This window comes from Pinus tabuliformis, chromosome 1_1, assembly GCF_031772625.1.
Source record: "Pinus tabuliformis cultivar Carrire ecotype Pingquan chromosome 1_1, CPIR1, whole genome shotgun sequence".
Lineage (NCBI taxonomy): Eukaryota > Viridiplantae > Streptophyta > Pinopsida > Pinales > Pinaceae > Pinus > Pinus tabuliformis.
Window position 1 is genome coordinate 893009156 of NC_142297.1, and position 144179 is coordinate 893153334.

Genomic DNA, 144179 nt, shown 5'->3' on the forward strand with positions numbered 1-144179 from the left:
GCTCACTCCCACTCAATACTCAGAGTGGAACTTGAAGTTCATAAGAATGGCCATGGCCTTCTCTTTCACAAAGCTATTTGTTGTCCTCCTCATTCTGGTTGCTGTTTTGGGAACAAATGCAGCGAGTTAATGTGCGGTGGAGTGGGAGGCTTATTTTATATCATTTATAAGTCTTTTAAAGATTTTAAAAAAATTTACTCTATTAAAAAAATAAAATTCATTCAAAATTTAATAACAAAAAATATTAACAATTTACCCAAAAAAAAAAAAAAAAAAATATTAACAATTTATTCCTTACCACATAACTTTAGCAAATGGATTGTCCCTTTTTTTAAAGATAAAAAATAAAAAATAATAAATACAACCAATTAAACTAAGCTCTTGATTTATTTATTACTTAAACCAATCGGCGAGCATGAACTTATCAAATTAATTTTACTTAATTGCTTAATAAAATATATTAATAATAAATAAAACATAAATTATTATATATAAAATTAGGTAAATTTCACATCATAATAATTTTATATTTATATTTTTAAATTATTTATAACCTAATTTAAATATATAAAATTTACCGAGCAAAATTTAAAAGCAAGAAAGCACTTACCAATTCACATCCAATAAAAGCATTATCACCCAAATGTGAAAGTCATTTACTTTGGCAATGTTTTCTTCCATAATGATCACAATCCCAAAGCTAAAAAGAAACAATATGCAACTTGCATACCCAAACAAAACAATAAAGCACTTTACAAATTGTATCTTTTCAACCATCGATAAAGGCACAACCATAGAAATTGGGAAGACAATTATTTCGTCAATGTCTTTATCCAACATTTATTAACATAGTCTTTCCCCTTTGTAATCATAATCTCAAATCTGAAAAAGAAAAGACTTTGCAAGTGGCAACTTTTCAAGAAAACCGCAACACGAAAAGCATTTGTGCTGTAAATGTCTTCATCCATGTTTTAATTCCCCAACATGTCTGTACAAGACAAAGATGAATTCTTACATATGAATACCATGAACTCCGTGAATATCGTGCATAGTGTGAACTATATACGTCCTATGGAAAGCGGCAATGAGGCAGTAACCAAGCATGAGGCTTTGCCAAAGGTTTAAAAAACTACTTTTGACTTTAGTAAATGTTTTTCGTAGATTTCTCATGTTTATTCGATGTCGGGAATTTGTAATCAAGATAATAATGTTTTTTACAGTGTTCGAAAGCATTAAAGTATTTATTATGTTTTTTACAGTGTTGACAAGCATTAAAGTATTTGTTATTAAGTAATGTAAATTTTAGTATTAAGGGGTTTTTGCAGTGCATTATATTAGATATCATTTTCTGGGATGGGTGACCTCTCGGGAAGTCTTGGTTACCGGGTGAAAGCTCCGGAAGTGATGACTCACGCTATGTGATTCATTTCACTAGTTTCAATCCCACTTCTTCACCCCTGTGAACATCACCCGATGCAATGAGTGCTAAGTGAACTATTCAAAAATCATGAGAAATTACTCAGTTATGACTACCTCTCATGGAAATGGTCATAGATGAATGACCTACTTAACGCAGTTGAATCCCAAAATCATATCTAATATAACGTAAATTTTGTTAAATTAGTTAAAAAATTAAAATTAAAAATTAAATATATATTATATAATAATGAGTTATTTATTTATTATTTATCACAAAATTGTAGTTATTGAAATAAAAAAAATCAAAATAAAATTGACTATATATTAGCACAACGATATTATTAAAAATAATTAAATTGTAATTATCATAATAAAATTGAATATATACTACCACAATTACATTATTAAAGTGGTTCATATTTATGGATAGACACAAATTTTCACCTTAATTTTTTTTTAAGAAATCGATTGATGTATATCAACAACTTTTAATAATGTGGTCATACTAATTGACAACTAACATGGATGAGGATAATTATTAAATCATCGTCGACTGTGATTGATTATGGCTGACTATGGTTTACCATGGTTGACCATGAAAACAATGCTTAACCTTTGTTTGACAATGTTTAACAATGGTTGCCATGAGTGACTGTGGTTGTCCATGTTGACCCTGTTAATATGGTTGAAAATGGTTCAATATGGTTTGATCATGGTTGACTATGGTTGACCATATTTATCCATGGTTGAGTTTCTTTCACAACGATTGAACATGTTGAACTTACTGACCATGGTTGAGCTTGCTTGATCATGGTCGAGCTCGCTTGATTATGGTTGACCATGGTTGAGCTTGCTTGATCATGGTTGACCATGTTGATGATGGTTGATTATGGTTGTACATGTTGACCATGGTTGGCCATGTTTAATCATGTTTTACCATGTTTTACCATGCTTGACCATGTTTTACCATGCTTGACCTTAGGTGGCTTTGACCATGCATATCATGCTTTAATAATGGTTGAACACTCTTGACTATGTTTGACCATGCAAACTATGTTTAACCATGTAAACCATGTTGACCATGATTGACTATGGTTGACTATGGTGGACCATGGTTAAGCTTACTTACCATGGTTGATTATGGTTGACTGTAGGTGAACATGGTTGACCATGGTCGTCAACTTTTATATAGATGACTATAAATGACCATGTTGCCTATGGTAGACCTAGTTTAGCCATGTTGACCATGCTTTATTAGGTCAACCATGTTGACCATGTTTGACAACGTAGACTATACTATGATGATGTTTAACTTTGGTTCACTATGATTGGCTATGTTGACCATGGAAAACCATGTTGTCTCTGGTTGATGATGGTTGACCATGTTTAACCATGGTCAAGCATGGGTGACCATGGTTAACCATAGTCGACCATGCATCACAATTTAACAAACAAAAAACATCACAATGTGGAAAAACAAATATATATGTCATAATGTGATGAACAAAATCATGGTCAATTATGGTCATCAATAGTTAATTTAGTTTCATGTTTGACCATGGTCAAGCATGGGCGACTATGGTTAGCCAAATTAACTTTGGACGACTATGGTAGACCATGGTTTTTCTCATTGCATTATGATGTCAATATTTGTTCATTGCATTACAATGTTATTTTGTATTTCTCAGATTATGATGTCATTTTTTATCGTCATATGATGATGTCAAATTTTGTTCATCGCATTGCAATATTGATTTTTATTCAACACATTGTAATGTTGATTTTAGTTTTATGCATTTTGACATCATGTTTTGTCCCTCACATTGCAATATCATGTTTTGTTCCTCATATTGTGATGTCATTTTTGGTTCATCACATTGCAATGCTAATTGTGTTCATTACATTGTGATGTTATTTTGTTCATCACTTTGAGACAATGATATCTAGACACATATTGACATGGATTTTTGTTCATCATGTCGAACGTGGATTTTTGTTCATCATAGTGTAATGATAAAAATTTTCTTGCATTGTAATGATGACTTACATTCATCATGTTGCAACATAGATTTTAATTTGTTGCACTACAACATCATTTTTTATTCATCATATAGCGACATCTTTTTTTGGTCACATTACAAAGTTTATTTTTATTCATCACATTGTGACAATTTTTTTTTAAATCACATCCAGAGATCAATTTTACGTCCATCACATTATGATTTCAGTTATGGATCATCATAATGTGACGTGAATTTTTGTTTTTCAAATTGTAACGTTGATGTTTTTCATTGCTAAATATAATGATGATTTTTGTTAAACATATGTTAATGTCAATCTCTATCAACACCAATTTTAGCTCATCACATTATGATGTTCATTTTTATTTGTTACATTGGGATGTCAATTTTTGTTAATCACATTGCAACATCAATTCTTGTTCATAAAATTGTGATGCCACTTTTTGTTCATAACATTTTGACACCAATTTTTGTTTCTTAGAATGTGATATTGATTGCTTTTCATTACATTCTGGCATTGATTTTTTTCATCAAATCGTGACATATTTTGTTCATCGCGTTGTTTCATAAACTTTTATTCATCAAATTACGATGCCATTCATGCTTGCATGAGATATTCATTCTTCCTCATGCATTATGTCTTACCCATTCTTTCTGTGTTTTTGTAGTTAATTTTGGATTTATTATCCCTACTACAGGCAAAGGATAAACACATTTGATATTGTTTTGACTTGAGATTAGTTCTAGATTGGACTAAAAATTGAATTGTTATCCCCAAAGTTAACATTAGTGAAACAATTCAAATTAGTTTTTAAAAATATTTTATTTTATTTATCATTAATTTCATTGGATCTAATATTATTTCTCTTATTTTGTAATGATTATTCATTTGTACTCCTCCTTGGGCACGATGAACTATTGTGCAACATAGCTGGACAATATTGCAATGCAACTGTCGAACCCTCTAGATTTGGATGGAATCTCTCCTCCGTGGCCACTTAGGTAAACGTGTTAGCATCATTGAACTTGACCACCTGAATGAGTCATTTAATTGTACAATTCCCCTGTCACATTTTGGGTGATATATAGCATTAATGATGTTCTAGATGGCATGTGTTTCCAATCAATAGTGGATTTGTTTTAAGGGTGAGTTTCCATAACACCCTTGGCGGCCTCTCCGTCGTTATGGTTTATTTGAGCTTGTGCTAGTGAGGGTTTCGAGCTATGCAATTCTTTTCATTTTCTATGGAGAAAAGAATCATTAGAAATTCTTATACTTGTTGGGTGGTTTCATAGATCTGCACATAGTATTGTGTTCAATATTTTCTATATGGAACTACTGGTGTATTACATAAGTAAATTACTCTCAGAGCTGAACCTCTCAACTTTCTTTCCTGTTTTCTACGATTTTGCGTTCATATATATATATTACAGTTCAAAATTCCCTCCACTGTTACTTTTGTTCCTAATTACACTTTCGGTTAGAGTTTTGTAAGTAGAAACCCTAAGCTAGAATTTTGGTAATATGACGCTTCAAATTTAAGCTTCTAAGGCAAGAGTGCCCTCTCCAAATTTTACAATGTACATTTTATTATATATTTTTTTAACTACTCGAATGAAGTGCATTGGATGGTATTTCATGCATTTTAGGACTATCTCTTGGTGTCATTCTCATCATTTATTTTATCATTGTAAGAAAAATTGAGAAGAGTAGTGTAAGGCAAGGTAAAATAGAGCAACGGTGTTATAATTCTTTGAACCACTAAGAGAATTCCTCTCGGCTATCAGTTGAATTTCTTTCTCAAGATGTTTTGTGACCCCTGACCTTAACTTATTTTGAGTTGTTCTTGTCCAGGTACAGACAAATTTTTATCATACTTGGTTTTTTATACAAGTATAAATGGTCGTCCATGACAAATATTGTTTTTCTTCTACTTGGTTTCTTAGCAAGAAAATGTTTTCATTGTTCTAAATTTTTTTCTTTTCATTGAATTTTGGTTCTATGGTAGCTTTGGACTTCTTTGAGCATTCTCTCTATGGTGGTGAGGGTTTCCTACTCATTCTCAATAGAAGACAGGTTCTTTATCAGCTTGATTTTTCTTTTAAGTTCCAGTTTGGGGTTAATATTCTGAGTTGAACGATTCATTTTCTTGAATTTAAGAAAATGAAACCCTAGGCTCATCCACAAATGGCTTACCTAGCATGGAATATCCATAGAATGTTATCACTATATGTATATAAATATTTTATCTCAGAAGATGTTGTTTGAATTGACTTGGCCATAATTGTACTGTTTTATAATCTGAGGCATTTTGTTCTTAATAAAAAACCTCCACATTGAATAGTTTTCTAGTTTCTTTTCCTACTATTGGAACTTGTTATTTTCTGGAAAATATTTTGATGAGTACCGTAATATGTTTTATTTTGAAATTTAAAATGTTTTTCTACTTTAATGCACAATTTTAAACTTGCAACTTGTGGATAATCACTCAAATACTCTGATGCAAATTATATTGTCTGTTTTACTAAGAGGGAGACGGTAATTATTTCTATGTTTTAACAATAATCACCCAAATACTATGATGCTAATTATATTTTTTTTTAGTAAAAAGGGAAACGGTAATTAATTCTATGTTTTACTATTTTCTTCTAACATTCTAAATTTAGTTTTTGGAAAAGTGCAAAGCATGTGAAAATTTAGGTGTCATGTTCAAAGCTAAAAAAATTATATATGTGTGTGTGTGGATCCAGGTTACACTTTTTGGCAAGAGAGGATGCGTTTTGGGAGAAAAACAATAGCTTGATTGAGCCATTTTAAGCGCTTGATCAAGCTTTTATAAAGGCTTAAAGATAGCTCAAACGATCATTAAAAAAATTCATCAGTTAATCTTCTATGTAACCCAAGGTTATCTAGGATCTCGATCAAGCTAGTGGCTCAATCGAGCCATGTTTTTGAAATTTCCCGCCAATACAACCTAAGCGCAAAATTAAAAAAAGTTGTATGATCGAGCCTTAAAGCTAGATCAAGCCTCTCTTTAACCATGTTAAGGGTTCAATAAAGGGTTTCTTAAACCCTTGATCAAGCTATTTTAAATTTTATTTCAAGCACTTGATCAAGTGTTTTGAGCACTCGATCGAGTTGTCAATGACCTAAAAAGCATAGATTTAGGTCCCCTTTTGTAGATTTGTCTGCAACACTATTGTGTAACCTGACAGACTTAATAAAAAATTTGTCCTTAGGTAGCGAAGTTTATCATATTAGATTTGTGAAGGAATCCTCTATCCAATGGCATATTAGTTTGACATTTTTGAGTTTATATGATAATTTTCATCTAATTTCTTTTAAGCATAATGCTTGAAAAAAAATTGGATAGTATCAAAGGGGCTAAATAAAAAATTAATAACATAAAATATACAAAATGAAAAAAATATCAACCTCTTAATTTATGAGTCCTCTTCAAAAGGGTATTGTTGGTTTTTGAATTTGTTTACATAGTAGAAAAAAATCTTACATGAGCACACGCGTTTGAAAAAAGCAATTGAAATATTAATTTTTCAACTCCAAAAAATAATTAAAAAATGTAATTTTGCATAGAAAAATAAAGTTTTAATATGCATACCCTATTTCTCTCTATGTAGATTATATATATCTATCTATCTATATATATATATATATATATATATATATATATATATATATATATATATATATATATATATTTTAGACATAAGATATGCTACATGAACACATGCATACATTTTAAGATGTGCGAAAATTTGCAAGGACAAACATTTCATTTAATGGAAAATCGATAGATTATACGACACTATTTTTTTTTCCAAAAAATATCATTAAGACAACAACATAATTCTACTCAAATTGTCATTTTACTCCAAATCAAAATTCACAATGCTTATATAAATTTTGAGGGCTTCAATTCAATAAAAGAGTAAACTTTTGAAATTTCATTAGCACATTTGGCTCAAAAATATAACCCATCTTCATGCATTCCCTGTATATATCTACATATAAAATAAAATTCCATTAATTAAACAACTAAATTAATTTCATTCCTAAAATCTCATAAACAAGGAATTCTTGAATTTAAGAGTTATCATAAAGTTGTTCATGATCTTCTCCGACGTTATTTTACCAAATCCAAAGAGCTAAATAAAATTCCATTAATTAAACAACTAAATTAATTTCATTCCTAAAATCTCATAAACAAGGAATTCTTGAATTTAAGAGTTATCATAAAGTTGTTCATGATCTTCTCCGACGTTATTTTACCAAATCCAAAGAGCTAATGTGGGATGGGAACTAACAACCTTGATTCTTGAAGACATAACTATTCACATTCCCAATTATAGAAAACGAGAAATGATAATTAAATTAAAAGAGTATTGTACAACAAATGTAATCGAAAGACGTAGCATAAAATTGTATCAACATAAAATTATTCATATTTATTACTGTCTTTAAAAAAATATTAAATGAAAATTTTATATGTGCCATTCTAACATTTTAATTTAAATAAGAATAAATTCGTTTCAACTTCTAGTAAGTTATTGATTGGATTGCAACGTACAAGATTATGCCCAAACCAAAATTATTTACCATTTATTTGTAAATAAATGGAGAAAAAATTGTTGAGAGTATGTCAGTATTCATTGTTGTTCACTTCAGACTTGTTTGTTAAAAATATTATATGGAAACTTTTTATGAAGAAAGATCCCAACAAACAGCGTTTCCAATTTTATTTTATTTTTTCCTCGAGAAAAATCGAAAATTTCATTAAGATATTGAAAATTACATATTGTAGATTCTCAAGAAGCATATGCAATATAGAGTGGCTATTGCCACATATATGGGAAAAATTATTAAAAATCTATCTTGGGATGGGAAACTGATAAGTAGATACAAAATTACATGTCTGTTGAATATATATACATATAAATACTAAAAATATAAAGATTTTATTATATCTGGATCGTAAAAATTCAGGGCCTAGCTACCCCATCAAGTTGTTGATTGTTATATGGTTTGTGGAAGAACTGGTAGAAGTCGTGTCATGACTGCTCCTAGATCATCCAAATCCCTCAAGGATGGAGCGCAGCCTCCATGGATAGACTATTGGAAATTTGGTTGTGCTCGCTGTAGATGTGATGAAAAGTGATAGTGTCAAATTGTGATTTCAGTAAGTAAGTCTCATCCAGAATGTTCCTGAGTGTGTGCACATGACAAAGAGATTGTTGATTGAACCAATTTATGATGAGTTTGGAATCTCTGAAAATCTGAATGTGTCTACATCCCTTCTCGAGATAGAAGTATAACAAATGTATGAGAGTTATGATTTCATCATAATTGTTAGTTACATATCCCAAATGCATCTGAATTTTGAAAAAATGAATTTCAGTAAGGTGAAGTAGCACTCCCCCACCACAACCATTTTGTTGAGTTGATCCATCAAAATATGCCCAAGAAATGTTTTTGTCAATAGTTTTAGCAATGATAGTGTGTTGTGGCTATGGTCGATCATCCTCCAAGATACTTTTATATATTGAGATGAGATGAGAAGATGCATGTGTCCAGTGAGGGGCGATGCCCTTAAACATGAGCTTATTCATGTGCAGCCATATGCACCAACAGATAAGGAGGGGAAGGTTCCTTATTTTGGTGGGTTGCATTGCAGACCACCATGATTGCCAAGTTGCTTGAATATTTGCACCATGCCATCTATTGGATAGTTGAATAGATGAAAGAACAAGATTCTAGAAAGAAGTGGTAATAGTGTAGTGAATAAAAATGTGCTCTATTGATTCTGTTGCCTGTCGATAGAGGATGCACCAAGTTGGTCCTTGAAATGAGTGCCTATGTAAGTTATCTCCTATGGGAGCTTTATTACGAAGGATACACCACATGAATAACTTAGCTCTAGGTGGTGCCTTCAACTTCCAAATAGTGCTCCACCACTAGTCAATAACAGGGGGCTTATGACCAGAAGAAATAATGGAATAGCCATCCTTTGGAGAATAGGAGCCATGCAGTGCATGACCTCATCCTCACCCTCTGTAATTCAAACATGAGATTTAGAAAGGTTATTTGTGTAGGAAATCCAATCATCATGCCAATTATCTGGAATGCCTAATTGATCAACAGATTTCCAGGCTCGAGAGAATATAGTGGAGCTATCCGGATCCACAATGTCGGCAAGGCATGAGATAGCTATGCTTGAGAGAAAATGTATGATATATGTAGGAAGAGTATATGCATTACCATATCCAGAACAAGGATCCATTCCAATGCAGACCAGGCTGCCAAATCCAATCCTCCAAGCCAATCCATCACAAATGTAGGATATGGAGTTCAAAATTGATTGACAAATAGTGGAAATATTAGATTTGTTCCATGAGGGGCACCTGATCCAATCAAGGAGGTGGAGTGGACTAATATATTTCTGAATGAACACCTCTGTCTATAAGTTCTTTGCAGTGAGAACTTTCCATACCATCTTGGAAGCAAGTGATTTTTCAAAGGAATCAAGGTTTTTGATGCCCCATCCTCCCCATTTATTAGGTAGGGCAATGTGATCCCATCTGACCCATGCATAAGTATGGCCTTTTGGCTTCCCCTTCCATAAAAATATGCAGCACAACTATTGAATTCTAGATAAAATACCCCTTGGAATCCAAGCCAAAGAAAACCAATACACTGGTGTTTCTTCCAAAACAAATTTAATAAGAGTGAGGCGGCCTGCCCTAGAAATCCATTTGTGGTGCCAAATATTCAGTCTCCTTTCTATCTTAGACACTAGCCATATATAATCAGCAATTTTGTAGTGAATGGGCTTGAGCTGAAATCCAAGGTATTTGAGACCATCTTCAAAGGGGAGAAGTGAGAAAGGAATTTTTTGATGGGCATAGTGTGTTTCATATTGTGAGCATTCAACAACAACCAGCGTTTATTTTTTTTTATTGCATTCCATTCTAGTAGTTAGGCAGAAGGACTTGAGAATAGAAAAGAAAACTAATGAGTCACCAATAGATCCATTAAGGAAAATTAGAACATCATCAACAAAAAATAGATGTGAGATAGTACATCTATTAGTGATTTTAATACCTTGTAGTCTGCCAAGTCTTATTTCCTCTGTGATAAGATGACTCAATCCTTTCATGACTAGCAAAAAAAGAAGGGGAGAGAGTGGGTAGATCTGTTGATAAGGACACTATATGAGACATTGGATATGCAACTCGTGATCTAGTTGATGAAGGCAACAGGGAATCCCAGATGAGTCAAGATCATTCTCAAGTATAGCCAGCTGGTACGATCAAAGGCCTTTGATAAATCAATCTTTAGTACCATACCTTTTAGCCTCTTGATATTGATAGAGTGAATAACCTTCTGAACGGTTCCAATGGCTTTTAAGGATCTGGCGATTATTAAGGAAAGAAAATTGTTTGGGAGAGATGTGGCTAGATAAAATAGGCTTTAGGCGGTTGGCAATGATTTTGGCAATGATATTGTATATGAAATTACAGATAGATACAGGTCGAAATTCATTGAAGGTCTGAGGGGAATCATATTTGGGAATAAGGGGGATGAAGTTTGAATTGAATGCATCGTACATTCGACCATTGATCCTACATTATTTAATAACCTAAAGCAGATCATTCCCTAGCACTTCAAATAAGGCTAGATACAATTCAATTAGCCAATTGTCCAGCCCAAGACTCTTGTCTTTCTTGAACAATTTGAGAGTACCTTCCAATTCTCCCATCAATACTGGCTTGGTCAGATCCTGATCAGCAAATCTAGGGGAAAATCTAGCTACTTTGATAATCTCTACTAGAGTAGCTTCTTGAGGTGCTTTGAATAGTTGACTGAAATGTGATGTGGTGAGAGAGGTCAGTTGATTAAAGGATTAAACCCATTTTCCAATATCATTATCCAAATTCCATACAGTGTTGATAGCACATCGACCATTTGCAAAATGATGATAAAACTTTGTGTTGTCATCCCTAGATTGTAACCATATGGCTCGACTCCTAAGTCTCCATGTTTCTTCTTGTCCTTAAGTATTTTGTTCATCTGAGCTTCAAGGTGAATGAGGCAGTCTTTAGCTTCAACAAAGTAAAGACCTCTTCCATCCACATCTTCCAAATTAGCAAGCTCATGTTCAATACTTTTGAGGTTGAGGTCATCCCTTATCCTTTTGACTATAGCCCATTCTATTGTTTTCCACTTAATAAATTTAAGTTTTGTAGTAAAGAATTTAGTATGAGACTGACCGAGAGGGCTGACCGTGTGTAGGAGGGTGAGGTTTCCAGTAATCAGAGACCATTTTAGTGTACTCATCATCTTTGACCCAGGTCGCATTAAAATTAAATGGGGCTTTTGGCTCGCAAGCTACTCCTGCAATATTAAGGTAGATGGGAGAGTGGCTTGATAATCCTCTAGATCCCACCCATTATCTATACAGAGAGAGGCTTCCAATAAGTGCTTTTTTAATGAGGAAACGATCCAGTATTCTGGTGAGCATAGCGTCCCCAATTCTTCCGTTTCGCCAGGTGGGTTGGGGTTGAGCCATGGGGATATCAATGAAGTGGTGCTCTTCCAAGAGAATACCAATGGAATCAGATAGTGGGTCAACATGTGCATTATCCCCCCAATATTCTGCATGTCCAATGGATTAGTTGAGGTCTCCCCCCATGATGATGTTGTCATCGTGCATAAAAGATAAATTGAGAAAAATGTCTGAAAATTTAGCTTGATTGTGACAGGGTCCATAAATGTTAATTAATCTCATATCCCTCCCAAGATTAGAAGAAAATATGTCGACCCCAATTAATCCATCTCCTCCCCAAATGTTGAGAAGCTTGACTACCCTAGGATTGAAACCAAATGCAATACCACAAGATCAACCACAAACATCTAATGCATGTAATTTCCATCCAGATACAAGGGCTTGAAGGGTAGGGATAATCTGGTCAATAAGTCCGACGGTGTTTTGTAAGAAGATGATGTCCACCCTCTCAATTTCAATAAGTCTCTGAAAGGCTAAGTTTTTTGTAGGACTAGCCAGCCCGCAATAATTAAAAGAGAGCCACTTCATGGAGAAACCAAGGAAATGGTGTTTATTGCTCTAGGGACCCAATCAATGGATAGTTGTTTACCCTCGGCCACATCAAGTCCAACTTGATAAATAGCCTTGAACATATTATGGTGAAGTAAAATTCTAAGTGCAGACACAAACAACTCCTTTAGCCCCACAGCGGGTCTAGCCACAAACAAGACATTCTATGGAAGATTTCCTTAGGCTAGAACCAATTAAGAGGGCCTACCTCTTAGTATGCTTATCCCACTTGGTGATGACCTTGCTTGCTCGCTTCAGCTATCTCCCATTTCCTTCTTCGAACACCCGAAACAAGTAAACAATAGCAAACAACAACCATGATAATAGACAAATTGTAATTCAACATACTTAAAAAGTCAAGAAGCATTAAGCCATAAACATGTGAGATGGCACATTATGTAGGAAATCAATCGATAGTTGCATATATATTAAATCAAGAAGATATTACAACCATTTTCTTGATGTTGTTGTTCTCCTCTAACAAAACTAGGTTCCCACACACTTCCATTAGCATTCCATGATGGCCTCCATAATGATAGTTTTAAGGCTCTTCCCTTTAGTCTTCACACTAAACCAAATTCAAACTTCTCCCTCACACACAACTAGAGAGCTACAACTATGAATAGCTTGTTGTTTACTCCAAACTTAATTAGCACTAGCACACCAACATTAACACTAGCTTGCGCTTGGGAAAAAGGGAGGTTTATATTAGCATGAATGGATGGGAGATGGTTCCTCTTCTCATGGAAGAAGGTCTTATCTCTTGAGGTAGTTCCATACATATAGGGGAAAGGAGCCCAAACTGACATCCTCAACTCTATCTGTCCCAACCATCTACTAGACCTTCGTTACGAAGCTTTTAGAGCTTGAAGCTTTGGCTCCTTATTTAAAAATATTTCCAAAAGAGTATCGGTGCGACCGGAACAAGGCTCAGTCGCTCCGGTCGGCGCTAGGGACAGTTCTAATCCCTTCATATTGGCGCGAGGAGAACAAGGTTCATTAGCGCTAGTCTTGTAAACTGGGAAAAACAGAGGATTTTTGGGAAGTGATGCAAAAGGGAATTATTTTGCTCATGAAGAGGGACACAATGGGGATTTCTTCATGAAGGGAAAGCATGTAGGGTTCACTGTAGAGGTTCTTTAGGATCAAAGAATGGGGAGTATAGGGATAGTGACAAAACTTTGTGTAACATATGCCCCCTAAAGCGTGAAGGCCGAACTAGAGTGAGGGATGAAATGCTTTATGAATCATTGCGGGGAACCAGAGTCTGTCATCGGAAAACCTACAAGCAAGTACAGATACATATACATAACTGAAAACTCTGTCAGTTGATACATGAATTGTGGCATGGATGCAACCATCCGATAAAGAGGATCATATTGAAACCAAGGTATGGTCATAGCCAACCAATAATAAGAAGGATCACATATAATAACTCATGGTATGGTCGCAACCATCCATCTGACAGAGACATGTATATCAACAAAACTATGTCACACCGCTTTGTAACCTGGACTTTTGGAATCTGAGCCCAGGATCTTATGCTCCAACACAACCCAATCAAAGTACAATTTCTAACATGTGAATAGATGTGTTGACGTTGAACATGCTAGAAAATCATTTGGTTACTGGTTGATGATGTAAACTATTAACAAGCGCGAGAGAAACCACTAATGATGACAATGGTCCTCAAGGTACTATGAGCACAGTTCATGGAATGTGAATAGAGGAATTGAAGTCAAACACCCATGAAATCACCCAGTCGAAAGCCAATGATGTTAACTTGTCATTGAGTGCGAAGAAATTGCCATTAGGGCATGCAAGCTCTAAGGTACTGGAAGGGGGTCTCTTGGTCAACTTCTTGGATAATGAGCTGAAGTCGATAGGAAGCAACTGTGTCGAAGGAGGGACATAATGTATCACACATAATCGACACGATACAAAGGGATGTAAAATGATTTTGGATGATACAGAGAATCAAGGGTAAGTGTAACTGCAGAAGGACAACTCTTCAACATATCGACGACACGACTAGAAGTTTGGTAGCTTTTGGATCGATAGGATCGGTGGTCATGATGACGTGGAAAAGATCAAATGGAAGGAAAAAATGAACAACCCAACCTAGGAAGGTCAACAATAAAAATGAGGATACCCCATCCCAACACAAAGCAGAAAGTGTCATGTTCAATAGTGACCTTGTGACATAACTAATTAGATTTCCAAATTTTCCCCCACCATTCCTGATAGGTACCCCAATTACTTTTAATCGCAAGCTTAAAGGGGATAGCATATGCTTGCACTATAAATTCATCCTTCGGACGAATCCGACCTAGTATGTTTAACGAGCCCTAGGAAGGAGAAGCTCATGTTCGTCATGGTGATGAATCTAATGTCGTTGTATGTTTTAACGAGTCTGAGAAAGGTGTAACTTGGTATATTTTTCATGTTTAGAGAGTTTGAAAAAGACACAGAAAATAAAACTCCGCACGGTCCCTTTTCGTACATTTGTGTCTCTCAAGCCTGAAAAGGTAGAAAACGACACATGAGAGAACCACTTGACCATTTTAGTCAAGGAATACCTTTTTCTTAAATAGTGCATCCCAGCCTGAAAAAGGGGTCAACGTATACTGGGTGAAGGACGTTTCACATCCGTTAACGAGCTCAAAATGAGAAGGGCTCGACTATATTTTCATGTTTAAAGGCTTGGAAAATAACTTGAAAGCGAACCCCCCATTTTATTCTCTTTTACGAGTCAAAAGGGAAAAAACTTAGCAATCTTTTCATTTGAGTTTTATGAGTCGAGAAAAGAGCTGAAACATGACTCGACATCATCATCGAACACCCATCACCTATTGATGCTCAAAAGAGGTAAAGTGCATTATCCAAGTCTTGAGGCAAAATAGGTAAAAAATAGTTTAAAACCCTAATATTTCGTGAAAATTGAATAAAAGGAGAGAAAAATAAATATTTTTTACCATTTACCATTTCACCTTGCTGTTAAAAACTTTTAACCCTCTTTTACCCTAATTTTTCTGGAGCAGATTGCGGGAGATCTGAGAAGTCATTCGCCAAGCCACTAGTTGCAAGTAAGAGCCAAACTGCTAAGCTCCATTTCCATACTATTTATCCCTGTTTTCATCAATTTTTTGGATTTATGAGGGAGGTTTTGGCAAAACAAATTCGCCCTCAGTCGGCACGATTTCTAGGCACGGAATCGCGCCGGCCGAGGGTAATTAAAACGCTCAACTGCACCGCCGGCACAACTATTTTTAAAACAAGCGCGCTAGCATCGTGAACAGGGGAAAAGCCATTTTCCTCTCAAATCCACTGTTTGAATCCAAATTTTACTTGCCAAAAATGATTATTGACTTGAATATATGGTTTTTGCAAGAAAGAATCGTTGAAAATGGTATATTGGAAAGAATGTGAGCACGAAGATTTGGACACTTAGGTAATGAATGATCCAAATTTCCTGAACACCTTGAGGAATTGTGGGCTCCTAAATTTCTTCCTCACACTAGTGACATGAGCTCCACCTGAGCTACTTTGATATCGGATTAGTCTCTGGGACATAAATCAGGAAATCTTCATCATTGGTGACCGGGAGCTGGAGTTAGAAACATCATACATATATTTCATCACATGATTGACCCGGAGAGGGGAACCAGTAAACCTATATGATTCACGACCAATTGGGGCAAGCATATCCATGCTACTTACCGAGCATTGCCCAGAAGCCCTCAAATCCAAGAGCAGCAAGATTGGGATTGCCACTGTGCGAGATTTGACACTGAGAGTGCTATTATTGACTATCAACAGAGTGGCAGGGTTCCAAGCATTACATGAGACTAACAAGTCGAAATTTCCATATTCCATCGACTATACAACACCGATGATCTTCAATTGGGCGGAAGCCATGAAGATCAACATAAAATTCCAGTTGACGAAAGCTAAGGAGGGGATTCTGAAGCAATTTTTCTTCGGATCTATACTAGTGACCTTTTTCTTGGAACGGGTGCCATTTTTCTAGTACCATTTGACTAAGGTAGATCCGCCGATGCCACGAGACCAACGGATGGTCCGTTGGAGTCGTTTGATGCCTAGGATCACTAGGGGGCAACATATGTCCTATAGGTCTGCCTTCTTTTCATGGCTACGACAACAACTCATCATAGTGGATGACTGACCATACAATGGTACCGACTTATACAGAGATCCAGACATGCTGCTACCAGATGGGGAGGATTTCGACGACGAAGGTAAAAAATCAATTTTTAATTTTGTGATTTTTTAATTGTTTTTTATATATATGCGTTTATAACATTTTTTATTATCAATGCAGATGTTGCACAAGAGTGTCCTGTCAGGATGTCCTTAGTTGTGCGACCTAAAAAAATACCTTGAAGATCAATCAACTCACCACGAGGGTCATAAATAGCCCATGCCGCGAAGGATAGATTCTGGGTACTACGATAAGCACCATTAGTGAAACCGATGTGAGGAGTCACAAACATCTGCAAAGCAGGGAAAAGCATAGTAAACAGGAAAGTTGTTTGAAAGCTAACACACCAAACCACACTGCACAAAAATGAATGACACACTAATGTACACATGTTACCATGCAAGATGACCTAAGCATAGTGCTTTTTGAGAGATTCCATGCTCGGACTCGGGTAATCAATCAACCCAGATGCACACCGGAGTTTTACCATTACCACGATGAATGCATTGACAGGGCCAAATAATAGAGTAGAACTCATATAAGGCTTTTCCCCCATGCCCCCTAAGCAAGGGAGGGTTACGAGTTAGATGACAACCCCATTGCAATAATGGGTAATCAATAAAAACTCAGGGAGGGATAAAAAACCTGAATCCATGATGGGATAAAGGTGCCATAAGTTGAAATAACTTGACAATGTCAGTAGAAACTGACATGTCAATAGGCGACTTAGAAGAGAACTGCTCAAGACACATAGAATTGACCGTCGGGTGAGGCAGGAATGAGGAGTGGTGATGAGTATTGTTACAAGGTGCTTCATCGAGAGACATCACGTCCAGGATACTCTTGTCAGCAAGAAAAGTCTTGACTAAGGGAACTGGAGATTCCAAGGCACGGGGATTGAGAATATGTATGAAGAGAGGTCCTCGAAACAGGAAAATCAGAGGATATAGAAATTGAGGCCGAAACAATTTCCACGTAATTGGTTTCGGCAGGACTAAGTGGCATAACCTTTCCCCAAGTATCAACAAGATCTAGTGAATGTATGACCCAAGGATTAGATTTGACCAATCATGTTGACAGAGGCAAGATGAGGAGGTGGGAGTGGAAAAATTCCCATCGAGGCAAAATATTTAAAAAGGCTTGCCCCCATACTCTCATAAGGAGCACCAATGTGCTTGACATACAAAACATTGCCATATGAGGAGGAAGAGGCAAAGAAGGACAGTTGGTCGACTATGATGATCTTTTCTTGATGGGGAAAATGAATCAAGAAGAATAAGGAGGAGGATACAGCATGCATGGCATGGGTCCATCTTCGTCTGAGTAAAATATTATAATTGAGATTAGTGTCAACAATCTCTACCTCGACGTGTACTATCTTGCCCTCCAAAGTAATGGCAAGGTTGGGTAAGACAACAAAGGGTTGCTAATCGTGTCCGTCGAAAGATTCCAAAGTTTTAGGGGACTAGTTCAAAGTAAGAGAACCAGTTGCCTTCTAGCAAGTTATTGACATGATGCAGGTAGAAGCACCTTCATCGATGACGGTCCTATGAATGGTTTTCTCATTGATGATTACCTGAATGAGAAAGGAAATCTGATGAGGCAGTCGCAGAATGTGGTTCTCTAAATCAAAACATATCAAATTGGAATCGGTATGATCAATGCCCTCAATAGTCGACAACAAAGATTTCCATTGAGACAACTAGTTTTGGAGTAACTCGAGAGTAGACATAGCTGATGGCACGTGAGCCAAATCCTCAACAATATTATAGTTCTGAGCGGCTCAAGCATTGGGATTGTACAAGGATTTCCTTAGCACACCTTGAGAGGGTGGTCAAATGGCGAAATTAGGATTAGGGCACTCGATATGAAGAGGGCCAGAACTCAGGGCTGAAGAAGAAGTGGTGGCCTCATTCTCCTTCCTGGCTGTCGGACTAGGAGTTTGATAATATTTTGATCTAGTATCCACATTAATAGGTGTACTCATCATGAACACTTGAGATCCCGAGGAAGCAGATGATTGACGTTGGTCTACCATTTGAGTCTGCTGAGATGAGAACAGATCTTTTAGGACAACTGGGGTCCCTTTGAGGAAATGACTAACTTCGGACCGTCGGGGACAATCCTTAGTATAGTGATCCTCCTCATAAATTAGGCATGGATACGTAGGCTTTAGTTGTGAAGAATCACCAATAGACGACTTAGGAGGACCCTGTTTTGGGGCATTGGCTTTACCCTTGCCTTTGCCTTTCTTCTTACCTTTCGAGGATTTGTCCACTGTAGTAGACTGGACAGCGTGGACCTATGAGGTTTTATCAGGGCCAGGTGGATTCTGGGAGGAAATATTGGAAGCAGTGTTCGAGACTGAATTCTGTTTGGAAGAAGATTTGGCAACATTTGGTCGCAGAGGATCAGGTAATAACTCATACAAAGTGCCAGAATGAGAATAAAAAGATCTAAGTACTGGGCACGAGCAATGGCTTTTTCTTCAGCAACACATCCACCCATAGCTATATCGCGAGCAATTGGAGTGACGAATGACTTGGTAAACCATTCAATGAGCAACTGATCAACAATCTTGAATTTGATTAGGCAACGTCAACGTCTCAATTCATGGATGTGACCAAAGATGTGTGTCACAATATCTTACTTAAGCGATGTGAGGAAACACGTGCCAGTTTGATAGCGAACTAGCAATTGGAAATGCGTGAGGAAATCCATGGCTAAAGATTTGAAGTCATGGTAAGTATTCAAGGAAGTTCAATGTACCACTTGGTTGCATCATGTGTAAGGTTTCGTTGGAATGAACAGAATCATCAATGTAGGAATTTGAAGAGCACCAGAGGTGATATGTCATCACATGGGCTTGAGGATCTTCTTTCTCTTTCCCATCGAACTTAGGACAATCGCTCAGGATCTTAGACGGAATCGGAGGCCAGTATGGTGAAAGAAGAATTGGATCATTCATGAGTCGAGACACATCTAGAAACTCTAGTGTGGCCAAGAATGACAATTGAGCATTGAAATGCTTTGGAGGTCAATAAGTAGGTCCAATCGGAGGAGCCCATCCCTGTTGGTAAGGATTTTGGCCCCATAATGGAGGGTTCTTGCCATATGGCATTTGATTTTGCCCCCACTATAGGTTATCTTGGTTGTAGGGAGGATTTTGACCTTGAATACCTTGGAATTGTCCAGCCATAGGTTGTTGATAATCAACATACGGGTTAAGAGGCTGTTGAGCCTATTGACCTTGGACATATGGATATTGCACCTGTTGTCCCTGAACATACGAGGTTTGAACCTGTTTCCCCTAAACAAGAGGATTTGGGACCTGTTGTCCTTGGACACAAGGGTTGTGCACTTTTTGCCCTTGGACATAGGGATTTTTTACCTGCTGCCTTTGGACAAAAGGATTTTGTACCTATTGCCCCAAGACATTAGGATTTTGGTCCTGCTACTACAGGACTTGACCATGGCCTTGTTCCTGCAAGGGTTGATCCTATTGATACGTATATAAGGGTTGTTGCTGCCTGGGTTGGCTTTGCTGCTGCAAGGGTTGACCTTACGGCTACAAAGGCTATCCCTATGGCTGCAGAAGTTGGCCTTGAGAAGACATAGGATGGGAGGATTGTGGAGCATACGACATCTGTTGTTGCATGGTTTGCTGCAACTGTTATGAGGGTTGCCCTTGCGGTTGTTGCAGTTGTCTTTGCTGTGGTATCATCTACCCCTGTTGTTGCGCAGACGGCCCTAGCTACAACAAAGGTTTCTCTTGTTGTTGCAAAGGTTATCCTTGCTGCTGTAAGGGTACTTGAACAGTCCCTAAATTTTTTTTGAACTGAATCCGGCCATATCCACCATAAAAAGTGGATGGGCCAGGCTGAACGTACTGCCCAAATGGAAGGACGTAAGGTGGATTGACCATTCCTTGAGAACCATATGGAACATAAGAAGCTTGGCATTGAACCTAAGCCTCATAAGGCTGCTGATACTGGAAATTAATTGACCTGGACGGACCAACAAGATTTTGGACTTGTTGGTACTGGACATTACTTGATCCAACAGGACCAGCAGGGTTTTGGATAACATAAAAAGAAGGCTAGTTCAACCCAACCATGTGAGCTTGTGAGCTACTCACGCTGGTTGTGTCTGACATCATAGGAACACTTAGATTCTGGCCCCCAAGCGGTGGCACAACTTGTCCACTTAATGGAGGGATTAAAGAACTGACAGTAACATTCTTTGAGACCGTCGGCTGAACTATACAGGTGACTGGGATAGATGAGACAAGAGGGTTCAGAACGATGGGTTGCACGGAGACTGAGGTAATGACCTATTGGGAGGTTGGATTCGCAATGAACAGACCTGTAGTAGGCATGGTGCTAGATGCCCAAACAGATTTGTGACAAAGTGATGAGGCACTAGGTGTACCTGAGACTAATTGAGTTAAATTCACATAATTAGGCAAAAAATCTTGATACACACTGATGGGAATGCTCCCCATATAGGGGAAACCTTCAGGAGGAAATTGATGTTCTTCCTCTTCGATAGTGTGTGGAGTAGAAACTTTTGATTGATCTGTAGAGGTAACTAGAGCATCGCCTTTGGGTTCCATAGCTGGGAACAAATGATGACGAACAACCAAAGATGTACGAGGGGATAGTTCCAAAGGAAAACCTGGCTGATCATACGAACTGTACGAATGTTGTGGTGATATCACAACAGGGTCAAACAAAGGATTTGGAGGATATATAACCAATCCAATCTAATTTTCAGTAGTCGGTGAACTCTCAGGAGTCTGGACGGGATTGTCCAAAGATTCCAGGCCAATAATAGTACGTGACCAAGTATCTGAGGTAGGTGGAGGATGAGATGACAAAGGTTGGATTCCCAAAATGATTCCGAGTTCAACTCCTTGGTCCTCGAGTGACTCTGGTAATTCAGGAAAAGGATCCCATACAATCTTCCAGACGAAGGAGAGGAAGAGGAACTAGGTGAACCAGATGGTTCAACCACGATGACCTTGTCTTAGTTAATAGGAAAAGAGAGATAAATTTCAAGGCTTTAAAATTTTCTTTAGGGAAAAGTCATGATTTGGTCCAGAAGAGACTAACATGATGTTATAAGATCGAGGGCAACAATTTTTAGACGCATAAATAAACTGGTTCTCTTTCATGTTTTAAGAGTCAAAAGAGAAGAAAAGATGACTCTATCACTTTCAATTGGAAACGAGCTCAAAAGGACAAGCTCTCGAATGATCTTTTAAGCTTAATGAGTCAAAAAGATCAAATGACTACTCTAGATGATCTAGGTAAAAAGGATTACCAGGCAACTGTGAATTGTAGAATACCTCCCGGTGAACCAAGAAATATAGGTAGACAATCTCCTCGAATGTTGTGTTTGGTGTATGACGTTTACAAGGTGGTAGACTCGGATTCTTATGGATAAAGGATTGTAGCTGGGAGGGGTCTCCTGTTATATACTCGACAGTATGGGGAGCACAGATCCGTACTAGCGTTGTCTAATGCCAAAGCTAATGACAACTGCTAGGTTTAAAGATGTCAGAACACGTCTCTAGCCTAGACCTTCTAGATGTGATGATTAGGTTTCAAATGCACCTTAGGTTAATTGAGTTCATTTTAAAGTTGATCTTGAATTATGTCTCAGTTTTCAAGCCTTAGCGATGTTACTCGAAAAGCACTAAACGTAGCTAAATGAGACAAGACCCTTTCAATTCGATGAATTGTCTACACTAGAGAGGGTAGAAAACACAATCAAACGCAAACAACCAAGCAACCGAAATAAAAATGATTTTTCACTACTTCACTTTTCGAGAAAATAAACTAATGAAAAATACATTCCAATTCCTAATTTTAACAAGCAACTTGAACAGTCCTTTAGTAAAGAGAATTCTTTTTCTTTTAGCCAAAATGTGTCTTCAATTGCTACCACTGTACATATTGATGCAGCAAACTAGAATTTTGTACTTTTCATGAAATGACAAAATGATTTCTCATAAAACACTTTCATGAAAAAGTTTACCGACAATTGATCCATGGCTTGAAACACGAAAAGAGTCTTTCATGACAACGAATTTACCAAAAACAAGACAAAAAATGTGATTATGCTAAAAAGGTGCATGAGAGAAGCTTAAGTAAATTTTCAAACTTGTGTAATGGAGGTCAAAGCTGTAGAAGGACCATAAACGAAATGCAAAGAGTAAATCAAGAAAATAAACTAATGAAAAATCAACTGAATGGATGAAACCTAGATACATGCCACAATGACCAATGACCCAAGAAATCAAGAGAAAAGATGGCAAATCAACAAGCAACTAAAACAAATGAAAAGTAGCTTTCTAGTCAGGGAGAAGATGGTCTAAACAACTTACAAGGTAGAAATCATGAGAGCAAAACACACTGGCCAAGATCTGGTTTGAACCTTAATATTCACTTACAGGGATCAGTGTGATTGCCTAACTGACAACAAGCGCCAAACTGGGTTGACGTGACTTTTTCTCAGCATATCGCGCTGATCGACGCGACTGTCAGTATAAAAAAAGCGCGTTGAGAAAGAATGTAAAGAAAAAAAAAAAATTCAAAACTTGGGACCAGACTTGCTACTATGAATTTCAAACCCAGAGTAGTAGGCAAAGCAAAGAAAACAAAACTAAAGGGAAATGGAAAAACTAGAAAAGTTCACACAAAACCATGAAATCCCAAGCAAACAAATAGAAGGATTGGATCCCAGTGGAGTCACCAATTTGTGGTGAAGTAAAATTCTAAGTGTGGACAAAAACAATTCCTCTAGCCCAACAACAGGTCTAGCCACAAACAAGACATTCTATGGAAGATTTCCTTAGGTTAGAACCAATTAAGAGGGCCTACCTCTTAGTACGCTTATCCCGTTTGGTGATGACCTTGCTTGCTCGCTCTAGCTATCTCCCGTTTCCTTCTTCAAACACCTGAAACAAGTAAAAAACAACAAACAACAACTGTGATAATAGACAAATTGTAATTCAACCTACTTAACAAGTCAAGAAGCATTAAGCCATAAACATGTGAGATGAGACATTATGTAGGAAATCAATCGATAGTTGCATATATATTAAATCAAGAAGCTTTTACTACCACTGTCTTGACGTTGTTGTTCTCCTTCGACAAAACCAGGTTCCCACACACTTCCATTAGCATTACATGATGGCCTCAATATGATATTTTTAAGGCTCTTCCCTTTAGTCTTCACACTAAACCAAATTCACACTTCTCCCTCACACACAACTAGAGAGCTACAACTATGAATAGCTTGTTGTTTACTCCAAACTTAATTAGTACTAGCACACCAACATAACACTAGCTTGTGCTTAGGAAAAAGGGAGGTTTATATTGCATGAATGGATGGGAGATGCTTCCGCTTCTCATGGGAGAAGGTCTTATCTCTTGAGGTAGTTCCATCCTTATAGGGGAAATGAGCCCAAACTAACATCCCCGACTACATGCGGCCCAACCATCTACCAAACTTTCGTTACGAAGCTTCTAAAGTTGGAAGCTTTGGCTCCTTATTTAAAAAAATTTCCAAAAGAGGATCAACACGACTGGAACAAGGCTCAGTCACTCGGTCGGTGCTAAAGATAGTTCTAATCCCTACATATTGGCACGAGGAGAACAAGTGTTATCATCACCCATCTTGTAAACTGGGAAAAACAAAATATTTTTGGGAAATGATGCAAAATGGAATTGTTCTACTCATGAAGAGGGACACAATGGGAGTTTCTTCATGAAGGGAAAGCATGTAGGGTTCACTGTAGAGGTCCTCCAGGATCAAAGAACGGGGAGTACAGGGACAGTGACAAAATGCTGTGTAACACATACGAGAATGTATGTCCCTACTAGCTTCTCCAATTTTCATATCTACAACAAAACATAATATACACAGATATTCAATGTAGTCTAAAAAAATCCATAATTTAACCCATAAAATAGCGAAATTTCGGCAAGATTATGACAAATCCAACATATTTTTTTTTTTAATTTGGGTTACAACTGTCAAACTTTAGGATTTTGGGTGCCCCAAGGGGCTTTGATGGTGTTGAACCCATTACCAGCATTAGCACAAAAAAAAAAAAAAAAAAAAAAAAAAAAAAAAAAAAAAAAAAAAAAAAAAAAAACAAACAAACAAACAAACAAAACAAACAAACAAACAAAAAAACTATTCAAACCCTACAACATTATGATTTTTTGAATTTTTTTTTACCAGATTCGGGCAGAAAATTGTCGTCCAGGAAAATTTGTGGCATTAGTAGGCGATGCCTAAATATTCTAGTATGTGGCTCACTAGATATACGTTTTCCGCATTAAAAAGAAACTGACATACCATTCCAACCAACTATCAAAAACTCACATATGGTACCATAATAATATACATCATCGCTTTGGCATTTTATGGTAAGTCACTTAACATATAAATTATATGTGGCATATATTAATGTCATTACAAAGCATTATAACTCCAAAACATTGAGCCTTATACATCATGATGCTGTGAATATCATTGTGAATAGTCCCATGATGTGAGACTTGATATCGTAAACATATTTTTCTATTGTTTTTTTATATCAAACCAACCAATACTTCATGTTCTATGACAATCACATCCACTATTCATATGATCTGAGAAATAACCTCCCAATTAATATCAAGGAAGCATATTCACACACACACACACACACACACACACACACATATATATTTCTTTGTATGATTAAAAAAAGAAGACCAATCGACTTTTTAAAGGCAATGTAGTTTAAACTTTAAAACATTAAAACAAATTTAATTAATGACCTCCCAGGAAGTCCTGGTTACTGGGTGCAAGCCCCGGAAATGATGATTGACGCTCTATGATTCATTTCACTAGTTTCAATCCCACTTCTTCACCCCTGTGAGCATCACCTGATGCAATGAGTGCTAAGTGGACTATTCAAAAATCATGATAAATTAGTTAGTTATGACTACCACTCATGGAAATGGTCATAGATGAAAGACTTACTTAATGTATTTGAATCACAAAAAATGATATCTAATATAATGCACTGCCGAAACACCCAATACTTAATTCAAAAGAGTGAAGGGAACTCTACTTGAATGTTTCATGAGGCACAATACTTGCTAAGGTTTTTCAAATGGGTTAGCAATCTAAGTGGACTTTATTGTGGGGAAAACTCCACAATTAAGTGTGCTTGAGCTAGAGGCGATATGGGATTGGTGACCTCTCGGGAAGTCCTGGCTACTGGGTGCAAGCCCTGGAAGTGATGATTGACATTGTGTGATTCAATTCACTAGTTTCAATCTCACTTCTTCACTGCTGTGAGCATCACCCCATGCAATGAGTGCTAAGTGGACTATTCAAAAATCATGAGAAATTTGTCAGTTACGACTACTTCTCATGGAAATGGTCATAGACGAAAGACTTACTTAACGCAGTTGAATCCCAAAAAATGATATATAATATAAAAATAATAAATAAATAAAATTTATTAATAAAACAACCCAAAAAAGAGAGAGGTGTTTTCAAATTCACGAGCATTATATCTTGGATATGAGGATGTGGGATGGGGCCAACATGCGAGTGGGACCCACGTTATTATATTGAAATATAATGAAAACCTCGCAGGAAACATTCGAAGCAGCTTGGAAGAAACCATCCCGAATGAAACTCCTACGAACAAACTTTTCGATTGATTATTCCAGGGAACCAAAGAGCTGAGGAGCCGAGGTTATATATATGTTTTTTTTTTTTATATTAAACTTTTTAAAATAATAAAAATTAATCTTATTTAAATTAATTTATATTTAAAATATTAATAAATCCAAAATATATACAATAACCAAAATGTGATTTACATAAACTAACTAAAAATAAATAAAAATCAAAATAACTAAAAAAAGGGTTTTATCATAAGGTTTAATTTTATCTAGGAAGGACATGGTGAAATGGAGGATGAAGTACCACATGGGAGATTACGGAAGAAACTTCTCTAGAGCCACCTTAGGTTTCTTCTCGAATCATTGCATCTAGGGAACCTCCGTGGCCCTTTCAGTTTATCTATTTTTAATATTATTTAATTAATAAAGTAAGAAATTATTTATAGTTTAATTAAATACAACTAAATTAATTAATTAAATTAATAAAATAATTTAATATGAGACATTTTTTGATAAAAATAACATTAGAGAAATTATATCAACATGATTCGAACCATCCAGTGTGGTTCATCGTTTGGAAAAGTTGGAGAATCAAATCTAGGCACCAGATTAAATAGAGATAGCATCATGAAGAGATAATAAATTCTAGCGGTTAGAGTGAAACGACTAATTTGAATAAAATAAAATATTTATTAAAAAGGAATAAATTGGAATATTCAATTTTAAAAAAAATTAAAAAACCAAAAAAATGAAATTGGGTCAAATCTAACCAAAGGAATAAGCAAAAGTCAACCAAAATAAATGACTAAATAAAATAACATTAGGATCAAAAATTCAAAGTTACCAATTAATTCATAATAAATAAATTAAACAATTAATTAATTAACTTAATTATTTTTATTATTTCTATTACTATGATTATCATTGATCAAGAAAATAAAATATTGAAAAAAGTCAAGATTATTTTAAAAGGGGTGAGAGAAAATAAGTCAATAATTAACATGTTAAAAGATTTTTCATTTATTTATTTATTTAGGGAAAGAAATTTGAGAAAAATAAATTATTATTAATAATAAAATCAAAAATAATTTGAAGGATTACATAATGCAAAAAATATAAAAAATCATGAATCAAAAATGAAATAAGAATAAAAGAAGCTAGAAATCACAAGGTCTGAAAAGGAAAACAATGACATGAAACACAAGAAGGGTGGAAATTCAAGGAATAAAGAAAAAATAATCAGATCAATAGAACCTAAAATGAACTGGTAGGGATCCAACAACTGCTATATTTCCATCCATCATCTTTATTCAAATTACTAGGTCTCCTTTTGATCTCTAACACTTCCCTAAACTTTTGGTGACTGAAATGATCAATCCTCGCAATGACTCAGGCCTCTTGAATGCAAATATGGTGTTTCGTCTTTTTTGCATGTTCTGTTAATGCTTAGGAGTGGGTCCTCCCATGCTTGATGTTTGTTGCATGCTCTTGAATCCTTTGATTTATTGAGTGGCTAGTTTCACCAATCTAGGGAGTCTCACATGAACATGCGATAACATAAACACGTTTCAAATTCTTAGGGTCCATGGGGTCTTTCACTAATCTTAAGGAGATACTGATGGTGTTTAGGGGCCTGAAGGATGAGGCAACCTTATGTTTCCTTAGGATCTTCACAATTTTATCGGTGTTTCCTTGGATAAACGAAAGATGCACCCCTAAACTCCGATCTTTAGGTTCATTTTTAACCTTAGGACCTTTGTCAACTTTATCGAATGTATGAAAAATGGGTACTTCTTGGATGAAAAAAAAAAATTATGCATCCAACGAGTGCTCCCACTCAAAATTTGAGTAAAATTATAGGGAGATAAGTTGTAAGAGTTGAATTTTTTTATTTTTTATTTTTTACTCCAAAAATGGTGAATCATCCCTTATGGTTTACATCATCATATTGAATCCTATTGATTCTTATAAAGTTGATTTTCATTGTGCATTTTTGTTTTGAGGCCCACTTTTACCTCAAAATTTCTCTAATGGCTAGTCAATTGAATAAATGTTGTGCAGAGTGTGGACAAAACATTGTACAACGAAATCTCTCCGCATGATGAAATCTCTTCTCACAAAACTCTCCACATAAGCAGTGTAATTTTTGTTTATGGTTATGTTTGTGTAATTAGTCATATGTGTGAGAGTGTGGAGGAAGCTTTTAAGATTTCATTACGCGGACCTCCGCACAATGAAAAACCTTCCAGACAATTCATACACGCTCACAATCATAAACAAGTTTTTTAATCACAAAATTTACAAAAATATATTTGTTCATGTTGAGACCTATAAAAAATGTTGGTCACCAACACTATCTTATTAACTGGATTTAGGAGGATGTGCAAAAGTTCTAAGAATAGTGATTTTTCTGCACTCCCGTAGAATCAAGTTCTTTTGCAATAAATATTTTTCTCATTAATTGATTAAAGGTTGTGCTCTTATAACGAAAGTTGTCATAATTGTGCAGAACACAAAAGAGGAATCGAAAATTCTATTATAGAAAATGTGAAATATCATTAGATTAGAAAACGTGAAACTTTTATGTAATAGGAAAATGTGAAATGTCATTAGATTGTGATTTAAAGTTATAAAGTTCCCTATTCACCTTTTTTCTCTGGCACATATCACACACAACTAAATATGTAAAATTTTTAAATGGAAAATAGTTTATGATTAATTTTCCCTCTACAACGCCATTCTCCTGCAAAAGCCCCATCATTTGCCTCAATAAAAGATTTTCACAAGGAAACATAATAGTACTAATTAAAAAAAAAAACATAGTTAAATCAATTACATGTCGACATTGTGAAAACTTTTCACTATCGCCTTCAATTTTATTGATTGTTTAGTAGTTGTGGATCAAGTTGGCATTAATGGTGAAGACATAGGCTTAAAATAAAGGAAAGTTAGATCAATGGTATATTTATATTTTTGGAGAAACTTTGCAAGCATAGAGTCAGGGATTATAGTCATAATTTGCCAAGTTTATTAGCAAGTGTGGCATAGGTTGAAGTTTATGGAGCATGAACAAAAATCTGTACAATGAAAGCTCTCTGCACAATGAAATTTTTCGGTATACAACTCTCCACATAAGCACAAATGTTGGTGAACACCTCTCAAAGACGAAGTATTTTTCCGTAGTTCAGCAAAATCAACTTCTTTTGTGCTCAAGACTTTGCTAATCAATTGATTAAAGGTCGTAATGAAATCTCTCCGCACAAATATCTTTGCATGGTGGAAGATATTCTTATGGTTATCTTTGTGTAATTAGGCATATGTGCAGGTGGCGCAGGAAGTCCATCGTGCAGAGGAATATTTCAAGCTTTCATTGTGTGGACCTCCACACTCCACACAATGACAAACCTTTCACACAATTCATACATTTTCACACTCATAAGCAAGTTTTTCAATCACAAAATTTACAAAAAATACTTGTTTTCATGTTGACGCCTATAAACAGTGTTGGTCCCCACCACTATGTTATTAGCTGGATTTAGAAGAAGTGTGGAGGTGTGAAGAATGATGATTTTTTTGTAGTCCCGTGAAATCAACTTATTTTATGCTAAACAATAATAATAATTAATTGATTAAAGGTTATGCGCTCATAATGAAATATCTCATAATTGTCTGGAGTATGAAAGCGGAAGTGAAATTTTATTTTAGAAAAAGTAAACTGAAAGAGCCTTAACTTAATCAATTTGTATATTGAGAAAAATTATATATATGTAATAGGAAAATGTGAAATATAATTTTATTGATAATTAAAGTTATAAAGTTCCCTCTGCACCTTCGTTCATATCTCGTCATGCACACATCCTTCATTTCGTATAGTTAAATTTATAAAAGCTTCAAATGGAAAACAGTTTAAAATTAATTTTCCCTCTGCACCCCCGTTCTCCTCCACATTCCCTGTCCTTCGCACAGTAAAATATTTTCACAAGGAAAGATTCAAAGAAGGAAACATAATAATACTAATTCGAAATTTGTTCATAATTAAATTAATTACGTGTCGATGGTATAAAATTGTTTGGTATGTGTGGATCAAACTGGAATTAGTGGCAAAGATAGAGGATTTAAATCAAGGAAAGTTATATCGATGTTACATTTAGATTGTTGGTGGGTGTCTCACAGGTTGAGGTTTATGGAGTGAAATTCTAGAGTTGCCGAGTAAGAGCTCAACATTTCCTTAGTTAAAATGGTTGTTTCTCTAGAATATTGCATCGCTAATGGGTGATGATAATCAAGCAGATAAGGATATCATGGTGCATCATGGGATTTTAGTGTAGGATGAGGAGAGTAGCTTTGACTCCACCATTGACCAGGATTCCCCTCCTTGTGAGCTTGAGCTAGAAGTTAATGTGCTTGTAGGTGTGTTTTGGAGACTATATGGTGACAATAAGTTTAGTATAGCTTAAATGGTCCAATTGTGAATTGTGTCAATCCTTCTTCAAGTTTTGGACACTCGAAGAATAAATCTTGGTTGATGATGTACAAGGTTGTGGCCTTTCAACTTATTCCCTCATCAGATTCAAAAATAAAAAAATTAATTTCCATGCATGAAAGTTAGATGTGTGGTAGAATCCTCATTCATTGTTTTTAACACTTTCACATGCTTTATCCATCCACACATAGAAACATTCTGGAGAGCGTATTACTTAATATTAAAAGTTAATTAAGGCTAATAATGAAATCTTTATGGAGAAGCATTTCGTCCGCACTTCGCAATAACGAAAAATTGCAAAAATGCAAGCACTCTCAAATAATAAGAAAATGCAAGGCCTACATAAATAAGCATGGCCTCAAACAATTAATTAGTAGTAGAGGTTGCTAGTAATTTGTTCAATGATGCCAAAGCTCATGAGATTTCCAAATATGCATAAATAGCTTCGAAATGGTTTATTGTGTGTGAAGAACATGTGTGGAGATAAGGAAATATGGAGAAGCACTTCACACAATAAAAAATTTGACTCTACCTCCGCACTTCGCAATAAGGACAAATTGCACTCCTAATTAAAGTTTCATCAATCATCTATCATTAATAAAAAAATTAGTAAATAATAACTAGAATACATGCAATAACAACAAAGTCCATAATCTGTGCAATTTGAACAAATAACAATAGATGCTTTATTACATTTAATATTTTGTTGTCTAGGCATGGTCACATTGTCTAGCTATCTGATTTTGATTAAACATATTTGTGACAAAAGAATATGCAAATAGAAGTGTATAAAGGAGATCTACATATCATTTCAATTTTCTATGAGGCATATTGGTTGCGGAAATCCATGTATATACTTGAATTCACTAAATAAATGCCAAAATATAATTTTATAAAGATATGATTTTATTGATATAAGAGTAAATTCTATTGCGAATTTTAGTGATAATGTGATTGTGTATTGTTTATCTGAATATATATTAATAGCATTTCTAAGCATTATTAATTCTTCAATGTTAAATGTGAATTTGTTTGCATCATAAACAATATATGTATTCTCTCTCTACATAGTTCTTTCGTATCAATTTGATTGTATATTGTTGGTAATATTTTAATACTATATCATATTTTGAATACCAGTAGTTAATTGATTCAAGGTTGTGCAGAGTGCAGATAAAACTATACACTATGAAAGCCCTCTCCACAATAAAATATCTCTCTATATAATGAAATTTGTTCACTCAAATCCCTATGGACAGTAAAATATATGAGCATAATGAAAACTCTCTCTGCACAGTAAAAGCTCTCAACATAATGAAAGCTTTCTACATAATGAATTTTGTTTGCAAAAAACTCTGTGGATAATGAAAGCTTCCTGCAAAATTGCAAAGAATAGTGATTTTCCCACGATGGTGTAGAATCAATTTCTTTTGTAGTTAAGACACTGCGTTGTAGATTTTTTCTTGGAACACGTACGAGAGTGTAGAGCTTTGTTTGAATATGGAGAGTGAGTGCGAGAGATTTCAAGTATAACATAAAATTATGCACAATCAAATTCTCCACACTTCAAATCAAATATACAATATCAATTCTCATTTATCAAATTTAATATTGCATATTATAGTTGTTATTTGTGCAGTTTAATCATAGTGTTAAAACATAGTTTATTATGTAATTACTGTAATGGTAACAAGCAGCATACAAATTGTTGAAACATTTAGTACTAGAGCATGTGAGAAAGGGCAGGTGTTTTATATGCAAAAACTCTATCAAGATGGTAATGTTTACGGAGATGCAGAAACTTAGAAATTTCATGTAGCATTGAAGAATTAATTAATACTTAGCAGTGATATCAATAACTATTTAGAAAATCAATATGCAATTATGTTATCATTGAAGAACTTAATAGCATTTAATTTAATCCATTGTGTAATGATTATTGGTTTCAAACATATTAATAAAATCATATCTATCAATATTATAAATACTCCTTTCGATATTTATTTTGTGAATTCATGTATACATAGTGATTTTAAAAGAGCGGCTTTGGTTAGAGATGTTGTTGGTGTTGGTCTTGGTGTTGGTGCAACTGGAGTTGGTGATCAGTAGTTTGCATCTACATGTGACCAGTCAGAAAGATTAGTCATAAACAGAGGATGTGTGGAGGAAGTACAGTTTCCAAATTAGACATTAGTTTGGAGACCAAGTGATAGTTTTGTTAATGGACAAGCTTCCGTTTCTTGAATGGAATATTAAATCTATTTCCAAGGGTATTTCTAAACTAAATAGTTTGAGACTTATTTCTGTTATGTTGTGCCTATATGAAGGTGCAAGACGAGATAGATGGTGCTATCTAGTCTTAGCTTTCTAATGATGTTCAAAGCAGAATGGTTTTTGGCAATGCAACGATACTAAAAGTTATCCATATCCTGAAAGTTTTATTAAGTTGTTATCGATACTATAATCTTTTATTTTTCCTTTCAAAGTGAAAAGTTTACAATCAAAGCTTTTATTGTGCATAAAAAGCTTATAATAGTTTTGGAATGCTATTTTTTAGCTAGACACAAAATGACAGAACCCATACCAAGTTATAAATTGTTACTGAATTCACTTATTTGAGTGAACAGATTTGATTTAATATTTGGATAGTGTGACAAAGGAAATAAGGCATCTAATTCATGAATTTACATCTAAGATATGAAATCACTTTTTCTTCCACATAGTAAAATTTGGTCGATAGCAAGACAAGTTTACATAGTAAATGTGTTGAATACATGTTAGTTTGGTGAATAAATGTGGAAAATACTTATATTTATTAGCAAGATATCTTTAGTTAATCAAAATAGAATGTAGTTTAGGATATTGATAAAATAGTATCTCGATATCGATTTATAAAGCTTGCAAAACGGATCAATCATGAAACATAATCTTATCAATTGGACTATGTCAAGTTGGAATTTAAGTTTATGATTTAAAGTAATTTATTTAACAATAGTAATTTCTGATTAAATATTAGGAAAATAAGTGCTAGCCATATTGATGATGATCATTGGTTAATGAATACCATTAAAATTGATAGTAGTTAAATGTAGTCTCATAACTTAGATGTCAATTCATGATTTAGATGACTTATCACCTTTGATGCATTATATGCAGGCTTGTTTCCTATCAAAGCAATTTTTCAATGTTTATTTTGTTGTGGACTCATTATTAAGTTGTTGGAAATCGACTTGTTCTGTTTGTTCTGAAACTTTTAAGTGTTTTCAAGTTTTTATTTATAATTTGTCTCTTTCTTTCTGAATTTGTTACTAGGATCAAAAAATGGCCCAAAGCAACAATCGCAGAAGCACACAGGAAGAGGTATACGCAGAGAGCCAAGATATCTTAATGGTTAGTCAAGATATTTTAATGCTAATGGAAAGATATTAGAACTTCAGAAAATGTTTAGATGATTCGAAGATGAACTAGACACCATAAGAACGTTGGAAAAAGAGCTCTTGAAAAACACGAACAGAGAAATCAGATCTCCATTTTGGTAGAATAATCAATAGAATATTTAATCTTTAGAACCAATGGTTAATTAGTAAAGAAATGTTACCAAAGTTTTTTATTTGCTCAACCAATTTTGAAATTCAGTATATGATAAGGCTATGTATTATAATATTATCAATACACATAAAGAAAAAAAACATATCAGATTATTTTGGATTACAGACATATGTATAAATGAAAAATATTTTATAACTTATATCATAGTCTTTCTTATTTGATTTAGAAATTTGTTTCATCTATGTATGATAATAATTTATTTAGATATTTGTTTCAATATTGCATGAAATAAAAATTTTTATAGAAAGAATATTGGATTGGTTAATAATGTAAACAAAGAAAATCATGATCGTAAACTCCATTAATTAATTATAATGTCACCGGAAAATGATTAACCAAGCTGTAAAATCCTGTGTAACCAAGTTTCAATATTGTCTAAGTAGTTATAGAACTTGAAATTTTGATAAATAAATAAAAGAATATAAGAAACGAAACTGAAAAAAAAGAAAACATGACAAAGCATAGTACAAAAAATAGAACCTGAACAAAATAGTTCATTGAAATACATTCTTGCACAATATCATATTAACATTTGCATTAGTAGAAGCAATCGCCTTATTTTATCTAATGATTGCATTCATAATCTTGTTCTCATAAGTATAGTATATTTCTTGACAATGTGAAATCATATCCGAATCATCGAGTAAAATGAAAGAGTTGTTTGACAATAGTCCAAATCCTAAACCAGAAACTATAAGTCAATGTTAAGTTGATTCACAATGCAAACAACAAGAACTGTGTCATTACTAGATTTGAAAATGTAAACAACTAAAATCATCATTGTATATGTATAATCAAGTTTTGATGGTTTATTTTAAATGTGCCCCGTGTCTGAAAATCATACCACATATCAATAACAATTGATTTTTATGTACAATATTTATCATAGGAAAATTCTTATAGTTTGGGTAATACTTTTTTCCAGTTCCACACCTCTCAGAACGCATTGTATTTAAGTCCTTTCATTTGTATGGATCATGCAGTTTAACTGATGGAAATAAACAAATCCAGAGTCCTACTTGCAAGTGGTGCAATAAAGCATATTTTTATTCATAGTTCTAGCACTTGTAATTGGACTACTGCATTTCATGCATATAGTCTCAAATGGGCTTCTATATGCACTAATAATTATCAGGTGTCCTTGGAAGTACTGTAAAATTGATATAGAAGATAGCGGCTTAGTAACATCTAATCAAATTTTCTTTTGTTTTTTTTTTCTTTATCTATGTCTAAATAAACAATATAATAAAGTTTACCATTCATATTCCACTCAGCGAAGAAAGTACGTTTCTTAGATTTTTGGCTTTCTTTCCTATTTTCAATGGACATATGAACGTTGATTGTGAAGTTAGGAAAACTCTTTCTTGTTTTCTACCTACATTTTTTGGCAAGATTAGCAGAAAAATGTTTTCTTGCAATTGTCTTTGAATTGAAAGACATGACAAAACAAGTTTATCGTGTACTTGAACCTGTCACGTATGTAGAATTTCTAAAACAATAGATGAAAGCTATATAGCACATGGACAATAACTTTGTAATATTGAAACTTTCAAATAAAGCAAAGCTTATTGTTTCCCTGTCCTATTATACATTGTCATCTTTGATTTCCAATACATATTGCATTGTAATGTGTGTTACCAAAAATGAAATAGTAGTGATTGTTCCAACTAGAAATGAATCTTCATTATGTGACAAGTTTGCAATTTTCATATTTGGAAGGAATCAGTACTCTGCACAAACGGGACACATATTTTCTACACTACTAAAACTATTTAGACAAATAGTTTTTCATAATCACAATTGTCATATTTATGCTTTAGAAATATTTCAAAATCTCTAATGGAAACACCAACATTTGCAATAAGTTTTGTCTCATGTTCTTCGATAAATTGTGTTGGCACAAACAATGTTATTCTCATTTCTGTTTTCTTATCTATTAAATATGCATGGAGTATTTATTTTTCCTTGTTTTATTTGTCCAAAAATGTTCGATATGTAACCAAGACAAGGCCATAAAAATTATTGCCAGTTATATTATTATTGATATCTTCGATCAATAATGGCATAAACACGATTTCCTTTTACCTAGTCATGAGCATTGAATTTAAATAAATTAAAACACACACACACACACACACACACACAAATAAATTTGGTATATAGTTAACTACACTTTAATAGAACTAGCTATTTGATTTTGTTTATTTTTTGGTTTCTATTGCTTTCGTTTTGTCTGTTGCGATATTTGTTTCTATAGTACTGCTCATTTCTATCTCTACACCCTCATCCATCTCTACTATGACATCATTAGAATTCAATATATTTTTCCTGTTCACAAATAATACATTGAAATTACTGCTTAAAACAACATTATAATTGAAACTAAGTAAGAACTATCTAATGAAAATAAAATGAGATAATGTGAATTCATTGCTAACATACATAAATTCTAAATAGATTCTAGTTTCAACAAATACAAATGTTTTATAGAAATGTTCAAAGTACTTTTTTCTTTGTAATTATTATCCTGGATCCAAATTTTTAAGTTTTACATGTTTCTTGAAAATTGAAAAAGCCTTTATTTTACTTATAATACATTAAAGTTATAGCAAAAAAAAAAACATTCAGTTGTATAATGCAAAAAATGATAAAATAAAAATAAATAGAAGAGAAACACACCTCTTATCAAAGTTATCATTGTCTTTAATAGTATCTATTCTAATTGTGTTCATTTATGTTGCTTTGATGATATGAGTTAGATCAAATATATAGAAATAAGAAAAATCAGATGTTATAATTTCATAGCAAGGGAGTAATTCAAACGCAAGAGCTATACGACAGTAACACATCATGTGTAAATGTGTTTAGCATTATCACATTATCCAATATTTTAAGTTTGTACATCATTTCTACAGGAATGTACCATATATTGTATAAAAATTCTAAGCACTCACATATAGATGAAAAAATGCATTTCTTACCTATTAAAAATGCTACATGTTTTTCACTTATGTTCAAAATAAGCTTTCAAAGATAATCCCTCATAGCATGCAACTACAAGAACAACACTGTACATCCCATAAAAGGAATCTATTTGTAACCAACTCATCTAAAAATTAATGTAACATGCATTCATAACGTGTATGCTAAAAAAATTGCATGATGAACACCTCGCAAATGGTTCTACGAACATCACAACCAAAATTAGTGGCTACAATTGTCACATTACCTTATAAATATTTAACATATGTATGAGATAGTCAATGGATTTCAACCTACATATAGGAAAAAATGTAGAAAACAATAATTGATTGTCAGCGGACTTTGACCATGAGGCGAGTGATATAGTCTCCAACGAGGTAGCGAGTTATCAACACATTTCGTTCATGAACAAACTACTATTAATAAAAAAAAAATTAACATTAAATAAATTTAATTTAATATATCATTGTACAAAGTAAAAAAAATCGTTCTCCAAAATTATTATTATTTTCATATACAAATTTTTTGTTAGGTGGTGCGCTTATGTTCGATTTATTAAAATAAATCTTAAAATAAGAAAATATGTAAAAGTTTTAAATGCAGAAGAGTTTAAAATTAATTATGTTCACGGAATAAAGTCCGCTATGCACATTCGTTCTCCCACACATATCTTGTCCTCTTCACTGATTCTTCATAACACACAGATTCAAACTCTTGCACATACCCTATCCTCCCTAGATCCTTCCTTCCACATAGATAAATATGTAGAATAATAAAAGATAAATATAGTAGCAATAGTTGTCTTGTTGTCAATGAAAAATCACTAGCCAAATAAATTATCCCCTTGCCCCCACCCTCTCTGGCACACAATGAAATCTCCCCACAAGAAAAGCTTTGAACAATGAAATGTGCTAAAACTGACTGAATATTGTTAGTTCAAAGTAGATGCTGAAAGTGACTGAAAAGCTAATGGTTATTGCTAAAGAAATTACATTGTGCAGAATGCTTAAAGATTATATCAAACCTTAATATCGGTTTATCCTTTGTAAATGAACCAAAATCAGAGCTACCTAGAAAATTCAAAGCTATTTTGTTTAATAACACTAGTTTTCTGATATGCAGAAGAAAGAGAAATGTTGTGGGAGAACTAAGTGAGAAATGCTATATAAGCAAAATTGGGAAGAAATATGTGAAAGTAGATTTGAAATATTAATTTAATGTGAAATATGAGAGAATGAAGAAAAGTATAACATATACAGTTAGAGACAATGGTATACAATGATAATTTTTCTAAAAGGTGCACTTTCTCCATCACATACCCATTCTCTACAAATCTTTCGTCCCGCACAACTAAATCTATAAATAATAAAAGATAAACAAAATAGAAATAGTTGCGTTGTTGTCAGTGATAGATCACTAATTGAAGAAATGCCCATCCACCCTCTTGCTCTTTCTAGTTTTTTCTATTACATAATGACTTGAAGTTTGTGTTCCTAGTCAAATTAAATTTGCATCTATGGAGTAAAATTTCCTCTGCACCTCGGCTTCAGTCAGATATGGATAAAATGGATAATGGAAATGGTCTCAGGAGCATTCTTCTCAATCATGTTGAACGGAGGCCCCTTACAACCATTTCGCCCATCCAGAGGCATACGGCAAGGGGATCCTTTGTCACCTTTTCTTTTTGTCATCATGGCAGAGGGCCTCGGAAGATCCCTATCCCAAGTGCTCCAAACTAATTAGCTCAAATTCATCAAAGCTGCGCATCAAGGACCCACAATAATGCATCAACAATTTGTCGATGATACAATACTTATGGGAACCCCCACAGTGAAGGAAGCTCGAACCTTCAACAAGGTGCTAAGTACTTTCACGGAAGCCTCAGGTATGGAGATCAATCTAACTAAATCCAAATTATTTTTCTTCAACACTTCTATTCCTGTGCAGAGAAATCTCAGCAAAATTCTCAAGATTCAGAGGAACTCCCTTCCAACCAAATATCTCGGCATACCACTTTCAGAATACACCCTCAAAGCTGCAAATTGGGAAGATCTCCTCAACAAAATGAAATCCAGATTAAGAAGCTGGACTCATCGAGCCCTAAACATGGCTAGTGGACTGGTACTGGTCAAATCAGTGCTTCAAACAATGCTGACCTACATGCTCTCAGCCCTTGTAGCACCCAAATCAGTCTACAAATCCATTTGGAACATCCAATGATCCTTCCTCTGGAATGGAGATTCAAAGAAGCGCAAATGGGCCCTCCTCAAGTGGACAGACATATGCAAACCAAAGATGGTAGGAGGACTGGGCCTAAGAGATCCTGAAATTCTAAGCAAGGCTATTGCAGCAAAAATATGGTGGAGATGGGTGGAGAATCCTAATTCCCTATGGGGCACCTTGTGGAAGGAAAAGTACACAAATCAAATACAGGACAAAGACCTCATCAGGCTCATAGGTAGCACTCAAGGCTCTCCCCTCTAGAATAAAGTATGGGAGAATCAACACATTGTTCAGCAGCACTGCTTCTGGGAAGTGCACCAAGGCAACACTGCCCTCTTTTGGGAAGATGCTTGGCAGCAACTCCCCCCTCTGGACCACCCAGATTAGACTACACTCAAAAATGACATGCAAAAGGTAGGGCTAAAAAAGGTAGTAGATTATTGGCAACCCCAAACAGTGACCACCACTTGGCAAAAATGGCTAACCAAAGATCAATGGCCAACACAAGACCACAATGGAAACATAGAACAACTCCTACAACAGCTAGAACAGCACAGGATCGTCACCTCAACCAGAGAAGACATCCTGCGATGGGGAAACAATTCTAAAGGAACTTTCAACCTAAAGGAAGCCTACAGAATCATCACTGCTTCACCAGACAGGCAACCATACCCTAGATGGTACGCCCTCTGGACCAGAGGCAATTGGCCCAAAATAACCCTATTCTCTTGGCTAGTTATGCACAACAGAGTGCTCACCTGGAACAATCTATAGTGACGGGGCTTCACTGGACCCTCTCGATGTGCCCTTTGCAACAATGATAATGAAATGCTTAACCACATTCTCAATACATGCCCCACCGCCTGTGTGCTATGTGCTGATATGTCTTTTGTCTTCACGAAAACCGACAGAAACAGAGATTCGATCTGCCCTACCTTGAGCAATTGGCAATCAACCATGTCCACCAATAATCTGATCAACAGGGCATGGAACCTCATTCCGGGAGCCGTGGTCTGGATCCTTTGGAAAGAGCGCAATGATCGAATCTTTAAGAAATCTGCGATGTCAGTGGATAGGTTAATGGAAAAATCGAGGCAGTTAATAACAGAAACAATCCAAGCCATGGAAATAACGCAGCAAGAGGGGAACCTGTTACCAAAGGATCAAAGGATTGTCCAAATCCTCAATCTCAGAGCCCGGGCCAATCCCATAGGCAGGAACCCGACCACACAAGCAATGAAGCAGGACAAATGGGGAACACCACCATTTCTAGCGTTCAAACTAAACTTCGATGGCACGTCAAAGAAAAACCTGGGAAAAGTAGGATACGACGGAGCAATTAGGGAACATATGGGGAACATCTAGCTCATCTACCATGGCAATCTGGGAAATAACACCAACGACATTGCAGAACTGATTGCTCTCGTCAAAGGTATCACCCTAGTTGACCACTACAAATTCCTACCCCTGATAGTGGAAGGAGACTCGGAGATAGTCATCAATATGATGAGGAAACTTCAAAACGGCGTGCAAGTGGACAAGATCACACCTAGTTGGAGGCTGTCGGCAATCCTAAAGGATCTGCATGCCAATCTCAACAACATTCAAGGCATTACCTTTCAAGCAATCAGAAGAACTGCAAATAAGTTGGCTGACACCATAGCCGATGCGGGCGTTCGGTCCAACAGTGAAGACTATTACATCCTCTGGCAAGACCTGGATGAGGGGGAACTCAGAGAGAAATGCCACACCATAAACAAGGTAGACCAACAAGCTTAGCAAATTCCAGGCTCTTTTGATTCTTCCATATATCCATCCACTGACAATTATACAAGCTGCAAGCGACCCACTCGAAGAAAAAAAAAGAGAGAGAGAGTGAGAGCAGAGACTAGCCCAGCTCAGTTATTCAAAGGTAGACATAGGGAAGACCCATCGAATCCCACTCTGCATCATGTATTCTACTGTATTTTATTAATATAAAGTCTCGTTGAACCTTACAAAAAAAAAAATTTGCCTTTGCACCTCAGTTCTCTCGCACATACGCCATACTCCGTACATCCTCTAGTCCACACAAATTCATAGCTCCATGCAACCACTCTTTCGCATAGCTAAATATTTAAAGTCTTAAATGCAAAAGAGTTTTAAATTAATTTGATCTCATTTGATTATTATTATCACATTAACAACCATGTGTTTTTGCTATATCTTTTATGTATTCTATAACATGTAATGTTGTATACAGAAAGGCACTCAAAAATGTATACATACATAAAAAACATTCCGGAACATTTTTTTTATTCCATGTCCTACAAAACCGTTCTTCTACACAAAAGAGGTAGTTCATTTAATTTTGCATAAAATCTCGAATAAGAGCACCATGTTCCATTTCTGATAAACCGCAGCAAATGCAATTTTTTCAATAGCACTACGTCAATGTTTCCTGAATAGCTCTTCATGATTTCTTCTTGCTTTGAAAGTATTGTCACTCCACAACTTGCCCCATTTACATTAAATATTCTATTAGTGTTAATTACTTATGCATATGCATATTAATTATAATCCTATAAAAATTGAAAAGATCCTTTCCACTCCAGAACATGCTCCGTCCTTTGAATCTGCTATATCCAACTACTTTACCTATACCAAATAGATCGACAATTGTATTAAGGATCCATATAATCTTCAAGCACTCTGCACAATGTTTCACACCTCTGCACAATGTGTCAACGTTACTTTCTTTGCACCTCCGCACAATGTGTCAATGTTACTTTTTCATAACCTCCACCCAATAATATAAGGAAATTTATATAAGTGACAATATGATGTTAAAGTCAAATTTGATTTCGTCATAATCAACATTTCATTGTGCAACTCTGGCTTCTGTACAACTTTGTCTTCCCTCTTCGAATTATTATGGAACACTAAGATTTTTTGATACATTGTATGAAATGAGGAACTACCCACTCGTACATTTTTTGGATTTGTACATTCTACTAAACATAGTTAATAGTTAGAAGGAGACTTCATTTAGTATTAGATATTAATTCTACAATGCAAAAGTGAAAACAATGTTTTCCTTGTATGGAGTGTGGAAGTGGAGTTGAATTTGCTTTTATCTATACATAGCTATTGTTGTGGCATCTGCATATGTATCCCTTCAACAATGTGTCTTGGAGACTAAGGCTATTTTTCTTTTTTGCGAGGAGCACAATACATTAAAAATAATTTAAGGGTTCGTCCAATTTTCAAAAAAAGTTGTTATAGTGAATTAATGAGATCATTGCATTTTTTTTTATCCAATCTCCTCCAATATGGATTTCATGAAAGATTTTAGTTCTCACTGGTGTTAATTCTATTATCGGTTCTACTAGCATGTGAAGCAATTGTCGTGTAGAAAAATAGGCCAACCACTTCCACATTGTAGGAGCTAAGAGTTTCAATAGGATTTAGTTTATTTCAAAAAAGATTTGCTAAAATTGTTTGTAGCTTTCCCTGTGCAGAAACCTTTTCACACTGCTTTTTTGTGCAATAAAAGCTTTGCACACTACCTATCCCTCTTTAACAAACTTGATAAACACAATAAAGGTATTAACTTTTGTTTTTTAATTCCAAGGTGAGAAATTTTATTCACACTATCAACAAGGTTTCATTGGGAATGAAATTCAATATATATGAAAAATTGATTATCACCTAACGATGTTATCTAACATGGTGACAAGTTCCCAGCATTGTGAGGAGGAAAGTTTCCTCTCATTGTGCAAAGGTAAGCTTCCTCCACACAAATAGAAGCTCCATTCAAATTTAAGACCAAAACACATCTAATTTTCATGTTTATTAATAGTCTAATGTTCATATTTTTTTATTAATAGTCTAATGTTAAAAAATATGTCATAAAGTGATTTTCTTGGGATAGAATGTGAAGCAATTGTCATGTAGAAATATAGGCCAGTCACCACATTATAGGAACTAGGAGTTTCAATACGCTTAAGTTGATTTCATGAAAATATTTGCTAGACCTGTGTGGAGCTTTGCATCTAGCACTAACAAAATGGTGCCACCAGTTGTAGAAGTGCCATTTAACTGTAGAGAGCTTTGTGTAGAAATATTTCACTATGCGAAGAGCTTTGTGCACAGAGTTTTTTGCGGAGTGTAGAAGTGGAGTCAAAAGTTTTACTGTACAAAATGCTCCTGCACTTTTTCTTATCTCTGCATATAAATTTTTTTGACACCTTCGCACTTTTCACATGTATCCACTCAACAGTATGTCTTCGACTTATAAGGAAATGTGGAGGTGTGGAAGATTTCATTATGCAATGGGAAACTCAATGATTTTATTGTATGGAGTGCAGAGGAAAAATGAATTTCTTTCTGCAAATATTTCACTAGGTGAAATGAATTACTCCATTATGGTAGAGTGTGCGGAAAAATCTTCCTTCATTGTTTATGAAATCTCTATGCACAATGAAAGCTCTCCACAAAAATATCTACCACTAATTAATTTATTAAAGGTTATGTAGTCTCCACAATGAAGCTTTCCATACAATTAAATCTTTTAGCACAATACTTTCCATATTTTTTTTTTATTTCTTGAACAATATCGGTTCATTTTCTACAAAGTTCTTATTTGCTTAAGATTGAAATGCTTTATATCAAGAAATTGTATACCTGAAAATTGAAATCACATAAAATCAATTTATCAATTTTATTTGGAAATACAAGAAAAACATTCCATTATGTATAGTAGGGAGATACAGGAAAAGAGAAATAAAATCCTTTCCTGGACTATTATAGTCCACACAAATTTAAAATATTAAGGAAATCAACATTATTCAAGCTTCATAGCAAATAAAAAAACTTGAAAAATATAAAACTCTTAACTACATTTCTATTATGTGTTATTGGCATATGTATGCATGGCATAATATAGGAGCTCGAAGCATAAATATCTAATATTAAGAAATACAATCATAGTAACAAGAATTGTATCGAGTTTCAAATTTCAATCATCATAGTTATGATTAAAATAAATACAATATACGAAACATACATCTACAATCTAAAGTTCTTCTCTACTATTCATTATAACTATGATCAACAAGTTATGCTCTATTAATGTTTCTGAGAAATATTACAGAATATAGATGCATATAAGATCTTATCCAAAACATTAAGAACTATAATTCTCAGCGCAAATCACTCATATCGGTAATGAAAATGCTCAATAGCTCAGTTCAATAGCTCATTCACTAAGTTATTTTGGAATCTCCTCTTCAACTATCTACTCCTGCATTCTATAAAAGTAAATGTGTTCATCCCAATGGGAGCTAGGGTTCAGCTCTCATGAACTGTAATATGGAAAAGGGAAGCTACAAAAGAAAACAAGGAACTGCATTAAGCAACTAGACTAGGTGACATTAATAAAATTAAAAAATCCAAATAACTAAACAATACCAAATAGAAAATAAATATGTGAATATTTAAGGACACTTAGCGTATGAAAGAATATATGCTAATTGTTTCACTATCAGTTGTCTTCTGCATTCATGACCTGTTGAACCAATGTCTTCAACATAACTTTAATGAAATCTTTCATTGGACCGATTGTAATATCTAGCTTAACATGTTGATTGAATATCTGCTTTTCGATCTCCATGGCCTCTTTTTGTAATTGAGTAGCTAAGACAAACTTCTCATCATTAATACTAACAAAGCTAACTAGCCATTTGCTAATTTCTTATGGAGTAAAATCAGTTATATTATCAAATTATTTTTCCATTGACTCTTTTATCTTTTCTAATTCAACTATTAGCGAATCTTTAGTGATCAATTAGGAATTTCATATGAGGCATGGACTGTCTAGATTTTTAATTTGCATCGCCTCTAGAAATGCATCATTTCTCCTATTCTTTATGCTTTTGCATTCAAAAATATTTTTTTCTAATGTATTGATTCTTTTGGACTATATAGATTTGATTTACCTCATTTGATTAGCATTTGGGAGTTATTTATTTTTTTTTGTCCAGATCAGGCAACAATTCAATTATTTGACAAAAAGAAAGTAAGTAATTATTAATGAAATTCTTGTCTTTGTTAATATTACTCCTCACTAAATTGACAATTGAGTTGATTTCTTGTGCTAATCATAGCAGATTAGAGACTGCTTGCCATGCATGTTCAATTATTTCTAATCCTTGGAATACATTAGTGACAATATGACATTTGGTTGCATTAACAAGTTTCAAAGCATTAATAGATTCATGATATGTATTAACAGTGGGAATTGCAGAAGGCAGCCTCTATAACATGAGTGGAGTCATCAACAAAGGACCCAAATTTAAATCTTTTTCCATCTCTTCTATTTTTGTTTTCAATACCAGGTTCTTTGATTCATGTTTCTCAATAGACACTGCAAGTGCATTACCAGTAGTTTGATGGAATCATATGAGGCCACTGGTTGTGATTCCAAACATATCAACATCTGTTTCTACTTTATCATTAACTTTTCGATTATGTACCTTTATTTTTTCAATTTTCAATGTTTTACTATCCTTGTTATAGTTTGCATCTTGAAAAGTGATAGAGTGATCATCAAAACTAGAAGCTTCTTTAGTAATTATCTCCATTACTTTCTGACTTTTGTTCAAACAAGTATTAACCCAATCACTTAGTGGACCACTTTCAATTTTGACATTCATAGCTTCTTCAGTGCTTCTTATTTTCAAGGTACTTTGGGGTTTGGCCAATTCGGTGATGTCATTTTTTTTGGAAAAAATTTCCAACAAGATTCCTCATCATCCCCACTATATAATAGCTTGCTGTGAATAGACTTTTCACTATCACTATATTTTCACTTTCTTTCACTCAAAGATGAAGTCAGACTAGCTCTGGATGTGGAAGATAAAGATTAACGAGGGTTTTTGCCTCCTTTCTTATACTTTTTTTAGTGTTGATGCTCGATTCTTCAACAATTTCTCTAACACTCATTATCAGTTCTTGATTATTTCTTGGAACACTTTGACTCTTCTCGATTTCATTTGCAAGTATTTTCAACATGCTCTCGTATTTAATATCACCTAGATGTGTGATAATATGCCTTCTGGATCAACATGTCATCAAGCTTCAACTTCTTTTAAATTAAAGCAATGCAAAGACTTCACAAACTCTGCAAGGTGGCTTCCATTCTTCACAATTACTTGTCCAACAGTGAATGGAAAAGAAAAAAATTGTTTTTTCTTTTTCTATTCAACTGTAAGTTGTCAATCATAGTATTACCTGTAGACTTCGACAACAAAATACCGGTCTATAACAATTCCTGGAAGAAACAATGGTTTACCTCAAAACCCATAAACTCGAATAACCATATTATTTCCTCTTTCTTCATGTGTCCCTTTTCCCAGAGGAAAACTTGCGCTTCATCAAATATCGTAGGGGATCTTATCTAGTTATCATGCAAATAACTTGCTTTACAAAAATATCTTGAATTAGACAAAAATTTGAAGTAGCTTCCTACCTCCACAATATGGGATACCATAACTGCATTAGTTCTTCATTAAAATTGAAGTTAGGGTTATGCGGCAAGTCATAAAATAAATGACTTGAGATGAGGGTTTCTATCAAGATATGCCATCATGAAGAATATATTTATTTTGACCAAATTCACTAATTGAAAATCCAATTCATTTGAAATATGAACAACCCAGTCAAATACATATTTTTTTATATGAATAATAGAGCACATAGATAATGGATCTTGGGACATTGGCAGTAGTTTCTTAGCCCATTAGACAGGCATAAAGCCAGCAAAACTCTCTAAACATTTGTTTAAACAAAGAAATATCTAGAAAGGAAATATTAGAAGGAACCTTAGAAGTTGGCAAAATGAATTTTTGAATGATGTTCGAGCCACCTACCTGTGACTCTAAAAAACTATTTGCTTTTGACAAATTTAAGCATATATCTAGATTTGATAGCTTGAATACGTGTCTGAATGCCTCTAAAGTCAAAGAAATAGGAGTATTTTTAGTTGTTGGAATAATTGTTCTCATCTTTAAATCAAAATTCTATGTGCAAAAATAAAATATTTCTGTGAAATCAAACACTTGTGGGACACATGCAAATTTTCTAATCCCCTAGACCAAATATTATCACTATTCTTCTCTTCCATGGAGAGATTCACATATTTTTGATACACGACCGACCACTGAAAGATTTGATCAATAAGCAAAAGTGATTTAATTGTATTTGTGAAAATAACTTATTTCCGTCCCCTGGTATACATTTTCGCTTTGTACTTTTAAAATATTTTATCAATCAGTAACATTTTCATTGCCTTTTAAGTATAGATTTATTGATAAGCTAGACAATCAAAACTTGTTACTATTTTTCATGTGAAATCTCTTTTACAAGACACTCTCAATAAATATAAATTCAAAATACAAAAGTTGACGTTTATGGGAAATAGTAGAGATAATTTGCATAGTCGAAACGAGCCACAATTCTGCCCAAAAAACAATAGAAATTCTAGCGTGATGTTTAGAAAAACCAACACATTTTTTTGGAAAACCAGATTACAGTTGTCAAGCTTCAGGATTTTCGGTAGCACGATGATTGTTGATGGTATTGAATCCATTTCCCAAATAAAATGTTGAAACGAATGTCAAAATTATGACACTAATTTGAAATTTTGTGTTTTTTTCATGTGTGTTATTTGTTACTATTCTGTGTGTGAAATCTATTTGACAAAGCATTTTGAATAAATAGCAATTCAAAAACAGAAAAGTTGATGCTTCTGATAAGTAGTGGAGATAATTTTTAAAAAATATCAAAATTCAAAAACCATTTACTCCATGTATGAACCAAATTAAATGTGAATATTTTCTAATAATGATTACTAGCCTACAAGCTACCAATAATCTATATTACGAAACAACTTCGTAGTTTGAATCACATCCACTACTATATCGATGTCAGTTTATAGCTAGTAGCATTTACCATCCCTGATTACATGTTGATTCGTTCATTCTCCAAAAGAATATTGAACCATTAATGTCATTATTCTGAATACAAAAATGAGGAAAGTGTATTCTGCACAATGATTTTTATTTTTTTCGTTGTACATAATGTTAGTTTGTAATTTCATGCCTTTTCCATTTGAAGTGTGCCCCTTCTGTATTCTTTATAATTATGAAATTGCATTGGTATTGGTTCAATAACAATAATTTTTCTCACAAAGACTAAAAAACATTTAATTGAATATTCGATAATTAGTATTTAATTCACAAATGTAAGAAGCAAAAATGGTACAGGAAAGAAATTTGTTGATGAAAAATTTATATGCAAAACCATAACATTTCCAATGAAATTTTATGTTACACTAAGAATTAAAGTTTCTTTACTTGATTCCCACACCCGTTCTCCCACACAGCAATAGCTATTCACACGCATCAAAAGATGCATATCACAAATGAATATAGTATTCAAAAATATTGTGCAAAGAGAAAATGTTACACATTTCACTATTTGACAAACGTAATCGAAAGAAAATGATTATGTATGAATGAAATTATTTAAAATTCAAGAACAAAATTAGTATCCAATTGAAATAGATATAAGCTTCCTATGTATAATCAAAACTCTGCATACAATTATATTTCTCAATTTACTAGGTCAAAGCTTTATTGCATGTATTAAAAAAAAACAAAATTTTCATTCGTAATAACATTATTTATTGTTTTTTGAAATTGATAAAATTTATTATCAAAACATCTTGATTTCTTCATAAAGTTAAATTAATTTAATCTATATTTATGATTTTTAAGTTTATAGTTGTTTAATAATAAAACAAATATGATTTAGTCATAATCAATGTTATATTGTATGGATCTTTTACTCTAGGCAAGAAGCTTACTTTGCACAATGAAAATCTTGGGTTTGTTATGAAAACTCTCATTCTAAACCCCACAAAATGAAACATTGATGTTTGTAACTCTCGCTTTTGTACATGGATTCGTAAATAAGGACAATTGGGATAGAATAATTAGTCTTTCTACTTGAGAATATTTCAACAGTGATCAACATAGTTACAACAACTATAATTGTATTTAGATTCACCATAGTTGTAATTAAAATAAACATTACAAATGCAATAGACAACTGACAACCAAAACTTTTTCCAAATGTTCATTTCCATTGTAAACAGAATTCAAACAGATTAATGAGTCTTTATGCTTTACAGGCCTTGAACAGTAATGAACATAGTTACAGTAACAACAATTGTATTCAGATACAAATTCTAATCACTATATCTATCATTAAAATAAACATTACAAATGGAATAGATGTCTCTAAACCAAAACTCCTCGTAAACGTTCATTTTTATGGTAATCAATTTCACACCTATACATAGAATATAAAAGCTTAAAAGCATAGTCTCATGAACTTATGTTCAACCAATGTTCTATGAATAATTTTATAGAATCCATAGTAATACAAGTTCACATGCAAAATATTATCTAAGAATTCTTGATATAACTGGTAAACAGTTTCAGTATTAGGATAGAGTAAAAATAAATCCATTTGAATTATCATGAATTACAAAACATTAACTAATATATAAAACCTCAAAGAAAATACTGGAAAACACATGTTCAATTATTGTTTTTTGTACAACGTGCCAGAATTTATACAACATCCCATGCAAAACTTTTTCTCATAATTGTTTACATAATTAGTAAATAGACTGAGAAATAGAAAATACAATAACCAAAATTCAAACAAGGTATGGTTACTGACTCATGGTCCAAAAAAAAAGCCTTTGTTGCATAAAGCATTTATCAAAATGCTAATACTTAAGTCACAAAAGTAAATCCATTCATCCCAATGGGGATTGAGTTTGGGATTGGGATCCCGTAAACAATAATCTATAAAAGTCATCAACAACAAAAAGCAAGAAAGTTCATTTAGGTTTTAGACTATTCCATCATAATGTACCTGGAAAACATCAATAGTTAAATACAATGAATAGAAAAACAAATGTTCCAATGTATTAAAACACTTACAATATGAAAAAGCATAGCCTGACATTTTTTAGCTATTATCTATCTCTCAGAATCATGTTTTCTACAAAGAATTCACTTGCTTTAGCTTCAATGAATTATTTTGTCAGAGTGATAATAATTTCATGTTTAACACGTTCATTGAATATCTCCTCTTCAATTGCTCTAGTTTCTTCTTGCAATTGTGAAGGCAAGGTAGAGTACTCTTCATCAAAAATAACAAAAGTAATTATCCATTTGCTAATTTCCACTACGATAAAATCAGTTATGTCATCAAATCAGTTACCTGTGATTGTTTCAACTTCTCCAATTCAGCCATCATCTTGTCTTTTAAATTTAAGCTAGGCTCATATGTAATGCATGGATGGTTTAAATCCAGAACATTTGCTAGCGCCTTGAGATATGCATCAGCTCTTCTATTTTCTATGCCTCCATACTCAAAAATAATGTCCTATAATCTTTCTATTTTCTCTTACCATTCAGCCTTAATATGCTTCATTTGATCAGCATCTGGAAACCTTTGTTTATATTTTTTTTGACAATAAATTAAGCTTTCGACTAAAAGTTAGTAGGCCATTCTCTATGAATCCCTTGTCTCCCTTCAGCTCACTTTTGACCAAATTGATAGAAGAATTAGTTCTATTATTTAAATGCTGCAAATCGAAAGTTTCTTGCCACGCAGATTCAATAATTTGTAATCTTTAAGATATATTACTAATAATATACAATTCCATTGCATTAAGAAGATTGACAGGTTTATCAAATCTATTAGATTCGTCGAGACTAGAAATTGCCAATAGTGGTCTATGTATTGGTAATGGTGTCTTCAATAAAGGACCCAAGTTCAAAGTATCTTCTAGATACTTTATTTTTTCCTTCAACTTCAATTTTTTTTCTTGTCATCCGCTAACAAACTATGCAAGAATGTCACAAGTAGCTTGACGCAATTTCATCATCCCTAGCGTCACAACATGAGATAAATCAAAATTAATTTCTACTCAATCAACAACAGTTTTGTTGCAAAGTTATACCCTTTCAATCTTCAACCTTTTACTTCCCCTGTCACAATTTTCATCTTGCAATGTGACAAAACGTTCAGTTATGACCTCTTCAGAAATTTTCTCCATCATTTTTTTTGTTTTCTTGCAAACATGTACTAACCCAATTAGGTAGTATAGCACTACCAACTTCCATATTCATGGCCTCTTTAATGCTCCCTATTATAAATGGACTCTTGGATCTAATTGATTCAGTCATGTACACTCTCTCTGGTGTTACTCTATGAAGAGGTTCTTTGTCATCCCCAACACCTGATAGCCCATCGCCAACCAGTTTTTCTCTTGCAGTAGTTTTTTTCCTTTTTTGGTTGGTAGATGAAGTCAGAGAAGCATTGTGTGTGAGAGATTGAGATTGTCTCATAGGATTTGTGCCTCTTTTCTTATATCTTCCTCCATGATGATGATCTATTTTTCAGGGATCTCTTCAACACCTAGTAGTATTTTTTGATGTTTTGTTGATACATTCTGACTTCCTCACTCTGACTCTAGATCTTGGAAACAAGTTCACATACCTAATGGACTCTAAGTGTTCCGTGAAAATTTCTCCTCTATCAAAGCCTTCAATAGATTCAGCTTCACTTAACTTAAAAGAATTTAAATACTTTGCAAGAATGTTAGCATGAGACATATTATTCACAATGACTTCTCCAACAGTAAAAGAAAATTAAATTAATTCTTTTTTCTTTTTTTGTTCAAATGTAAGTATCCAACAACGATATTTCTTATAGACTACCTATCGAGAAAAAACTTCAGCAAGAGAAATGGCCTATCTTCAAAACCATAAGTTTGAATAATTGTATTTCTTTCTCTTTCCTCATGTTCCCCTTTTTCAAATAGGAAAACCTCAGCCTTTGTAGATATTCGAGGAGGCTCTTGTCTAGTTACCATGCAATAGACTTTCCTTACAAACACATATTGAATTAAAGAAAAATTTAAAGATGCTCTATGCTTCCAAAATATAGGACACCATAACTGCATTAGTTCCTTGCTAAAATTGAATTTAGGATTACAAGGTAAACCATCAAACATATGTCTTACCATGAGAGATTTTATAAGAAATGCCATTATAAAGGATTTTTTGTTCTTGGATATTCTATCCAACTGAACAACTAATTCACTGGAAATGACATCAACCTAATCGAAACTACAATTATTTTTGTATGTCTCATAAAACACAAAAAATGTGTTTCGAAACATGTGTTGTACTTTCTTGGCCTATTATGTGTGAAAAGAGCTAACACAAATCCATAAATGGTTTCCTAAACAAAGAAATATCTAGCAGAGAAATATCATAAAGAACCTCAGAATTTGGAGAAATGAATTCTCGCACAATGTCAATCTCGCCTGCTTCTAACTACAAGAAGTTATTTGCATCAGAAAATTCTAAACTCTTGTTTGGTTCTGATAACTTGAATAACCATCTGAATTCCTTGGGATTTAGAGGAACTTTCATCGCTCTTATATTAATTTTTCTTTTTCTTGAATCGAAATTATTTGCACAGAGATGAACAAATTCTCTAAAATCAAAGACTTCTTGAACACACCCAGTACGGATGTTTAAATCATATATTTTATTATGGAAATGGATTTAACATCATCAAAAAACCCTAATGACACCCAAGATCTTGAAAGTTGACAGTTGTAACTTGGAGTTACAAAAACAATTGTCAGATTTTATCAAGAATGTGTCAGAATTTCCATTATTTTTTCGAGAAAATTTGAAGTCTCATTAAGATATGGTTGTGATGATGGAAGTTAGCTTAAAAATATCAATAATTTAAATAAATAGTAAACTGTGTAAGTACATTCATAAATAAATATTATGCAAACACATATTCAGCTACCTTATACGATGAATCGACTTGACATGTGTTCCCCACTACCATGTAAAATTGAATCAAATTTGATTTACGAATGACTTGACACTCTATTTTGAACATTACGGTGCAAAGATAATTGTTAAGATGTGTTTGAGCCAACTGAACAGAGTCGAATATATTTCCACGCACATTGCTTCTGTGTACCTATCTCCCACACAACTTGACACGCAATTTCGATACAATGGGGACCTTATTCCACTTAAAACTTTTACATATTTAGTTGTGCAAAAACACAGTTTCATATAGCTATGAATCAAATTCCTACGTCAAGCCTATAAAGTTCTAGTTATGTAAAAGAGTGGTTGCATAAAGTTGTGAATATGTGCGAAATGAAATATGTGAGCATGATGGGGTGTATAGGGTACTTTATTCCGTAGACACAAAATTATTTTAATTACTAGAAACATAAACTTTAATTCGTAATGTAACATGCACAACTAGAAAGATTGATTTGTAAACTAGAAATAAAAAATATTTTTGTAGATTAAATACTTATTATTATTATGCAATATTAACTTAAGTGTCTTTTTAATTCATGTGAACAATTATTGTTCTGCGAGAGAATGTATGTGCACAACAAATATGGGAAACATTGATACATTATGTGCATTGGTACATTTAATAAAGATGTGTGCACATACGTACTCGGTAAATTGAATGCCAAAAGCGATGATATTTACCCACAACGATGTTTTCTGTTAATAAGAGAACAGACATTGGAACAATAAAAAATATAAATGACAACTTTATCTTCGATATAAATATTCTGTAACATGTTTCAAACGCAAAATAGTAACATGTAGTTATTTTTAGGGAATAAATTAGGAAGCATTTGGAATCGCTACTATAGTGAGGGAAAATGTCATTTACCATTAGAATTCATTCAAAAAAAAACAAACCAATGAATTTGAACAAACTGAAAAAGTCAAGGAACAAAAACTAACACTTTGTACATTTGCATACATTATGCTAATTAATTAGTCATTACAATTTAGCCAAACCTCACACAAGTACTTTTATAATAAGCCTCGCATAAGGAAAATCTCTTATCAGTATTATGTTTACAAATTTGTTAAAAAAACTAATGTTTCCGGTATTCAAATTTTAACTTATAATAACATATTCTTGCTATGAAATTCAATAATATTGAATGCATACACACATGTGAAACATTTCAATGGAAAATTTTATGTTCCTTGCTCCGCACACTTGTTCTTCCACAATTGTTACTATTACCCGTGTCAAAATTGTTACACACTACAAGCTCAATAATTAGTAAATGAACATACCAAAGCTAACCACCATCACGTGCATTTACTCTGCACTTTTCCACTACTTTAATATCATGTTTGTACATTTCATAAGAAATAGGAATTTACCATATAAAATAATTTTGAACTACCTTTGAACATGATAATCACCTAAGAAATTTTCAATAGAAAATGCCAATAGAAATTTTTCAAAGGTTAATCGGTTTAAATGTTGAGAGTATTATAGATATTGTGTATTTATACACTACTTCTACCAACCATTAATATAAGTTCCATATAAACACTATTAAACTCGAGGATATGATTTTATGCAACCTCGACTTTAGAGATAAAATTTTATGTAACGCACCAAAAGCTCACAAAACAAGCTTTTAAATGCAAATTGTTAAGAGAAAATGTTACATCATACACTATTCAAAATATGTAGTCAATAAGAAAAGCTTCCTATTGATATTAGGAAATATATTCTTTCCTTTCTCTTCTAACGATCTCAAAAGTTTGTTGACTCATTTCCCTATAAATCACCACCTGTTACGTTTTTGTGTCTGACATATGTCATGAAATCTCTGTATTGAATATAAAGTTAGCATAGAGATATTTTTATCATCCCAATGTTTTTCCTGTAACTGTTACTTAATTAACAAATGTAAGAAGCCATAACACGTGTGTGAAACAAAATTTGTCAATAAGAAATTTATGTGCAAGACTGCAACATTGCAAATGAAATATACTGCAAAGAGAAAATGTTACACATTTTGTTATTCAAAAAACGTAATCAAGATTAAATGAGTTATTTGTATCACTACAAATATCATTTTTTTCCTCACTATACTAGCTATTTCAAATGCTTGCAGACTCATTTCCCTAGAAATCACCACCTGCTACTATTTTGCGTCTGAAAAACATTATAGAGATAAAGCTGCCATCCAAAAATTTTATCACCTCGATGTTTGTCATTTGATTAATAGAAAACACCGTTGCAGGTTAATACCATTCCTCTCAGCATTCAATTCACCGACTACACACCTGCACACATCTTCAATCAATCTACCGATGTGCAGACAAAATGAGAAAATCACACAAGCATTAAAATATCAAATCTAGAAACATGATTTTTAAAGCATTAAAATATTAATACTAACGTATATTTTCAAAATTAACACAAATGCATATGTGTGGGACTGTGGAGGAAATCAATTGTGTAGAGGAAGATTTCAAGCTTTCATTATGTGGACCTTCTCACTTCGCACAATCTATGAATAATAAAATAACCACTGGTCATGTGTCAGACTGCGAATGAAGCTTTCAAGCTTTCATTGTATGGAGCTCCATACTCCACAGAGTATACTAATAAAAAATTAAGTGTGCCTAATTACACAAAGATAGCTATAATAATAAATGAGGTGGGTCAAAGTGCACATGTACTAACTCCAAAAGAGTTAAAGCGCATTACAATTAAAAGATAATTTTTCACATCCTTCATTCTACACATATTCATAGCTTTATGTAATTTCTCTTCCGCACAACTAGATCTATAAGAGTTTTAAATGGAAATAATTTAAATTAATTCTATCTCAAAGGAATAAACTCATTTGTGCACCCCCCTTCTCTCGCACATATCCCGTCCTCCTTCATTCTGCACATATTCACATCTTTATGCAACTATTGTTCCACACATCTAGATCTGTAAAAAAAAAAAATAGAAAGAATTTAAAATTAATTTCCTCTCTACAGAATAAAGTTATAATTGCACCCTTGTTCTTTGGAACATACTTTGTCCTTCATATAGTACAAGCTTCACACAAGGAAACATGGGGGTGTTTCATACATTATTTATTTTTGCAAACATATACCAAACTTTTCATGACACAAATTTCTACTCAATTAACTCACTCGTTGTATGGTTCGCATATTCATTTTACCACACAAAACGTCTTCCTCGCATAGATATAAAACACAGTTTATTTACTATTGCATATTACGAGTTTAATAAAATCACTAATGCACTTAGTATTGGGTAAAAAAAAATTGATATTAGTTTGAATATTTCCATGCAGCTTTGACAAATCATTTCAAGATGAACATTAACAAATTTATTTCATAACCAACAGGCCTACATATAATGCATCAAAAGCAATAAGGCATCTAAGTCACGAATTGACATCTAATATATGAAATCACTTCACCCTCTGCATAGTAAAATCTTCACTTTCGTCCATAGTGTCAGTGTCATAACACCCCCACTTATGCAAAGGACCTCGTTCCCCTGCACATACCTTGTTCTCATGTACATACTTCGCCCTCTACATAATAAAATTTTTGCAAAATAAAACATAATAATATTAATTTGAAATTTGTTCAGGCTCCCCCCCCCTCGCCCCCATGCAAAGGACCTGCAACGGCATTAATTCTGGAATCATTGAGTAAAAAAGTAAGAAAACAGTGCTAGTGTCAAAGAACCCCCACATATGCAAAGGGCCCTCATTCTCCCACATGTACTTCGTCCTCTGTACAGTAAAAGCTTTGTACAAGAAAAAAATAATAATATTAATTGGAGATTTGTTCTACCTCCTCCCCACAACGGGCCTATGCAAAGGACCTCCAATTGCATCAATTATAGCATCATTGTCCAGAGCACTAACATAACAGTGTCAGTATCATAACAATCACCAATGGAATGGCCACTCACAAAATTAGTTTTATTTTAATTTTAAAATGAATTTTTAGACAAGTTTGTTAGGGTGGGGATCCGGCTTGTTATTAAGTAGGTTGACTGGACAAAGGTCAAAAATTTAGTTTCTCCACTTGAAAAATCCATTTCTCCTCAACAGAGAGGAGTTACGAGGCATGTAAATACTCGTTTGGAACGTCTTAAAGTCCTATTTAAGCCTATGTAATTTTCTTCCTTGTCTGGAATCCCTTTGACATCAATAGAAATTACTTTCTCCCGCAATCTCCCCCTTTGTTATTGATGGAAACATTCCTCAACATGCTACTCCCTTTGTCATTGTGCTACTCCCCCTGTCATCATGTTATTCACCCTATATTCATGTTATCCCCCTTTGAAATCAATAGTAAAGGGATGCTCCATTAGGATGCAAGAGAGATGACCCCCATATTTTTATGAATATATTCAAATGATTCTCGAGGTAGGGGTTTTGTGAATATGTTTGCAATATGTTCCTTAGTGTAAACATATTCCATTTTGATGTTCTATTTTGCAACTCGTTCTTGGAGAAAGTGGTACTTGATTGGATATGTTTTGTTTTTTAATTCATGATTGGATTATTTGAGAGGTTGATTGCGTTGGTATTGTCACAGTAGATGGTGATAAGTTGATTTGTTTCTATTTTGATATCCTTCAATACTTCCTTCATCCATAGGATTTGTGTATGAAAATATACTACTATTATATACTTGACTTCAATTGTGGAGAGAGATATAGACAATTGTTTCTTGCTTAGCCAAGATATAAGACAAACTCTTAAGGAGAATGAATTTCCACTGGTGATTTTTCTGTCATCACTGCTTCCTACCCAATCTACAACAATATATGTTGTCAAAGTAATATTTGTTCTCTTATGGTACCACAGTCCAAAATCAAGAGTCCCCTTTAGATATATAAATATTCTTGTCACTACTTGCATTAGAGGAAATTTAATCCTAAAAGTGGCCTCCTAAGGAAAAATAAGAAAATAATAAAATAATAGATGAATTTTGGAGGGAAAAGAAGAAAACTAATTTTTTTATTGTATTTTTAGTTTATCTCCTTATATGTTTACTTGAATTTCAAGTGTAGACATTCGTTGGACGCATAATTAAATTCTGCATCCAACGAGTGTCTACACTTGAAATTTGAGTAAACCTATAATGAGATAAGCCAAAAATAACATTAAAAAGGTAGTTTTTTATATTTTCCATCCAAAATATTTACATGTATCCATTTCTAAATTTAAATGATTTTTATTGGTTTACATATTATGTATGTGAAAATTTCATGGGCACTTTTAGGCTGAAATTTCCTCTAATGCATGTGTGATTCCTTAAGGCTTGACTGGAATCTTGCCACCTTTCATACTACTTGCATGGTGTTTGGTCATGAAGTTGTCATATATAGAAGCCCTCCAATAATTGATCTATAGAGAGTTGCATCTAGTGTAGTAGAATCATCATCCTTACTCAGCTTACAACCTATAATCACATGTGTGCTTACAACAACACATTCTTCCATCCCAAATTGCTTAAGCATCTCCTTGAGGTACTTTGTTTGTGTCGTGAATATTCCAACATTGGTTTGAGTTACTTGAAGTTAAAGAAAGAAAGGAAACTCTCCAATAATTTACATTTCAAATTCTTTTGACATTCCTTGGGCAAATTTGTGACTCATCTCATCATTGTTGTTGTCAAAAATTAATTCATTCATGTATACTAGTGTGATCAATAGACTTTCTTTGTCTATTTTCATGCAAACATTAATTTCTACAACTCCTTTATTGAACCCTTGTTGTTGAAGATAGTGATCAATTATGGCATACCAAGTTCTTGGAGCTTGATTAATCCATATTGGGCCTTCTTTAGTTTTCATACAAAGTCCATATTTTATAACAAGTCAAACACATCTGGTTGTTCCATGTATACTTCTTTTAAGTCACCATTTAGAAACACTGAATTTGCATCCATTGATATACCTTGAATCCTTTTGAACATCCAAAAGCTAAGAACATCCTTATGGCCTCTAGTCTAGAAACTAGAGTGAAGGTCTCATCAAAGCCAATTCCTTCAATTTGAGTGTATCTCGTGCACGCCAATCTTGTTTTTCTTCTAATGACTTGTTCGTGTTCATTCATTTTTCTCTTGAATACCCACTTGGTTCCTATGACATTTTTATCCTTTGGATGTGGTACAAGTTCTCATTTCCATTATTTTCAAGTTGTTTGATATCCTCTTCCATTTCTTTTATCCAATGTAGATCCTCGCTTAAGCAAAGTCCTTTGGTCCTATTTGAGACAACAAAGCGATGTTATTTTTCTTTGGTGTGTTTGTCATCTTTCTTCGAGTGTGTATTCCTCCATCCACTTCTCCAATAATTTGGTCTTCTATATGATGCTTTTATACAAACTTTAAGGTTGTCCTTGATGGTGTTTGAGATGGTTCATCCTTTTTGTCTTCCGATTTCTGCTCTTCTTTTGCATTACCTTCCTCTTGATCTAAAAGGAGAGGTTCTTCTTCATTTGTTTGAACAATTTTTTTTTGGGGAAGCACCTCATATATCTTTAAATCATTTCTTTCAACTATCTTCCGCAAATGATTGTTGTAGCATTTGTAATCATTTCTTCCTAATGAGTATCTAAAAAAAGTTATTTCATCAACACATGAATCAAATTTACCTAGTGAATAGTCATTAATCTTCATAAAGATTTTACTTCCAAATATTCTAAAGTGTTTCACCGAAGAAGGCTTTCCCAACTTCCATAGTTCATATGGAGTTTTCTCACTATTTACCCAAAATCGTGCCCTTTTCATGATGTATACAATTGCCGTAATTGCTTCCATCCAAATTTTATCATGTAAGTCAGTGTCATTAAACATTGTTCTTGTCATCTCTTGTACATATATGTTCTTTCTTTCTACAACTCAATTTTGTTGTGGAGTCATAGCAATAGAAAATTGCATCTTTATTCCATGTTTTCCATAAAAATCGTTGGATTCTCCAAAGGTAAATTCTCCACCTTTATCTATTCTTAAGCATTTGATCTTCAACTCACTTTCATGTTCAATTGTTGCTTTGAAAGTTTTAAAACCATCTAGTGTTTTTTACTTATATCATATGAAAAATACCCACATCATTATAGTACAATCATCTATAAATAAAATAATGTGTCCTTCTCCTCGTAGAGTTGGAGTTATGGTTGGATGCACAAATTTGCATGAGCAATTTCGAGAGGCTTTGATGTTGAGCATTCCTTTGATTTGAAGTTGGTCTTGGTTTGCTTTCCATTTTGACATGGTGCTCAAATAGCATTTGTAGGCTTTGAAATTATGAGGATATCTGTTATTGTTTGATTTTCTCTAATCTTCTTCAAGTTATCAAAGCTTAGGTGTCCCAAAACAAAGTTACCAACTTAACGGGAACTATACCGAGTTCTCATTTTTATAGAGCCTGCAAAAAATCATCTGATTTTGAAAAGTGTTGATTCAAAATGAACCTTTTTTTGGAGCATATTTTTGACACTTTAAATTTTTGTATCTATCAAGTATGGAATTTTTTTTGTAAATGTTAGTGATTTTCATGTCGATTTCAAAAAGTGTTGATGTAGCATCAACCCATTATTTTGGGAGACTTATTTTTTATACTTTAAATTTTATAATGTATTAAGTATGGATAATTACTTTTTAAATGTTGGTTATTTAACAATTTTTGTAGTTTTATTCTTCTTCTTCCTCTTTTTCCCTGAGATGTTTGTTTTTCAGGTGAGTGTTTTTCAGGTTTGTGTTTTTTTTTTTTTCTTTTCAATTTTTTGTTAATGAAATCTTCTTTTTTTTGCATAGTTATAAAAATAAAAATAAAAAGGTCAAGATTTTAAAGTTAGGATTTTCTATATATTTATGTATTGTTAGTTAATATTTTAATATACATAAAATAATTGTCACTAAACATTAATTTTAAATATTTGACAAAAACATACACATTTTGAATATAAATATAATAAAAAATACACTTTTTGGACTTTTTTGTTACAAATGGTATGTCCAGTAAATCATTTTTATGGTAAAATTAAAAAAAAAATAGCATATTTTATGAATTTTATGTCAAAAAATAGTAGTATTCAAAGTTTTTTTTAATAATGATTCACATAAAAATTAAACTTAAATTCAGATAATATAAATAGTAAGCATATAACAACAATGGTTGAAGACTTATTCTTATCATAAAATCTCAAAGGCAAGGCATTACAATTTTAACTAATGAATAGTTCTTAAAATTGAGCTTGATTTTCAAGCATAACTTAAATTTAATCATCAATAGCATATAATCCATGCTCATCATCTTCTAGAGCTTCATTATTATCTTCTTCCATAGTATTTTGTGCTTCAATTTGGTCATTTTCCTCTCCTATTGGATCTTTGATGTGTGCTAATCTCTCGAAGTCTCCCTTTCCAATCATTCCATCTAAAACAATGTTGAGGTTCCTTTGCCTTTTTTGCCATATGTGATTCATTTAAATCCCCTTTACTGAAACCAACTTTTAGCATTGCATCTAGAAGAAATTTAGTAACATTAATTCTTTGTTGAATAAAGTGCATTATAGTCAGCTTTTTTCAATCAATATCCAATTTATTCACTTTTGTAGGCATCATGCTAGTGTTGTATCCAATCATCTAGTACAAAAGAAATAATTAAGTAAATTAGTATAAAAAAATAAAAATAAAATGAATTTTACATGAATATTAAAAAAAAAAATGTATCTAGCACAAAAAATATATGTCGTACCTTGTTAACTACCTCATAATTTTTACCATATCGAAGCTCAACGCAATATAGAAATATTTGTCCTCTTTCGTTGCTTTGTCTATATTTAATATACCATTAAAAGTCGATTTTATTTTCATTTAGTACCATCTTCCATTCTCTAACAATCTTCACTGATTTTGAGGGGTCAGTTGCTTGAATTTTACCGTAGGGATTAGTTCGGTTTTGTTGAGTAGAATTTGTAGAGGGTCCAATGGCAACTTTAGATGTCATAATTGTTATCATTAATCTAGAAACATTCACATATAACTTCTTTAATACCATTTTCGCATATCTATATATATATATATATATATATATAATGAGTATAATTTCTTTTAATAATAAACTACAAACTTTATATATATATATATATATATATATATATATATATATATATATATATATATATATATATATATATATATATATATATATATATATATATATATATATATATATATATATATATATAAACTTTGAATTTAAACAAAGTTAAATATTTTATTAATTTTAAAAAATAAAATTAACAAAAAGCACATTATAACGTATAATAAAAAAATTATAAAAATATAAATAAAATATAAAATATAATATAGCAAAAAATTTAACCAAAAAATCATAAAATTGTAATTAAAAAAAAATTATTAACTTAAATAAATTACATAAAACAAATAAAAAAATTCAAAACAACATAAAAAATAACATTGAAAAATCAACCCCCGATGGGGGTGGATAAATGGTAAATTAACGATACTCGGAGTTATCCCCCTCCACCACACAGCACACATCCTTGTTTTAAACAGTAGTTCCATCATTTTATACACTCGTAGGAAGGAGCATCAAGAAGCTATGACGGTTATGTTAAGAGGCATGTTAGAATTAATGGCATTGTTAGAAGTTTGGGCAATGAATTTTAGGAGGATGGAGCATTGCAGGAAGGAAGTGCGACAGGGACCATGGGTGCTCACATGGGTGTTGGCTCTGTAGGCGTAGTGTAGTGGAAGGATGGTTCGCATTAGCTTGGAATCAATTCAGCTCCCAAATAAGTATTTGGGATCCAGTAATAACACTACGCAATGATTTGGTGTCTAGCTAGGCTCTTAGGCCCCTTCGCCCCAATCTCATTTGCAAGCTTGTGGTGGACTTCCCTTCCTGCGACAAAAAGGTAATCCTGGTTCACTAGGTTTATTGGTCTTGGCAGTCTGTCAATCGTCCTCTAGGTAAACTCTAGAATGACTTTAAAGAGACCATCATTGAGCTCTGGGGTTTGCGTCTTGAGGTTTTCAATGTTCATAATTGTGTCTTTATTCTTGGTTTTAGGCCGTGTTTTTACAATCTTGTTTTTGGTTGGTGCTCTTGTTTTGGCATGGCCTTGGTCGTATTTTAGGCTTTTTGGTTGACCAAAAGGTCATTCAATCTCCCCTTAAGTTTCTTCAGTCTCTCGAATTGTGTTATTTCAAGGTCATTTTTTCGTGGGTTTTCTCTCATTCCACTTGGGAGGAGTATTTTAGCATTTGGGGGTCTATGGGTTTCCGTTTCGTGTCTCTTTTGGGCACTTACTTGGCTTCGGGGAAATCTCATTGTGCAACAGGTCATTGTTCCCATTTATATTTTGTTCAGATATTTAAGGGCTACTAAAAAACCATGACAGTCAACTCTACAGGCTTGAGGGAAATGTCACATCAGAGAGAAAGACCTCGCCTAGGGTGGACAACACCCCAATGCTGGTCGCTTAGTTCACAACCACATTTGTTCCTCAAGTAATTCTGCCATTGTGGATCGTGAGGAGTAAGTGGCTCTCACTCCAAACTGTTCTCTAGGTCGTGTAGTCTCTCTTGCCTCCTTGGATTCCATATCCGAACAACTAACATATGTCCATGTCAACGTGGACATTATTCAGAACCACAAGTACGAGGACCACAATTAACCAGTTTTTTATGTGAATGACATTCAATTCAGCCATAATGAGATCTTTGAATAGTTGTATAGCCTACGATAGAATCTTGGGAGGCCATGAATGGGTAGAAAATTCATAAGAAAGGAAAAGAAAATATCAACAACTTAGGGCCCTCCAAACAAAAACCTAAGAAAAAGATCAAAATGAAACTCTCAAAAAAGGAAGTGGTTTTAACTTTGATGAATCTAAGGACACCACCAAAATCAAATATGAAGACACCAATTTTGAAGTTAGGCACCCAAGTCTACATAAGGAAGATAACTACATATCAATGTGCCTCTAAAAACATAGAAATCCCCTCAACAAAATTGGTGAACATTGAAGACTCACTAAGCTCTACAAAGAAAACCCAAGAATGTGAGGAGGTACCCATGTAAGAGAAAATACCTTGGGTACAATAGGAACCATTAACAATAGTAGGAACATCAAGCACAGGTAAGGTATCACCATCATTTTTTTTTACTGCATGTCATGCTAGAGATAGAAAAGGCTAAAATTGAAGCTCATAGATGGAAAAGAATAGCAACAAATCAAGAAAAGGTAGATGTGGTAAATCTACATGATCAAGTAAAGAAGTTAAGAGAAGAGATAATGGTGCTAAAAATAAAATAAGAGCCCAAAGAAACAATTCATAAAGGAAAATCAATTACTCAAGCAAGGGTTGGAGAAGACAAGAAATTGTTTCAAAATATGACAAAATTGGAATATTGGAGGCATATTTGGGGATTATGGCCCACTTATCCATGGAAATAATAAATTGTAAGACACTTTCTAGAATTTATGCCTTATTTCTTAAAGAAATGTGGTTCATATTTTAAATCTCAGGTTTGGAATATCAAGGGGAATTCAGTATTAAGTCACCCAAGGTGTGAGTACAAGCATACTAAATTGGTAGATGGAAGAGAAAGTAAGATTATGTGAAATTTGTCCCTCAATCTTGTCCTCTCTCACCCACATCCTTAGGACCCCAACCTTTATGTAGGATATCTAGAATTCATGATCTTGGCATCATGGGTTATAACATGAGGAACTCATAGATGAAGAATTGAAGAATTATAGGGAAAAAGACTTGTTTAGCTCTCGTTGGATTAGAGTAGAAGTTCCTAAACAAGAAACTATTTTTTCTTCACTTGAAATATTATCCTTGGATTAGGTGGTAGCTCTAATATGGAAGGATAGATAAGAAGAAACAATATCCCACTTTGAAGATACATGGATATTGTTGGGGGATGAATCCAATGAAGCCTACCAAAGGAGATGACATTCCTTTCTCCATAGCCTATAGATCATGAAACCTCATTCTACCACTACTCTACAATCAACAATATCCTAGAAACTACTATACAAAAGATAAATGCATACATTGGGGACAAAATGAACTAGATTAAGATTTAATCCACCACTCCTAGTAAGACCAATGATATGTTTTAATTAAGGAATATAAGAGAAAGAGTGCAGGGAGATAGAGAATTTAGTTCGATTTCATCACCAAGTGGGCCTAACCATATTTGCTGTTTGGGACATTAGGAAGTAGTGCAAATAATAACAGGAAAGGAACAACATGAGTAAGTGGTGTGACTGCAAAAGGATGTGCATCATTCTAAGCTCAAGGGTATGATGGTCTCCTACAATGGCCATATTGTAGGCCCATTAGGAGCACTATTTTTTCCTCGTTTTCTCAAATTGCACATGATTTGACATTGCCTAATGTACAATATGGTTGTTTGGCATATTTAATCATAACTAAGGTTGCTTGAATGATTTAGTCATGCTCATCGTATTACTTAATTTTTGTTGTAAATAGTATATTGATGTGATAGGATGATGTGAGAAGCATTTTAACTAGCAACCCTACGATAAATCAAGGATCATGTTCCTGATGTAACTGGCACTCACGGCAACACTACTATAGTCCACTTAGAAATATCTCAACGAAGGGGCGACCAAATTTGTTAGGGAGTTAATCCTGAAAATAAGGCCATGTGATTTCGTAATTTTAGAGTAAACCCTAAGGTGCCACTTTACACAACATTAGATAGGGACTTGAGCATAAATAGCTACATAAAAAGAAAAGGAGTGTGCTTTACACATATAATGCACACCACCCATAGACCACCTATGAAGTTTGTATGATCATGGATTAATAATTAAAGTTTCAAGCTATAAGAAAACATCATTCTTATTACAAATCTTATGCCCACCAATTACGTGACTTCACAATGTGATGAACATTACCTAATGTTGCAATCTGATGAACAAATCCTAATGTCACAATGTGATTAACATTGCCCATTGTTGCATTGTGATGAACATAAACCAACATCACATTATGGTGAGAAAAAACTTATATGTTACGAACATACCCTCACATCACTTTCAGCCATGGACAACCTTCATCAACCATAATCAACCATAGGTACCCATAGTCAATAACAGTCAACCATGGCCTACCATAGTCAACCATGGGAAACAATATCAACAACGGTCCAACACTTTCAACTATGGTCAAACAATTTCAACTATAGACTTTCAAGGCCACCAATATATAACTATAGTCAACCATGGTCAAACCTAGTAATACATGATCTAGTCGTTCATTCTATGACGTGGCATGGCCAACCATAGTCACCCATAGATATCATGGTCAACCATAGACAACTAAACTCAACATGGCCAACAACAATGACCCATAGTCTATCATATTCAACTATAGTTAAATGTTGATAACCATGGTAAACTATAATCAACCATGATCACCCATGATCACTTATAATCAACTATATTTTCACCATAAAAAAATATTATCAATCATAACTAAACCATATACCATCGTAATCAACCACAACCAACAATAATTTACTAATCCTCCTCACAGCCTACACATAAAAACCATTAATTTTTTTAAATGAAACTCATCGATTTATATCAACAACTTTTAATAATAACATAGTCGTGCTAGTGATATCATTGCAATTCTAACTTTAACTAACAAGTATTTCACCCCATACAAACTAGTCTGTCTTTATGGTGGAAGCGTTTTTCACTCCAAGCATCAGGTGGCTTCGAGAGAGCTAAAACTAAGAGCAAATGTAATGTAATTATTTTTGTAGATCCAGATCAATAGTTAGATAATCTCGACTATTTTAATGTTGAGAACCGAGATATGTACATATTGGCCGGAAATGGAGAGATACACGTCTCTCTGGCGTAATAATAAGATAAATTATTCGAAATATAATGCCCTGCTTGGGCAGCGGCGTTCGACGCGACCGGGAAGGTGGAAGAATCGACATCGCATCCATAAAGCAACTCCACATTGTTCAGTGCGCCCTCCATTGGTATTTGAAATCATAAATCCAAGAATTTATCGACCAGTGGAAGTGCACGTGCTTGCCTGACATTTGATCATATTTCTGAGTAACAACTATATATTCACTCACTCCCACTCAATGCTCAGAGTGGAATTTGCTTTGCAGTCGAGACTATCAGACATTGATAACAAGCAATGGCCTTCTCTTTCACAAAGCTATTTGTCGTCCTGCTCATTCTGGGTGCTGTTTTGGGAACAAATGGAGCGGGTCAATGTGTGGTGGAGTGGGAGGCGTTGAAGCTGGCGCCGTGCATGGACGCCGCTCAGAACGCAAACGCTCCCGTCTCAGCCAGCTGCTGCAACGCCGTTCACAAGTTCTCCACCGATCCCGCCTGCCTCTGCTCTGTCTTGCTCTCTAAAACAGCCAAAGCTGCAGGGATCGATCCAGCCATCGCCCTGTCTCTCCCCAAGCGTTGCCAATTCTCTGACAGACCCGTTGGTTACAAATGTGGAGGTAAAATGAAACAAAATTTATTTATATTTTTATTTTCGTGGAAATATTAATTTATCGAAATAAAAGATTTTGAAATATTTTAGAAATTCTAATTTAATAATTTGAATTTATTTTTTTATCAAATTTGTAAAATATATCAAAATTTATAATCATGATTATATTAAAGTGATTTATATACCATTAATATACAACTTGAATGAGTTTAATGGTTAAAGCATGTGATTTCTTTTAAGAAGTCACAAGTTCAAAATCAGAATAAAATAGAGTATGTAAAATCGAAATTAATGATAAAACTTACTTTCATATTACATTATGACGTAATAAAAACGCCTTAGAACCCAATATAACAATAATGGTTTTTGTTTGCAGCCTACACTGTGCCCTAAAGAGATGAACAAGCTGCATACTACGTAAACTGTACTAAGCTGGGCTAGCGTATGGACGTGTGCGCGGGCTTACGTAATAATAACAATAAGACAATGGAGCTGCATGTATGTAATCGCTCTGGGATCGTTGGGTTGGTTAATGCCCAATTTTTTTAAGGTGGGTTAATGCATATGTTATGTGTTATATGTAATATCTTACGTGTTATATGTAATATCTCTGGTTATATGTAATAAAAGAGATAAAATGTTTAGAATTTTTTATTTAGATTATGGAATGGTTAAATATTTTATAATTTTATATTAAGTTAAAGAAATTAATGATGTGGGACATTTGAGTATTTCACATAATTTTGGTGGGTGATTAAATGTATAAATTTTTAATTAGGTGTTAAGTTTAATATATATTTTATTTATTTATTTTATTTTCTTCAAAATTTAGTATAAATTTATTAGAATAATATATTTTTATATAATTTAGATTTTTAAGAATTTATTTTATTTAAAAATAATGGTATAAAATTTAGCAATAAAAAATATGAGCAATTTATTTCTTACAAACACAATTTTAACTAATAGCTACCCAGTTTAATGGCAGAGTTTTGTTGTTTTTTCTTTATAAAAAAATAAATAAAGGAAAACATATACAACCGTTCTTGATTACTTAAAGTAACTGGGATCTGCTAGAGCATGAGTTTATTAAATTACTTTTACTTAATTAATTATTAAAATATATTAATGATAATAAAAACATATGATTGTGTTTAAAACTAATTAAATTCCACTTTATAATAATTTTATATTTATATTTTTAAATATATTACAGGTGCCATTATATGTTTTAATTCCCTAACATGTCCGTACAACATAAAGATGAATTCTTACATATGAATACCATGGACTCCGTGAATATCGTGCATTGTGTGAACCATGTACGTCTTATGGAAAGCGGCAATAAGGCAGTAACCAAGCATGAAGCTTTGCCAAAGGTTTAAAAAACTACTTTTGAATTTAGTAAAGGTTGATTGTAGATTTGTCATGTTTATTGGATGCAAGGAATTTGTAATCAAGATAATAATGTTCTTTCAAGGCTTTTAAAGCATTAATGCATTTGTTATCCACGGAACATAAATTTTGTTAAATTAATTTAAAAATTAAAATTAGAAAAGTAATATATTTATTAAAAATTAAAATTGAAAAATAATATATTTATTATATAATATTGAGTTAATAAATAATTTATCATTAAGTTGTAATTATCAAAATGAAAAATAAAAATAAAATTGAATATATATATTAGTATAGTTACATTTTTAAAGTAATTATTAGAATAAAATTGAATATATACTACTACAACTACATTATTAAAGTGGTTCATATTTATCAATAGACACAAATTTTCACCTTAAAAAAGTTTAATGAAATCGATTGATGTATATCAACAATTTTTAATAAGGTGGTTATGCTAATTGACAATTAACATGCAAGAGGAGAATTATTAGATCATGGTTGAACTTGATTGATTATGGTTCATTGTGGTTAAATAAGAGTGACCATGGTTGATCATGTTTAATTATAGTTGATTATGATTGATTATGGTTTACAATAGTTTACCATGGTTGACCATGCAAATAATTCTTAAACTTTGTTTGACCATGCTTAACAAAGGCTACCATGAGTGATTGTGGTTGTCTATGTTGACCGTGCTAATATGGTTGAAAATGGTTCAATATGGTTTGATCATGGTTGACTATGGTTGATCACGTTTGATCGTGGTTGACTATGGTTGACCACATTGACCATTGTTGAGTTGGCTTCACAACGATTGAACATGTTGAGCTTGTTTGACCATGGTTGAGCTTGCTTGATCATGGTCGAGCTCGCTCGATCATGGTTGACCATGGTTGACCATGTTGATGATGGTTGATTATGGTTGTACATGTTGACCATGCTTGACCATGTTTAATCATGATTGACCATGTTTTACCATGCTTGACCATGTTTACCATGCTTGACCTTAGGTTGATTTGACCATGCATACCATGCTTTGATAATGGTTGACAATGCTTGACTATGTTTGATCATACCTGACCATATTTGACCATGCAAAATATGCTTAACAATGTAAACCATGTTGACCATGATTGATTATAGTTGACTATAGTGGACCATGGTCAAGCATACTTACCATGGTTTAATGGTTGACTGTAGGTGAACATGGCTGACCATGGTTGTCAACTTTTAACTATAGATGATTATAAATGACCATGTTGTCTATGGTAGACCTAGTTTAGCCATGTTGACAATGGTTTACTAGGTAAACCATGTTGACCACGTTTAACAATGTAGACTATAGTTTGATGATGTTTAACTTTGGTTCACTACGATTGGCCATGTTGACCATGGAAAGCCATGTTGTCTCTGGTTGATGATGGTTGACCATGTTTAACCATGGTCAAGTATGGGTGGCTATGGTTAACCATGCTCGACCATGCATCGCCATTTAATAAACAAAAGACATCACAATGTGAAAAAAAAAATATATGTGTCATAATGTGGCGAACAAAATCGTGGTCAATTATGGTCATCCATAATTAATTCAGCTAATCATGTTTGACCATGGTCAAGCATGGGAAAATATGGTTGACCAAATTAACATTGGATGACTATGGTTGACCATGGTTTTTCTCATTGCATAATGATGTCAATATTTATTCATTGCATTACAATGTCATTTTATATTTCTCATATTACGATGTCATTTTTTTATCGTCATATTGTGATGTCGAATTTTGTTCATCACATTGCAATATTGATTTTTATTCATCACATTGTAATGTTGATTTTAGTTTTCTGCATTATGACATCATTTTTTATTCTTCACATTGCAATGTCATGTTTAGTTTGTCATATTATGACATCATTTTTTGTTCATCACATTGCAATGTTAATTTTGTTCTTTACATTGTGACATCATTTTTTTCATCACTTTGAGACAATGATATCTGGACACATAGTGACATGGATTTTTGTTCATCATGTTGAAAGTGGATTTTTGTTCATCACATTGTAATGTTAATTTTTTTGTTGCATTGCAATGATGACGTATATTCATCATGTTGCAACGTAGATTTTAATTTGTTGCACTACTACTTTTTTATTCATCATATGGCGACACCTTTTTTTGTCACATTACAAAGTTGATTTTTCTTCGTCACATTGTGACATCAACTTTTGTAAAATCACATTGAGAGATCAATTTTATGTCCATCACATTGTGATTTCAGTTATTGATCATCATAATGTGACGTGAATTTTTGTTTTTAATTTGCAACGTTGATGTTTTTCATTGCTAAATATAATGATGGTTTTTGTTAAACATATTTTAATGTCAATCTCTATCAACACCAATTTTAGTTCATCGCATTATGATGTTAATTTTTGTTTGTTACATTGGGATGTCAATTTTTGTTAATCACATTGCAACATCAATTCTTGTTCATAAAATTGTGATGTCAATTTTTGTTCATAACATTTTGACACCAATTTTTGTTTGTTAGAATGTGATATTGATTGCTTTTCATCACATTCTGACATTGATTTTTTTCATCAAATTGTGACAGATTTTGTTCATCACGTTGTTTCATAAACTTTTATTCATCAAATTACGATGTCATTCATGCTTGCATGAGATATTCATTCTTCCTCATGTATCATGTCTAACCCATCCTTTATGTGTTTTTTTAGTTAACTTGGGATTTATTATCCCTAATACATGCAGAGGATAAACACATTTGATATTGTGTTGACTTGAGATTAGTTCTATCTTTGACTAAAAATTAAATTGTTATCCCCAAAGTTAACATTAGTGAAACAATTCAAATTATTTTTTAAAAATATTTTATTTTATTTATCATTAATTTCATGGGCTCTAATCTTATTTCTCTTATTGTGTAATGATTATTCATTTTTACTCCTCCTTGGGCGCGATGGACTGTTGTGCAACCCAGCTGGATAGTATTGCAACGCACTTGTCGAAGGAGTTGTCTATAATGTGACTTTTTGGAGATTCCGGTGACGAAATCCGGCGGAAGAAATTGAGGTTAAATCTTGATTTCTTGCAGTTAAAATGGTTTTTTAACTGCATATTTGGATTCAGCACCCTCGAAAACCCCTGGGACGATTTCATTGTGCAGAAACTAGCTATCAAACTTGCAATTCCAATAAATTCCTGCCGGATTTCGACCGGAAAAACCCGCCGGAAAGGTTTTCAAAAAGTCGCGTTATAGACAACTGCCTTGTCGAACCCTCTAGACTTGGATGGAAGCCCTCCTCCGTTGCCACTTAGATAAACGTGTCAACATCATTGAACTTAGCCACTTGAACCAGTCATTTAATTGTATGATTCCCCTGTCACATTGTGGGTGATGTGTAGCCCTATCGATGTTCTAGATGACATGTGCTTTTAATCAACAGTGGATGTGTTTTTAGAGTGAGTTTCCGTAACACCCTTGGCGACCTCTTCGTCGTTAAGATTTATTTGAGGTTGTGCCAGTGAGGGTTTCGTGGTATGCAATTCTTTTCATTTTCTATGAAGAAAAGAATCATTATAATTCCTTACGCCTGTTGGGTGGTTTCGGTTTCGTAGATCTGCACCTAGTCTTGGCTTCAGAATTTTCCATAGGAAACTTACCGGTTTATTACATAGGTAAATCACTCTCGGAGCTGAACTCAACTTTCTTTCCTGTTCTCTATGATTTTGCGTTCTTTTATATATATATATAACAGTGCAAAATTCCTTCCACTCTATTTTTTTCTCCTAATTACACTTTGGGTTAAGGTTTTGTAGGTGGAAACTCTAAGCTAGAATTGTGGTAATATGACGCTTCAAATTTAAGCTTCTAAGGCAAGCGCGCCCTCTCCAAATTCTACCATGTACATTTTATTATATATATATATTTTAACTACTCGATTGTAGTGTATTGGATGGTATTTCATGCATTTTAGCTCTATCTCTTGGTGTCATTCTCATTATTTATTTTATCATTGCAAGAAAAATTGAGAAGAGTAGTGTAAGGCAGGGTAAAATAGAGCAAATGATCTCATACATCTGTAAGGTCGTTCGACGGCAGACGAAGCAACGATGTTATAATACTTTGAACCACTCAAAGAATTCCTCTCGACTCTTAGTTGAATTTATTTCTCAAGTTGTTATGTGACCCTCGACCTTACTTTCTTTTGAGTTGTTTTTGTCCAGGTACAGATAAATTTTTGGCCTACTTGGTTTTTTCTACAAGTATAAATGGTCGTCCACCATAAATATTGTTTTTCTTTTACTTGGTTTCTTAGCAAGAAATTTTTTTCATTGTTCTAAATTTTTTTCTTTTCATTGAATTTTGGTTCTATGGTAGCTTTGAACTTCTTTGAGCATTCTCTCTATGCCGGTGAGGGTTTCCCACTAATTCTCAATAGAAGACAGGTTGTTTATATGCTTGAATTTTTTTTAAAGTTCCAGTTTGGGGTTAATATTCTGAGTTGTATGACTCATTTTCTTGAATTTAAGGAAATGAAACCCTGGGCTCGTCCACAAATGGGTCATCTAGCATGGAATTTCCATGGAATATTATCACTATATGTATATAAATATTTTATCTCGGAAAATATTGTTTGAAGTTTTATAATCTAAGGCATTTTGTTCTTAATAAAAAACCTCCACATTGAATAGTTTCCTAGTTGCTTTTCCTACTATTGGAACTTATTATTTTCTAGAAAATATTTTGATGAGTCACTACCTTAATATGTTTTATTTTGAAATTTTAAACATTTTGTAAATTATATTTTTTGTTTTAGTAAGAGGGAAACGGTAATTATTTCTATGTTTTGTTATTTTCTTCTAACATTCTAAATTTAGTTTTTGGAAAAGTACAAAGCATGTGAAAATTTAGGTGTCATGTTCAAAGCTAAAATTCATTATATATATGTGTGTGTGTGAATCTAGGTTACACTTTTTGGCAAGAGAGGATGTGTTTTGGGAGAAAAACAATAGCTTGATTGAGCCATTTTAAGTTCTTCATCAAGCTATTTGAGGGATTAAAGATAGATCAAACGAGCATTAAAAAAGATCATCGATTAATCTTCTATGTAACCCGAGGTTATCTAGGAGCTTGATCAAGCTAGTGGCTCAATCGAGCCATGTTTTTGAAATTTCTCGCCAATACAACCTAAGCGCAAAATTAAAAAACATTGTATGATCGAGCCTTAAAGCTAGATCAAGCCTCTCTTTAACCATGTTAAGGGCTCAATAAAGGGTTTCTTAAACCCTTGATCGAGCTATTTTAAATTTTATTTCAAGCACTTGATCATGTGTTTTGAGCACTCGATCGAGTTGTCGACGACCTAAAAAGCATAGATTTAGCTCCCCTTCTATAGTTTTCTCTACAACACTGTTGTGTAACCTGGCAAACTTAACACAAAATTTGTCCTTAGGTAGCGAAGTTGATCATATTAGATTTGTGAAGGAATCCTCTATCCAATGACATATTAGTTTGACATTTTTGAATTTATATGATATTTTTCATCTAATTTCTTTTAAGCATAATGCTTGAAAAAAATTTGGATAGTTTCAAAGGGACTGAATAAAAAATTAATAACATAAAATATACAAAATGAAAAAGATATCAACCTCTTCATTTATGAGTCCTCTTCAAAATGGTATTGTTGGTTTTTGAATTTGTTTAAATAGTAGAAAAAAATATTACGTGAACACAGGCGTTTGAAAAATGCAATTGAAATATTAATTTGTCAACTTCGAAAAATAATAAAAAATGTACTTTTGCATAGAAAAATAAAGTTTTAATAGTCATACCCTATTTCTCTCTGTGTAGATTATATATATATATATATATCTATATATATATATATATATATATATATATATATATATATATATATATCTATATATATCTATATATATATATATATATATATATATATATATATATATATATAAGATATGCTACATGAACACATGCATACATCTTAAGATATGCGAAAATTTGCAAGGACAAACATTTCATTTAATGGAAAATTGATAGATTATACGACACTAATTTTTTTGCAAAAAATATCATTAGGACAACAACATAATTCTACACAATTTTCCTTTTTACTCCAAATCAAAATTCACAATGCTTATATAAATTTTGACGACTTCAATTCGATAATAAACTTTTGAAATTTCATCACCACATTTGGCTCAAAAGTGTAACCCATCTTCATACATTCCCTCTGTATATCTATGTATAAAATAAAATTCTATTAATTAAACAACAAAATTAATTTCATTCCTAAAACCTCATAAACAAGGGATTCTTGAATTTAAAAGTTATCATAAAGTTGTTCATGATCTTCACTGACATTATTTTAACTAATCGAGAGAGCTAATGTGGGATGGGAACTAACAAACTTGATTATTGAAGGCATAACTATTTACATCCCCATTTATAGAAAACGAGAAATGATAATTAGATTAAAAGAGTATTGTATCACAAATGTAATCGAAAGGCGTAGCATAAAATTATATAAACAAAAAATTATTCATATTTATTATTGTCTTTAAAAAAATATTAAATGAAAATTTTATATGTGCCATTCTAACATTTTAATTTAAATAAGCCTAAATTCGTTTCAACTAGTAAGTTATTGATTGGATTGCAACATACAAAATTATTCCATAGACCAAAATTATTTACCATTTATCGGTAAATAAATGTAGAAAAAATTGTTGAGAGTATGTCATTATTCATTGTTGTTCACTTCAGATGTGTTTGTTAAAAAAAGTATATGGAAACTTTCTGTGAAGAAAGATCCCAACAACCAGCCTTTCCAACTTTCTTTTTTTTTCCCCGGAAAAATCGAAATTTTTATTGAGATGTTGAAAATTACATGTTGTAGATTCTCAAGAAGCATATGCAATATAGAGTGGCTATTGCCACATAACTGGAAAAAAACTATTAAAAATCTATCTTGGGACGGGAGATTGATAGGTAGATACAAAATTACATGTATGTTAAATATATATACATATAAATACTGAAAATATAAAGATTGTATGATATCTTGATCATCAAAAATCAAGGCTTGACTACCCCATCAAGTTGTTGATCGTCATATGGTTTGTGGAAGTACTGGTAGAAGTCGTGTCCTGATTGCTCCTGGATCATCCAAATCCCTCGAGAATGGAGTGTGACCTCCTTGGATAGACTATCAGAAATTTGGTTGGCTCCATGTAGGTGTGATGACAAGTGATAGTGTCAAATTGTGATTTCAGTAGTTAACTCTCATCAAGAATGTTCTTGAGTGTGTGCACGTGGCAAAGAGATTTTTTATTGAACCAATTTATGATGAGTTTGGAATCTCCAAAACTCTGAATGTGTCTACATCCCTTCTTGAGAGAAAAGCATAACAAATGTATGAGAGTTATGAGTTCATCATAATTGTTAATTCCATCTCCCAAACCCATCTGAATTTTGAAAAAATTATTTTTAGTAAGGTGAAGTAGCACTCCCCCACCACAACCATTTTGTTGAGTTGATCCATCAAAATATGCCCAGGGAATGTTTTTGTCAATAGTTTCAGCAATGATAGTGTGTTGTGGTTGTGTTGATCATCCTTCGAGATACTTTTATATATTGAGATGAGATGGGTAGATGCATTTGTCCAGTGAGGGGTGATGCCCTTAAAGACGAGCTTATTCATGTGTTTCCATATGCACCAATAGATCAGGAGGGGAAGGTTCCTTATTTTGGTGATTTGCATTGCAGACCACCATGATTGCCAAGTTGCTTGAATATTTGCACCATGCCATCTATTTGATAATTGAATAGACGAAAGAAAAGGGTTCCAGAAAGAAGTGGTAATAGTGCAGTGAAGAAAAAAGTGCTCTATTGATTCTATTGCCTGTCGATAGAGGATGCACCAAGTTGGTCCTTGAAATGAGTGCCTATGTAATTTATCCCTTGTAGGAGCTTTATTACAAAAGATACACCACATGAATAACTTAGCTCTAGGTGGTGCCTTCAACTTCCAAATAGTGCTCCACCACCATTCAATAACAGGGGGCTTATGATCAGAAAAAATAATGGAATAACCATCCCTTGGAGAATAGGAGCCATGCAGTGCGTGACCTCATCCTCGCCCTTTATAATCCAAACATGAGATTCAAAAAGATTATTTGTGTAGGAAATCCAATCATCATGCCAATTATATGGAATGCCTAATTGATTAGCAGATTTACAAGCCTAAGAGAATATAGTGGAGTTGTCCAAATCCGCAATGTGGGCAAGACATGAGATACCTGTGCTTGAGAGAAAATGTATGATATATGTAGGAAGAATATATGCATTCCCATATCGAGAACAAGGATCCATTCTAATGCGGACCAAGTTGCCAGATCAAATCCTCCAGGCTAATCCATCACGAATGTAGGATATGGAGTTCAAAATTGATTGCCAGATAGTGGAAATATTAGATCTGTTCCATGAGGGGCACCTTATCCAATCAAGGAGGTGGATTGGAGTAATATATTTCTGAATGACCACCTCTATCCATAAGTTCTTTGTAGTGAGAACTTGCCATCCCATCTTGGCAGCAAGTGCTTTTGCAAAGGAATCAAGGTTTTTCATGCCCCATCCTCCCCATTTCTTAGGTAGGGCAATGTGATCCCATCTAACCCATGCATAAGTATGGCCTTCTTGCTTCCCCTTCCATAAAAATATGTAGCACAACTATTGAATTCTAGATAAAATACCCCTTGGAATCCAAGCCAAAGAAATCTTATACACTGGTGTTTCTTCGAAAAAAGATTTAATAAGAGTGAGGAGGCCTACCCTAGAAAGCCATCTGTGGTGCCAAATATTTAGTCTCCTTTCTATCTTAGCCACTAGCCATATCTAATCAATAATTTTGTAGTTAATGGGCTTGAGCCGAAATCCAAGGTATTTGAGACCATCTTCAAAGGGGAGGAGTGAGAAAGGAAATATTTGATGGGCATAGTGTGTTTCATATTGTGAGCATCCAATAGTAGTCAGAGTTGATTTTTGTTGATTGCATTCCATTCTAGTAGCTAGGTAGAAGGACTTGAGAATAGAAAAGAAAACTAATGAGTCACCAATAGATCCATTAAGGAAAATTAGGACATCATCAACAAAAAGCAGGTGTGAGATAGTACATCTATTAGTGATTTTAATACCTTGTAGTCTACCAAGTCTTATTTCCTCTGTGATAAGATGACTCAATCCTTCCATGACCAACAAAAAAAGAAGGGGAGAGAGTGGACATCCTTATCTAAGACCTCACTCAACATGAAAAAAAGGAGAGGCAGATCCATTGATAAGGACACTATATGAGACATTGGATATGCAGCTCATGATCCAGTTGATGAAGGCAATAGGGAATCCCAGATGAGTCAAGAGCATTCTCAAGTATAGCCAGCTAGTACGATCAAAGACCTTTGATAAATCAATCTTTAGTATCATACCTTTTAGCCTCTTGATCTTGATAGAGTGAAGAACCTCCTGAGTGGTTCCAATGGCTTCATGGATCTGGCGATGATTAAGGAAAGAAAATTGTTCAGGAGAGATGTGGCTAGATAAAATAAGCTTTAGGCGGGTTGCAATGATTTTGGCGTTGATATTGTATATGCAATTACAGATAGATATAGTTCGAAATTCATTGAAGGTCTGAGGGGAATCATATTTGGGAATAAGGGGGATGAAGTTCGAATTGAATGCATCATACATTTGACCATTGATCATACATTCTTCAATAACCTAAAGCAGATCATTGCCTAGCACTTCAAAGAAGGCTAGATAAAATTCAACTGGCCAATCATCCAGCCCAAGACTCTTGTCTTTCTTGAACCATTTGAGAGTACCTTCCAATTCTCCCATTGATACTGGCTTTGTGAGATACTGATCAACAAATCTAGGGAAAAATCCAACTACTTTGATAATCTTTGCTAGAGTAGCTTCTTGAGGTGCTTTAAATAGTTGACTGGAATGTGATGTTCTGAGAGAGGCCATTTGATTGAAGGATTAAACCCATTGTCTAGTATCATTATCCAAATGCCATACAGTGTTGATTGCACATTGACCATTTGCAAAATGATAATAAAACTTTGTGTTGTCATCCCTAGATTGTCACTCCTAAGTCTCCATGTTTCTTATCTGTCCTTAAGTATTTTTTTCCTCTCAGCTTCAAGGCGAATGAGGCGGTCTTTAGCTTCAACAGAGTCAAAACCTCTTCCATCCACGTCCTCTAAATTAGAAATCTCATGCTCAATACTTTTGAGGTTGAGGTCGTCTCTCATCCTTTTGACTCTAGCCCATTCTATTGTTTTCCACTTAAGACATTGAATTTTTGTAGTAAAGAATTCAGTATGAGACTGACCGACAGTAGGAGGGTGAGGTTTCCAGTATTCAGAGACCATTTTAGTGTACTCATCATCCTTGAGCTAGGTCGCATTAAACTTAAATGGGACTTTTGGCTTGCGAACTACTCCTGCAATATTAAGGTAGATGGGAGAGTGGTTAATAATCCTCTAGATCCCACCCATTATCTGTACAGAGAGAGGCTTCAATAAGTGCTTCTTTAATGAGGAAATGATCGAGTCTTCTAGCGAGCATAGCATCCCCAATTCTTCTGTTCCGCCAGGTGGGTTAGGGTCGAGCCATGGGGATATCATTGAGGTGGTGCTCTTCCAAGAGAAGACCAATGGAATCAGATAGTGGGTCAACATGTGCATTATGCCCTCAAGATTCTGCATGTCCAATGGATAAGTTGAGGTCCCCCCCATGATGATGTTGTCAGCTTGCATAAAAGATAAATTGAGAAAAATGTCCCAAAATTCAATCTAATTGTGACAGGGTCCATAAATGTTAATTAATCTCATATCCCTCCCAGGATCAGAAGAAAATATGTCAACCCCAATTAGTCCATCACCTCCCCAAATATTGAGAAGCTTGATTGTCCTAGGATTGAAACCAAATGCAATACCACCAAATCGACCACGAACATCTAATGCATGTAATTGTCATCCAGATACAAGGGCTTTAAGGGCAAGGATAATCTGGTCAATAAGTTCGAGTGTTTTTTGTAAGAAGATGATGTCCACCCTCTCAATTTCAATAAGTCTCTGAAAGGCTAGTTTTTTAGCAGGACTAGCCAGCCCGCGGTAATTGAAAGAGAACCACTTCATGGAGAAATGGAGGAAATGGTGTTTATTGCTCTAAGGACCCAATCAATGGATAGTTGTCTACCATCGACCACATCCAGTCCAACTTGATAAATAGCCTTGAACATATGAGAATGTATGACTCTACCAGCTTCTCCAATTTTCATATCTACAACAAAACATAATATACAAAAATATTAAATGTAGTCTAAAAAATCCATAAATTAACCTAGAAAATAATGGAAATTTCGGCAAGATTATGACAAAATCCAGCAAATTTTTTTTAAAATCTAGGTTACAACTGTCAAACTTCAGGATTTTGGGTGCCCCAAGGGGTTTTGATGGTGCTGAATCCATTCCCACCATAATAAAAAAATAAGATAAAAAAAAAACAAAAAAAAAAACAAAGAAAACAAAAAAAAAAACAAAGAAAACAAAAAAAAACTATTCAAACCCTCGAGCATTCTGATTTTTTGAAAAAAAATTTACCAGATTCCGACAGAAAATTGTCATCCAAGAAAATTTGTAACATTAGTAGACAACGCCTAAATATTCTAGTAAGTATGTCGTTCACTAGATGTACATTTTCCGCATTAAAAACAAACTAACCTACAATTCCATCCAACTATCAAAAACTCACATATGGTATCATAATACTATACAACATCGCTTTGATGTTTTATGGTAAGTCACTTAACATATAAATTATATGTGACATATATTAATGTCATTACAAAGCATTATAACTCCAAAACATTGAGCCTTATACATCATGACACTGTGAATAGTCCCGTGATGTGAGACTTGATACCATAAAGATATTTTTGTTTTTTTTCGTTTTATATCAAATCAACTATGACAATCACATCCACTATTCATATGTTCTGAGAAATAACCTCCCAATTAATATCAAGGAAGCATATTCCACATCTATGTATAAAATATTTCTGTCTATCATAAAAAAAAGACCAATCAACTTTTTAAAGGCATTGTAGTTTAAAGTTTAAAACATTAAAATAAATTTAAATTAAATAATAAAAATAATAAATAAATAAAATTTATTAATAAAATAACAAAAAATAAAAAAGGGTGTTTTCAAATTCACGAGCATTATATCTTGGATATGAGGATGTGGGACGAGGACAACATGCCAGTGGAACCGGCGTTATTATATGGAAATATAATAAAAACCTCATAGGAACCATTCGAAGCAGCTTGGAAGAAACCATCCCGGACGAAACTCCTGCTAACCAACTGTTCGATTGATTATTCCGGGGAACCAAAGAGCCGAGGAGCCGAGGTTATATATATGTTTTTATTTTATATTTTTGTTATATTAAAATTTTTAAAATAATAAAAATTAATCTTATTTAAATTAATTTATATTTAAAATATTAATAAATCCAAAATATATACAATAACCAAAATGTGATTTACATAAACTAACTAAAAATAATCAAAATCAAAATAACAAAAGGTAGGTTTTATCATAAGGTTTAATGTCTATCTAGCAAGGACATGGTGAAATGGAGGATGAGGGACCACATGGGAGATTCCAGAAGAGACTTCTCGGGAGCCCCCTTAGGTTTCTTCTCAGATCATTGCATCTAGGGAACCTCCGAGGCCCTTTCAATATATCTATTTTTTAATAAATTATTTATAGTTTAATTAAATATAATTAAATTAATTAATTAAATTAATAAAATAATTAAATATGAAACATATTTTGATAAAAATAATATTATATCGACATGATTCGAACTATCCAGTGTGGTTTATCGTTCGGACAAGATGGAGAATCAGGTCTAGGCACAATAGCGTCATGAAGAGATAATAAATTCTCATGGTTTGACTGAAACGACTAATTTGAATAAAATAAAATATTTATTAAAAAGGAATAGATTGGAATATTCAATTTTAGAAAAAGATTAAAAAGCCCAAAAAATTAAATTGGGTCAAATCTAACAAAAAGAATAAGCGAAAGTCAACGAAAACAAATAATAAATAAAATAACATGAGGGTCAAAATTCAAAGTTACCAATTAATTCATAATAAATTAATTAATTAATTTAATTATTTTTGTTATTTCTATTACTATGATTATCATTGATGAAGAAACAAAAATATTGAAAAAAGTCAAGATTATTTTAAAAGGGATGAATGAAAATAAATCAATAATTAACATGTTAAAAGATTGCTCATTTATTTATTTATTTAGGGAAAGAAATTTGAGAAAAATAAATTATTAATAATAATAAAATCAAAAATAAATTAAAGGATTACCTAATGCAAAAAATATAATAAATCATGAATAAAAAATGAAATAAGAATAAAAGAAGCTAGAAATCACTAGGTTGAAAAAAGGAAAACAATGACATGAAACACAAGAAGGTTCAAGGAAAAAAGAAAAAATAACAAGATAATTAGAACCTAAAAGGAACTCGCAGGGATCTAACAACTGTTGTGTTTCCACCCATCATCTTTATTCAGATTACTAGGTCTCCTTTCGATCTCTAACACTTCCCCAAACTTTTGGTGATGGAAATGATCAATCCTCTCAATGACTCGGGCCTCTTCAATGCAAATGTGGTGTTTCGTCTTTTTTGCATGTTCTACTAATGCTTAGGACTAGGTCCTCCCATGCTTGATGTTTGTTGCATGCTCTTGAATCCTTTGATTTATTGAGTGGCCTGTTTCACCAATGTAGGGAGTCTCACATGAACACGTGATAACATAAACACATTTCATATTCTTAGGGTCCACAAGGTCTTTCACTGATCTTAAGGAGATATGAATGGTGTTTAGGAGCCTGAAGGACAATGGAACCTTATGCTTCCTTAGGATATTCATAATTTTATCAGTGTTCCCTTGGATAAATAGAAGATGCACCCCTAAACTCCGATCTTTAGGTTCATTTTTAACCTTAGGACCTTTGTCAGCTCTATCGAACGTATGAAACATGGGTACTCCTTGGATGTAAAAGTAAATTATGCATCCAAAAAGTGCTCCCATTCAAAATTTGAGTAAAATCATAGGGAGATAAGTTGTAAGAGTTGAAAAAAAATATTTTTATTTTTTATTTTTTACTCCAAAAATGGTGAATCATCCCCTATGGTTTACATCATCATATTGAATCCTATTGATTCTTATAAAGTTGATTTTCACTGTACATTTTTGTTTCGAGGACCACTTTTACCTCAAAATTTCTCTAATGGCTAGTCAATTGAATAAATGTTGTGTAGAGTGTGGACAAAACTCTATACAATGAAAGCTCTCCGCATAATGAAATCTCTTCGCACAAAACTCTCCACATAAGAAATGTAATCTTTGTTTATGGTTATGTTTGTGCAATTAGGCGTATGTGTGAGAGTACGGAGGAAGCTTTTAAGCTTTCATTGTGCATACCTCCAGACAATGACAAACCTTCCACACAATTCATACACGCTCACACTCATAAACAAGTTTTATAATCACAAAATTTACAAAAATATATTTTTTCATGTTGAGACCTATAAAAATGGTTGGTCCCCAACACTATCTTATTAACTGGATTTAGGAGGATGTGAGTAAGTGCTAAGAATAGTGTTTTCTGCACTCCCGTAGAATCAACTTCCTTTGTGATAAATATTTTTCTAATTAATTGATTAAAGGTTGTGCTCTTATAATGAAAGTTGTCATAACTGTGCAGAACACAAAAGCAGAATCGAAACTTTTATTGTAGAAAATGTGAAATATCATTAGATTAGAAAACATAAAACTTTTATGTAATAGGAAAATGTGAAATGTCATTAGATTGTGAATTAAAGTTATAAAGTTCCCTATTCACCTTTGTTCTTTGGCACATATCACACAGAGCCAAATATGTAAAAGTTTTAAATGGAAAATAGTTTATGATTAATTTTCCCTCTACAACGCCATTCTCCTGCAAAATCCCGATCATTTGCTGCAATAAGGGATTTGCACAAGGAAACATAATAGTACTAATTAAAAAAAACATAGTTAAATTAATTACATGTTGACATTGGGAAAAGTTTCCACTATCGCCTTCGATTTTTTTGATTGTTTGGTAGTTGTGGATCAAGCTGACATTAATGGTGAAGACATATGCTTAAAATAAAGGAAAATTAGATCGATGGTATATTTAGATTTTTGGAGCAACTTTGCAAGCATAGAGTCAGGGATTATAGCCATAATTCGCCAATGTTATTAGCAAGTGCGACATAGGTTGAAGTTTATGGAGCACGAACAAAACTCTGTATAATGAAAGCTCTCTGCACAATGAAATTTGTCGGTATAAAACTCTGCATAAGCACAAATTTTGGTGAACACCTCTCGGAGACAAAGTATGTTTCTGTAGTTCAGCAAAATCAACTTCTTTTGTGCTCAAGACTTTGCTAATCAATTGATTAAAGGTTGTAATGAAATATCTCTGCACAAATATCTTTGCATGGTGGAAGATTTTCTTATGGTTAGCTTTGTGTAATTAGGCATATGTGTAGGGTGGCGCAGGAACTCCATTGTGTGGAGGAATATTTCAAGATTTCATTTTGCGAACCTCCACACTCTGCACAATGACAAACATTTCACTCAATTCATACATGCTCACACTCATAAACAAGTTTTTCAATCACAAAATTTACAAAAAATACTTGTGTTCGTGTTGACACCTATAAGGAGTGTTGGTCCCCACCACTATGTTATCAGCTAGCTTTAGGAAGAAGTGTGGAAGTGTGAAGAATGATGATTTTTCTGTATTTCCGCGGAATCAACTTATTTTACGCTAAAGACTAATAATAATTAATTGATTAAAGGTTGTGCCCTCATAATGAAATATCTCATAATTGTGTGGAGTATGAAAGAGGAATTGAAAATTTTATTCTAGAAAAAGTAAACTAAAAGAGCCTTAACTTAATCAATTTGTATATTGAGAAAATTTATATATATGTAATAGGAAAATGTGAAATATCATTATGTTAATAATTTAAGTGATAAAGTTCCCTCTGCACCTTCGTTCATATCTCGTCATGCACTTATCCTTCATTTCGTAAAGTTAAATTTGTAAAAGTTTCAAATGGAAAATAGTTTGAACTTAATTTTCCCTCTGCACCCCCATTCTCCTCCACATTCCCTGTCCTCCACACAGTAAAATATTTGCACAAGGAAATCTTCAAAGAATGAAACATAATAATACTAATTCGAAATTTGTTTATAGTTAAATTAATTACATGTCAATGGTATAAAATTGTTTGGTACATGTGGATTGAACTAGAATTAATGGCGAAGATAGAGGATTTAAATCAAGGAAAGTTATATCGATGTTATATTTAGATTGTTGGTGGGTATCACACAGGTTTAAGTTTATGGAGTGCAATTCTAGAGTTGCAGAGTAAGAGCTCAACATTTCTTTAGTTAAAAAGGTTGTTTCTCTGGAATTTCACATCGCTAATGGAGGATGATAATGAAGCAGATAAGGATATCATGGTGAATCATGGGATTTTAGTGTAGGATGAGGAGAATAGCTTTGACTCCACCATTGACCAGGATTCCCCTCCTTGTGAGCTTGAGCCAGAAGTTAATGTGCTTGTAGGTGTGTTTTGGAGATTATATGGTGTAAATTAGTTTAGAATAGCTTATATGGTCCAATTGTGAACTGTGTCAATCTTTCTTCAATTTTTTGGACACTAGAAGAATAAATCTTGGTTGATTATGTACAAGGTTGTGGCCTTTCAACTTATTTCCTCATCAGATTTGAAAATGAAAAAATTGATTTCCATGTGTGAAAATTAGATATGTGCGGTAGAATCCTCATTCATTTTTTAACACTTTCACTTAATATTAAAAGTTAATTAAGGCTAATAATGAAATCGTTATGGAGAAGAATTTCGTCCGCACTCTGCAATAACGAAAAATTGCAAAAATGCAAGCATTCTCAAATAATAAGAAAATGCAAGTCCTACATAAATAAGCATGGCCTCAAACAATTAATTAGCAGTAGAGGTTGCTAGTAATTTGTGAAATGATGCCAAAGCTCATGAGATTTCCAAATATGCATAAATAGCTTTGAAATGGTTTATTGTGTGCGAAAAACATGTATGTGTGGAGATAAAGGAATATGGATAAGCACTTAACACAATAAAAAAATTGACTCTACCTCCGCACTTTGCAATAAGGACAAATTGCACTCCCAATTAAAGTTTCATCAATCATCTATCATTAATAAAAAAATTAGTAAATGATAACTAGAATACATGCAATATCAACAAAGTCCATAATCCATGCAATTTGAACAAATAACACTAGATGCATTATTACATTTAATATTTTGTTTTCTAGGCATGGTCACACTGTCTAACTATCTGATTTTGATTAAACATATTTGTGACAAAAGAAATATGCAAATAGAAGTGTACAAAGGAGATATGCATAGTGTTTCAATTTTCTATGAGGCATATTGGTTGCGGAAATCCATGTATATACTTGAATTCACTAAATAAATGCCAAAATATTATTTTATAATATCAATAGATATGATTTTATTGGTATAAGAGTAAATTCTATTGAGAATTTTAGTGATAATGTGATTGCATATTGTTTATCTGAATATATATTAATAGCACTGCTAAGCATTATTAATTCTTCAATGTTAAATGTGAATTTGTTTGCAGCATAATCACTATATGTATTCTCTCTCTGCATAGTTCTTTCGTATCAATTTTATTATATATTATTGGTAATATTTTAATACTATATCGTATTTTGAATACCACTAGTTAATTGATTCAAGGTTGTGCATAGTGCAGATAAAACTCTACACTATGAAATCCCTCTGCACAATAAAATCTCTCTCTACATAATGAAATTTGTTCGCTCAAATCTCTCTGAACAATAAAAGATATCAATGTAATGAAAACTCTCTCTGAACAGTAAAATCTCTTCGCATAATGAAATCTTTCTGCATAACGAATTTTGTTTGCAAAAAACTCTCTGGATAATGAAAGCTTCCTGCAAAAGTGCAAAGAATAGTGATTTTCCCATGATGGTGTACAATCAATTTCTTTTGCACTTAAGACATGGCATTGTAGATTTTTTCTTGGAACACGTACAAGAGTGTAGAGCTTTGTTTGAATATGGACAGTGTGTGCGGGAGATTTTAAATATAGCATACAATTATACACAATCAAATTATCCGCACTTCAAATCCAATATAAAATATCAATTCTCATTTACCAATTTTAATATTGCATATTATATTTGTTATTTGCGCAGTTTAATCATAGTGTTTAAAACATAGTTTATTATGTAATCACTGTAATGATAACAAGTAACATACAAATTGTTGGAAGAATTTAGTACTAGAGCATGTGAGAAAGGACAGGTGTTTTATATGCAAAAACTCTATCAAGATGGTAATGTTTATGGAGATGCAGAAACTTACAAATTTCATGTAGCATTGAATAATTAATTAATACTTAGAAGTGATATTAATATCTATTTAGAAAATCGATACGCAATGATGTTATCATTGAAGAACTTAATAGCATTTAATTTGATGCATTGTGTAATGATTATTGGTTTCAAACATATTAATAAAATCATATCTATCAATATTATAAATACTCCTTTCCATATTTATTTTTTGAATTCAAGTATACATAGTGATTTTAAAAGAGCGGCTTCAGTTAGAGATGTTGTTGGTGTTGGTGTTGGTGCAACTGGTGTTGGTGATCAGTAGTTTGTATCTAAACGTGACCAGTCATAAATATTAGTCATAAACATAGGATATGTGGAGGAAGTACAGTTTACAAATTAGACATTAGTTTGGAGACCAAGTGATAGCTTTGTGAATAGACATGCTTCCATTTCTTGGATGGAATATCAAATCTATTTCCAAGGCTATTTCTAAACTAAATAGTTTGAGACTTTTTTCTATTATGTTGTTCCTATATGAAGGTTCAAGATGGAGATAGATGGTGCTATCTGGTCTTAGCTTTCTGATGATGTTCAAAGCAGAATGGTTTTTGGCAATGCAATGATACTAAAAGTTGTCCATATTGCGAAAGTTTTATTAAGTTGTTATCGATAATGTAATCTTTTCTTTTTCCTTTCAAAGTGCAAATTTTACAATCAAAGCTTTTATTGTGCATAAAAATCTTATAATAGTTTTGGAATGCTAGTTTTTAGCTAGACACAAAATGACAGAACCCATACCAAGTTATAAATTGTTATTGAATTCACTTATTTGAGTGAACGAATTTGATTTAATATTTGGATAGTGTGACAAAGGAAATAAGGCATCTAAGTCATGAATTGACATCTAAGATATGAAATCACTTTTTCTTCCACATAGTAAAATTTGGTCGATAGCAAGACAAGTTTGTATAGTAAATGTGTTGAATACGTGTTAGTTTGGTGAATAAATGTGGAAAATACTTCTATTTATTGGCAAGAGATCTTTAGTTAATCAAAATAGAATGTGGTTTAGGATATTGATAAAATAGTATCTCGATATCGATTTATAAAGCGTGCAAAACGAACCAATCATGAAACATAATCTTCTCAATTGGACTATGTCAAGTTGGAATTTAAGTAATACACATATGATTTAAAGTAATTGATTTCACAACAATATTTTCTGATTAAAGATTAGGAAAATAAGTTCTAGCCATATTGATGATGATCATTAGTTAATGAATACCATTAAAATTGATAGTAGTTAAATGTTGTTTTAGAACTTAGATGTCAATTTGTGATTTAGATTACTTATCGTCTTTGATGCATTTTATGTAGGCTTGTTTCCTATCAAAGCAATTTTTCAATGTTTATTTTGTTGTAGACTTGTTATTAAGTTCTTGGAAATTGATTTGTTTGTTCTGAAACTTTTAAGTGTTTTCAAGTTTTTCTTTATAATTTGTCTATTGTTTTCTAAATTTGTTACTAAGATCGAAAAATGGCCCAAAGCAACAATCACATAAGCACACAAGAAGAGGTACATGCAGATGGCCAAGATATCTTAATGCTTAGTCAAGTTATTTTAATGCTAATGGAAAGATATTGGAACTTCAGAAAATGTTTAGGTGATTTGAAGATGAACTAGACACCATAAGAACGTTGGAAAAAGAGCTCCTGAAAAACATGAACAAAGCAATCAGATCTCCATTTTGGTAGCATAATCAATATAACATTTAATCTTTAGAACCAATGGTTAATTAGTAAAGAAATTGTTACCAAATTTTGCTATTTGCTCAACCAATTTTGAAATTCAGTATATGATAAAGGCTATGTATTAAAATATTCTCAACACACATAAAGAAAAAAAACATATCAGACTATTTTGGATTACAAACAAATGTATAGATGAAAATAACTTTATAACTTATATCGTAGTCTTTCTTATTCGATTTAGAAATTTGTTTCATCTATGTATGATAAAAATTTATTTAGATATTCTTTTAAATATTGCATGGAATAAAATTTTTTATAGAAAGAATATTGGATTGGTTGACAATGTAAACAAAGAAAATCATGATTGTAAACTCTAGACCGCTATGGTACATTTTTACACCATGGGAATAAATGATCTGAAGTCGACCATGTGAGAAATCATTTGATTACCAGTCATTGATGTATACGATTAACAAATGTGAGACTACTCATTGATAATGATAATGAGCGTCAAGGTACCCAATGCAATCTAACAAGTGTGAATGGATGAGCTGGAGTCGAACACCTGTAAGAATCTATCAATCAGGATACAATGATGGTTTCCCACTGTTGATAGTGACCGATCTGCCACTAATGACTACAAACCCCAAGGTACTGCTAAATGGACTCTAGATCTTTGCCCCAGATCAATGAGTTGTAGTCAATGGGGAAAGATCTGCTAGAAGAAAGGCATTAAGGCATCCTTCATCAATCTAGCACGAGTGTAACCCGCAGGCCAATAATGTGGAAGGAATCAGATGAAAATGATGTAGTAACTCGACTGAAGTATGTTTTCAGCATACACAAGATGTGGCTAGTGCACGACAGAAACCCTCTGAACCAACCAATAATGAAAGTTGACACAGAGGCGAGGTATCCACCAGTAGGGTCAAATGGAAACCAAGGTACTGCATGAATCCCAGTGTGTGATAATGTAAGCTGATGTCGAACAAAAGGGAAACCACTCAGTCAAAGACCCATGATACTGATCGATGCTGAGCACAAGGTGACCTATCAATAATGAAAATAGGGCTAGGGTGCAGCTCTAGGCCTATCCCCAGAGCAAGATATCGTCGTCGATAAGGACAAGACCCGCCAGCAAGAAGTCAATGGAGACCTTCTCAAACTGGCACGAGTGAAGGACCAATATAGGTGATGTGATGATAGACATGATATTGACAACTAGGGATGGCCGACTGAAAACTGAGTCAAGAGACACCAGAGATAAGGCGACCCGGGCTAACTTCCCTTGAACAAAAGCATGACTCAATGTGACTATGTGGCAGCATATGATGACTCTGTATAAGTTGGTCATGCAGGAGGCACAAACAAACCCTCCATATGATTAGAAGAGATAACCAATCGGGGGAGAACTGACTCAATAACAAGGTTAAGGCGTACCTAAGTCGAACTAAATCCCGCCCAAATGGAGGAGACTTTGCTTTTGAGTGCTTTGTTCAAGGGCGACGCGACTAACTCTAGTTGCCAACAACAAATGGAAATATTGTCCCATTCCCGCTCTTCTTTTGGAATATATAATTTTTTTGTCTTTTTCTTTTAAGCTGGAAAAAGAATAAAAGAATGCTATAGTATACTGGAAAGAACGAGTGTTGGTGGAACAGATGATCTAGTTCCTGGGATTGGAACATTCCTATGCTTAATGTAGGGAGGTGAAAACTGGTCAAAGACACTCAAAGGTGTGTTCCTTCCATGGATCAAGGTGCATCAAGTTGTAGAAGGCAAGGGCATGCAAGTTTGATTTCACAGTAGTCATAGTCAAAAGTTGGCTTAAACACGAGTCTAAGTGAAGCCGTCTCAAGGCCAAAAGGTGCAAATGGTCAAAATGCAATGCAGTAGTACAACTCAACACAAAGGAGCCTCTAGGGTCTAAGGCCAGAACGAAGCGAACCAGTAAAGAGGAATGAGTCTTCATCGCATAAGTCATGGCGGGACTAAAGAGGACTCCTAATCCTAGGTGCAAAAAATCAGCATGAGTGCCAAGTGGAAACAAGGTACTAACTAGGGCACCCATGATAAGGTAGGCTCTACCATACAAGTCATGATACTTCTAAGCAATGAGAAGGTTCCGCACCATAACTTTGTGGGGTCGATCCTAAGGCCAAAATGGGAAAGGAAACTGATAAGTGCATAATGCAAGCGAAAACCTAACCTATATGCCAGTTTGGAAAACCAATACTTGTCAGAACAGACCAACCATAAAAATTTCCAAAGGAGAAATCTTCCAAGTTCTGTATACATAAATAGGAACACTAGACAAGAAGTTAATACATCCCACATATAAACTTCACATAAAATATTGTGTTATAGAATACAAAACTTGAAAATGCGTACCTCATATATACAATATGGTACATGGAACCACGCAACCTTGCGGCTTACGGATAGTGGTTGTTCTGAACAAACCCCTTGCAGGGCTCAGGCCAAGGACTCCTTTGGTAGTCAAAACTCATGGCTTCAAAGAATTCCTCCTGTGAAGGTAAATCAAATTCTGAGAAATCATGAGAACTACAAGGATCAAAAGAGGGAATTAAGGGGTCCCATGCCCTATAGGAAGAATCTCTCGGTCAACTGTTGGGATCAAGTCCCAAGAAGGAGAACAATAGGTCCAAGGATCGTTCTCAGAAGCGATTGAACATTGAGGATTCAATGCCACATAATTAACCCGTGGTCGGGTAGAGTCTATTTGAACACTTGGAACAAACCAAGGGGTATTCTACAGTAAATTCAAATTAGGGTGGTAATTATCAGATGCAAGCTGATCAATAGTGACAATATTACCGTTATGAGGAAAGCACATTTCTCGAAAGAGTGAAGACACCACAACATTCATAGCATAGACATAATCACGCCCAAGTAGCATATTAAAGTCTAAAGGGCTATCAACCACCATCATATCGATTAAGATAGTCTTCCCACCTAAAGTGATAGGCAATTGAGGAAGAACACCCATAGATTCACCAGGCCTATCATAGGCCAACAACTGACTCTGAGTTGTCAACAACTTTGGGGAACCCAAAGCTTTCCAAGTCAAAGAGGATATGATACTTACAGAGGATCCTTCATCCACCATACATCGATAGACATTTGTGGAATTAACTCTGACCTTTATTTGGAAAGGTGCAGCGGAAGCAAGACAAGGCTCAACAAGATTATCCCAATCAAAGGAAACACTCTTAGAACTTCGAGGGGGAACATTCGAAGCAACCGGAATGCCCCCTATATGAGAAGACTCTGTACTAGAGATCAAACAAACTCTTTCGCTAGGCACTTCACCCCCCAAAAGAGGAGTGTAATAAGCCAGAGATTGCACTGGCTCTATCACATTATTGACCAATGGTTGATGAGATTGATGAGAAACCATATCAGATCTAGGAGTAGAAGTACTTTCAGACTCAGACCATATCCTTTGAACCTCTGGAATACCAGGGCATAAATGAGTAAGATGGTCTCCCTTGCATATCTTACAAGGCAACTTAGCTTTAAAACTTCTACGTCCAGGTTTCTTATCAACCTCTAGTTTGCCAACATGACTAGCAGTGGTTTGCAGAGAGTCCTGAACATGACCTGCAGAGGTCGGTGACTCTTTGCTAGTATGACTTGCAGTGACTAGACTCATGCCCCCAGCATGACTCGCAGCGGCTGAAGGTTCATTTTCAACATGACTAGCAGAGGTTGATGATGAAGTGCTAGTGTGACTTGCAGTGACTAGACTCGTGCCCCTAGCATGACTTGCAGTGGATGAAGGCTCATCTTCAACATGACTCACAGAGGTTGATGATGAAGTGCTAGTATGACTTGCAGTAACTAGACTTGTTCCCCCAGCATGACTTGTAGCGGCTGAAGGCTCATCTTCAACATGACTCGCAGAGGTTGATGATGAAGTGCTAGTGTGACTTGTAGTGACTAGACTTGTGCCCCAGCATGACTTGCAGCGGCTGAAGGCCCATATTCAACATGACTCGCAGAGGTTGAAAATGAATGGATAGAATTATTCTTCTTCTTTGATTTCCTCTTTCTCCTCTTTTTAGATTTATTATTACAAGAAGGAGGAGAAAAAGGAATCCCAGATTTCTCTTTGAAAGAAGATGAACCATTAGCACCCATGTGATGCCCCTGAAATAAAGCATTCATCTGAGAAGCTTCAAGAGCATTTGGAATATTCGGAGTGGACCACAGCCAAACTGGTAGTCCAACATTCAATCCAGGAATATTCAAAGTGGCCATCAAGGGAGTACCAACGTTTCCAAAGAAAGGAAAAGCACAAGGATCCCCTTTTGGGAGGGTACCTTGGTTGGTTTCTGTAGGAATATTGGCCATATCTAACTGATTTGCAGACCCTTCCCTTACGAGAATGTAGAAATTACTTTTCAAGGAAGATAGATACGCAATCAAAACCTTTGCCCTTGAGGAGGCAACTCCACAACTTTTGAAAGAACGACCAAATTCCTTTCAAGATCGGTGGAGTGGCAAGTCAGTCACTCAGGATACAAAGTCCAAAAAGTGACTAGACAAAAATACCTAAAGCCAACTATATACAAGGAGCAAAGAGCACTCACTAAAAAGTCCCTAAAAGAAGTCAGCCAGTCAAACAACTTCCAAGTATTTCCGCTTTGGGTGATTAGGACCGGACACCAAAATACAATAAAGTGAAGTAAGGGGCCTTCTGAAGATAGTCTGGGATAATGACGACCCAGTTCTACCAGCGAAGGTAACGGAGGAAGTTATGCTAACCTCCTAACAATATCCTGCATCGGTGCAAGCCCCCAAGCTTTGCAAGGGTGCCCTCCCGTAGTACTGCTGAGAGTGATACAACATCGACCTCAGGTGCCATGAGATTCCCCTCTGCAGCCACTTGTGTAGATCCCTAGGAGTAGCAACTAAGGTTACCAACTCATATCAGAAGCCAGGTGGAACAGTCTTGAGGTTAGATCCGACAAGTAGGAGAGGGGGTATCTCTCTTCCCTGTCTTCAAAAACCCTCGTGCTTAACTCCCAGATCTGGACCTTTCCTGGTCTCCCTAACACTATTGGATTTTCACTCACTATTCAGAATCCTATGTTTGATAGTTTAAATGGCCTTGGAGAGTTATCTCTCCACTCGCCTAATCCAAGGCCCTAAAATATCCTAAAACTTGTTTTTTTTTCTTAACTGTGGTTCACAGTCACTGAGTGGCCGCTACATCTACGGGAAAATATCGGGGCAGATCCACCCGAAGGGATCTGCCCGTCGGCCAATCTTAATAGGCCTAACCCCGAGGGTGTCGAGGAGATTTGACCCCGTGACCTTCCAAACTGGGAAAGTGCTTTAGCAACAGGAACTCGACCATTTGACCTATCCCTTGGGGATATATCCTAAAACTTGTTGGTGTGTCTAACTTGACAATTATAAAAAGTTCTAGTATATTTTAATTAGCGCTTGTTTTTCAATGGGCCATTCTTTAAGTCAAGGAATAAGTGGAAGTGAAACTAGTGGTGTTTTGACGCAAAAGAAATTAATAAAAACCAAACTATATGCAAATGCACTTGTTTTCATTTTTCGATGAAAGAAATTTCTACTGGGTTCAGAGGAACTTCAAAGAAAGCAACAAATCTTTTCTTTTCTTTTACTCACGCTTCACACTCACAAAAATTAACAAAACTATGGATGTCCTAAAAAGATGTGCAAATTTATCCTAATGCAACAAGTACATGCTGATGCAAAACTCAAAACTACTCTTAAATCAAGAAATGAAAGTTACTTGTTTATCAATTTTTGAATTTGCCACTTAAAATGTTTAGATGGAATATGAGTTGCTAATGCTCATTTTCGTCTCTACACTAAAAGAAAGTTTCAAGACAAACAAAAATGCACTTTCATTCACTAAAAGAAACTAAATCAAAACCAAGTTTCAAGAAGTTTTCTTCAAAAGCAAAACAAAAAATGACTTTTCAAAAGTGCTCTAAACAAGACTAAAACTTTATGATCGAAGAATAGGTAATGAAACTCTTTGCAAGTTTGCAACACAAAACAAGTGAGAACTCAACAAAAATGTGTTTCAAAATGCTCTTAACAATAAAAAAGCAGCAACTAGAGCTTGGCAATAAAGACCAAAAGATTGAAAAGACAACTTTCAAGAAAGTGTGAACCAACAACTTTCGGAAAGCAAGAAAAGCAAATGGTCATAAAGATATAGTTTTGACATGCAAACCAAAAAATCCACCAAAACAAAACTTGACACAAAGATTGAAATCAATCTTTCTACCCTCAAGACACAGAGCAACCAAGATTCCTAACAAGAAATCTTGTGAGCTTAAGCAAAAACGATGACATTTGCAAGAAAAACAAATAAGACCAACACTTTCCACAATCAGAGAGAATTTGAAATCAGATACTTCCTATAATACTAAAGACTAACATAGAAAAGTAACTGTTCAGGACTGAACCATACTAGCAGATAAAGCTTCAGAAACAAAAAGATTAGAAAAATCTTGAAAATTACAAGATATATGCGACTGTATTGATGTACAGCTGCGTGTATATGCGACTGAGCCCAAGGAAACCTGCGCATACACGGGTTTGCTTAAGGAAACATGCATATATGCGCTTCTGTAAACAAGAAAAATAGCGTACATAAAAGATTTCAAGAAAAAACAAAAAACAGTCTGAAGAAACTGACCAAACTTACAATTCAAGTTCCTATAGGAACAGACTACACAGTAACAGCAAGCAAACAGACAGCTGAGCCCTGATTGGCTTGAATAAACCCAAACTAGGAACAACAATATTGTTGTCCCCAGCGGAGTCGCCAATTCTGTTAAGGGATAAATTCCCCTAGGGTCTTGGGTTGATACCCTAGCAGATCAGAGGTTGTCTATACAAAGAAACACACATTCCATACAGCCATAATGCTAATATAAGAAAACTATACGATAAGGGGCGTACCTGGGGGTCCTTCATTTGAGAAGATCCTACCAGGGTCCAAACCCTCTTGGAGTTCCTTTTGCTCCTTCAACCTGCAAAACAATCAATTCAAGAAAGTACAGTAGTATATGGACTAAACATCATAAAGAAATCATCTTCAAGGTATATTGAAAAGTAGTTAGTTATGCAATTAAACAACCATTCATATATGAATCATAACATGGATATCATAAACATGAAGAAGATTTATATCAGGAACAAAGACAAGTGTTTCTTTTATTATAGACAAGTAAAGTACAGAATAGAATAATTTCACCTGATTCGTCCTTTCACAGGCTCCAAGTAGAACTGTCCTTCGGATTCGTCTAGTCTCAAGCCTTTAACAAACTCCTTCCATGACTTACTCCATAATATCTCAAGTAGTAGATAGACATCATCACATAAGGAAACAAGAGATTCCTGTAAATGGGGGAAGTGCAGGAGGCACTAGGATCTTTAGACCTAGTCAGGGAAATCTCAGCATAGTAACCTTTCTCTCTCTTCTCTCCTCCCTTACGCCTTCCCATTGAAGCCTTTTTATACTTCTCACAAAGTAGTTTTTTAGTTGGGAATTCGTTGGGAACAGTTGGGCCACGGGCACTAACAGGTAATTCTTAGGTAAAACCTGCGATCTCCACTCAAAATTAAGGAGATTTATTTTTTTTAAGTGTTTTAAGACATATACGCAGTTTGGGTATACACAGACCCGCGTACACATGCGTTTAGCTCAGGGAAATGTCGAGTATAGGGAATAAAACACTGTTTTTTAAATTTTGGACCAGGTCTGGAAGGAGGGGTTGCCCTAGGCCATGAGTGCAACATCACAAAAATCAAGAGTGAGGTTTGGAGCAATAACACTTACCCGCTCAATCAAAATCTTGTTGTGAAAAATTCCACTATTAAAGTACGTATGGTACAGGGCTTAACCCTTCCTCCTATTAAGTTTTCTCTTGCACCTATGCAAAACAAACCATTGAGGAAGTAAATATCATATCTATCTATACTAAGTTCGTGATCCCTAACTCTAAACACCACTTGGTTTTAATACCATGTTTGTATAATTTTGGCTAAGAGTTCTTCTTGGGCCTTCATTATATCGGTCCATGCATATTATAGAAGACCACATCTACTCAGATCTATGAGGCTTGTTAGATCATGGAGAATTTTCACCTCATCTTGTTCATGTACCCTCTCCCTCCATAGACTCATTTCTTATAGCTTCTTGCACAAACAAACCTTTTACATCAGTTCTTATCCAGTTCGTCATGCCTTAGAAACATAAAATTAATTTTTTCTTATCATTTTGTCGCTCTCACAAAATATTTATTTGCTTATCAGCGCACTACAACACAGTTCCCACTTTTTGAAAAAGCGCTATAATGTGCCCGAGCCCATTGACTACTTGTGTTACCCATCAAAACAACCAAGGGGTTGCTTAAAACAAAAAATTCATGAGCAAAAACTGAATCAAATAGACTTAATATAAAGCATAGGGTCTAAGATCTTACCTGGAACTAACGAGAGGTAAAATAATTGTTGAGATTGCTCAAAATATGACACAGAAGATTTGTTATTTCTTTTTCTCCAAATGGCTCTCCACAACTCACATTATTCAAATGAGGAGTTTTTACTCCTATTTATTAGTTAGGAGGTATGAATAAACCTTGTTTTGGTCATTTTTATGCTTCCTTTTGTCATTTTTCTTGCTTCTAATCATAGTTAGTAACTTGTAATATGTTCTTTATATTGTAATGCTATTTTTTAGAGGATTTTTGAACATATTGATAGTTTTATACACAAAAAAAGCTTTCTTTTTAGGGACTTTTTATCGCTTGTAAAACGAAGAATCCAAAGTTACCTCCTTGTAGCTCGTAAAACTCTTACAAAGAAGATTTGAACCACTATTTTTCTATCTTTTTCTCGCTCCCTAAATTGAAAAATATACCATGAGTTTTTCTTCATCTTGCTAATATCAAATTAAATGGAGAACATCAAGTTTATTTTGTTCCCCTCATACTCGTAACAAAATGAGTGAGCTTCTATTGAGCATAGGATTATCACTTTATGTAGACTCAATGGACTAGCTATGGAAAAGGAATTATGTCGGGTATACTATTAACCCTTTGTCACCCCCAATTACCAACCATGACAAAGATACCTCTTTGGAGTCTTATTTAAATTGTTTTTAGACTCTCTAAATGTGAAAAGAGTGTCATTTTTACCCTTTCTAGACTCGTTAAACCTAAGAAAATTGGGAAAAAATGGAAGAAGAAATGGTTAATACTATCTATATCAGTGAAAATTTTTGGTAGCGGTATATTGTCCACCCCTTAAACATGACACTTTCCCAGTATATTCCTCTTTTGTCATCTTCTCTGAGAAACCTACCGCTTTTTGAGTCTTTCCGTGATACCTTGATGTCCCTATATCTTCGTGTCTTGCTCCTGCTAGTGTTCTTAAGTTTAAGCTGGTTGGTCCTTTTGCTATTATGCCTTCTATTTTTCAAGGGATAATCTACTATCTGCTACCTTTATAAACCATTTAATCATATGCCATATTACCTTGAGTTCGTTCATTCTATTGTCCTATACTATCTTCAAAATCAATCATTTTGTCTCGTTTCATGTCAATTAATGTAGGACTCCTTATTTCGTACCTTTGACAGATCCATTTCTACTAACTTCAACACATTATCTAGGAAGTAGATTGATAAACACCATAGTTCCTTAGAGCTTATAGTCCTTAGTGCTATGCTTTTATGTGTTTGTTTGGGGTTTTCATTATTGGCTCCCACTCAAATGATTCTATGAGTGTTTGACCTGAACTCCTTTATTCACACTCGCTAGATTGCAATGAGCATCTTGGAGACCATTATCCTTATTGGCAACTATCCTTGCGTCTATTAATGATTTCCATCATTGGTTGGTAATAAGACGATTTCTCACATGTTCGACTACAACTCATTTATTCATGTGTATATAATTATTATATTTTGCGCCAGTGACAAAGACCTTGGGTGGAGGCTTGCATCACTCAACCTTGTTTCCTCTCCTAGGATGTGACTATTTTTTTTGAAACAACTTCTCAAACATATTACATTATGACATTTATCCACATTATGTTTATCAGTGGATATGATTTGTCGTATATCCACCATACATCATTTTGGTTTAGCTACTGAGCATGGGAATTCCCAACTCAGAAAATGATTTTATATATATCAAACATATGTTGGTTGCTTTGCAGACTTCCTTCCATTCGAATAATCTGAGACTCTCTCTGCTTTCTATTTTTATAAATTATTTCGATCATCACCTTCTTCTCTAACCTCACACTATAGGGGGATTTGTTATCCATGAAAATAACTCTTCATCAACTCAAAGGAGAAGATTTTTACTTTTCCTGAAATACATCCCTTTTTGATGGCCTTCTACGACTATAAAAAACACTTTATTCTTGCACCAAAGAATTATAATGCACCACTTGTTCACTTAAATCTATGTTATCCTAACTAGTAGCGCATGATTTCTTCATCGACCTAGAATTATGACACTTTCATGCAATCACGGGAAAAAAACATGAGTTAACTGACTGCGACACCCTAATTCACTCTAGTCAACTCTAACATGATGAAATAGGTTCACCTTACACTCATCGATAGATGTTTCATGTCCTAAAAAATCATTCTAAAGTGAGACAACACAACAAAGCTAAGGAAACATCTTCCATTCCATAGCTTTTTCCCAAAATGCATTTGAAGGATAAATTGGAAATCTTTGTAGCCTCCCTCTAGCTATAAATTGGAGGCTATGCCATTGAGATTGGGTTCAAAATTCATGTATTGTTATGGTGTCGATATATTCATTTTGAGAGAGATATCTTGAGGAGTTATGAACTGGAGGAGGTCATGTTGTAGTCATTTATGGTTTTATTTTCCTTCTACACATTTAATATATAGATCTACCACTGTTTCTTCCATATTGTTGTTTATTATTCATGATTCTTGTGTTTATTTAATGATAACTTGGAATATGGTCTAATTATTGTATATTCAAGTTTGTATTACTGTTCGTTTACTGATTCTTTGGATTGATTATGTCTTATATGATGTAAAGGTTATGTTTTCTCTCCTTTGTGTGCAATATTTATCTTTGAAGCTAGCTAGGATAGTTTCTAAGTTGTGCTTACTGCTCCAAATATTATACATGAGAGGATCAAAAGGTAATCTTTTAGCTTTTCTTTGTCAATTTTAGCTTATTGTTTATTTCATTGAATGAGTAAGACCATGGCTTAGTGGATCCCTTGATCCATATGTCTTAGGTTTGTGGGAAAACCTAAGAGGGTTTTCTAGTTTGTCCAACCGGGCTTAATTTCGTACAACATGGTGTGCATTTTAATGTGCTAAGCAAGGATGCACGTGATTTGGGTGAAATTCTGGGGGTGTTTTGATGAAACTTGCTGGCTTCTACAAGAGTCCTTGTTTTTCTATATGAGATATGCCTTAGAGGAGTATTATGCATACCACATGTGGTTTGAGAGATGGATAAGTTGGAGGAGGGTTAGAGAAGGGTCAATAAATCTTTTATTAATAATAATGTTATTGGAAAATGATTAACCAAGCTGTAAAATCCCGTGTAACCAAGTTTGAATATTATCTGAGTAGTTATAGAACTTGAAATTTTGATAAATAAATAAAACAATGTAAGAAACGAGACTGCAAAAAAGAAAACATGACAAAGCATAGTACAAAACATAGAACCTGAACAAAATAGTTCATTGAAATACATTATTGCACAATTTCATATTAGCATTTGCATTAGTAGAAGAAATCACCTTGTTTTATCTAATGATTGCATTCTTAATCTTGTTCTCATGAGTATAGTATATTTCTTGACAATGTTAAATCAAATACCAATCATCGAGTAAAATGAAAGATTTGTTTGACAATAGTCCAATTCCTAAACCATAAACTATAAGGCAATGTTAAGTTGCTTGACAATGCAAACAACAAAAACTGTGTCATACTAGATTTGACAATGTAAACAAATAAAATCATCATTGTGTATGTATAGTCAAATTTTGATGGTTTATTTTGAATGTGCCATGTGTCTCAAAATCAGACAACATATCAATAACAATTGACTTGTATGTACAATATTTATCATAGAAAAATTATCATAGTTCAGGTAATACTTTTTCCTGTTCCACACCTCTCAAAATGCATTGTATTTAAGCCCTTTCATTTGTATGTATCATGAAGTTTAACTGATGGAAATAAACAAAGTGAGAGTCCTACTTGCAAGTGATGCAATAAAGCATAGTTTTATTTATAGTTCTAGCAATTGTAATTGGACTATTGCATTTCATGCATATAGTCTCAAATGGGTTTGTATATGCACTAGTCATTGTCAGGTGTTCTTGGAAGTACTATAAAATTGATATAGAAAATAGAGGCTTAGTAACATCAAATAAAATTTGTTTTTGTTCTTTTTTCTTTATCTATGTCTAAATAAACAATATAATAAAGTTTACCATTCATATTCCACTCAGCGAAGAAAGCAGGTTTCTTAGATTTTCGGCTTTCTTTCCTATTTTCAATGGACATATGAATGTTGATTGTGAAGTTAGGAAAACACTTTCTTTTTTTCTACCTATATTTTTTGGCAAGATTAGCGGAAAAATGTTTTCTTGCAATTGTCTTTGAATTGAAAGTCATGCCAAAACAAGTTTATCGTGTACTTGAACTTGTCACATATGTAACATTTCTAAAACAATACATGAAAACTATATACAACATGGACAATAACTTTGTAATATTGAAACATTCAAATAAATCAAAGCTTACTGTTTCCTTGTCCTATTATACATTGTCGTCTTTGATTTCAAATACATGTTGGATTGTTGTGTGTGTCACCAAAAATTAAATAGTAGTGATTGTTCCAACTGGAAATGAATCTTCATTATGTGACAAGTTTGCAATCATCATATTTGGAAAGAATCCGTACTCTGCACAAATGGGACAAATATTTTCTATAGTACTAAAACTATCTAGACAAATAGTTTTTCATAATCACCATTGTCATATTTATGCTTTAGAATTATTTCGAAATATCTAATGGAAACACCAAAATTTGCAATAAGTTTTGTCTCATGTTGTTCGATAAATTGTGTTGGCACAAACAATGTTATTCTCATTTTTGCTTTCTTATCTATTAAATATGCATGGATTATTTATTTTGTCTTGTTTTATTTGTCCAAAAATGTTCGATATGTAACCAAGACAAGGCCATAAAAAATCTTGTCAGTTATATTATTATTGATATCTTCAATCAACAATCACATAAACTCGATTTCCTTTTTCCTAGTCATGAGCATTGAATTGAAATAAATTAAAAACACACACACACAAAATAAATTTGGTATATAGTTAAACTAAATCAGCATAGAACAACCAATTTCATTTTGTTTATTTGTTGGTTTCTATTGCTTTCGATTTGTCTATTGTGATATTTGTTTCTATAGCACTACTCATTTCTATCTCTACACCCTCATCCATCTCTACTATGACATCATTAGAATTCAATATATTTTTCCTGTTCACAAATAATACATTGAAATTACTACTTAAAACATTATTATAATTGAAACTAAGTAAGAACTATCTAATGAAAATAGAATGAGATAATGTGAATTCATTACTAATGTACATAAATTCTAAATTGATTTTAATTTCAACAAATACAAATGTTTTATAGAAATTTTCAAAGTACTTTTTTCTTCGTAATTATTATCTTGGATCCAAATTTCTAAGTTTTATATGTTTCCTGAAAATTGAAAAAGCCTTTCTTTTAGTTATAATACATTAAAATTACAGCAAAAAAAAACATTCAGTTGTATAATGTAAAAATAATCAAATAACAATAAATAGAAGAGAAACACACCTCTTACAAAGTTATCATTCTCTTTAAAAGTATCTTTTCCAGTTGTGTTCATTTATGCTGCTTCAAGCTCTTCTACTATCATCATTCAAGAATGTCCTGATGATGGATTCCTGTTGGGATTTGAAACATTGATGAAAAATGGTTATTACTGTGGGTTCTCCAGTTACAAAATTAAAAGATATGAGTTAGATCATATATATAGAAATAAGAAAAATCAGACGTTCTAATTTCATAGCAAGGGAGTAATTCAAATGTAAGAGCTATACGACAGTAACACATCATGTATAGATGTGTTTAGCATTATCACATTATCCAATATTTTAAGTTTGTACATCATTTCTACAGGACTATACCATATATTGTATAAATGTTCTAAGCACTCACATATAGATGAAACAATGCATTGCTTACCTATCAAAAATGCTATATGTTTTTCACTTATGTTTGAAATAAGCTTGCAAAGATAATCCCTCATAGCATGCAACTACTTGAACAACACTGTACATCCCATAAAAGGAATATATTTGTAACCATCTTGTCTAAAAAGTAATGTAACATGCATTCATAACGTGTATGCTAAAAAAATTGCATGATGAACACCTGGGAAATGCTTCTACGAACATCACAACAAAAATTAGTGGCTACAATTGTCACATTACCTTATAAATATTTAACATACATATGAGATAATCAATGGAGTTCAACCTACAGATTAGGAAAAATATAGTAAAAATTAATTGATTGTCAGCGGACTTTGACCATGAGGCGAGTGATATAGTCTCCAACGAGGTAGGGAGTTATCAACACATTTCGTTCACGAACAAATTACTATTAATAAAAAAAATAACATTAAATAAATATGATTTAATATATCATTGTACAGAGTAAAAAGAATCGTTCTCCAAAATTATTATTATTTTCATATACAATTTTTTTGTGAAGTGGTGCACGTATGTTCGATTTATTAAAATATTAAAATAAGCAAATCTGTAAAAGTTTTAAATGTAGAAGAGTTCAAAATTAATTATGTTCACGGAATAAAGTCTGCAAGTCTGCTATGCACATTCGTTCTCCCACACATATCTTGTCCTCTGCACTGATTCTTCATAACATACAGATTCAAACTCTTGCACATACCTTATCCTCCCTAGATCCTTCCTTCCACATAGATAAATATGTAGAATAATAAAATATAAATATGGTAGCAATATTTGTCTTGTTGTCAATGACAAATCACTAGTCAAAGAAATTATTCCCCCCACCCCCACCCTCTCTAACACACAATGAAAGCTCCCCACAAGAAAAGCTTTAGACAATGAAATGTGCTAAAACTCACGAAATATTGTTGTTCTTAAAATTGTGATTCCACCCTTTTTCGTAACATTTTGACACCAATTTTTGTTTATTAGAATGTGATGTTGATTATTTTTCATCACATTCTGGTATTGATTTTTGTTCATCAAATTTTGACAGATTTTTTTCATCACGTTGTTTCACAGACTTTTATTCATCAAATTACGATATGATTCCTACATGCATGAGATATTCCTTCTTCGTCATGTATTATGTCTAAACCATTCTTTATTTGTTTTTGTAGTTAATTTGGGATTTTTTATCCCTACTACTAGTAGTGGATAAACACATTTGATATTGTGTTGACTTGAGATTAGTTCTAGATTTGACTAAAAACTAAATTGTTATCGCTAAAGCTAACATTAGCAAAATAATTCAATTTTTTTTGTAAATATTTTATTTTATTTATCGTTAATTTCATTGTCTCTAGTATTATTTCTCTTATTGTGTAATGGTTACTCATTTGTACTCCTCCTCAAGCGTGATAGAATGTTATGCATCCTAGCTAGATAATATTGGAATGCGTGTGTTGAACCCTCTAGACTTGGATGTAATCTCTCCTCTATGACCACTTGGATAAATCTGTTAGCATCTTTGAACTTGGCCACTTGAATGAGTCATTTAATTGTATGATTCCCCTATCACATTGCTGGTGATGTGTAATCAATGGTCCAGATGGCATGGGTTTTCAATCAATAGTAGATGTGTTTTTAGGGTGAGTTTTCATAACACCTTTGGCGGCCTCTCCGTCGTTATGGTTTATTTGAACTTGTGCCAGTGAGGGTTTCGAGCTATGCAATTCTTTTCATTTGTTATGGAAAAAAGAATCATCAGAATTCCTTCTTCTTAGTGGATGGTTTCATACAACCACACCTAGCCTTGGGTTCAAAATCTTCCATAGGGAACTTGTGAGTGTATTACATAGGTAAATTACTCTTGAAGTTGAACCTCTCAACTTTCTTTCCTATTCTTTATGATTTTTGGCTCTTATATATATATATATATATATATATATATATATATTACAGTGCAAAATTCCATCCACTGTCACTTTTGTTCCTAATTACTTGAATGAAGTGCCTTGGATGGTATTTCATGCATTTGAGGACTATCTCTTGGTGTCATTCTCATCATTTATTTAGCATTGCAACAAAAATTGAGTAGAGTAGAGTAAGGCATTGTAAAATGGATTAAATGATCCCATACATCTGTAAGGTCATTCGGCAACAGATGAAGCAACATCGTTATAATTCTTTGAAGCACTCAGGGAATTCCTCTCGGCTCTCAATCGAATTTCTTTCTCAAGTTGTTCTATGATCCTTGGCCTACTTTCTTTTGGTTGTTATTTTCTAGGTGCAAACAAAGGTTTATCCTACTTGGTCCTTTCTACAAGTATATATGGTTGTCCTCGACAAATATTGTTTTTCTTTTACTTGGTTTCTTAGCAATAAAATATTTTCATAGTTATAATTTTCTTTCTTTTCATTTCATTTTGGTTCTATGGTATCTTTGGAATTATTTGAGCAGTCTCTCTATGGTGGTGAGGGTTTCCCACTCATTCTCAATAGAAGACGGTTCCTTATATGCTTGAAAAAAAAAATAAAGTTCCAATTTGGGGTTAATATTCTGAGTTGTATGATTCATTTTCTTGAAGTTAGGGAAATGAAACCCTAGTGAAAATGTGAGTTTGGATCACACTTTTGGCCCTTTTTTGAAAAAAAAAATACCATTTTTAGAGGTTTTCCAACTTTCGGCAAGCCAAAGTAATTTTTTTGTTTAGAATTTCATTTTATAGTAAAAAGAAAACTTGTTAGAAATTTTATTACCATTCTATTTCTTTTCTTTTTTTATAATTTTTTTATTCATAATTGATATGTCAAATTAGCAATTGTTTGACTGTGTGTTCTTTAAAAATTAAGGGATTCATAAAATGCCATGTTTTTTGGCGCCAGTGTATTCTTTGTTAACCTTGCGCTTTTGAAGAAAAAAATGTGTTGCAACAATCTAGACAGACTCTACTTTGATATGGATATATTTACAAAACCAACAGATGCACATCATAATTACTATAAATTTTTTAATTGAACCAATATGAAAAAACTACATAGTTCGAAGATGTGTAATATAGCACATGCTTCTCAACGTATTAGTTAAAAACTAAAAATCTAAAAACTACCCATTAAAGAAGACATACCAGTGTAATGCACCATAAATTTTCCATATTTTTGTACACTGTATTTTGGAAGATACAATATTTTGATTTCACTTAATCATAATTACCTTCAAAAAAAATTTCACACATTTTACTAGAAATTGGTTAAAATTAGCAAATATCTATGAAATTCCATAAAATTTATATCTACTGAAAGTAGATTCAATTCTGCAAATGTTGGTATTGGTTCTAAAATTAAATTCATCATATTTGATGGATTTTAATATTTACAAACTTGGAGAAAGGTGAACAATGCCGAGTTGTTGCGAGTTGCAGGTTTTCAGACCCTAGGCTCATCCACAAATGGGTTATGTAGCATGAAATTTTCATAGAATGTTACCACTATATGTATATAAATATTCTATCTTGGAATAAATTGTTTGAATGGACATCCCCATATTTGAGGGTTAGATAGATGCAAATGTCGTAGATAAATGGTTGAATATGCTAAAAGGATACTTTTATGTTCATGATTTTTCCAGCCGAGAATATATTACTTTTGCACTTCTCAAAGTTGCCCCCTACGTTAAGGATTGGTTGGAAACCTACTGTGGGCAAAAGGGCGAGAGGGAACCCTCACTATTTTTATCCGCACCCACATGAAATTCGTTCCTGGATGCCATCAAGGAGCATTAATACCCTGTCGGGGATATGAGGATAAATACATAAAGTGGACAACACTGCGGTAGGGAAGGGACCAAGACATGCCGAAGTTTACCAATATTTTCATACCCTTTGTACAAAGTTGGGTATCAAGGATTTTGAGTGGAATTTGGTACTCAAATACCATGGTTTCCTACACAAGTACATCCAGGATGAGATGGAGTTCTTGGACATATCCTCGCTCAGCATGACATACTGATAGGCTATCAAGATCGAGTAGAAGCTTTAACAGAAAAAGCGAGAATTTGGATGTGAGAATCTGAAGTAAGGTAAAGGCGCCCCCAAATCGTAGAACCAAGGACAAATCCAAGGTGGGGTGACTGAAGACAACCCATCGAAGCCGCAAGAAAAGAACAAAACCATGAATTCAAAGAAGGACACAGGAAAGTGGTATGAGTTCCATAAGAGCCCCACTCACAACACAAGTGAGTGTCGGGCCAAGCAGTCGCTAGTGGCCGAGTTGAAGGCTTCATAATCATATGCATGTTCAGACCCTTAGTCAAAACTAGACAAGAGGAATGACAAAGGGAAGAAGATTATTGATGTGGAGCCTAGCGCCATTGTTGCCACCACCAAGATCCAAAAGAATGAGCCCGAAGATCCAGAGGAGAGGGAGTGTCTCTTCGACTCATAGATGTGGGTGAAGGGCTGGACACTACAATTTATAGTCGACAGTGGGAGACAAGAGAACCTCATTTTAGTGGAGTTCATGAAGCAGATGGGCCTACCGACTACACCACACCCACAACCATACAGTGTCGCTTGGCTTCACCAAGGACGAGATCTCCGAGACAACCAACAGTGTAACCTTCCCTACAACATCAAGCCCTTCATAGATGAGGTATTGTGTAATGTTTCTCTTCTTTATCTTTTTGATGTATTATTAGTAAATCCATACTTTTGGAATCGACATGGTGTATATGAGTCTATACCCCCACCTACCACCACCTCTTTGATATCTACTAAGAAATACAGTAATATCATCTCCCAGACTAGGAAATTTAATTTCTTTCTAGTTTTCCCTCAAAGTAAGGGGAAGATTGTAGCCACATCCATGGACCCTAGGAAAGGTTCCTCCATGTAGAAGAAGCACGTGGATAAGACTGTCGAAGAATACATGGACATCTTCCCTCACCCACAGGGGTACCCTTGTACTGTCAGGTCAAGCATTCGTTCGATCTGGACTCCCGAAGAATCTCTACCCAACAGGCTAATATATCACCACTCCATTATGAAAAATGTCAAGTACAAGAAACGACATGATCAACATAGAGTTCCACACAAGTTTTAGGTGGGCGACAAACTCTGGTTGCATTTACAAAAAGAATGCCTTATCGAAGCCCATAGGAATCTCAGACCACTCTGATATGTTCCTTACACCATTACCAAGGTTCTGGGGGACAATGCATTTGATCTTAGCATTCCCCCATTCCTTAACCTGCACCCAGTGTTCAATGTGGACTGCCTTCGGCCATACTTCCCACCATTGTTGGACACATCAGACATTGCAGAACAGCTCACACCTATAGATTTAAATCCAGACTGCATGGGGAAAGCCACAACTGATCAGGTCATGGACACATAGATCAAGAACACCCAACTACAAAGGATCCAACTATATCAAATTGCCAAAGTAGGTCAACTCCTTCACTAGGGCAAGTGGCTCACCAGGGATCAAGTTTAGCAGAAGTTTCCTCATCGCATGGAGGAACTCAACACAATGGGGACCATTGCTTCCTAAGGGGCGAGGAATGATCCAGGTGGATATTGGTGGCCACCCACCCATTCCACTTGGACCCCCACCATTGTTTCTCTCATTTTTTCAGTTTCCTAAATTGTACCACAATTTACTATTTTTGGCAGTTTTTCGGGTCCTGAACTTCAGAACCGTTTTGAGGCCCTAAACGTAATTTTTTAATCGAATGGGGCCCAACATGGGCCATGGATTGATGTTGGCCACTCTAAATTTATAGTCCTCGGATAGATAATTCTAGCAATGTATTGTGCCCATCAAATGGAGATTGTATGCCAAAGTTACGGTTCCAGAAAGTTGATGTACCACTTTACCCAAACAGGGCCCAAAGTTTGGTGCTTCATCTCCTAGGGTTAGGTTTTTGGATGTTTAGGGTTTTCCAGTGTTTGTAAAAAATAAATAGGCCTTTGAGCCTCATTGTAACACAATACAGAGGCATATAGCCACCACATCTCTTCTCTGAGATAAGATACCACCGCCCGAGATAGTTTATTTCCATTCTGTATGTAAGCATATTTTAGTTCTTTGATATTAATGAAATGAAGTATTATTTCAGCTGTGTCTCTGTATTTATGGCTATATCTGTAATTTTTTGTGTTCCTGTTTAAATTTAAATCAGTGGTATTAGAGTAGTCTGTTCTTTCTCTTTTTTTCTTTGCATGTCCCCAACAAGGTCAGGATATAAGGAGTTACAACTTGATCTGGTTGAACCTTGCAAGATCATCCTCGCAAACCCCAATGGCCTCCCATGGGGGAAGAAATGAAAGATGAGGGGGAAGGAGATCATTTCAAAATCTTTCTTGAAGAATCCCTCCACAACAGAGGAATGCGATGATGGACAACTTTTTCCAAATCCTTCAACGACTACACAGGAGAAACACATCTACTTCCAGCAAATACTCTAGAAGAGCCACACCCTTTAAGGTACAAGTCAACTTTGACATCCCCATATTTGAGGGTCAGATAGATACATATGTTGTAGATAAATGGTTGAATCTGCTACAAGGATATTTTTATGTTCATAATTTTTCCAGCTGGGAAAACATTACTTTTGCACTTCTCAAAGTTGTCCCCCACATTAAGGAGTAGTGGGAAACCTACTGTGAGTAGAAGGACGAGAGGGAACCGTCATTGTTTCAACCGCACCCACCTATAATTCATTCTGGGATGCCATCAACGTGCAGTACTACCCTATCGGGAGCTATGTTGATAAATACATAAAGTGGACCACACTGTGACAAGGAAGGGACCAAGACGTGCCAGATTTTACCAATATTTTTCATACCCATCGCATGAAGCTAGGTATCAAGGATTCTGAATGAAATTTGGTACTCAAATACTGCAGCTAACTACACAGGTACATCCAAGACAAGATAGAGTTCCTAGACATCTCCTCACTCGGCACGGCGCATTGACACGCTATCAAGATCGAGAAGAAGCTTAAAAAAAAAGTGAGACTTTGGATATAAGAATTTGAAGCAAGGAAAGGCACCCCCAAACCGAAGAACCAAGGAAAACGCTAAGGTGGGGTGACCCAAGGCAACCCGTCGAAGCCACAATAAAAGAACAACACCACGAAGTCAAGCAAGGACACAGGAAAGTGGTGTGAGTTCCATAGGAGAACCACTCACAACAAAAGTGAGTGTCAGGCCAAGCAGTCGCTGGTGGCTGAGTTGAAGGCTTCAGAATCATATTCATGTTTAGATGCTGAGTGAGAATTCGACAAGAGGAATGACAAAGGGAATAATATTATTGATGTGGAGCTTACATCCACTCGGGGAGCATCTCTTCCACTCACAGATGTGGTTGAAGGGTTTGACACTGCAATTTATTATCGATAATGGGAGCCAAAAGAACCTCATTTTAGTAGAGGTCGTGAAGTGGTTGGGCCTATCGACTACACCACACCCGCAGTCGTACTATATCAGGTGCCTTTGCCAAGGATAAGATCTCTGAGTCAACCAAAAGTGTCACCTTCCCTAAAACATCAAGCTCTTCACATGTGAGGTATTGTGTGATGTTTGTCTTCTTGACGTTTGTGATGTATTGTTAGGACAACCATACTTATGGAAGTGACATGTTGTATATGAGTCTAGACATCACTTTGTGATTATTTCTGTGGGTAATTCGTTATACAGGATCCCGTAAGTAGCCCCACCTACCGACACTTCTTTAATCTCTACTAAGAAATATGGTAAAATCATATTGCAGACTAGGAAATTTATTTTCTTTCTGGTTCACCCTCAATGTAAGGGTAAGATCGTAGCCACATCCATGGCCCCTGGGAAGGGTTCCTCCATGCAGCAGAAGCAGGTGCATACAGTCGTGGAAGAATATAAGGACATCTTCTCCTCACCCACAGGGGTACCCTTGCACTGTTAGTTCAAGAATTCGTTCGATCCGTCTCTCGAAGCACCTCTACCCAACAGGTTGGTACATCACCACTCCATTATGAAAAATTCCAAGTACAAGCAGCGACATGATCAACATCGAATGCCACACAACTTTTGGGTGGGCAACAAAGTCTATTTGTATTTGTAGAAAGAACACCTTATCAGAGCCCATCGGATGCTCAGACCACTCTGATATGGTCATTACACCATTACCAGCACTTTGAGAGACAATGCATTTGAGCTCATCATTCCCCCATTCCTTGACCTGCACCATTGTTCAATGTGGACTGCCCTTGGCCATACTTCCCACCATTGTTGGACACATGAGACATTGCAGAACATCTCACACCTACATAGTTAAATCTAGATTGCATGGAACAAGCCACCACTGATCGGATCATGCGCACACAGATCAAGAACACCTGACAACAAAGGAACCAACTATATCGAATTTTCAAAGTAGGTCAATTACTTCACCTGGGCAAGTGGCTCATGAGGGACCAAGTTCAACAGAAGTTTCCTCATCTCATGGAAGAACTCAATGCAATGGAGACCATTGCTTCCTCAGTGGGGAGGAATGATCCACGTGGATATTGGTGGCCACCCACCTATTCCACTTGGAACCCCACCATTATTTCTTTCATTTTTTTAGTTTCCTAAATTGTAGCACAATTTACTATTTTTGGCAGTTTTTCAGGTCCTAATCTTCGGAGTCATTTTGAGGCCCTAAACGATGTTTTTTAAGTAAAATATTTTCCAAAGCTATTTGTAATTCATTGTTTGCCACTTGAAAGTTATATTCCTAGGATATATCTTTCTAACGAGGTATTGTGCTCATCAAATGGAGATCGTATGCCAAAGTTACAACCCCGGGAAGTTGATGTACCAATTTACCCAAACCGAGCCCATAGTTTGGCGCTTCATCTCCTAGGGTTAGGTTTTTGGATGTTTAGGGTTTTTTTGGTGTTTCTAAATAATAAATAGGCCTTTGAGCCTCATTATAACACAGTTCAGAGGCATGTAGCCGCCACATCTCTTCTCAAAGATAAGCTACCGTCACCCGAGATAGTTTATTTATATTATGTATGTAAGCATATTTGAGTTCTTTGATATTAATGAAATGAAGTATTATTTCTGTTGCATCTCTATATTTATGGTTATATCTGTAATTTTTTGTGTTCCTATTTAAATTCGGATCAATGATATTAGAGTGGTCTTCTCTTTCTCTATTTTTCTTTTCATGTCCCCAACGAGGTCAGGATATAAGGAGTTAGGGCTCGATCTGCTTGAACCTTTACAAGATCAGTCTCACAAACTCCAAAGACCTCCCATGAGGGGAGAAAAGAAAGAAAAAGGGGTAGGATATCCTTTCAAAATATTGCTCGCAAAATCCTTCGAGCGAAAGAAGAACGTGATGATGGACAACCTTGTAGAAATCCTTTAATAGCTACCCACGGGTGACACATCTACTTCTAGTAGCTACTCTGGAAGTGTCACACCCTTTAAGGTACAAGTTAACTTTGACATCCCCATATTTGAGTGTTAGATAGATGCAGATGTCCTAGATAAATGGTTGAATTTTCTACAATGATATTTTTTTGTTCATGATTTTTCCAACTGGAAAAAGATTACTTTTGGACTTCTCAGAGCTTCCCCCCACGTCAGGACTGGTGGGAAACCTCTTATGAGCAGAAGGATGAGAGGGAACACTCACTGTTTTTAGCCGCACCCACTTGGAATTAATTTGGAGATGCCATCAAGGACCAGTACTACCCCATTGGGAGCTATGAGGATAAATATATAAAGTGGACCATACTGCGACAGGGAAGGGACCAAGATGTGCTAGACTTTACCAATATTTATCATAACCTTCGCACAAAGTTGGGTATCAAGGATTTTGAGTGGAATTTTGTACTCAAACACTCCAGTTGCCTACACAGGTACATCCAGGAAGAGATGGAGTTCCTGGAGATATTCTTGATTGGCATGGTGTACCGATACTCTTTCAAGATCGAGCAGAATCTTAAACAAAAAAAGAGAAACTTTTGATCTGAGAATCCGAAGAAAGAGAAACGTACCCCCAAACCACAGAGCCAAGGACAAAGCCAAGGTGGGGTGACCCAAAATCACCCGTTGAAGCTGCAAGAAAAGAACAACACCACGAAATCATACAAGGACACAGGAAAGTGGTGTGAGTTCCATAAGAGCCCCACTCACAACACAAGTGAGTGTCGAGCCAAGCATTCGCTCGTGGTCGAGTTGAAAGCTTCAGAATCAAATGCATGTTCAGACCCTGAGTCAGAACTCGACAAGAGTAATGAAAAAGGGAAGAAGATTATTGATGTGGAGCCTAGCACCACTGTTGCCACCCCAAATATCCAAAAGAATGAGCCCGAAGATCCAGAGGAGGGGGAGTGTCTCTTCCACACACAGATGTGGGTGAAGGGTTCGTGAATGCAATTTATTGTCAACAGTGGGAGCCAAAAGAACCTCATTTTAGTAGAGGTCGTGAAGTAGTTGGGCCTACTGACTATACCACATTCACAGTCATACAGTATCAGGTGGCCTCGATAAGGATGAGATCTCTGATTCAACCAGAAGTGTTGCCTTCCCTATAAAATCAAGCCCTTCATAGATGAGGTATTATGTGATGTTGCTCCTCTTGAAATTTGTGATGTATTATTAGAAAGAATATACTTGTGGAAGCGAAATGTTGTATATGAGGCTAGACCTCGCTCTGTGATTATTTCTGTGGGTAATTCATTATACAAGATCCCGGAAATAGGCCCACCTACCGCCACCTCTTTCATCTCTGCTAAGAAATACAGTAAGATCATCTCCCATACTAGGAAATTTATTTTATTTCCAGTTCACCCTCAAAGTAAGGGGAAGCTCATAGCCACATCCATGGCTCCTAGGAAGAGTTCCTCCACGCAGGAGAAGTAGGTGTATATGATCATGGAAGAATATAGGGACATGTTCTCCTCACCGATAGGGGTACCCCTACACTGTCAAGTCAAGCATTCATTCTATCTGACTCCTAGAGCACTGCTACCCAAGAGGCTAGTATATCGCCACTCCATTATGAAAAATTCCAAGTACAAGCAGCAAGAAGATCAACATCGAGTGCTACATAAGTTTTAGGTGGGAGACAAAGTCTGGTTACATTTGCAAAAAGAACGCGTTACCGAAGCCCATCAGTAGCTCAGACCACTCCGATATGGTCGTTACACCATTACCAAGGTTGTGAGATACAATTCATTTGAGCTCAAAATTCCCCCATTCCTTGGCTTGCACCCAGTGTTCAATGTGGACTTCCTTTGGCCATGCTTCCCACCATTATTGGACACATCAGACAATGCAGAAAAACTCACACCTATAGAGTTAAATCCAGACTGCATGGAGCAAGCTACAATTGATCAGATCATGGACACACAGATCAAGAATACCACGGTCAAAGTAGGTCAACTCCTTCACCAGGGTAAGTGGCTCACCAAGGACCAAGTCCATTAGAAGTTTCCTCATCTCATGGAGGAAATCAACACAATGGGGACCATTTCTTCCTAAGGGGGGAGGAATGATCCTGGTAGATATTGGTGGCCACCTACCTATTCCAGTTAGACCCCCTACATTGTTTCTTTTAGTTTTTCAATTTCCTAAATTGTAGCAAAATTTACTATTTTTCGCAATTTTTCGGGTCTTGAACTTCCGGAGCCATTTTGAGGCCCTAAACATCATTTTTTTGGAAAACGGAGGCCAACATAGGTTTCAATTCGATCTCTGCCACTCAAAAATTATAGCCCTTGGATATATATTTCTAACGAGGTATTGTGCACGTCAAACGGAGATCATATGCCAAAGTTACAATCCCGGAAAGTTCATGTACCAATTTACCCAAACTTGGCCCATAGTTTGGCGCTTCATCTCCTAGGGTTAGCTTTTTGGAAGTCTAGGGTTTTCCAGTGTTTCTCAATAATAAATAGGCCTTTGAGCCTCATTTTAACGTAGTACAAAGGCATGTAGCTGCCACATCTCTTCTTTGCAATAATCTACCATCGCTCGAGCTATTTTATTTCCACTCTGTATGTAAGCATATTTCGGTTCTTTGATATTAATGAAATGAAGTGTTATTTCTATTGCATCTCTGTATTTATGGTTATATCTATAATTTGTTGTGTTCCTATTTATATTCTTATAAGTGGTATCAAAGTGGTCTATTCTTTCTCTATTTTTCTTTTCTTGTCCCCAATGACGTCGGGATATAAGGAGTTAGGGCTCAATCTGGTTGAACCTCTGCAAGATCAACCTCACAAACCCCAACAACCTCCTATGGGGGAAGAAAAGAAAGATGATCGAGCAAGAGATCCTTTCAAAATCTTGCTCGAAGAATCCCTTAAGTGATAGAGGACCGTGATGATGGAAAACTTTAACCAAATGCTCCAGCGGCTACCGAGGAGCGACACATCTACTTCCAACAACTACTCTAGAAGTGCCACGCCCTTTAAGGTACAAGTTAACTTTGACATCCCCATATTTGAGGGTCAGATAGATGCAGATGTCGTAGATAAAAGGTTGAAACTGCGAGAAGGATATTTTTTTGTTCATGATTTTTCCAGCTGGGAATATATTACTTTTTCACTTCTCAAAGTTGCCCCCCACGTTAAGGACTAGTGGGAAACCTACTATGAGCAGAAGGACGAGAGGGAACCCTCACCGTTTTCAGTCGCACCCACTTCGAATTCGTTCTGGGATGCCATCAAGAAGTAGTACTACCTTGTCAGGAGCTATGAGGATAAATAAATAAAGTGGACCACACTCTGCCAAGGAACGGACCAAGACGTGTCGAGTTTACAATTATTTTTCATACCCTTCACACGAAGTTGTGTATCAAGGATTCTGAGCAGCATTTGGTACTCAAATACCATGCCTGCCTACACAATTACATCCAAGACGAGCTGGAGTTCTTGGACATCTCCTCGCTTGGCATGGCATACCGATACATTATCAAGATCGAGCAAAAGCTTAAACAGAAAAAGTGAGACTTTGGATCTAAGAATCTGAAGCAAGGGAAATGTGCCCCCAAACCACAGAACCAAGGACAAAGGCAAGGTGGGGTGACCCAATACAACCCATCAAATCGACAAGAAAATAGCAACACCATGAAGTTAAAGAACGACACATGAAAGAGGTGTGAGTTCCATAAGAGCGCCACTCACAACAAAAGTGAGTGTCGAGCCAAGAAGTTGCTGGTGGCCAAGTTGAAGGCTTCAAAATAAGATGCAATATTTAGACCCTGAGTTAGAACTCAACAAGAGGAATGACAAAGGGAAGGAGATTATTGATGCAGATCCTAGCGCCATTGTTGCCACCACCAAGATCCAGAAGAATGAGCCCGAAGATCCAGACAAGGAGGAGGGTCTCTTCCACTCATAGATGTGGGTGAAGGGTTCGCCACTATAAGTTATTGTCGACCATGGAAGCCAAAATAACCTCATTTAAGTAGATCTCATGAAGTGGTTGGACTTACTAACTACACCACACCCACAGTCATACAGTATCTAGTGGCTTCACCAAGGACAAGATCTCTGAGTCAACCAACAATGCTGCTTTCCCTACAAAATCAAGCCCTTCACATATGAGGTATTGTGTGATGTTTCTCCTCTTGACGTTTGTGATGTATTATGAGGAAAACAATACTTGTAGAAGTGACATGTTGTATATGAGTCTAGAACTTGCTCTGTGATTATTTTTGTGGGTAATTCTTTATACAGGATCACAGAGTTAGCCCACTTACTGCCACCTCTTTGATCTCTACCAAGAAATACAGTAAGATCATCTCCCTTACTAGGAAATTTATTTTCTTTCTGTTTCACCCTCAAAGTAAGGGGAATATTGTAGCCACATCCATTGCCCCTGGGAAGGGTTCAACCACACAACAAAAGCAGGAGGATACAACAGTGGAAGAATACATGGACATACTCTTCTCACCCACAGGAGTAGCATTGCACTGTCAAGTAAAGAATTCATTCAATCTGACTCTCGGAGAACCTCTACCCAATAGGCTAATATATCACGACTCCATTATGAAAAATTCTAAGCACAAGCACTGACATGATCAACATCGAGTGCCACACAAGTTTCAGGTGCGTGACAAAGTCTGGTTGCATTTGCAGAAAGGACGCCTTACCCTAGCCCATCGAAAGCTCCTAACACTCTGATATGGTACTTACACCATTACCAAGGTTGTGGGAGATAATGCATTTGATCTCAACATTCCCCCATTCCTTGGCATGCACCCATTGTTCAATGTGGATTGCCTTCGCCCAGACTTCCCACCATTGTTGGACACAGCATACATTGCAGAACAACTCACACCTATAGAGTTAAATCCAGACTACATGGAACAAGCCACAACTGATTAGATCATGGACACACAGATCAAGAACACCTGACAACAAAGGATCCAACTATATCGAGTTGTCAAAGTAGGTCAACTCCTTCACCAGGGACCAAGTTCAATAGAATTTTCCTCATCTCATGGACGAACTCAATGAAATGGGGAGAATTGCTTCCTAACCAGGGAGGAATGATCAAAGTGGATATTTGTTGGCCACCTACCCATTACACTTGGAACCCAACCATTGTTTCTTTCATTTTTTAAGTTTCCTAAATTGTAGCACAATTCACTATTTTTGGCAGTTTTTCGGGTCCTGAACTTCCGAATCCGTTTTGAGGACCTAAATGACGTATTTTAAGAAAATGAGGGCCAACATGGGTTTCTCAACTAGTGTATGCCACTCAAAAGTTATATTCCTCGGATAGAACTTTCTAACGAGGTATTGTGCACATCAAACAGATATCGTATGCCATAATTACTACCCCTGGAAGTTGATGTACCAATATACCCAAATGGGGCCCATAGTTTTGTGTTTCATCTCCTAGGGTTATATTTTTGGGTGTTTAGGGTTTTCCAATGTTTATAAATAATAAATAGGCCTTTGAGGCTCATTGTAACACAGTTCAGAGGCATGTAGCGACCACATCGCTTCTTTGAGATAAGCTACCATCGCCCGAACTAGTTTATTTCCATTCTGTATGTAAGCATATCTCAGTTCTTTGATATTAATGAAATGAAGTATTATTTATGTTGCATCTCTGTATTTATGGTTATATCTATAATTTTTTTCATTTCTATTTAAATTCGGATCAGTGGTATGTGAGTAGTCTGCTCTTTCTCTGCTTTTTCTTTGCATGTCCCCAATGAGGTTGAGATATAAGGGGTTAGGGCTCGATCTGGTTGAACCTTTGCAAGATCACCCTCGCAAACCCCGACGGACTCCCATGGGGGAAGAAAAGAAATATGACGGGGCGGGAGATCCTTTCAAAATATTGCTCGAAGAAATCCTTGAGCAACAAAGGAATGCGATGATGGAAAAATTTTACCAAATCCTTCAGCGGTTACCTAGGGGCAACACATCTACTTCCAGCTGCTACTCTGGAAGTTCCACACCCTTTAAGGTACAATTTAACTTTGACATCACCATATTTGAGGGTCAGATAGATGTAGATGTCATAGATAAATGGTTGAATCTACTAGAAGGATTTTTTTTTGTTCATGATTTTTCCATCCGAGAAAAGATTACTTTTGCACTTCTCAAATTTGTCCCCCACATCAAGGACTAGTGGGAAAACTACTGTGAACATAAGGATGAGAGGGAACCCTCACTGTTTTTAGCTGCACCCACTTGGAATTTGTTCCAGAACACCATCAAGGAGTAGTACTACCCTGTCAGGAGCTACGATGATAGATACATGAAGTGGACCACACTGCAACAAGGAAGACACCAAGACGTGTAAGAGTTTACCAATAATTTTCATACCCTTTGCATGAAGTTGGGTATCAAGGATTCTGAGTGGCATTTGGTACTCACATATAGTGACTTCCTACACAGGTATATCTAGGATGATATGGAGTTCCTAAACATCTCCTTGCTCGTCACGACATACTGATACAATGTCAAGATTGAGTAGAAGCTTAAACAAAAAAAAGCGAGACTTTGGATCTAAGAATCCGAAGCAAGGGAAAGCCAAGGTGGGGTGACCCAAGACAACCTGTCGAAGTTGCAAGAAAAGAACAACACCATGAAGTCAAATAAGGACACAGGAAAGTGGTGTGAGTTCCATGAAAGCCCCACTCACAACACAAGTGAGTGTTGGGCCAAGTAGTCGCTAGTGGATGGGTCGAAGGCTTCATAATCAGATACATGTTAAGACCTTCAGTTATAACTGGACAAGAAGAATGACAAAGGGAAGAAAATTATTGATGCAGATCCTAGCGCCACTATTTCCACCAATAAGATCCAGAAGAATGAGCCTGAATATCCAGACGAGGGGGAGCATCTCTTTCACTCACAGAAGTGGGTGAAGGTTTCGACACTACAATTTATTGTCGATAGTGGGAGAAAAAATAACCTCATTTTAGTAGAGGTCGTGAAGCAGTTGGGGCTACTTACTACACCACACCAGCAACCATACAGTATTGAGTGGCTTCTTCAAGGACGAGATCTCCGAGTCAACCAGCACTGTCACGTTCCCTACAACATCAACCTCTTCACATATGAGGTATTGTGTTATGTTTCTCTTCTTGACGTTTGTGATGTATTATTAGGACAACCATACTTATGGAAGAAACATGTTGTATATGAGTCTAGACATCACTCTATGATTATTTCTATGGGTAATTCTTTATACAGTATCCCGAAGGTAGCCCCACGTACTGACACTACTTTGATCTCTGCTAAGAAATACGGTAAGATCATCTCCCAGACTAGGAAATTTATTTTCTTTCTGTCTCGCCCTCAAAGTAAGGGGAAGATCATAGCCACATACATGGCCCCCGGGAAGGGTTCCTCCATGTAGTAGAAGCAGGTGGATACTATCGTGGAAGAATACAGTGACATATTCTCCTCATCTACAGGGGTAACCTTGCACTATCAGGTCAAGCATTTGTTCAATCTGACTCCCAGAGAACCTCTACCCAATAGGCTGGTATATCACCACTCCATTAGGGAAAATGCCAATTACAAGTAGTGACATGATCAACATCAAGTGTCACAAAAGTTTTAGGTTGGCAAAAAAGTCTGATTGCATTCACAAAAAGAACTCCCTATCGGAGCCCATCGGAAGCTCAGACCACTCTGATATGGTCCTTACACCATTACCAAGGCTATGGGAGACAAAACATTTGAGCTCAACATTCTCCCATTCCTTGGCCTGCACCCACTGTTCAATGCGGACCACCTTCGGCCATACTTCCCATCATTGTTGGACACATCAGACATTGCAGAACAACTGACGCCTACAGAATTAAATCCAGACTACATGGAACAAGCCACAACTAATCAGATCATGGAAAATTAGATTAAGAACACCCAATAGAAAAGGATACAACTATATCGAGTTTTCAAAGTAGGTAAACTCCTTCAGCGGGGCAAGTGGCTCATGAGGGACCAAGTTCAACAAAAGTTTCCTCATCTCATGAAGGAACTTAACACAATGGGGACCATTTCTTCCTAAGGGGGAGGAATGATTCAGGTGGATATTGGTGGCCACCCACCTATTCCACTTAGACCCCCACCATTGTTTCTTTCAGTTTTTCAGTTTCCTAAATTGTAGCACAATATGCTATTTTTGGTAGTTTTTCGGGTCGTGAACTTACGAAGCCATTTTGAGGCCCTAAATGACATTTTTTGGGAAAACAAGGGCCAACATGTACAGGTCACTGATCTTTGCCACTCGAAATTTATAGTCCTTGGATAGATATTTCTAACGAGGTATTGTGGGCATCAAATGGAGATTGTATGCCAAAGTTACGACCCCAGCAAGTTGATGTACCAATTTACCGAAACGAGGCCCATAGTTTGGCGCTTCATCTCCTAGGGTTAGGTTTTTGGATTTTTAGGGTTTTCCAATGTTTCGTAATAATAAATAGACCTTTGAACCTCATTGCAACACAGTTCAGAGGCATGTAGCCACCACATCTCTTCTCAGAGATAAGCTACATCACCCGAGCTAGTTTATTTCCATTCTATATGTAAGTATATTTCAGTTCTTTGATATTAATGAAATGAAGTATTATTTCTATTGTATCTCTGTATTTATGGTTATATCTGTAATTTGTTGCATTCCTGTTTAAATTCAGATCATTCCAGCAGAAAACTATCATCCATGCAAATTTGTGGCATTAGTAGATAATGCCTAAATATTCTGATAAGTATGTAGCTCACTAGATCTACATTTTCCACATTAAAAACAACTAACATACAATTTCAACCAACTATCAAACACACACATATGGTATCATAATACTATACAACATCGCTTTGATGTTTTACGGGGTAAAGAACCATAAGTCACTTAACATAAAAACTTTATGGACCATATATTAATGTCATTTCAAAGCATTATTACTCCAAACATTGAGCGTTATACATCATGACACTGTGAATATCATTGTGAATATTCTTGTGATGTGAAGCTTGATATCATAAACATATTTTTGTTTTTTTCTTTATATCAAACCAACCAATACTTCATGTGCTATGATAATCACATCCACTATTCATATGACCTGAGGAACAACCTACCAGTTAATATCAAGGAAGCATATTCCACATTTATATATATAAAAGAATATTTCTTTATGTGATCAAAAAGAGGAGACTAATTAATTTTTTAAAAGCAATGTAGTCTAAAGTTTAAAACATCAAAATAAATTTAAATTAAATAATATAAAAATAAACAAAAATAAAAAGAGGTGTTTTCAAATTCTCAGGCATTATATCTTGGGTATGACGATGTGGGATGTGGCCAACATGGGAGTGGGACCTCCTACCCTTGTTATTATATTGAAATATAATAAAATCCTCATATGAACCATTTGAAGAGCTTGGAAGAAACCATCCTGGAGTAAATTCCTGCGAACCAACTGTTCGATTGAATATTCTGGGAACAAAAGAGCTGAGAGGCCAACCTTATATATATGTTTTTATTTTTTATTTTTTTTTATATTAAAAATTTTAAAATAATAAAAAAAATCTTATTTAAATTAATTTATATTTAAAATATTAATAAATCCAAAATATATACAATAACCAAAATGTGATTTACATAAACTAACTAAAAACAAATTTAAAAATAAATAAAAATCAAAATAACAAAAAAAGGTTTTATCATAAGGTTTAATGTTTATCTATGAAGGACATGGTGAAATGGAGGATGAAGGACCACATGGGGATTCCAGAAGAAACTTCTAGGGAGCCCACTTAGGTTTCCTGCCAGATCATTGCATCTAGGGAACCTTTGAGGCCTTTTCAATTTACCCATTTTTAATATTATTTAATTAATAAACTATTTACAGTTTAATTAGATACAATTAAATTAAATTAAATTAAAAAAATAGTTTAATATGAGACATCTTTCGGTAAAAATCACATTAGAGAAATTATGTCGACATGTTTCGAACCATCCAGCGTGGTTCATCGTTAGGACAAGATGGAGAATCAGATCTAGGCACCAGATTAAATAGAGATAACATCATAAAGAGATAATCAATTCTAATGGTTAGATTCAAATGACTAATTGGAATTAAATAACATATTTATTAAAAGGGAATAGATTGGAATATTCAATTTTAAAAGAGGATTAAAAATCCCAGAAAATTAAATGGTGTTGTCTCTTTGGAATTTCTGGTGCTGGGATCTAGCAAAAAATTTTGAGGTGAAATCTTGATTTGTGTTATTCAAACTACTTTTTTGGATGTATATATGGATTCAACACCCTGAAAAACCCCTAGGGTACTTCTATTGTGCAGGGGTTACCCATCAAACTTGTGATTTCATTGAATTCCTCCCGTATTTTAGAGAAATTGAACAAGAAAAATCCATCGAAAAAGCTTCCAAAATGTCACACTAGAGACAACTCGAAATTAAATTGGGTCAAATCTGTTAGTGTCAGTCTTGTCATACTGCCTTCAGTGATCAAAATCTGCTCTTTTGCATTTGCATAATAGGAGTCCCATACTGTAAATTGTTCATCATTCCATTAGGTCATGGATCCACTGATGGTTGTGTTCACTTCAGTTTTCCCTCATGAAATATACTTGCCGATCCTCTTCCCTATAGTCTTCAGTCATGGTTCATTTTCATTCTGCAGTTTTATTTCATTAGGTCATAGGGTTTGGTCTCATTAGGTTTTAGGGTTTCCACATAGTCAAATTTGATGGTTAAATGCCAATAATGATCAGCAAAGACATGAGGATGCTAAATAAACTCAAGCATAGTATCTAGAAAGTCAACAGTTATTCTTTTTAAAGCTTAATGTAATTTTCACCTCAAAACATGTTTTGAGGTGAAAACAGAGTATTTTGTTTTTATTGTCATTTCTTATGTAATTTCATGTTCTTATATGTAATATTGGTTCCCAGCTGCTCCTGAGCATCAATCCATACTGCCTAGCTACAAACATTTCAAAAAAGCAAGTCAGCATGAGCTAATCCACCTGCAAAAGCAAAAAATGAAACAAGCATTAAACCAGGGTTTTCAAAAAGGCAAAGAACATTGGAAAAGTGGGTTTTCAAAAAAGAAAAATTAAATGGTGTCCATATATAAACCCCTTTCATTCTACTTTCATTTCATTATGTCATTTTGCAAGTTAAAGAAACCAAAGGAGAGATGAAAAAGCAATTTCAAAGCGATTTCTAGCAAAACAGGGATGGCGTTGCGCGTAGGCAACTAGCGTTGCGCTTTTGGAGGTCTTTTTCCCGGCACTGCGTGTAGGGAGGAGTACGATGCACATAGGGAAAATTTACATAGTGTAATTTTCAATGGGTATTGCATGTAGGGCGTGGCGCTGCGCGTTTTTGAAGGAGCGCTGCGCATAGGGCAGCAAACCATAAAAACGCTCCACTCTTCAAATTTTTGCAAATTTCCTCCAAATTTCACCTTGTACAAGTAAGTACTATCACCTTGCTTGATGATTGGCTTGCATATGTGATGTTTTAGACAATTTTTCATTCTTAATATAAAACCCTAGTTTTTCACTATAAACCCTAATCATTTTGTTTTTCCCATTGCCTAGTTTCATAACTAAACCCCTTACCCATCATTCCCTTCACCCTCATCTACATTTCACCATATATCACTCATTCCATAAACCCTCCCCTCACTCTCATGGTTTGTCCATAACTACCTAAGCTCACTCAAACTCATCCCTACAAACCCTAGAGTATCTCATTCATTCCCTTTTATTGTCTAAAATTGTGCAAACTAAGAAAGTTGGTTTAACATGAATAGAGGTGACTATGATTATGATGAGGAGGATACAGAAAGTGATAGTTCAGTTGAGAGGAGAAGGCAACAGAGAAAGCCTCATAAGGGAGGTAAAATTACCAAAGAAGAGCCAACCAACCTAGCAGAACTACAGGGCTCTCCATTAGTAGTTTATTGTTTCAAACACCTTGGATGTTATGAGTTCTGTGAACTAGTGGAGAGAGTTTAGTTTCATCATGAATTGGCTAGACTCTTTGTAGCCAACCTACATAACAATGAAGTGACTCTGGCTGGGGTGACTTTCACAGTGTCACCATCTATTATTTCAGAGGCCACCAGAAACCCTGATATTGGTGAGAAATGGTATAAGGCTCAGGACCTTGATGAGCATTATTTTGAGCCTTACATTAAGCCTCAATACAGAAGTCAGGTGAAGAGGCTTTTCCCCTTCAAATTTTTGGAGAACAGGTATGTCCCCTTGATGAGGATTATCATCAAATATTTCACTTGTGAGGGCAAATTTTCCAGGTTGTATACTTACCATATCAGGCTCCTCATTCACTTTACAAGGGTGAAGATGTTGAATCTCCCTTACTTTTTGTTTAGAAACATTGATAAGATGGCTTACCTTGTGCAGAAGAAGCCATACCCTCAGCAGATGAACAACATATATCATTACTTCTTAATCAAGATTATTGTTCCTCACCATCTCAGTCTTCTAAATATCCCTTGGGAGACTTTCATTACTCATGACATGTTCAGGGAACCCCAAATTCCTCCATCCATGGTGCAAGAAACAGGTGGGCCCTCTACTCATGTGAAAATAGGAGAGGAACAGAAAGAGACAAAAATTGAGGTGCCAGTATACTTGACATATCAAAGAGGTAAAAGGAAATTGTTTTCAGCTACTAGGCAAGTGTTTGCTCCACAAGATGTGGAAGGGACCTTGCCTTCTTCATCAGTTCACATGAAAATGTTATCTCCATAGGGTGTGGAAGGGGCTTTGCCTTCTACATCAACAAAACAGGTATAGGTTGAGCAGCTAAACAAAGGGAAGGAAAAGGTACAGGAGGATGACTTGGATGATGGGCAAGAAAGGGAGTTTGAGTTGGAAGAACACAATGAGCCCGAGCAGCATGACACTGAGATTATTGATTTAGAAGCTCAAGAGAGGGAAACTATCAAGGACATCATCATACAGGAAAGGGAAGCTCAAATACAAGCTTTGATGGATAACCTAGAGAGGGCCAAGTATGTCATCACATACTTAGAGCAAGAAAACAAATTGTTGAGTGACAAACAAGTCTTCATGGAGCAGGAAGTGCTCAAAGCAAAGAGGCAAAGTGACAAAGAGACTCATGTCACTTTGACTCCTATCGAGCAAGAAATTAATAACGATAGGGAGACTTGGCTTGAAAGAGTCAATCTACATCTTGAATGGCTCATTGAGAAGGCCAATAAGGACAATAAAATTTGTAACCTGAGGATCAGAAAGTTGAAAGCTAGGGTAAGGAGGGATTTAGAGGGAAAAAAGGAAGAAGATAGATTAAAAATGTTGGTTGAAGCCTCCTTGGCTAATCAAAGCAGTTGATGGTGGTGCCTCATACCAATTTTGGGCAATTTTTGAGGAAATTTTGTCATTTTTGAATTTTGGAAATTCAATACACAGAAAATCTACTCAGAAGCGCAGTGCCACCAGCGCTGCGCTTTTTCTAGGGGCACCCAATGCACAAATGGCTTGCATTTTTGGATTCAAGGCATCAAGGAAATGCACCCTAGCAATTTTCAGATATTTTGAAGCAGATTTAGTCCACCAAAAGGTCCAAAAACACTCAAATTTTGACCTTTCTGCCAGGTTTTGGATACACAGAAGCAACCTTGGGAGAATCAATTTTTGAGGGGGAAAATGAGCTCCAAATGTAGAAATTCTAGGTTTTCTGGAAAGTAGACTTGAATACCTTTCCAATGAACTATCCTGGGCTCAATTTTTATGATGGGAAGGCTTCCAAAAGTGGACTCAAAGTGGCACTATGCGTAGGACCAGTGGCGCTACGCGTTGGGCATTTTTACTCAAGATGACTGTTTTGCTAAATTTCGACTATTTTCTTGTTTTCTCTCTTATGGAGGTGAATTTATTGATGTAATTAATTCCATGGTTTGTAAATGTAATATTCAAACACTAGTAGATGGTAGATTCATTAGATAAAAGGTGGTTTTGAGGGTAATGAATTAGTTTTCCCTCTTTAAGAGGCAAGTTGTTTAAATGCCTAGATTCCTGTTCCTTGTTTAGAAATGGTTGAAACAGCTCCTCTTCTCATGGTTTTGACCCCTAAAGGCTAGGATGAGTGGTTTATATGTCTATATCATGTATTCTGTTTGTCATTTTCAAGGGTTCATTTCAGTTGGATGCTCATGTACTGAAACACATATCACTTTGTAGCAGTTTTGGCAGGAAACTAATAAAGTTGCAGCTATTTTTATGGGATCCGTATGGTATGGCCTTTAGCATGTGTTTCTTCTTCTTTTATTATGTTCTCATGTTATTTATGTATGCATCTTTCGTATAATTGCTTCTGATTGGTTGTTTTCAAGTCAGATAGGTGGAATACATTAGGTTTTAATGCTCTGCCTTGGGAAAACACCAATATTTCATGTCTTTTCTATTGTTTATGAAGGATTCATGACTTGCTCATGCTCTTCATAGCTCCTCACCAGTCTAGGATTTCACCCCATCAAGCCTAAGGTGTTGAAGCTCATACCTACCTTGCCCCATAGAACACACTACAATTCTGACTTAGTTTCCCAGACCCAAATTTCCCAACTCCTCCTGATCTGGAAAAACACAAACAAAACCTATCAAAACCTTTGAGCTACTATACCTAGCATAAAATCTTGTTTCTGATCCAGTCATCTTGACTGAGATCCATAAGGAGAGAGCCCTCTCCCGGCCTTGTATGGCTAGCTACAAGGTTAAGTGTGGTTTGTGGTTACCCTAGAGTTGCCTCCCTTTAGCCTGAGGTCAATCTAGGTGATAACAAAATCTAACAAAAATAATAAGCTAAGGTCAACCAAAATAAATGATAAATAAAATAATATCAGGGTCAAAATTCAAAGTTACCTATTAATTCATATTAATTAATTAATTTTATTGTCATTATTCTTGTTATTATTATTATCATTCATTCAGAAAATAAAATATTGAAAAAAATCAAGATTATTTCAAAAGGGGTGAAAGAAAATAAATCAATAATTAACATGTTAAAAGATTGTTCATTTATTTATTTAGTTGAGAAAAATTAATAATAATAATAAAATAAAATAATTTAAAGGATTACATAATGCAAAAAATACAATAAATCATGAATCAAAAAATGAAATAAGAATAAAAGAAGATGGAAATCACAAGGAAGGAAAAAGGCAAACAATGACATGAAACACAAGAAGGGTGGAAATTCAAGGAAAAAAGGACAAAATAACTAGATAAATAGAACCTATCTTAGTTTCCATGGAGGTTAGTATGAAAAAACATCAAAAAGACATCCATCCATCCAATTCTTCTATTGTCTAATGAATAGTGTCAAAATTTATGTTTGTTTCTATATTTAAAAGGTTTTTCCTATCATAGAGGATGTAAAGTTTGCAACTGAGTTGTCTAGCATAGAATGATTGTCCCATTTTTGACTACTAGCATGGATAACAGTTTCTCCTAGCATCACTCCCATATTCTTAACATATTTATTTATGTTTTTCAATAATGCACTCATGTGCACCATATTCCATTGCATCCCTTAGACAGTAGAATCCATCATTTTGCTTTTTAATGAATTGCATTCTCTTGAATTTTTTAAATGGGAAACAAGATAGCTCAAGTGGTGTTTCTTTGGAAGATAATTAGCAAGTTTCTACATTGTCCCATCTAGAAAAGTCTATAGATGATCACACTAAAAGCCTAATAATCTGGAACAAGTTCGTTGCATATCACCCTCTTTAGAATGTTCAATGATCCAATCTTGCAATATCCATAGATGAGAAAATCATAAGTGAGTTGTGATTCAATAACAGTCATGGCAATATCCAGGTAAAGAATAGGCAAACTATGTATGGAATATGACTCTATCTTAGTCATAAGTCAAAGTCTCGTAATTAATAGGGAAACATCTATAGTGAGTGATAACAAGGTCATTACCATTGTAATGAAAGCTTAAGAAATAGTGGTTCTAACCTATTCATAGTTACACATGTTGACTCCTTATGATTATCGTATTAGCTCAAATTTTTGGCTTCATAAGTTACATCTTTCACTTTGAAAGCACAATGTCGTGTTGTTGAATTAGTTTTCTCAAATTTTAGTTGTGATTCAATATCTTTTTCAACCATATATGTGAAGAAATCGTTAGCTCTGTAAGTTTCAGATGCTTGTTAGTGCCTATGAAGCTCTCAAATACACCCGCTCTCCCGAAAAATAGAAGATTATTTCTTTTAAAAGCAATCATATTGATTATGAACTCATCAATTGCAACTATCCAATAGATGTTCCCAAGTGGCAGTTTGCAGTGTATAGGTTCACATGATTAGGGAAACATCAATGGAGTTACTAGTAGTTAATAGGGTCAACATGCATAACTAATACTAATGAGAAAGTTAAGCTCTATTACTACTTACTAATCTATATAAGTTAAGCTTATTGAATTGTATATCCATAACATAACCTAAGCTTATATTCATCTTTCATCACATAGTAGTATCTATCACAACAATCAATGACAAAGAATAGGCAAACGACATATGGACTCATGACTCTATCTTAGTCATAAGTGAACGTCTCGTAATGATTAGGGAAACATTTATAGTGAGTGATAACAAGGTCATTACCATTGTATTGGAAGCTTAAGAAACAGTGGTTCTAACCTATTCATAGTTACACATGTTGACTCATTATGATTATCATATTAGATCAATTTTTTGGCTTCATAAGTTACTTGATTTCTTCTGGAAGAATTTCTACAACAATATTTCTGATTCGATATCTAACAAGTCCACTTCTCAACAGTCCAAAGTGACTCTCTATCACAATGTAGTTATCAACCATCTATGTGAAGAAATTGTTAGCTCTGTCCTTCTCCATCTAAGCCTATCGATGAGCACAATGTGCATAGTCACCTTTCTGTTGCACTCATCCCGCAACTACAAGGTTCGTTGCATATCACCCTCCTTTGTCCAATAGTTCCAAAAACACATGCTCTACCTCCTTAGTCATGGATTTCCTGCAGAGTCCCTGAATTAATAAATCAACATGCATAACTAATACTGATGAGAATGTAAGCTCTATTACTGCTTACTAATCTGTATAAGTTAAGCTTATTGAATTGTATATCCATAACATAACCTAATCTTATATTCACCTTTCATCACTTAGTAGTATCTATCACAGTAATCAATAGTAAAGAATAGGCAAACTATGTATGGAATATGAGTCTATCTTAGTCATAAGTCAAAGTCTCGTCTTCCAAAAGTGAAACATGCCATCAATGTTGTCGATTGCCAGTCTTCAGATCGCACTAGTGGAATGGTTGTCTTTGTTGGTGACATGTTGTAGTTAGCCGACGAAGAACACCATCTCAGATTCAGCTAACTATTTCACTTGTTGCCAACTCCATAAGGAATTATCTTTTTCCATAATGATATATTCAGCTTGAACTATGGCTAAAACAATGTTATTGCATCAGTGTGATATATGAGTCATGACAGGATACACATACCCTTTCACAATTATCTAATTAATTCATGCATGTTGATTCTATACATTATACGAACATAGTGGTGTTTCTTTGGAATATAATTAGAAAGTTTCAGATGCTTGTTAGTGCCTATAAAGCTCTCAGATACACCTACTCTCCCAAAAAATAGAAGATTATTTCTTTTAAAAGCAATCATAATGATTATGAGCTCATCAATTCCAACTATCCAATAGATGTTCCCAAGTGGAAATTTGCAGTGTATAGGTTCACATAATTACTGCATTGTCCCATCTAGAAAAGTGTATAGATGATCCCACTGAAAGCCTAAGAATCTGGAACAGGTTCATTGCATATCAACCTCCTTAGAATGTTCAAAGCTAATCTACAAGCTCACTTGTCAGAATGCTTCTATCGATCCAATCAATGGAGTTACTAGTAGTTAATAGGGTCAACATGCATAACTAATACTGATGAGAATGTTAAGCTCTATTACTGCTTACTAATCTGTATAAGTTAAGCTTATTGAATTGTATATCCATAACATAACCTAAGCTTATATTCACCTTTCATCACATAGTAGTACTTATCACAGTAATCAATGGTAAGGAATAGGAAAACTACGTATGGAATATGACTCTATCTTAGTCATAAGTCAAAGTCTCGTAATGATTAGGGAAACATCTATAGTGAGTGATAACAATGTCATTACCATTGTATTGAAAGCTTAATGGCTTAATAAGTTACATCTTTCTCTTTTAAAGCACAATGTCGTGTTGTTGAATTAGTTTTCTCAATCTAAGCCTATCCATGAGCACAATGTGCACAGTCACCTTTTTGTTGCACTCATCCTGCAACTACAAGGTTCATTGCATATCACCCTCCTTTTTCCAGTAGTTCCCAAAACACATGCTCTGCCTCCTTAGTCATGGATTTCTTGTAGAGTCCCTGAATTAATAAATCAACATCCATAACTAATACTGATGAGAATGTTAAGCTCTATTACTGCTTACTAATCTATATAAGTTAATCTTATTGAATTGTATATCCATAACATAACCTAAGCTTATATTCACCTTTAATAACATAGTAGTATCTATCACAGTAATCAATGGTAAATTATAGGAAAACTACATATGGAATATGAGTTTATCTTAGTCATAAGTCAAAGTCTCGTCTTCCAAAAGTGAAACATGCCATCAATGTTGTTGATTGCCAGTATTCATATCCCACTAGTGGAATGGTTGTCTTTGTTAGTGACATGTTGTAGTTAGCCGACGAAGAACACCATATTAGATTCAGCTAACTATTTCACTTGTTGTCGACTCCATAAGGAATTATCTTTTTCCATAATGATATATTCAGGTTGAACTATGGCTGAAACAATGTTATTGCATTAGTGTGATATATGAGTCATGACACGATACACCTTCCCTTTCACAATTATCTAATTATTTCATGCTTGTTGATTCTCTACATTATACAAACATAGTGGTCTTTCTTTGGAAGATAATTAGCAAGTTTAAGATGCTTGTTAGTGCCTATAAAGCTCTCAATTCCAACTATCCAATAGATGTTCCCAAGTGGCACTTTGCAGTGTATAGGTTCACATAATTCCTGCATTGTCCCATCTAGAAAAGTCTATAGATGATCCCACTGAAAGCCTAAGAATCTGGAACAGGTTCGTTGCATATAACCCTCATTAGAATGTTCAAAGCTAATCTACAAGCTCACTTGTCACAATGCTTCTGTCGATCCAATCAATGGAGTTACTAGTAGTTAATAGGGTCAACATGCATAACTAACACTGATGAGAATGTTAAGCTCTATTATTGCTTACTAATCTATATAAGTTAAGCTTATTGAATTGTATATACATAACATAACCTAAGCTTATATTCACCTTTCATCACATAGTAGTATCTATCACAGTAATCAATGGTAAACATAATGGCTTCATAAGTTACATCTTTCTCTTTGAAAGCACAATGTCGTGTTGTTGAATTAGTTTTCTCAATTTTGAGTTGTGATTCAATAACTTTGTCAACCATCTATGTGATGAATCGTTAGCTCCGTCCTTCTCCATCTAAGCCTATCCATGAGCACAATGTGCACATTCACCTATATGTTGCACTCATCCCGCAACTACAAGGTTCATTGCATATCACCCTCCTTTTTCCAGTAGTTCCCTAAACACATGCTCTGCCTCCTTAGTCATGGATTTCCTGCGGAGTCCCTGAATTAGTAAATCAACATGCATAACTAATACTAATGAGAATGTTAAGCTCTATTACCGCTTACTAATTTGTATAAGTTAGGCTTATTGAATTGTATATCCATAACATAACCTAAGCTTATATTCACCTTTCATCACATAGTAGTATCTATCACAGTAATCAATGGTAAAGAATAGGCAAACTATGTATGGAATATGACTCTATCTTAGTCATAAGTCAAAGTCTCATCTTCCAGAAGTGAAACATGCCATCAATGTTGTTGATTGCTAGTCTTCAGATCCCGCTAGTGGAATGGTTGCCTTTGTTAGTGACATGTTGAGTTAGCTGATGAAGAACACCATCTCCAATTCAGTTAACTATTTCACTTGTTGCGATCTCCATAAGGAATTATCTTTTTCCATAATGATATATTCGGGTTGAACTATGGCTGAAACAATGTTATTGCATCAGTGTTATATATGAGTCATGACACGATACACCTTCCCTTTCACAATTATCTAATTATTTCAAGCCTGTTGATTCTCTGCATTATATGAACATAGTGGTGTTTCTATGGAAGATAATTAGCAAGTTTTAGATGCTTGTTAGTGCCTATAAAGCTCTCAGATACACCTGCTCTCCCAAAAAATAGAAGATTATTTCTTTTAAAAGCAATCATAATGATTATGAGCTCATCAATTCCAACTATCCAATAGATGTTCCCAAGTGGCACTTTGCAGTGTATAGGTTCACATAATTCCTGCATTTTCCCATATAGAAACGTCTATAGATGATCCCACTGAAAGCCTAAGAATCTGGAACAGGTTCGTTGCATATCACCCTCCTTAGAATGTTCAAAGCTAATCTACAAGCTCACTTGTCACAATGCTTCTATCGATCCAATCAATGGAGTTACTAGTATTTAATAGGGTCAACATGCATAACTAATATTGATGAGAATGTTAAGCTCTATTATTGCTTACTAATCTGTATAAGCTAAGCTTATTGAATTGTATATCCATAACATAACCTAAGCTTATATTCACCTTTCATCACATAGTAGTATCTATCACAGTAATCAATGGTAAAGAATAGGCAAACTATGTATGGAATATGACTCTATCTTAGTCATAATTCAAAGTCTCCTAATGATTAGGGAAACATCTATAGTGAGCGATAACAAGTTCATTACCATTGTATTGCAAGCTTAAGAAATAGTGGTTGTAACCTATTCATAGTTACACATGTTGACTCCTTATGATTATCATATTAGCTCAAATTTTTGGCTTCATCAGTTACAACTTTCTCTTTGAAAGCTCAATGTCGTGTTGTTGAATTAGTTTTCTCAATTTTGAGCTATGATTCGATACCTTTGTCAACCATCTATGTGAAGAAATCATTAGCTCTATCCTTCTCCATCTAAGCCTATCCATGAGCACAATGTGCATAGTCACCTTTCTATTGCACTCATCCTGTAAGTACAAGGTTCGTTGCATATCACCCTCCTTTGTCCATTAGTTCCCAAAACACATGCTCTACCTCCTTAGTCATGGATTTCCTACAGAGTCCCTTAATTAATAAATCAACATGCATAACTAATACTGATGAGAATGTTAAACTCTATTACTACTTACTAATCTGTATACGCTAAGCTTATTGAATTGTATATCCATAACATAACCTAAGTTTATATTCACGTTTCAACACATAGTAGTATCTATCACAATAATCAATGGTAAAGGATAGGCAAACTACGTATGGAATATGACTCTATCTTAGTCATAAGTCAAAGTCTCGTAATGATTAGGGAAACATCTATAGTGAGTGATAACAAGGTCATTACCATTGTATTGAATTACTTTCTCCACTAGTTCAATCTCATATCTAGGTTCGCTACTTTCAACATCTTCTTCTGGCCACTATAACCTGAAAGCACCTTTGCAAGGCTTACAAATCCTAAACTAGACCCAGTAAGAGGAATCAACTCAGATGTGATCCCAAAGAGAAGAAATAGTCATTTAGCCCCCCACAAATTGATTGATAGCTTTCCCTCGACCATTTCTGCTAGCCATTTCTTCCAATGCGCATTCCAACCTCACTAGGTATTGGCCTAGTGTAGTGGTAACCCAATTTTGTCATTGTCAAGCAGATTCAAGCCATTGTCTTTTTAATCAAATTTTCTTTAACTTGTTGTGTTACTAAAATAACTATTATTCATATGCTTAGAATGGCACCCACAGTGTTTCATTGTTCATCAACGTAGTAAAACTATCACAATCCACTTGTTAAACTAAACTTGTTTGGTTACTGTGTTTTCTGTGCAATTAATATTAAGCTTTATGTTCTGGTGGTGAAGAACTAATTTTATCTTTTCTGTGAAATGTAAGAGGAATCAACTCAGATGTGATCCCAGAGAGCATAACTAGTCTTTTAGCCCCCCACAAATTGATTGATAGCTTTCTTCCAACCATTTCTTCCAATACCCATTCCAGCCTTACTAGGTATTGGCCTAGTGTAGTGGTAACCTAGTTTTGTCATTGTCAAGTAGATTCAAGCCATTGTCTTTTTAATCAAATTTTCTTTAATTTGTTGTGTTATTAAAGCTCTTGTTCATATGCTCAGAATGGAACCCACAGTGTTTCATTGTTATGTTGTTACAAGTTCCAGAACCTAGCCAAGTTGAAGCCACTCTTCAATGCTATTAGGAAACCTCCATTATGACATTTGAGGGAAGCCACTCTTCAATGCTATTAGGAAACCTCCATTATGACATTTGAGGGTTAGAAGCACCAAGAGTTGGTGAGAATTGTGTCGAAGCTCATAGTATTTCCCTTCTAGAAGTGAAACATGCCATCAATGTTGTCGATTGCCAGTCTTCAGATCTTGCTAGTGGAATGGTTGTCTTTGTTTTCCCATATCTCTCCCTATTTTTTTCAGTGAATGCTTGAATGCTTTAAAATTGATAAAATAATTTATTAGTATGAAAAAACATCAACAATGCATCCATCCATCCAGTTCTTCTATTGTCTGAAGAATAGTGTCAAAATTTATGTTTGTTTCTGTATTTAAAAGGTTTTTCCTGTCATAAAGGATGTAAAGTTTGCAACTAAGTTGTCTAGCGTAGAATGATTGTCCCATTATGGACTACTAGCATAGCTCAAGTGGTGTTTCTTTGGAAGATAATTAGCAGGTTTTTGCATTGTCCCACCTAGAAAAGTCTATAGATGATCCCACTGAAAACCTAAGAATCTGGAACAGGTTTGTTGCATATCACCCTCCTTAGAATGTTCAACGATCAAATCTTACGATATCCATAGATCAGAAAATCATAAGTGAGCTTTGATTCGATAACAGTCATGGCAAGGTGATTCTCCATTAGCTCACAGGGTTGAATTACTTTCTCCACTAGTTCAATCTCATATCCAGGTTTGCTACTTTCAACATGGTACATTTTTCACAAAGTATATTTTTCAGAGTATCCTAAGATTGCGTATGGGAACCATCCCCATAATCCCACTGAAAGCCTAAGAATCTGGAAGTAGATCATTAACTATTGTTTCCTTCCACCACTGCCAGTAGACAATAGCTGTGTGAGCTCTAATTAAGTTATACAAAGCAATAAGTCTCATATCAATGTCTCTGTAAATCCTAACTGTTTCTTAAATAGGTCAGTTCTTTAGACTCCAAGACTAAGGTATTCCAGATTTGCTAACTATATGGTTTCTATGGGGCTTCTTTTAAATTCAAGGTTCTTTTTGTATCAAAAGCTCTCTCTAAATCCACATGCATGATGCATTCAGCCAAGGTTGTCAAATTGAGATTAGATGCACATTTAAGGGTTACAACTAAAGAAATAATCTGTGCTTTTAAGTATGCATTTACCAAACAAAACCCAACCAAGTTGAAGCAATGTAGTCGATTTTCAGTCTTCAGATCTCACTAGTGGAATGGTTGTCTTTGTTAGTGACATGATGTAGTTAGCCGACAAAGAACACCATCTCAGATTCAACTAACTATTTCACTTGTTTCCGACTCCATAAGGAATTATCTTTTTCCATAATGATATATTCAGGTTGAACTATGGCTGAAACAATTTTATTGCATCAGTGTGATATATGAGTCATGACAGGATACACGTTCCCTTTCAAAGCTAATCTACAAGCTCACTTGTCACAATTCTTCTATCGATCCAATCAATGGATTTACTAGTAGTTAATAGGGTCAACATGCATAACTAATACTGATGAGAATGTTAAGCTCTATTACTGCTTACTAATATGTGTAATTTAAGCTTATTGAATTGTATATCCATAACATAACCTAAGCTTATATTCACCTTTCATCACATAATAGTATCTATCACAATAATCAATGGTAAAGAATAGGCAAACTACATATGGAATATGACTCTATCTTAGTCATAAGTCAAAGTCCCCTAATGATTAGGGAAACATCTATAGTGAGTGATAACAAGGTCATTACCATTGTATTAAAAGCTTAAGAAACAATCGTTCTAACCTACTAATAGTTACACATGTTGACTCCTTATGATTATTGTATTAGCTCAAATTTTTGGATTCATAAGTTACATCTTTCTCTCTGAAAGCACAATGTCGTGTTGTTGAATTAGTTTTCTCAATTTTGAGTTGTGATTCGATACCTTTGTCAACCATCAATGTTAAGAAACCATTAGCTCTATCCTTCTCCATGTAGGCCTATCCATGAGCACAATGTGCACAGTCACCTTTTTGTTGCACTCACATCCTGCAACTACAAGCTTCGTTGCATATCACCCTCCTTTCTCCAGTAGTTCCCAAAACACATGCTCTGCCTCCTTAGTCATAGATTTCCTGCAGAGTCCCTGAATTAATAAATCAACATGCATAACTAATACTGATGAGAATGTTAAGTTCTATTACTGCTTACTAATCTGTATAAGTTAAGCTTATTGAATTGTATATCCATAACATAACCTAAGCTTATATTCACGTTTCATCACATAGTAGTATCCATCATAGTAATCAATGGTAAAGAATTGGAAAGCTACGTATGGAATATGACTCTATCTTAGTCATAAGTCAAAGTCTCGTAATGATTAGGGAAACATCTATAGTGAGTGATAACAAGGTCATTACCGTTGTATTGAAATATTAAGAAACAGTGGTTTGAACCTATTCATAGTTACACATATTCATAGTTACACATGTTGACTCCTTATGATTATCATATTAGCTCAAATTTTTGGCTTCATAAGTTACATATTTTTCTTTGAAATCACATTACCGTATTAGCTCAAATTTTTGGCTTCATAGGTTACATCTTTCTCTTTGAAAGCATAATGTCATGTTGTTGAATTAGTTTCCTCAATTTTGAGTTGTGATTCGATACCGTTGTCTACCATCTATGTGAAGAAATCATTAGCTCTATCCTTCTCCATCTAATAAAACTTTTTCCAGTAGTTCCCAAAACACATGCTCTGCCTCCTTAGTCATGGATGGCAAGGTGATTCTCCGTTAGCTCACACAACAATACTTATAAATAATAATCTCTCATCAGATGACCAATTCACATTATAAGGAACACATAAGCTTGACCTAACCAAACTTTAGATATAAATTTACATCTGTTACTTGTATTGAGAGTTAGCTATGTTTTTTAAACCAATCCTCTTTATGCTATTAGGAAACCTCCATGATGACATTTGAGGGTTAGAAGCATCAGGGGTAGGTGAGAATTGTGTCGAACCTCACAGGATTTCCCTTCGAGAAGTGAAACATGCCATCAATGTTGTCGATTTCCAGTCTTCAGATCCCTTGTAGTTAGTCGACGAAGAACACCATCTCAGATTCAACTAACTATTTCACTTGTTGCCGACTCCATAAGGAATTATCTTTTTCCATAATGATATATTCAAGTTGAACTATGGTTGGAACAATGTTATTGCATCAGTGTGATATATGAGTCATGACAGGATACACATTACCTTTCACAATTATCTAATTATTTCATGCATGTTGATTCTCTACATTATACGAACATAGTGGTTCATTCTGGCCTCCACAAATGAAATTCGGTCAAGTCATTCCCAGGATATAAATCCTTAACCCCCTCATCAGATTAGGGAACACACGAAACAAGGAATGATCCATGGGGGTGTGGGAACTTAATCTAAAGGTTCAAGAACTTCTCCCCCCCCCCCCCCCCCACCTTTGACACTCACAGATCCTATGCATTTCCAGCAAAATCAAGGGTAACAGATGGTTAGGATGACTCATCCTTGTTCATTCATAGTAGTTCAGGTAGGTGCATCTTTCTTCTTCTCTACATTGATGAAAACCTCTTTCGAGAAAGGTACAACATCACTTCTTAATTCATTACGGAGTAGAGTAAAGTAGCTCAAGTATATAGTATCTGAGTAACCAAGCCCAACTAAGTGGCCCAGTCTGAGTATAGTCTCCTAGCCCAATGGATCGGCGAGGGAGCCAAGCTGAGAGTCTCCCAGCTGAGTTGATCAACAAGGTTTGTCAACCCTCTATGTGAAGAAATCATTAGCTCTGTCCTTCTCCATATAAGCCTATCCATGACCACAATGTGCACAATCACCTTTCTGTTGCACTCATCCCACAACTACAAGGTTCATTGCATATCACCCTCCTTTGTCTGGTAGTTCCCAAAACACATCCTTTGCCTCCTTAGTCATGGATTTCTTACGGAGTCCCTAAATTAATAAATCAACATGCATAACTAATACTAATGAGAATGTTAAGCTCTATTACTGCTTACTAATCTGTATAAGGTAAGCTTATTTAATTGTATATCCATAACATAAACTAAGCTTATATTCACCTTTCATCACATAGTAGTATCTATCACAATAATCAATGGTAAAGAATAGGAAAACTACGTATGGAATATGACTCTATCTTAGTCATAAGTCAAAGTCTTGTAATTATTAGGGAAACATCTATAGTGAGTGAGAACAAGGTCATTACCATTGTATTGAAATCTTAAGAAAACTTGGTCTAGTAGTTCCCAAAACACATGCTCTACCTCCTTAGTCATGGATTTCCTACGAAGTCCCTGAATTAATAAATTGTTAGTAAATGTATCGGATGTGATGTTGCTTTCCACAATACTATCACAGGTGCCAAACTACTGAAGCATACTGTTGCCTTTTTTGCAATATCCATAGATCAGAAAATCATAAGTGAGTTGTGATTCGATACCTTTGTCAACCATCTATGCACAGAAATCGTTAACTCTATCCTTTTCCATCTAAGTATTTCTTTGGAAGATAGTTAGCAAGGTTCAGATGCTTGTTACTACCTATCCATGAGCACAATGTGCAAAGTTAGGTTTTTGTTTCACAAATCCCGCAACTACAAGGTTCATTGTATATCAGCCTCCTTAGAATCTTCAATTATCAAAGTGTTACAATTTTGTAAATTTGCAATAAAACTTTGTCCAGTACTTCCCAAAACACATGCTCCGCTTCCTTAGAGTAAATGTATCGGATGTGATGTTTCTCTCCACCATATTATCATAGGGGCCAAACTACTGAAGCATATTGTTACCTTTGTTGCAATATCTATAGATCAGAAAATCATACGTGAGTTGTGATTTGATACCTTTGTCAACCATCTACGTGAAGAAATCGTTAGCTTTGTCCTTCTCTTGAGAATAATGTTTGGGCCCATAAAGCCACAAGAATGACTGCAAAGATTGGCACACCACAACAGACAGTGACTGATTTTCTCTCTTTTGAAGCTACAATCTAATGTATTCCTTTAGATGGGATTTGGCTATCTGCTTGTTACTGTTGCCTTATAGCTCCAATTCATCTTCAAGGTCGAAGAATCTGTTGGAGTAAGTGTTTCACAGTCATATGGAAATGTAGTTTGAAAAGAAGACAGGTCGATTATGTTGTTTCTTGTTATAGCTTGTCCCTTCTTTTGCTTGATTTTTCTTCTGTGCATTTAATAACCACTGTGGCGGCTTTAGGAATATATTCTCGAAGTAGCGTTTTTTGAGCTCACTAGTCGGAATTCTTTCACTCTTTCGCGAGCGGAGGAGTAGCCCTTGTCTATGGTGCTTTCTCAGATGCCTTCGCCTCTGGTGGTTGTGCCCATGCCTTTAATGCCTTTTCTTTAGCTAATGGGTAAACAACCTCCCTAGAACATTTTAGGACATGGTGTTTGCTTGAGCAACTACCCCACTCAATGCAGGGACTTGCTGCCTCGCAGCTTACCTTCTTGTAACTTAAAGTTGCGATCTATAACAAAGAAATATAGATAAATTAATATAACAAAGAAATATAGGTGTATTAATGTATTGTAATAAGGGGTTACCATCGAGAATTTTTTAGTAAATAAATAAATATTTATTTATTTTAAAAATATTTATATTATTTCATTTTAAAAATAAATATATTATTTATTTCTAATATAATTATATTTTAATTACCTAAAATCTAATTTAAAAAAAAATAATAATTATTTCTTATATGAAAAGAGATAATATAACTTATTTTAAATTTCAAATATATTGATATTAAAGATAATACTAACATCAAATTTATATATATCACTAATATAACTTATTTTAAATTTCAACCATATTGATAATAAACATAATACTAACATCAAGTTTATATACATCACTCTTTCGCTTCTAAGTCGTTTTTTCTTAATGGTGAAACGTAGTTAATTATAATTACCTGTCATTTAATTTAATACATCACTCATTTGTTTTGAAGTCGTCTTCTTCTTTAATTAAACATAGTTAATTATAATCAACTCTCATTTACTATAATTATGCTTTGATAATAAGTTTATAAAATTATCTTATTAAAAGGATTGTTGAAAATAATAAAAAGATTAAATTTGAAATATTTTACCTTGTATTGATTTGATTATCTGATTGTTGTTGCGTTCATATGTTGGAAAAATTCCATAATCTATTTGAATGTTCATTTAATAAATCATTGTATCTTATTTTTAAATATTTCATTGTGTTAGAAACATTTTTATATAGAATGATAATTTTATATATAAGTTATCAAAAGTGTTTTCTAATGTATTAAATATAATTGTATTTTTTAATAATTTATTTTAAAAATTATATGTTTTTATATATTATATAATTATTATTAGGAAAAGTTTATAACATTTAAATTTATTGTTTTAAATAAAATAATATTTTTTATTTTTTGTATTTTTAGTTAATTTTATGTAGACAATTTTTTATTAGAGTTGGTGTACGTTAATGATGGTCTCTCATAACACATGCTAGTATAAATACAAATCTGGAAAAACAATAATATGTTAACAAAGAGAGATGATTAGAGGTAATTATGTAATGAATTTGAAGTTGACATAAAAAGTTGAAATTTAGGAAAAATAATTAGATTTCCTGAAACATAATTGTTATCTATAAAAAAGGTATCTAATTATGTGAGTTTTAAGTTTTCTTGACATTTTTCTGTTACTTTTCATGCAAGATATAATGTATATGTTTTTGTTAGTGCATTGTTTGTATTTAAATGATGGAATATTTGTACAAAAAATTGTAGAGTTGTAGAGAACATATAGTTTTGTGAAAATTTATTTTTTTTCAAAATTTATAATCATATATATATATATATATATATATATATATATATATATATATATATATATATATATTAAGAAGGCCAATATATCCTTGAAATTAAAAGGTGTTTTATTAGTGCAACCTATCATTATCAAATAATATTTTTTCTAGATTGTAAGTCTCAATGTCCACTAGTGACCATATACTTTTTGTTTTTAGATCGTTAAGACCAAAAAAAGGTTGTAGTGGAAATCAATGAAGGATGTATTTTAAGATTTTGATATATGTCAAGAGAAAAATGTATTAAAAGTAGTAAAAAATATTAATTTAATATGTGTATTTGTATTTCTCAAGACATTTTCATAGATTTTCAGCTCAAACCACCAAGTTTTTTATTCCAAACCTATATTAGAAGCAACCAACTCATCATACACATAAGCTTCACTTTAGGAGAAAATTTAAATTCAAAAAATAACATGTGCATTTCTCACCCTAGAAACATGCATATGTTTCTAACAATAGGAATGCATGTGTGTTCCCGTAGCTAGGAACTTCAACACATAGGAAATGGTTAGGGTGGGGTTGAGGGGGAGAGAGGGAGGGATAGCGGGGCTAAGGGAGATAAACAAAGAAAGAGAGAGAGGAAAAGAGTGTGGGGTGGGAAAGAATGAGTTTGTGAGTGAGGGGAAAAGAATGATAGAGAAAGAGTGAGAGTAAAAAAGTGAGAGAGATAAGGAAAGAGGGTAAGGGAGGGAGAGAGAGGGAGATTTGGGAAGAGAGAGACTTGTGGGAGATAGAGGGAGGATGAAAGAGTTAGATTTGGAGGGGCTTTATTGTAAAGGAGGGACGATGGGAGACAGAGAGAGG

At 34.6% G+C, this 144179-nt stretch overlaps 1 protein-coding gene across 1 annotated transcript; it reads left to right on the forward strand.

The window, feature by feature from the left end:
- The first annotated feature begins 67983 nt into the window (after positions 1-67983).
- On the forward strand, positions 67984-68998 carry LOC149217281 (uncharacterized). Its single transcript, XM_089391337.1, has 2 exons — positions 67984-68351; positions 68721-68998. Exons 1-2 carry the CDS (start codon positions 68033-68035, stop codon positions 68735-68737), a joined length of 336 nt encoding a protein of 111 aa, XP_089247463.1. The 5' UTR covers positions 67984-68032; the 3' UTR covers positions 68738-68998.
- The last annotated feature ends 75181 nt before the right edge of the window (positions 68999-144179 follow it).

Coding starts and splice junctions, on each gene's coding strand:
- LOC149217281 (XM_089391337.1), top strand. CDS start 68,033: ATGGCCTTCTCTTTCACAAAGCTATTTGTCGTCCTGCTCATTCTGGGT.